At 46.5% G+C, this 121,896-nt stretch overlaps 3 protein-coding genes and 2 long non-coding RNA genes across 6 annotated transcripts; 2 read left to right on the forward strand and 3 right to left on the reverse strand.

Annotated features, from left to right (window-relative positions):
- Positions 1–7,144: 7,144 nt before the first annotated feature.
- Positions 7,145–19,100, reverse strand: MINAR1 (membrane integral NOTCH2 associated receptor 1). The gene is made up of 3 exons (XM_006208793.4): positions 16,800–19,100; positions 12,271–12,525; positions 7,145–7,524 (listed from the first exon to the last, which is right to left on the reverse strand). Exons 1-3 carry the CDS (start codon positions 19,098–19,100, stop codon positions 7,327–7,329), a joined length of 2,754 nt encoding a protein of 917 aa, XP_006208855.1. The 3' UTR covers positions 7,145–7,326.
- Positions 19,101–58,219: 39,119 nt separating this feature from the next.
- Positions 58,220–79,256, forward strand: LOC140689742 (uncharacterized). Of its 2 annotated transcripts, XR_012064821.1 has the most exons (5): positions 58,220–58,582; positions 64,094–64,213; positions 70,810–71,067; positions 78,165–78,443; positions 78,902–79,256. It is a non-coding gene; the product is annotated as an uncharacterized lncRNA (long non-coding RNA). The 2 variants fall into 2 exon arrangements; XR_012064822.1 differs by lacking the exon at positions 64,094–64,213.
- Positions 79,257–85,503: 6,247 nt separating this feature from the next.
- Positions 85,504–95,327, reverse strand: TMED3 (transmembrane p24 trafficking protein 3). The gene is made up of 3 exons (XM_006208841.4): positions 94,946–95,327; positions 92,978–93,226; positions 85,504–86,368 (listed from the first exon to the last, which is right to left on the reverse strand). Exons 1-3 carry the CDS (start codon positions 95,114–95,116, stop codon positions 86,132–86,134), a joined length of 657 nt encoding a protein of 218 aa, XP_006208903.3. The 5' UTR covers positions 95,117–95,327; the 3' UTR covers positions 85,504–86,131.
- Positions 88,086–92,377, forward strand: LOC140689743 (uncharacterized). Its single transcript, XR_012064823.1, has 2 exons — positions 88,086–92,059; positions 92,267–92,377. It is a non-coding gene; the product is annotated as an uncharacterized lncRNA (long non-coding RNA).
- Positions 95,328–97,068: 1,741 nt separating the features above from the next.
- On the reverse strand, positions 97,069–117,876 carry ANKRD34C (ankyrin repeat domain 34C). Its single transcript, XM_072951189.1, has 3 exons — positions 117,809–117,876; positions 100,268–102,200; positions 97,069–97,211 (listed from the first exon to the last, which is right to left on the reverse strand). The coding sequence occupies exon 2, from the start codon at positions 102,154–102,156 to the stop codon at positions 100,546–100,548; it is 1,611 nt and encodes a 536-aa protein (XP_072807290.1). The 5' UTR covers positions 102,157–102,200; positions 117,809–117,876; the 3' UTR covers positions 97,069–97,211; positions 100,268–100,545.
- Positions 117,877–121,896: the final 4,020 nt, after the last annotated feature.

Consider the following 121,896-nt stretch of genomic DNA (forward strand, 5'->3'; position numbering starts at 1 on the left):
GGAGTCACCCTGATCAACTCGTGTCTTTCTCTCACTGCCTGCATCTGTAAGTCCAGTTGGCTGCCCCTGCAAATACAAGTTCAGTCCTTCCCACCTCCACTGCCTCACCTGGCCCAGCTGCCCGCCCTCGCCCCCCCAGAATCACTGCATCTACCTCCTGACCAGTCTCCCTGTTCCCAGCCTTCCTTCCCTTTAGTCCACTCTCCACATTGCAGCCAGAGCGAGCTCTTAAAAATATCAGTCAGATTATGGATTACATCATCTCCCTGCTTGCAACCTTCCTAATAAACCTAACCTCCTTACTGTGGCCAGTAAGGCCCTTCATAATCTAGCCGCTGCCTACTTCACTGATTTCCTCTTGTATCGGGTTCCCTAGTCTAGTTCACTAAGTTCAAGGTATCCTGGCCTTCCTAGTTTTCATTCCCAGCCCAGGACCTTTGCACTGCAAATTCCCTCTGCCAGAAATGCTCATCCTCAGTTATCCACACACCACATCCTCCAGGAAGTCTTCCCTGACTACCCTAACTCAAGCAGTGTTTCTGCTCCTCTCCAAGTTGAAAATCTTTCTTCATTACGCCTATTGCTGTTGGAAATTATTTTCTTTATCTGCTTACTTGATTGCTATCTGCACGCTCATTAGAATCCAAGTTCCAAGATGTCAGATCTAAGACTTTTGTGCATTCATTTGTTCATTTGTTCACTCAGCAAACATTTATTAAGCATGTCGTACATACAAGACATTGTTGCTTCTGGGGACAATATTTCAGTCGCAAGCCGTTACCTTGCGCATTCAAGTCGCTGAATAAATACCAGTTGGCTGAATAAATAGATGAATAAACCAAAGGGCAGAAAAAAGACTGGCTCGGAAAGCAGTATATAGGTCACATATACATTGCTAATGAGAAAAATGAACCTTAATAATAAAGCAACAAAATGTTAATTTAGACTGGCTGAGCCATCCAGATCAAACAGCATAGGTCCCAGAGAAAATGAACGAGGAAAGGCCCCTTCATTGGGACTTCTGAAATTATACAAGAACCATTAAAATGTAGAACATGACTGTGAGTAACCAGCATGAAAACACTCAGTGACTTATTAGGAAGAATTTTAAGTGCTTTCCTTGACAAATGAAAGGTAACTGTATTTGTAATTAACCACACTCACACTGATGATTTATAACAATAATTTTATGTCCAGGATTTAATGAATCTTTCAGGAATTTCAAAACCTGCTACAAGTTGAAGTCAATATTGAAACAGCAAAGAGTGTTTGCATGGGTTGAAATGCAGTACCTGTTTCCAGCCAGAAACTCCAGTGTTTTCCCGTCTTCAGATACTGGTATATTTTTCACGTGACATAGTAGCACTTCTGTATAGAGTCATGTGTACCTTCACCCCCTTCTTTCCATCACCAGGACTAGTCAAGATATAAACCAAATGCAGGTAGGGCAGTGTCTCAATAATTCAGGCTCACCGTGGAGGAAGCCAGTGGGAGCTACTGCAAAGCCTGAATTCTAGAGCACTGGGAAGTGGCGTATGCTTTCTAAAAAGGCACAGTCAATAATGTAAAGCAAGTTAACCAAATACTGACTTTCGCAAGTACTTGGGGGAGCAATCTAAATTAATGATGGATTTAAATGCCTACAATAGCATATTGCAATTGATTTCTCCTCTTAGGGAGGCTAAACATTTTTCCCTTAAAGATTACTTATATTATTTTCTTAATTCACTTTTTCAGAGCACTTAGAGCTTTGAAATCAGGGTCCAGTCCATCTATATGCAAACTTTAGATTTGTGGGTTTGAATTAATATTTTATTGTAAAACTAAAAAAACATTCTTATACCCAGCATTGTAATAGTTACCCCTAACATTCTCCAAGATCTCATCAGAGACTTCCTTCTGTGTTTCAGTGTCAAGATATTAATTGCTTTTTCCAATGTGCTGTGACTCATGTTTAATCACTTTTTTTTAATGACTCAGGCGGGGAGCTCAGTGACATTTGTGAATGGCAGAATGAGATAAAAGAAGCTGGATGAATATCTCTCTTCAGTATCCTCCATGATATGATTTCACAAGTGAGAAATGTGCTGAGGCTTCTGCCCAAGTCAGCTACTATTCATTTACTGCATAGGGAGCAATGCCTAATGTCTCTGGGATTTTGTGCTTATGTGAGAACAGATGAATAGACAATTGGAGCAGAATAAAAGTCCAGAAAACCATATATACTTTCAATGGACTTAGGTCAGAGAGAGAAAGATAGTCTTTCTAATAAATGGTGTTGATCAATGGACATACAAAAAAGCACTTATCTTAACCCCCTACCTCATACCAGGTTTACATAACAATTCTAAAAGGAGTACAGATCTAACCATGAAAAGTAAACAATAAAGCTTCTTAAAGAAAACATACAGCATCGTCATGATTTTTGAGTCTGTAGAGATTTCTCAAACAGGACTCAAATTGCCAATCATAATGGAGGGAAATGATACATTTCTATATTAAAATAAAGAAATGCCATTGATCAAAAAGGCACCATTAAGAGAGTAGGAAATGCAGCTCATAGGATGGAAAATCACATTTGTAAAGTATGTCTGACAAATGACTCATTTCCAGAATTTGTCCTCAAATCAATAAGAAAAGGACAGAAACCTAGTAGAAACTGGCAAAAATGTGGACAGGCACTCCTGGAAATAGTATATCCAATGACCAATAAACCTACAAAAAAGCAGCAAGTCTTAGTCACCAGAAAAATGCCAATTAAATACACAATGAGACACCACCATGATACATGGAGCAGAATGGCTCAAATGAAAGACAGGCGATACCAGTTGTTGAGCAGGATGTAGAGCAACTGGAACTCCCATAAATACTGCTGATGGGAGCGTAAGTTGGTCGAATCATGTTAGAAGACTTTGGTAAGATCTCCCAAAGCAGAGCATAAGCACACCACATGACTCAGCAGTTTTACTCCCAGGCACACTCATTCCAGAACACACACGTGTATTCACCAAAGACACATACGCGCATATTCACAGCCCCAAACTGGAAGCTACCCAAATGTGCATCATTGGCTGAATGAGTAAATAAGGTGTGCTATAATCACAACCAGTTAGTGCAATGAGAGTGAGAAAACTATAACCACGCACAACAGCATGGATGTTTTTCACATCATGTCGAGTGATACACAAGAGTACGCACCGCATGGACGTATTTACCTAAAGCTTAAAAACGAGCAAAGCTAACACGTGCCCTTAAAAGTCAGGATAGCCATTTTTCTTGGCAAGGTTTTAACTGGAAGCAGGCATGAGGGAGCTCGAATGTTCTGCATTTCGATCTGGGTGCTGATTACATGGATGTGTTCAACTTGTGAAAAAGCCTCAAGCTGGACACGTAGGATTTGTGTGTGAAACTGACCACTTGTAATCTATGCATAGAATACAGTCTCACTGTATGATTCTTTATAATTTTTCAGTTTATTTTTGATTATATTTGGAGAGGCAGATTTCATATGAGAGCTTCAAACCAACCATTATACATTAACCAAATTTTACACAAGCCATTTGAAAAAAGGTCTAAAAATGTGCTTAGTTACCGGTATTATATAACATTGATCAAGCACCAGGAGTGTGCTGAGAGCTTTACGGAACGAACATAGAAAAGACAAGTCCCTGCCTTCAAGGATACCCCTTCCTTCAGAGTCTCACGCGTAAAACTTCACCTTATATTTCACACCCTTTTATTCATAAGGCATAAATAAGGAAACTTGTTGCATTTCTCATTGCTACTTAATAAATATCTAATACCCTCTTCCCCCATTATACCAACGATTACTAGTACATTTGCCTTTAAATACAAATTTCCGTAGCACGCTATACAGTGTATACTGATTTGGTATTCACACAATTGACCACAATATTCTTGCAGGTTAGTTATAATATGAAGCATGTTGAATTTCAACATTCACAAACTTTTATACCACTTGGCAGAATCACATACTATTGGCAGAGCTTTTTCTGTTAAGGAACATGAGGTGCCGTTGCTCTTATATTGATACGTTGTGAACAAAAACAGCACTGCCTTGATTCCAATAAGGGTATCAGAACTTACGGCACATTCAGAACTGTGGATTTCAGCACATCTATTAAGCTAGCCTTGCAGATGTCAATCACATAGCAGCATGCCCTAAAATACTAACAATTTATGATCAACTAGTGATGGGTGATGCAAGCGTGATTTGCTTTACGGTATTTGCAGTTTAAGGAAGAGGGCACTGGTGTAAAATACCTGGAAACCGTGAGCTGGGAAATTTTTTTGCTTTTCTGCAGGGCTGTGTTCAAAGCAAATTCAGACTCAAAAAAGAGGATGAAATGATTCCCACTTTGATTCTTGGCTAAAAAGTCCTAATTTCGAAATAATCCCTTAATTACATCTGATTGTTCATTTTTTTAATGCAAGAGAGATGATGTGAATTTTGATAGTGTAGTACTTTTAGGCTTAGGCACAAGAAATTATACTTCATGTGAAAATGCCAGAGAGGGTGGTAGCAATGGCCCCCAGCATGGAAGCTAAGCCAGTCCCTGTGTCACCTGCAGGGAGCTCACAGCAGCAGGAGATGAGAGGCAAATTTTGGAGGGATGGGTGGATGCTTCCTTCCAAGCCAGACTCTGGTCTTGCCCCATTCTGAAAACAGGGATGGAGGAGCTAGCGTGAGTCTGGGGTCCGGGGAAAGAAGGTGTAACAAGCTTGGGATCAATGGAGAAAAAGGATCCATCTGTGAACTTCACCTTATCTAGATCCCAAGACCCCAGCATCCATCAGCTTCAAGCCATAACAAAGGTCTATGACTTGACACCAGACACAGCTCCCGGGCAAAGGATAACTTACCCTTTTCAGAGGAAACCACCTTGCCTTTGGGCCATCACTGTGTGGTCTCCGAGGGGAATTACTGGGTCTGGATGTTTCCATTATGTGGCAATGATGCTGAGTTGAATTTTAAAGCTACACTGGACTTAGAGCAAGACTAAATTTCTTTGACTACTTCCCCGGATATGAAAAGGGTAGAAGAAACTTCTACGGTCTCCTCACTTCTCTGCAGGGGGTGGGACTTATAGTCCTACCCTCCCTAGGTGGCGAGGCACAGCCCAGACAGGGCCCATCAGGGATAGATTCACCCAAGGGCAGTGGCAATAGTAGTTTGGTCCATCCACCATGATCCTTCCTGGCCAATGAAGGAGTCCGATTGGGATTTGACGAATTTTTCTTATCCTGGGTAACTGTATCGCTACTTCTCTGCAAATCTTAGAGCAAGAGGTTGGAAACTACCCATCTCTGCTGCTCTCCTGGCTTAATCTGAGACAAAGGAGAGACTAGTGGGACCAGGATGTGTTATAGGGCCACATTGGTTGGGAGGAGAGCTGGGACGGCCACTCCCAAATCCCGTGGGTATTAATTGAGAACCCACTTTGGGGTGAGATAAACAACCTTATTTAATGTGCCCAACCCAAAACAGAGCACCAAAAGACTAAAATGCTAACAATAGACAGTAATATATATATATATTTTTTTCATTTTCAATTATAAATCCTCAGTTTTCCATACTAAGGCTTAAGTTTCAGTCACCTCGTTGAAAATCCGTACCTAAACAGAAGAATAGAAATAGATAACAGGAAGACGTCTAAAAAATGCAGGTTCACCACAGATGAAAACCTCCATCCCTTACTTGTTAACACCATGAAATGTTCTGACTACCCTTCGTGGTGAACAACAGAATTAGACACAGCAAGCGAAGCATTATTTGGAAGTTTTTAGAATGAACTAAATAGGATGAACTCCTATTGCTTTAAAATCTGAGATGCCTCCCAAACCTCTCTCTCGGGAATGTATTACGTCATCCAGAGTGATTATTCCTACTACCAACATTTATTTATATCCCACCTTGTTCTCAGAAGAATTAAGGTAGCTAGATTCTGGCAATCATTTTACTTTAACCTGTAACAAGACATCTGAATCAATGCTGAAAAGGATTCTTTCTGTCCAGTGACATCAAAGCACCATTCAACAGGCAGAAACTGAGATCAAATTCAAATGAAATTACAATGGCTGCCTTACACTGGAGAAATCTTGCTCTCGAGTTATTTAACAGAGAAGACAATAGACCAAAATTAGGCATTTAGATCAACATGTACATAGATAGATAAACGGTTAAATAGATAATATTTTTTGCACTGCTGACAAGTATTCAAAACTCTGGAGTAGGTGTCGGAGTAGCTGAGAACACCTCAGTGCCTTTCTCATATTATGGGCAAGCTTTCAAAACCTTTTTTAAAGCCATTGGAAAGGGCTGATCATAGTGGTGCGCGGAAACCATGGTTTAGAGTTAGAATGCCAAAGTTTAGCCATCGTCTCTACTGTTCAAGGCACAAGGACAAGTTCCGAATTCTCCAGCTCCTGTGCGAGAAGCAGGGCACCTGGTAGCGCCGGGAGCTCGAAGCTTAAGGAGCGGAGCCACACACCAGAGCAAGACGGGAGACCCTTTGGGACGCCACGATCTTCTCATGTGATCGTACATCGTTAGCAAGCAGCTCTCCCACACGTCGGGTGGGCAGGGGAAGGTCTCCGGACCTGAATCCCTTGGCCTGTGAAGCAGAGAGAGCACTCTTTGTGCCAGGCCTGATTTGGCCGTTCAGGCCTTCCTACCCTGGGCACAAGGGAAAAGGTGCAGAATGTTCCCATGACGATCCATCCGCTGTGAAGAGCGTAATGATGACAGAAGGGCACGAATGACAAGTCGGTAGCCCTTGAGAAAAGTCAGCAGAGAAGTAACACCCTTTCTGAATACATACCCTGTTACCTCGCCTGCAGCGGTCTAAGAACGTGAAGGAAAATAAAACCTGTCCTTTTTTCTTCTCATCTTGCTGTCTCCCTTAGCTCCCTGACACGAGGCATGGATTAAATATCTCCTCTATAACACATTCCCTGCCATGAAATTTCATCCAAATGGAAAGAATCCAAACCAATTAATCTTCCTTTTTTTTTTTTTTTTGCTTGGAATTCAATTGGTACCTACTGGTAGTCCATTACATTCTTTTGGTAGCAAAAGATATTGCACTTCTTCAAAGTCATCCGTGTGTCATTAAGTCAAAGCTAATAGGTAGGTAGCTCTCTATCTAGAATGCATGCTTTCTGAAGACCGTCAGCAGCATCTGCAGGAAAGCCTCCATGATTGCATCTCCGTTTCAACAAACTGTGGCCACACCGCCGCGTGATTTTCAACTATAGAGGGAGACGTCGGTAGTCAGAAGCCATATGCAACAGCGCGTCGGGAGCTCATGATTTCATGGTGCAGATGGGGACGACAATGACGAGGATGACCGTGCACGCGGCCGCGGCGATCAGAGCAGCGATCTTGCAGACCTTGGCGCGTCTGAACTCGGCTTCTTTACGTTTCAGTAATGAGTCGTAGCCTGGAGTATAAATGTCTTCCATCCAATATTCTAAGTTGTTTGGGTTTAAAGATTCTTGTGTCTAAAAGTGAAGAGACGTTAGAAATACGGTGAATACTTGCAACAGGTTAAAGACGTTCTGATAATCATCACTCCTGAAGCATCTAAGAGTTGTCTGCAGCTGGAGGTGACCGAGGCTCCCCACACGGCCCACCAGCCCCTCCTGCCACGGACCACCAAGGACTCGGGCTCCCACACACCACAGATCGCACCTGCCCCTCCCTGACTACAAAGGTCACAATGGTTTTGACACAGGAAAACCCACAGGTCTTCTAGGAGCAAGAAAAACAGAGCCAAGACAAACGAGATTCTAAACTTCAAGGGCATACAACCAAGAATAGGCTGGCCCCACTATAGGGGAAGCAGGGCAAGTCATTGAAAAATACTCTCCACTAACAGTCCCTAAGAGCAGAGCTGTTTGCAGCAAGGCTATCACATCACTCTGATTCAGTTCCCAGTTCCTTGGAAAAGCCTCTACTGAAAAGTCAAAGGCACCTCCCAGATAAGCCGTTCAAAAAAAAAAAAAAACCAGAAAATATTTCCATTTCAAACATTTCTGGGCAGGTCAGGTCACTGCTCAAAGGCAGGGACCACAGACCCGTAGCCGACTATTCCCGTGCCAGGTGCCACATCCCCATGGGAGAGCCCTCACTGGTATTTGTCTCCTGGTCTCCGTGAGATTAATGAACTATCTGCAGAAGAAATATCCCATTTAACCTGTACTGCCCATGAATCCCATTCCCCGTGGATGGTTATAATCTGTTTCCATAAAGAAAGGCCTTGTTCTCATTTTATGGCAAACATTTAATAATGTGTCACATGAAAGCAACAACACATTGCAACTCCAAATGGGGTCACCTAAATCTCTGAAACACAAGCAAAACAGCTCTTCTGAAGATTTTCTTACATTGTTTAATGCACATAAAGGTGGACATGTTCCAAATGACTCACACACACACACACACACACACAGGATTACAAAACAAATGCTTCCAAAACTAAAAAAAAAAAAAAAAAACCTCATTTGTACCACGTTATTAGAGTGTCAATGATTCTAACCCACAGTCCTCATTCTCCACCTGTTCTTCTAGTCCCATCCTCTGTTCTTTCCCACCTTGCTCTGCGCCCCCAGGAGACTGGCCCATGCGGATGCTTCCCAGGGGGGCTCAGCCTGTGGGGTATCAGTCCCCCGGCACCCTCCCTGCTGGGCCACAGTTCCCTCAGGCACCTGTTCTCAGAGCTGGGGGTCTCGGTGGGTTTCAGAAACAGCTCCCTCCCCTTGGCCTTCAGATCCAAGCAAGGGCAGCAACAGCCTCTCACTAGTGCTGGTCCCGGGGTGCTTCCCGGGCGCTAACCGCTGCCAACACCACCACTGCAAGCAGTCCCCTCCTCCCCGCTCTCCCAGCTCCCCGTGAGTACGCCATCTGCTTCCTGCTGGGACGCTGAGCCCCATGTGCTGTGGCCTCTTCTGGGGGCTTCACTGCTCTCCTGCTGCTAAAGGCCTCCTAGCACGGGGGTCGCTGGACTCCAGCCCGTGCGCCCAGTCCAGCCCAGTGCCTGTCTTTGTGCAGCCTGCAAGTTAGAAACGGTCCTTACATTTTTTTAAAGGTTGAAAAAATAAAAGGAAAATAGTAGTCAATGATATGTGAAAATTACATGAAATTGAAATCTCAGCATCCAAAAATAACGTTTCATCGAAGAGCCACAGCCCATCACTTACAAATTGCCCATGGCTGCTTGAGACAACTATCGGTCGAGCTGAGCAGTTGTGATGGAGACTGCAAAAGGCTCGCAAGGCCTAAAGTAGTTACTGTCTGGTCCTTTAGAGGAGAGTTTGCGAACCCCTGTTCTAGCATATTCTGTGCAACACTGGGATTATACAGAATAGGACGTAGAGGTCGCTGCAACTCTCCCAGGTCTCCTTCCTTACTGAGGTGTAATGTTGAAAGACTGTTGGTCAAATTTTTCGTGTTATCTGGAGGGGTGGAAGAGGGCGCTGGCCACCTAAGGACTCTCATCGTGAGAAACAGGACACGCTCCACAATGGAAGCATCCTTGAAGCGCAGGATGCTCTGACCAGCCTTTGCAAGAAAGCACCTCTGCCGAGTCCCAGGAGCCACGGTCTTCCTGAGCCTCCCAGAGCAGTTCTGCTGCCGCCCGGCTCTGGCTGTTAGGATGAGCTTGGGCCACAGCTTCCTCCCCACCAGAGCTCTGCTCTCCACGGGCACCTGGGATCAGTCTGCCCTCCTGGACAGCTGGACAGGACAGCTCTTCAGCAACTTAGTGGGCACTCTAGAAGGGAGAGGGGGAGACGGATGGGCCTATTTGGCTGGGATACAGGTCCAGAGGGGTGGGCTGGTCCGAGTGGAAGTCTGAAAGAGCAGCCCTCCCTGCTCTGGCACCTTGGGGACAGGCTCTGACCAGCGTGAAGCAGCCACCTCCTCTCCCCAGTCTCCCCAGGCCGGCTGAGGAGGTAAACAGTGTGTAAACAGCACATGAGATTCTGCCTCCTTCCCTCCAGCTCAGATGCAAGGAAACTGGCTTCCTTTATAGGTATATACACTTCATGGGCTGGGATTCAGCCAGTGACATCAACTATTTTTAATTAGTTTTTTCAATAACGGCAAGCTCTAGTGACACCAAGGAGCAGAGAGGTGACCCGAGATTTCAAGGGACACAGGGAGCATCCTCAGTTGTTAATGACGCCTACTGAACATTGGAAGTGAAAACAGGGCTCGCACTTTTGCTGCAGCCTCACGTGGCCATCGATGGCGAATTTACATCTTGACGCCAAGGGACCCCAAGCAGACGGTCCAGATGCGGAAGCTGCCCTAAGGCAGTAGCTGGGGCGCTGCAAAGCGATGCAAACAAGGAGGGTGGTGCCCCTCTGTCTTCACCGAGCCCCCGATGCCTGCTCCGCTTCGCTGCAGATGCCCTCGCCAGGCTATCGAACTCTGCTCCCTCCTATCTTTGTGCAGCTGGATACACTATCCTTTGCATTTTTAAGTGATGTTGCCTAAAGCTCTCTAATCCAAAGATCTGCTTTTTTTTTTAATAATTTAGTCTTTATACTTAAAAACATTGGCACTTTAAAGTCTGTATCTCTATCAGACTCCTCCTCCCAAAGTCTAAAAAGATGTTTCTCAGTTTACCACTCATTCAGTTACTCTGACCTGGTCAAGGTCATCCCATGATGCCAGTGAAATACCGATTATTCCACTCATTGAGCCTTTCACACCTCTGGGCCCTCCCTAGCATGCCTGCAACATGGATTGCAGTGTGATGCCCACGGCCAAGACCCTGGGATCCACCTGCAGAAGCATCACAGCAGGATGATGGCCAGCAGGATGATGACAGGAGAGGAGGTGGCCTGGAGGAACAAGTGGCACACAGTGTGCACAGGGACGTACATGCAGGAGGGGACGAGGAGTGGGGTCCTGCCAGGGCAGTGCTGATACCAACCCCAACCTGACTCTCAGGACCTGGCCAGAGCCCCCCTTCCCATCACTGCTGTCACTGAGGGCCCAACATACACAAACGTCATTGCAGTCATTTTTGTGGCATGAAGCTCCACCATCCTCTCATCAACAGGAAAATGGCACGGTGAAGAGGCAACAGAGGAGGAAGAACACGAGACTTATTGCCGGATAGTCCGATACAAATTGAGACTTGTTATTGAGCTTCTGGGGGCCTCGATATCCTCATTTGTAAACTTGAGATGCACATTGTAACTCCTGCCTGCAGGCCACTGTGCCCTGCACGAGTCACCGCTGCAAAAATCAACGTGCAGAGTTGATTGACTTAAGCATCCTTTCTTCAGCCCCTAAATGCCCTTTCAATGCTTACTTGGTGCCAGGAACTCTAAATACATTATTTTCATTTCTCACAATGACTCTCCAAGTTAGATACGATTACGGCCATTAACAGGTGAGGTAATCAAAGCTCAAACAAGTGAGTGTGCCAAGCCACGCAGCAGAGGAACCCGGATTAGAACCCCGCACCTTGCAAAGACACACTTCTTCTCACCACTGCACTGGCCCTTGGACAGCCCTCCCTGCTTTACAGCAAGGCCATTTCAGGGGATGCCAGCCCCCGCCGGCATCTCTCCAACTGCCCTTTGAGTGGCGTGGACAGTCCGGGACCTGTACGAGACTGGCAGCGTCGGGACGATGGCCTTGCTGCCCACAAAGCTAACCGGCTGGTGGAGACAGACTGCTTCCTGTGCTCCTGAGGTGATGCGGACACACATGAGATGCAGTGTGAACAGAACCGGTTTAACAGAAAACACGCCCTCCAGCCGCAAGCGATTCACAGGGCTTCCGAGGATGGCGCTTACCTGGGACTGCTCCGTATGGAACCTTAATCCATAGCTTGGCTCCCACAAATATGCTTATCCCACGTGCTACATGTGGAAGGAGAAATCAGCTTGTACTTCATTAAACAGTTGGGCTCAGGTCTTGTGAGCATATATGAGAATCTGCACTTGTTAAGGAGTCTTTAACGCATCGTTAGCAAATCAGACGGCCAACGTACATCAATCAGTCAAGCAGCCCCACTGCGAAAGGTTTACAGACCAGTAAGGAAAACAGCAATCCCCTTGTTTTAAAAAGATCTCTGTTCTGCAATGTATTCAAGTTCAGAATTCCACGGTGGGAACCCGGGGAGCTGAAGGGTGAGGGAGCAGGCATCTGCCATGGACTCCTGCATCTGCCAGGGCGTGGCTGGACTCCCCACCTTCCCCCACCGCCCGGGGCAGTGAGAGGCTCACCTGCAGGTCCAGAGCTGTCAGCTTGCCCTTGTCGCCTGCGTTGCGGGCATACTCCTCGATGGTCCAGGAAGGCTGGCCCCGCTTCACCTCGGCCAGCTCCGTCAGCCGCATGTCTGTGTACAGAGGGTTGTTCTTCATGTGGGCCTTGAGGGAGGTGGGGTAGGGGTGAGGGCTGAACACCTGCTCGACCAGGAAGCCGTCTTTGGGCTGCTTGGGCAGTCGATGCTGCGGGGGGATGTCGTACTGCCTGTCAGCCTGCAGAGGGGCACAGAGAAGTCCAGGAAAGAGGCACAGGTGCCATCGGAGGTCACAGTGCAACTGCGCGGACGCCAGCTTTTTATCACTAGGCTCTGGAGAGTCCAGGCAGCCAAAGGCAGCTCTTCACAAGTACACAGAAGGTATCTCCATGCTGGGGGACATCCTCTAGGAAAAGCTCGTGATGTTACAGGTACTAGTGTGACCCAACGTTTCTGCGCCAGGGAGAGATTATTTTATCAAATTCTCGCCCCCATGACTGCTAGTACTACCGCTCACCATTCAGGCAAGGAAATGGAGCCCAGACAGACTCAGCGATTTGCCCCAGGGTGCACAGCCACTAGTGAGTAGGCCTGGAATGGAAGCCTGATCACCTGGCTCCAGAGACTTCCTTAACCACTGCAGATCACCGCCCACTCTCTTCTTGACCAGTTTGTGGCTGGTACTGAGGAGAGTGAGATAAAGAGCTGGCTGAAACCACTGACACCATGTTACTGCTCGGGCTGGAAGAAGCCGAGACGCACAGTGCACGCTGGGGGCCTCTAGTGATTTTCAGAGACACCTGCGTGGCCTTCAAGATGGGGGAACAGCCTGGACTACAGCGTGGAGGTAGGCAGTTGCCCAGCATAGCTGACCTTCACTCATGTCCTCAGTCCTTGAGTTTCAAACCAGGGGCTCTGTTCTCCGTGACCCGTTATAACTGGGATCTTCTATTTCAGGCCCTCGGAGCTCCACACAGATGTCACTTTTTCCAGGAAGCACTCCCTGACCCGCCAAGGCTGGGCCAGCACCTATCTGTGGGGCCCCTCAGGACTGTGTACAGAGCCTGCAGCCAGCACTGTCCCTCCGAACTGTAACTGCCTGTTTGTCTCCTCCACTGGACTGTGAGTTCCTCGAAGGCAGGGGACTGTCCTGACCACCTCTGAATCCCCCACACCAGTGATGTCATACCACCAAACAGAAGACATTCCAGTATTTGTTAAAGGGATGGATACCAATGCCATGATGTCGTGCATATGAAATAGAAAGCAAAAAGTTGTGGATGTGGGCAACAGAAAGAGAAAAAGGACAGCGGAAAAAAAAATGTGACAATGAATATATGTATGTTCATGTATAACTGGAAAATTGTGCTCTGCACTGGAGTTTGACACAACATTGTAAAATGACTGTAACTCAATAAAAAAAATGTTTAAAAAAAAAAAGAAAGAGAAAAAGGAAAAATTAGAACGTGAGCGGGGCTGAGTGTTGATAAGCAAGAGGAGAGTGAGTGGGGTGTCAGGAGAGGCGGGAGTCCCCCTGATGAGCTATGTACACGAGTGTGTGTGTGTGTCCCCGACCCGTGGACTGGGACCCGGCACGCACGCCCACCCACCAGCAACCCAGACCCGTACCTGTCGGCTCTTGCCCAAACACAGTGTCACGTTTAGTGCTTCCAGACCACCAAGACTGCCGGCACTGATTCAGAGGAAGCAGTGTAAACTTGGCCAAACCCAAACAGGAAACTGAGACTGCCTCTTACTTTCTGGCTCACCAAGCTCAAGTGTCTTCTAAGGGGATGCGCTGATTTTGTTTACTCTGCTCATCACCCCCGCCCACCCCTCAGGGTGCCCTCGCTGCACACACGCAGGGCCTGCACTGAGCTGGGGGCGCGGGAGGGGGGCAGGTGCCGATAATAACAACTCAACAGCATAGCTACAGTGACTCAAGGGCTGACTGTGTGTCCACCGCTGGCTCGGCGCTGACATGCGGTACCTCATTTCAGCTTCTCAAGACTGCGAGGGTGTAACATCGTCATCCCCACTGCAGATGCGGAAACTCGGGTCAGAGAGGTTAAGAGACTGGCCCAACGTGGCACAGCTGGGAAGTGGCGGAGCCAGGGCTGGAACGTGTTCTCGCTTCTGAGATGGAAAGTCGCCTGCTGCCCACGCCTGCCTCCCCGCTCCCACCCTCGAGGTGTCCGCGTCCTGACACAGCGGTCGCTCTGTGTGCCTGAGATATTTTTAAATGAAAAGCTTGTATCTGCTCTGAACAAAGAGAACTAAAGGCTGGAGATCAGAGGCCAGCGATAGTCCCTTGGGAAGCTTCAAAGGCTTATGAATTAAGAGGCCTTGAGGGACGCAGGGCCGAGACCGGCACAGAGGAGGTGGACCAGACATCCCTGACGGAGGAGTTGCGTGGAGAAGGCCTGACGGTGGGATGGGGCCTGGCCATTCTTGACAATCTGTCCGTATTTGCTGCCTGAGTGAATGAGGGTGGCATTCTGGAGGGGAAACAGGAAGACTCGTCAAGGTGGCGCAGGGCCCAGTCTGGGTGAATGAGAGCCCTGCCCTTGGGGAGAAGTGTGTGAAATTCACCGGGCTCTAGCGGCCTGGCCGAGGAGTTGGGAACTTTTTGTTGAGCACTGGGGAGCCAAGGAAGAGATGGAGCTCTCGGAAGGTGAACATGGTGGCAGTGATGACATGAGAGGAGATGGAAGTGGGGGCAGGTAAGTGAGAGAGGCCAGTTACGAAGCTGCCCCCAGCGCCCAGGTGGGAGATGGTAAGCGCTTGGACTGGGGGAAGGGAGGGTGGATCTACAGGGAAGGAAACATCACAAAAGATAAACCCACAGGGTTGATTGGCCAAACTGGAGGTGAGAGAGCCCACGAGGAAAGTCAAGGATGAGCGGGGCCTCTTCAGTTTGGGGAGTTGCTAGAATGGTGACCCCAAAATGGGGGTAGGGAGAGGGGAGACCGGCTCTGAAGGAACAGAAAGTCTGGATGGGGCACCCGGCCCGTGGCAGCCATCTGGGGGAACTGGCCTTGAGCAGTGTGAGATTTGGGAGGCAAGCTGGTCACCACCATGGGAAGCATCGGCCCAGAGGTGGTGAGAGCCACACACCGGGGGGGAGAAATAGGGTCCCAGAAGGAGACAAAATGAAGACAGCTAACCTCAGACGCGAGCAACTTGGTGCCGCGCATTTCAAGTGGATCCTTCTCGAGTTTTTGGCTGTTTCTGTTGGTTTCTGGAGGTGCTGACCTGCTCTAGATTGGACGTGTGGCTGGTTCCGTTTAACCTGATATTTCTATAGAAATGCCCAACCTTTCAAATGCCATAAATGGCCGTTTTCAGGGCTACCTAACACCCAGGGCTCCAGCACCCCGGCCAGACCCTGGCAGCGAAGAGACACGATGGCTGGGCATCTTCTCTGAGCATATCACACCCTGGTTTCTCTCCAACACCACGTGTCATGAGAGGCTACAGAAGAGAGCAGCGGCCGCCCCAGATCCCAGAGGTTCCTTTGGGATCAGGAGAAAAATCACTTATTTACTCTTTTCCTCTGCTTCGGACCCTGAAGACTTCCTTAGGGCCTAGTTTTCCAAGCTTTTCCTCCTTGGCACCATTCAAGAGACTCAGCCTCCCACTCTGGCCTTGGGCATCTGCAGCCACATCGTCTTCACTGCCACTGATGACTGGTCCCCCGTGACCTCAGGAGGCCCTGTGGTCTGTCCACTGACTTTTAGAAGGGAATTGAGATGAGCAACAAATTGCAATGGCATCACTTTGGCCAGAAAGGGTTCCCTGTAAGCCATGCAGAATTAAGAAGAGAAGCCATGAGTCCCACTGAAACAAACCACCCGAACTGCAGGGGACCAGAAAAAGAAAGCATCAGAGTGTGTGTGTCTGCACTCACTCGAGCACTGACAGAAAAGACGTTGGCTGTAAAGATGCAAAAACTCTCCAGCTTCCCTGTAACAGTGCAGGGAAAAAAACCTCAAAAGCAAAGGAAGATATCATATTAAGAGCTGCTGTCCTTGGGTGGTGGAACTGTGAATAATTTCCTTACTTATCTTTTTTTCTTACTAATCATCTATTGATCTTAAAATGAAGAAAACTCAAGGGTTTAAAAAGGAACACCATGCATGCAACGAAGCGCATGAAAGCGGTGTAGAAGCTGGAGGGCTTTTAAGTCATTCCCCTCATTTTCTTTGCCTGTATCTTGCTGGTTCAGAAAGGACAGGAAAAAATCCTCAGTGATGCGTGTCTGCTCTGCCACCCTCTCCATTCTAAGACCATCAGGTCTCTCACCACCTGTCCAATATCTGAAGCCCCCTGGTGGAACCAACGACAGCCTGCGCTGTCCTCTCTGCTCTAATGTGGAAAGCCTGCTGAATCTGGAAGGGCAACGAGCACACGGAGGCAAAGGCCTCTTTCTTGTATAACGTAACTTTCTAGGCTTGGAAACAGACCACCCTAGGATGAAGCTTGTGCCCCGTTCCAGGAGCTTAAATTTACCTCTTTTGACTTGCGATGCCAGTCCTTAGTCTCTCCGGGGCCTCTGTCTTTGATCTCCTCCTCACTGACGGCCACGCGGCTGGTGTAAGTGATGGTGCGCCAGTCCCTGGGCGAGTTGGAGATGCTGGCGATTTTGGATTCTGTGGCACTGTTCTCCTCCGTCAGGGACCTGGAGGATGGCCTGGTGAAGAGGCTTTTTTTTAAGGCCTTGACGCGAAGGCTTTCGCTGTTGCTTCCACTGGCGTCCGAGCAGCACCAGTCGGCGGTGTTCTCCAGTTTGGGCCCGTGGGGGCCATTGTGTGCCCGGAACATCTGGGGAGAGGTGCTCTCATCGGACAGAGCCTCACTGGTCAAGGAATTCAGGTCTATCTGCACACTCACCTTCTCGGGTTGCTGCATTTTCTGATCCAATTTGTTGAGTTTGCCCAGGACCTGGGAGATTTCCTCCCGGACGCCTGACAGCGATTCAAGCTTCCGTTCAATTTCACCGATCCTAAGCACCAGTTTGCACACGCTGGTCTTCAGTTCCTCTTCCGAGTGGTGGCTGTTTTCAGGCCGGCTGCCCTTTTCTCCTTTGCTGCTGGGGAGCCCATTGGCCATCTTGGTTAGGTTGTGCTCCGGCGAACTGTCACAGTCCGACTTGTGAAGCTGAGACAAGGACCCTGTGCTGTTGTAGCAGGAGGACTGTATCACTCCCGTAGAGCCGCTGATGCTCATGTCATCGAGAAAGCGGAAAATGTCGCTGATGTCATCGCTGACGATTTCCGAGTCGTCATCTGACTGCTTCATGGCGTGCCTGTCGCTGTACTTGCCCTGTCCCGAGGCACACAGGTCTTTGCATTTCTTCGGCTCCAGCACGTGCTGCTCGGTCTGGGTGCCCACACTGCTGGTGTCTGAGCTGGGCTGCCCACCGCTGCAGCTGATGCTCTTGTCTTTAAACTTCTTGATCGGTTCATGCTTCTCCATGTCAACAGGGGACGAGATCTCCTTAGATTTGAGCCCGTTTGGTTTGGCCGCATAGCCGACGGGGAGAATCGGCTGTGGCTCCTTTGGCGTGAGGTAAGCTGGGCGCCTGTCTGGGGTTGGGAAATTGGGGGTCTGGCTGCTGGCATTCGGATAGCAGAGCTTCTCCTCGGAGGGATTTCTATTGAAAAACGACCGTTCAAAGTCAGGGACTTCTTCGGTGTTTAGGCTCCAGCTTTTGGCTGGCCATGGGGTCTGCTTGCCGGGCCGCCCCGGACAGCGCCTGGCCTCCTGGGTCCCCATCACTGGAGTGGGTCCAAAATACGTGGAAGCTTGAAGGTCGTCTAAGCTTTCATGCTTTGCCCGCCTTTTGTCAGGAACAGGGGAGTACATGGGGTTCAGGTACTGGCTGTTGTAGGGTATCTCAAAGCTGTGATTACAGAAAGGCGTCTTGTGGGGCTCTTTTCGGCTCTGGGGCTCCCCGTGCTCACCCTCAGCCTTGTTAGAGGGGCCAGCCAACCCGGGAGACACAGTCATCAGGTTGTGAAAATCCTCTTTGAAGATGTTCCTTTTCTGGACGCAGGACTGGACCACAAAGGGCTCCTCATTCGAAATGAAAGTCTCCTTGATGCCCTGGGTGAGGGGCAGGGAGTCCTGATCGGAAATGGACTCGTTCTCGATGTTCATGGGGAAGTAAGTTCTCTGCATCTCACAGGGCTGGGGGCTGGCCACCGAGTACGGGGCCAGAGCCTGCAGCCTGTCCAGGGAGGCCGCCCGGGTTTTTACCTCTTTGCTGACCCCCAGCAAGAAGTTGGGCTCAGAGGCGGGGACGAACTGCGAGCAGTCCTTGCAGTCCATCTTCCGGCACTTGGACAACTGCCTGGCGGGGTAGCCCCGGCTGAAAGGCCTCTCGCTCAGCTCACAGTTCAGGGGCTCACACTCGGCCGCGCCGCAGAGCTCCGTGTCCGAGCGGCACGAGTCAAAGGACGCCTCCTTCTTGCGCCCCTTCTGCCGGCCGGTGGGCAGCTTCTCCTTGGCGGCGCCCCCGTTCATTTGGATCAGGTTGAATATCGTCACGATGTCTGCAGCCACCATGATTTTCTTTGATTGCTGGTTATTCACGGTGCATTTCATCTTGTCTTTGAATAACGTGGCTGGAAAATTGGGATCGAGACAAGCCGTGTAGAAGAGCACGCTTCTCAGTTTGGCGAGCTGGGACAGATCGAAGCGGGCGCACAGAGATTTGCACAGGTCCTGGTAGGACACTGTGTTTTGCTTGCTGTCCAGTTCCTCCAAGATCTTCACCAAGAAGAGGGACGTTTCCTGATTGGTCTCCATGATTTAGAATTTCAAAGGCTCACTGACAACACTGAAACTTCGAGTCAGCTTCTACGGGGTGACAATATCGAAAAAGAGAAGAGAGAAAAAAGAAGATTATAAACACCAGTGGAGTTTGCAGTTGAGCTGGTTATGAACCACATAAAGAAATGCAAGGAAAGACTTTTTAGTGCTTAAAAATGTAGTAAGTGCTTTAAAAATATTTATAACATACCATTTGTAATTCCCTTCCCAGGAATCTTACCTTAAAGAAATTATTAATGACAATGATTTTGCATAAAGATGTTCATTACAATGGTATTTATAATAGTGAAAAAATAAAATATCCAAATAGCAGAGGAATGCATACATACAACAGGTTATGATATACAATGACTTCCTACAAACATTAAAATTATAATAGTGTACATCCTTACAGTGGAATACTACTCATGAATAAAAAAGGAAAACTACTAGTACATGCAATAACATGGATAAATCTCAAATGTATTGTACTTGAGTGAAAGAAGCCAAACTCAAAAGGCTACCTAATCTATGACTCCATTTTAATGATATTCTGGAAAACAGATCTGTGGTTGCCAGGGGCTGCTTGTTGACAAAAGGACACAGAGAAATTTCCCTGGATGTTGGACCTGTTCCACATGTTGATTGGAGTGGTGGTTACATGCCTGTATGCGCTTGTCAAAACTCACAGAAGGGCACACTAAAATGTGCGAATTTTACTATATGTAAATTGGACCTTAATTTTAAAATTACACACTGAAGACTTTTTCTGACAAAAGAAAACTGTGGTACAATACTGTGTGAAAAAATATGAAAATAGATCTGTATATGTAGTAAGATCTTAATTATATAAAATTGTATCTTCTTGGAAATGAAACGGAAAGACAATAATGTACAGGAAAATGTTAATGGTGGTGACCTTTGGATTGCAAATATGAATTTTCTTTCTCAATTAGTACTCTTTTGTTTCTCACTATTTTATTATGTAAATTTTAAAACATACAGCAAAGTTGAAAGAATTTTATAGTGAACGCTCATATAGCCACCATCTGGATTCCACCATTAACATTTTACTATGTTTGCTTTATCACGTATCTATCCATCTATCCTTCATCAAGCCATCTTATTTTCTAATGCACTTCAAAGTAAATTGCAGACATCTGTACACTCTCCCCTAAAGATTTCGTCGTGCACATAATTAACACAAGTCCAATAACTGTGTATAGTTTCCCTTTTAATGTAAGATTTATATACAAGGAAGTGCACAAAACTTAAGTGTGCATCTGCTGAAGTTTTGACAAATGTGTATGCCTGTGTTATAACCAAAACTCCTACGAAGTTCTGGAATGTTCCCCATTGCCCCAGGAAGTTCTCTCATGCTCCTTGCCATTCAACCACAGTTCTTTTTCTTTGATGGGTAACTTTAATATTTTCTTTATAATTTCCCTTCTTTTCCAAAATTCCTACCATGAGCACTTGTTATTTTGTAATTACCAAACAATAATTAACTTTATTTTGAAATGGAAAGAAAAATCGACATTAACAAATCTTGGATGGAAAAATTTTAAATACCAAACCAAAAGCTTAACAAAATTCCATAACAGGAAGTAAAGCTCCTTGTGGATAAAAACGGACCCAGGTTCTGAGATTTACAAGGAAACGTCCAGTTGCACACGTTACCCTCCCAGTCACTCCCTGCTTAGAAAAGGCATTTTGATGATTGCCTGACTTTTTGATTTTAAAGACGACTCAGCCCACACATGGCCAGCCCACTTTCTAGGGAAACAGTGTCTTTTCTTTGGGCTAAATTTCAGCTGCTCTGGACCATGTGTTGCTTCTCCATCCTGAGGGCAGTGCTTCTAATGGGCATCTACACACATTAGCGAGCTCTCTCCGTGAATGTCGGCAGAGACATGCAGGCACCAGTGGTTTGGATGAAGCCTTAAGAGACTCTGTTCCTGCCCAGAACAAGTCACTGGGACGCCCACATCTCCCCACACAACTCTTTCTGCTGCACCCCAGCCACCGAATCCCTCTGATGGAAGCGTTGCATGTCAGGATGTATGGGTTCGTTACAGGTGGGGACAACCTGCCACACTTGATCTTCAAGGAAATTAAACAGGCACAGAAACCAGAGTGGAGGGCAAACAAAGGTAACTGAGGGAAGACTAACCGGAACTCACACACATCATATTTACAGCTCCAAAGCCCTTTCCAAGGCACCCTTTTCTTGAATTCTTGTAACAGTCTCATGAGGCTTCTCTCGCTGTACTGTGGCTCTCCAACAGAGGCGGAAACAGGCTTGGGGGACTCCAGGCAGCTACTGGAAGCAACGAGGATCAGAGCCGGGACTTGCAGCCCAACCCAGTGCTAGCCCCTCGCCACTCACAAACCCCAGACCCCGCTTTCCCACACGGCTGTCTCAACTTTCTATTCTGCTTTGCATGGCTAAAATTTTATTCATTCCAGGTCAAAAAAAGAACTTGGAAAGCCAAGGTCCAGTATCTCCTGAAGTGAATAAAGTAATATGCTAAACCTGAATCATTTTTTATCAAGACTGAAATGTAGGGGATTATGAGCGGCCAGGGAAGGGGCGGGTAGGTGCACGCCCCCCGTACAAGTGCAGACTTGTGCTTGGCTTGTGTGCATGTGACGATTAATCACCATGGAGAAACTCCATACAGATTTTCAACAATATGCCAGTGAAAGCCCCAGGGGGATAAGGAGCAAAGCGGGGACCACTGGAAAAGCAGATTTTGAAGCTCTGTAACAGCATCATAGGACCCAGCTTGCAGCACGCAGCCCCTGGCAGGCTACCTCATTTGGCCACATAGGCAATTTGGTGGTGTGGGAAGAGCATTCTTGATTCACAGATGGGGAAGCCGAAGAACAGGGAGGGGACATAACTGTATCATCTGGAGAGGTGACATGAGTTGTCTGAGGTCCAACGTTGAGTTCGGGGCCCCAGTAAACTACTCCCGGGCTGGGGTTGCTGGGGACGGAGCACCAGGCTCAGTCTCGTGCCAGAAGGAGGAAAAGCATCGCCGCCTTGTGACGGAAGGGAACCGGTGGGGGCAAGCCGAGTGGGACACGCGCTGCAGCCTGACCACCTGCTATGCACTGGGCTTCATATGAAATGTCCACAACAGCCTGGAGGGGGAGGCACCACCTCTCTTCCACTGAAGCAGGGGACGAGAGGACAGTAAGGCCAGAGGAATGACACTGAGAGCAAGAAGCCAAATCCGGCTACAGACAAAGCCCAGGCTCTCTTCTCAGGGAGCACAGAGCAAGGAAGACATATCCGCCCCAAATCTCTAGGGGCTGAGTGACCCTGCATGGAACGCGTCTGTGTGTGTTCACACGGGCACATAGACACACTCGTATACTCACACACAGTCACACACAGGGGCGCACATTCACACAAAGGTACCTTCATACACAGATACAGACTCACACAGACACACAGAAACACACTTACACATAGATTCACACACACAACTCACAGCAGACCCACAATCACACACACAACTCTTCAGCCTCACATCCGCGCTCCCACAATTCACCCAGGTACACACGCTCCCACCCCCACACTCAAGTACACACACTCACGTGGGTGTGCACACATTGTCTCTCTCAGGTCTCTCTTAGCCGCGCCCTCAGGGTTGGAACATTCTTAAGCTCCCAGCACAATCTGATGCCTATTTCAGGAAAGGCCAAGGCGCCAACATAGCCACCCACCAGCATTCAGGAAGCCAGCCCCGAGCGCATCGCCTGCAGCGACCAGTTTCTCAGGAATCTCGAGCGGGACCTGGAGAGGGTGGGTACCCTCCGCAGGGACACTTCCCGGGCAGGAGACCCTCCACCAGGGCACCGGGAGCTGCGTGGCTTGGCCACTACCCCTACCCCTCGGGAGCTACTTGGTGAGTATTGGCCATGCCCCCCAGGGGCAGGGAGACCGGCCTGGGCCCCCATGAGCAGCTGGGCACCTGGAATTCAGACCCATCAGGACCTCATCGGGACCCCAGTGGCCCCCAGGCATCCCCTACCTACATCCCCTCTGGCTCGCTCTGCTCTGCCCACAGGGACACCCCATGCCCTCTCACCGCCCACACCCTGGGAATCCTGCTCCCCTTGCAGGGCTCTCCCCAGACAGCCCTCCTCCCCTCAAGCCTCTCGCTGCTCCGCAGAGTCTGCATTAGTTGTTCCCTTGCTGCGCTCAGCAGCGTCTGCCTGCGCCGCGGTTACAGCGTGTCTCACACGAGAGCGACTTGCCTGGGATGGTTTCAGTTGAGCTGAGCTCTAGCCCTCCCACCCCGGCCAATTAAATCAGCATTCCTGGGAGGGGTCCGGAGCCTCGGGGGCTTCTAAAGCCACCCAGGTCTTTCTGAAGCATGGGTCCTCAGCCTGAGGGGCTGAGAAGCATCATTTAGAAAGTCAAGGGGCTGGCTTTGGTGGGAGACACTGAGACCTAACAGCTGAGAAGAGCACACAGATGGCAGCCGTGCCCATCACGAGCTACGCCACCTCCAGTCCCCAGCCTCCGTTTCTGCATCTGTAGCAATGGGTTTAATTAGCAAGCTCATGTGAAGCATTTAAAGTGTCTCCCGAATGACAACCATTCAACAAATGGCAGCTGTCGCTCACAGAACAGCAGTGGCAGTGGGGAGTCTGAGGGTGGCAGTCAGTTTATGCCTCGCAGCACCTCCTGCAGGTGGTAAAGGAGGACTACGAGAGCATTTTTTGAAAAATGGTTCCATTCTGCAGAGAGAGCCAAGACCCGCCTGTGCCTATCTGGCCTCTTTTTCACATTTACAGTGTCTTTCAAGACTTTTCATTTCCTGCTGTAGAAAACTCTGTCCTCAGTCGCATGCTTTCAGAGACTCTCATTAAATCCATGAGTTATGGTCTCTGTCTGGGTTACACATTTCCTCAGAAGGGAAATAAGGTTTTTGCAGAGTTCAATGTTCAGCCCATTTTTAAACAAGAAGAAGGTCCCTAAACTGATTCCATGAGGATGCTGGAAAGCCAGAGGTTGGAATGACCTACTCAGAATAACAGGGATGTCCTCTCAGCTCCCTTATCACACATTACCCCAAGCCGAGACTGGCCCCCCACAATCTACCTGACGCCCACCCTGTGTGTCTGCCTTCTCCAAGATTCTGCAGGCATTCGGCCAATCACAAGCCTTCTGAGCACTACTATGTACATAATGCTCTGCAAGGTATGGCTGCAAAGGATGAGGGTGCCGCCCTCACAGAGCCCACCATCTCGTCTCGCAGAAGAAAATAATCATCAGGGTCAGGGCTGGGTGGGACCACAGTGAACGCCCAGGCTAAGCCCTGCACTTTTACAAGCTGGACAACTGTTCAAAGCCTCATGGAGAGTTCATGGCAGAATCAGCCCCAGGATCCAGGCTCCTGACACTTCGCCTGGTTTCCCACGTGTCTGCAAAAATGCCATTCCTGGCTGTCAGGTGCTGAGAGGCAGAAACAAGGGGCTGGGAACACAGGGAGAGTGAGGTGAACCCCAGCCAGCTTCACAGAGGTGGCGCCAACGACAGCAGTGCCTGGAAGACTGAAGAGGAGGAGGATCTGGAGGAAGGGGACAGAGGGCAGGAGGCAGGAAGGTGCAGAGGGGCGGGGTCTGCCTGTGGGGTCGGGATGGAGAGAGGGAGGTGGGTCCAGGCAAGCAGGGGGATTTAGAGAAGGCAGGGTGCTGGACCTGGGCCGGGCGCCTGGACTTGAGTCTGCAGATGGTGGGGGCTGGGATCCACATTCCCTTCCCTCTGCAACACCTCCTGCATGTACACAGCCAGCAGGAGAACCCCAGGCTCTTCAAACTCCGGATCCGAGGCTGTTTCCAGCACACAGCAATCTGTAGCTTTGAGGAGGGCAGGAACCAGATGCCTGATTTTTTCCTCCTAATACCTCTTGACACTGCGTTCATTTCTCATGTCATGTTCCAACCATGACAAAGGTTGCTGTCCGGTCTACGAGGCTAAAACGAATGTTCACCTTTTCGTAACTTGGTGCATTTTTAACTACTTGAAGTGTTGACATCTGATGTTGATCAAAACAGAGCAGAACGAGACAGGATTTAGGGACATAACTTGCAGGATGGCTGCATGAATCTCTGGCCAGAAGACAAGCTCCCTGAATTTCATTTCCACCAACTCCCTGAAAGGTTTCATCTTCCCTTCTGCCAACAACTCCAAAATCTGATGAGAACAAATGATACAAACCTTGAACCGGATTAGCGAAACTCGGTTATAAAGTGTTCTTATTAAAACTTTCCCGGATGCCATAATATATCGATCTTTTCAATGCTGAAATAATGTGCCAAGATGGAATGTGGGCACTGTGTCCTCACTTCACTCCTGAAAAGCACACTGAAGAGAATGTCTCTGCAGCACTTGGGTCATTCCAGCCTGGGTACTGGCCCAGCTTCTTGTTTGGGATTTGGGTTTTTTCCCTCAGGATGGTACATGCTACTCTGATTCGATGAAGCTATGGATTCAATGAAACTGTAAAAGGAAGGTATTCATCTAGAAATCTAAAATTCACGGCTGGGAATTCTATATCCCCTGTGTCACGGATAATAAATTTCCAACTGAAAGGAGACCCCTTTCTCTCCTCACAGCAGTTTTCCTCCACAAAACCGCTAAAGAGGGCGGCACAGAGTTGGGAAGGGGGCTAAGCTTCTGTTCGCCAAGACGCATCCCCACAGAGCTCAACCATAGTGCAAAGCCCCTGAATAAGAAGACAAGACATGAAGCATTTCCAGATCTGGCAAGAAGGCCAGCTTAGAAAATGGGACAGGCCTCCCATTCTGAACACCTAAAAATGCTGGGTGAAATGTGATTTCTTTTTCTTAATGAGTATGGCTGAGCTTGCAAGAGAGCGAGGTAAATGTCCAGATGCCAAGAGCAGAGATAGGACTGAAGAGCACGGAGGCAAGCAGAGGAGCTGATGATGGAGCTGCTGGGGGAGCTGGGGCAGGGGGCATCCCCCAAGTTAGAACAGGAGAGGCCCTCCGGGATGGTGATGGGAAACGTGTCTGCGCAAAGGTGGGAGCCTCAAAAGACTGTTCTCTACCTTTAAGTGAAAGCATGACATAGACAAAAAAATCTGCTCACAGCACAGGAAACAAGGAAACTTGGCAGCCTCTCCCTGGAGTCGAGGTAAAGGAAGTAAAAAGTCACCCTTTAGAATGTAAAACAGGGCCCATACCTTAAATACTTCAGGGCCCAAATGCATATTGCCAGATGGTTCAAGAACTCTTGAGCTAAGAAATTACTGTGCAAGTAGGGTCCAGGTTGACGATATCCCTGGATACAAGCAAAACAAGTGCAAAACTGTTCTGGACAATGAAGGGTGCCCCACAGAGAAAAGAAGGCACACTAATGTTGACTACTATTTTTAAAAATTACAACACACAAGAAGAAATACTCAATGGTGAGCAAAAGTCAGACACAAAATAATCAGGGGGATTAAAACTTCAAGAGCACCACAGAACGGGACAGCAATCTTAAAAAAGCTGTAAGTATATTTTAAATAAGTAAAGGTATTTAGAAATGTTGGAAATCCAAATTAAAGAAAATATTAAAAAAAAACAAATACACACATCTGATAAAGCACTAAACAGTACTTCTAGAAATTAAAAATAGTCATTGAAACAAGAATCGTAATGGACAGGTCAAGTAACATATTAGACATAAATGAAGAGGAAATTAGTGAACTGGAAGATAGAGCTCTCCAGCTTTTTAAATTTTTAAAAGTATTGCAGCCAAATGCTCCCTGTAACAGATATACCTAAGTAAGGTTGAAAGTATGAGGCTAGAATATGATACACCATCAGTCAAAATCAAATCAGAACATAGTTTGTATTTGTTACAGACAGAATGGCATGATAGTTAAAGATCACAAACTCTGGAGCTAAACTGCCCAAGTTAAATCCAGGCTCTTCCACTTGACAGCTGCACTGGTGTTGGTTAAGGAGGAGGCTCATGACACTGCTGGGGAGAATGTGGGAAAGCAGGCTCTCCCAGGCACCGCTGGAGAGGGAGAAACCTGTGTGACTGTCACAGGAAGTCATCTGCATAAAATGCGAAAATATGCATGTCCTTTAAATAAAACAAATCCACACTTCTAAGTATTTATCTAAAGGAAAGAATCAGATCTATGTAAAAAAAAAAAGTGCTCAAATACATTCTCTTTAATGTTGCTTATAATAAGAAAAAAAAATCAGCAATATCTTTTGTGTCTAATAATCAGTTATATAAAATTATAGTACATCGATATGATGAAATACCATGCAGCCATTAATAAGCCATGTTGCAGAAATATACTTATTGACATGTTTAACTTTTAATGACGTATTTTTAAGTGAAAACACGTGCTTCTAAATGGCTTGTTGCAATATGATGTAAAGTTGTCTATATGCATGCACATCCTATACACCACAAGGTTAATAAAAATTATCCTTCAGTGCTTTTCCCTTTCCTTTGTTTCTGTATTACTTAAATGTTCAGAATATGTGATTTTCTAATAAAAAATAAAGAAGAAAGGATTTGCAGGCAAATCTGAGCAACGGAAACTTGGGGAAGGAAGTTATTATTTCTGATCTTCGGTTTTCTCATCTGGAAAAGAAGGTATAAATTCCTCCTCCTGAGATTACTAACAGGGTCAAATGAGACACTCGCATTTGCATTACAATATATTTATTTTGTAACTGGTTTGTGTTGGGCACGTTTTAGCTACTGGAAATACAGAAGGATGTTAAAGCAGACCAAAAAAACTACCCTCATGTGCTTATGTTTTAGGTGAGGAGACGGATACTAAGCAAAATAGACAAGTAAAATGTACTACGGATCAGACAGTGGAAAGTGCTGTGGAGAAAAATAGAGGAGGGGTTAGAAAGTACGGGGCCAGAGGTGGGGGTTGCAATTTTAAATAAGATGTTCAGAGAAGTCCTCAGGGGAAAGATTATATTTGAATGAAGTCCTCACACAGGTAACTGAGCAAACCATGTGCCTACCTACCTTTCATAAGGAGGAAGGCAAGCATCCCAGGCAGAAGGGACAGCAAGTGCAAAGGCCCTGAGGTTGAAGCATGACTGGCATGTTTGGCTGGCCATGAAGGCACTTGGTACAATATGATGTGCAAATAAACACTATTTATTAGTGTATTGTCTCTGATACAATATTTAGTTACAACATGACTCTATTCTTTATCAAAGTATCTCCAAAAATAGCTTCCCAATGCTCAGGTATTGCTCATGTTCCATTTTAGAGTGAAATAATAATGAGCGCTAGGAGCTCCCTCTACTTCCGCTCTTTCCACCTAAGCTCATCCCTGTGTCAGTCTCCCTCCTGACCTTTGACCTCTCAGCAAAAGGTGAAGCCCTGGACCAGATGATGACCTTTGGGATGGAGAGGTACAGTCAGATACCATTTTTTGAAAGTCAAAATACTTCCTCACAGTATAAGAACCTCTGGTTCATTTCTCATTTAGAAAAGTTTTCCCAACCCTGCTTGTATATATTTTCCTTTACATGCCACTTGGAAAAAATGGTATGCCATTTTTCCGTGTTTTGTTTTCGTTTAACTGTTTGTTTTCATTTCAGTAATAAATGTAAATGTATATTCTAGATCCCGAGTGTGGGCCACCTTATAACTGGGCACGGCTATGTAGTCTCAGTGACTGTTCACGCTTTGGGGACAGTGTTGAATTTTTATTATTGTGTTTCCAAAACTGAGGTCCATGGAACCTCTGGGATCCGTGGGTTCATTTTTAGAGAGGGTAGAGTTTCAGGACTCAAGAGACACTGACCAAGGTGAAGGTCTGATCAGAGCCCCAGAATGTCACTGCCATCAGAAGAAGTCAGAGTCCTGCCTCTGGTTCTGCAAAGCCCCACACTTAGGTGGCAAATACTGACCATCTCAGAGCTTGTGCTGTATTCGTTTCCTATGGCCACTGTAACAAGTTATCATAAACACAGCGGCTTAAAGCCACACAGATTTATCACCTTAGAGTTCTAGAGGTCAGAAGTCCAAATGAGTTTTTTAAATCAAGGTATTGGCAGGGCTGCATTCCTTCCAGAGGCTCCAGGGGAGAACCTGTTTCCTCGCATTCTCCAGCTCCAGGAGGCTGCCCGCCTTCCCTGACTCACGGCCCCTTCCTCCATCCTCAAAGCCAGAAATTACCTCATTCTGAGCTCTGCTCCAGTGGTCACGTCTCCTCTGCTGACTCTTCTGCCTCCTGTTTCCCTTTATAGAATCTTGTGATTACTTTGGGCCCCCAGATAGTGCAGCATAATCCCTCCATCTCAAGATCATAATCACATCTGCAAAGTCTCTTTTGCCATGGAAGGTAACGTACTCACAAGTTCTGGGGATGAGGACGCAGGCATCTTTGGGGGTGTTATTCTGCCTGCCACAGCGCGCTTTACCGGAGGGCCTGAATCCCTGACCACCAGGGCACACGGGGAGGGGAGGAAGGCTGGTCCTCTCCACTTGCGCATGTTTCAGGTAGACAGAGCTGGAGGGTCTGCGCTCCTTCTCAAAAGGCAAATGCTTTGCTCTAGTCGATAAAATAAGATCTGCTTTGCCCAGCCGATCAGTTAGAACCCTCTGCCAACTGGAAGCTAAGGGTAGTGATAACTGATGATGTTAAGAAGGACTTTCCTGTACTGTACTCCTGAAATACATCTTAAAATCGAGGAAATATGGAAGGCCGCACTATCATGTCCCTCTCCCCATTCTCAGAGCTCAGGATAACCCTGACTCATGCCCATGGGCATGATCGTGACATGGGAACAGTCACAATCCCCATGGCAGCCTCTTCCACTTTCCCACTGGGCCTACCCTGTCCCTGGGGACTGGTCCATCCCAGGTCCTCCAACCGTTCACCCCAGGACCTGGCCGAAACTCCTCGAATCCTTCCTTTTGATGGGGACATGGTCTCTGACTCGGACCTTCCCTTCCTCAGGCAATTCCAAACAGCACTTGGAGACGTGGGGAAAAAACCAGGGCTCAGGCCTCGTGCCCAACGATTCCGACTCAGCAGATCTGAGGTGAGGCCTGGAAGTCTGCATTTATAAAGATCCCCAAGAGGCTTTGGTACGGTCAGTGCCCTGACCGCTGCTTGGGAGTTCTAGACAAGATATGTCTTGGTGTTGATGATCCGTGGTGCTTTAAATAATTTCCAAGTGGCTCATGAGTTAAGCCTCCTTATACTGAAGTACAGGCAATAACAGACGTCTCCTCCCTCGTTCTGGACACCATCTTTCAGCTAAGGATCTTTCTGGTGGCCACACCGTAGTGTTGACTCAGACGGAGGTTATGGGGGACTGAATCATTAAATCTTTTTCCTCCTGCAGCAGCTACAGAGCCAGGCCGCCCCCGTCCCCGCAGAGGGCCCTCTGAATCATCCAGTGCAGGGCACACTCCCCACTGCACACCACGGCGTGTCGCACTGCCCCACTTGTGCCAGCTCTGTGCCAGTCACCGGGGCGAGATGGGGACCCAGACACTGGCCCACTCCTCCAGGGGCTCACGGTTCAGTGGGAGAGGTCTGCTGGGACACAGCGCAGGGAGTGCGCCATGGCAGTGCGACAGCTGGGAGGACCCACAGCCAGTTACCCACCAGACTCACCGCCCACCACCCACCACCACCCTCATCCACCCCACCCGCTGCCACCCCATCCCCACCCCCTCACTACCTGCTCCCCGTCCTGTACCCACAAGGCCAAATGACTTTCCTTTTTCTTCACCGTCAACTCCGGACACAGGCCCCCACTCCTCGTCTCTCTGGGTTGGCCTTCCCACAACTGTGGTCAGTCCTCCCGGCTGCCATGATGTTCTAAAGCCCTTTGTACCCACGGGACTGCTATCAATCCCTTCTGGCCTGTTGATTTTGGGGGGTTGTTATCTCAGCCATTTACTTGAAGTCTCCTAAAGCAACTATAAAATTTGCATGTTCAGCATGCTGCATAAAGGTTTTCTTTCTCCAAAACCCACTGTTACCACAGAGCCTGCAATGTGGTTATCACAGCACATCAGCCACGGGAAGTGAAAACTGCTCAGCGGGACACGAAGGGAAAGGCAGGGAGAAGGCGCACAGCGGATGGAAGGCTCGCTGAGGAAGACACTCGAGGCGGAGGGGCCGGTGGGGGGCTCACTGGCCGGAGCTTCCGCAGCCTGCGCCTCTCGCGGGCCAGGCCGGTAGGAGAGGCCGCCACAGAAGCTCGCATGCGATCACCGAGCACCAGGAAGTCAGACCGTAATCGTGTAAAGTCATGCACTTAAGATGGTATTCACTGATGTGTGCAGGTGAGTACAGAGTGCACTCGGCAGGTGGTTCTCGACCTTGGAGAAAGAAGGGAGCTCGGCGTGTCACGGCCAGCTCACTCCACTGACTCCCCTACATTGAATTCCAAGCTCACGAAGCAGCGTCTTTCTATTACCTGGCTTCTAATGGGCGTTTGTCCCTGCTCAGTGAACACATTTATCAGGCTCCTTTTCTTCCCACTGAACTACTAACCCAGCATTTTATGTCTTATACGCATCAGGGCTTTGGTTATCACGAGTCTGTCTCTGAGAGCCTGGCCTGGGCATGTTACAAACGAACTGTCCATGTGGGGCTCACACCCAGGGCCTAATCCCCACAAAGCACTGTCTTGGCAACCTCTGGCCTTCCTGGAGAACTCTGCCCTCCTGAGCTGTTCTGATCCCAAGTCAGCATCATCGGAAGCTCTTTACACGTGGCATCCATCAGGATAGGCTAGGTTATGCTGCAGCGAGCAGCCCCCAGACTGCAACGGCTTAAAGTACCCACAGTTTCTTATCCATGGGCGTGACCGATGTGAGTCCGCAAGGGGCTGTGCTCCACACCACTGTAGGTCCAGGACCCAGGCTGAGAGAGCAGCCACCTTCTGACACTTTGACTATCTTGGAGCAGAGGAAAGGGGAGAACGAAAAAGTGAGGCACCTGCTAACTCTGAAAGCTCCCAGCCGAGCAAGGCACAAGGCCACATCTCACTCCGAGTGACCACGGAAATGCCTCCATGTTCCCAGGAGAGAGAGTCAGCACCTTCATGCACAGTACGAATAGCCACCACACACGTGTTGCTGATTACCTTTTGGAGCCGTCAGTTTCCCGGCAACAACTTTAACTAGTTTAAAGGTTTTTCTTGCCATGAGCCCAAATCTGCCTGTGCCAGACAGTGTTCTAGGCACTGGAGATACAGCAACAAACAAAAGTGCACCTCCTAGAATGCACACTGTGGTGCTTCTAGCCCTCAGCCCCTGTTTAGTGAAAATCACTTGACTCCCTCCAGTCCTCACCCACTCGGCCAGCATTTACCAAGTACCTACTGACCTGCCAGGTACGGTGCTAGATCCAGGTGATTTAGGGCTCTTCAAGAGGTCATGGTCTTCCTGGAGCCCACACTGTATGGGGCTAGCTTGCCCTCAAGGAGGACTGGGTGCCAGTGAAAGGTGGCCAGTGTGTGACACCTTTATAACACAGAACTAGGCCACCACAGTGTTCCATTTCAAACTCTCAAAGGGGGAACATGCCACATTCTGGAGAGAAGCCTTCCAGGGATTCTCAAACTGTGTCCTGGGAGCCCTAAGGGGTTCCAAACCAGTGCTTCAGAAATTACCTTGGGAGTGAACAGGCTGCCATGTCCCTCCCTCACCTCTAATCTGTTTCATGTATTTAAAACTTTTCTCTAAGATTAAACTTAAAGTGTTCTACTCTTAGAGACGGTTGGGGTGGGGTGAGGGAATGAATGACCTAGTCTGATGTGCTCTCATTTTATACAAACACGCAGGAAAGTTAGGTAACTTACTAAAGTCGTGTTATGAGTTAGAAGCCACCAACTGCTTCTACCTGTCTCTAAATTCCATACCCCTCTTTTTCTTCCTTCCTTCCTTCCTTCCTTCCTTCCTTCCTTCCTTCCTTCCTTTCTTTCTTTCTTTCTTTCTTTCTTTCTTTCTTTCTTTCTTTCTTTCTTTCTTCTTCCAATTTACACCAAATCCACAGGTAAGCTCCAAATGTCAGTGGGAAAAGCCAATCAGTGGGCTTTAGCAACACAGCCACAGAGGAGTCTGGAATCTTTCCCAGCCAGTTTGAGAACACACATCATCACTTGGCAGGAGTAGAGAGCAGGGCCTTCCTCCTCCTTCTCCTGGTCCTCAATCCCTGCCCAGTGGGCACAAAGCCACAGCTGCAACACGGGTTTCTGCTTCACATTTGTCAAGATTTGAGAAAGGGCTTGTTTTGGGAAGTCCTGAGTAAGAAGGGCCCCAGACCACTGCTGTGTGCCATAGACAGACATCTCAACCCCACCGGAGCAACTCCATGTTTCGGAGGGAATATCAGAGAGTAACAGATACGAAGGCTTTCAGGAGCTGGAAAGTCACATCAGTTTTGCCTCTAGCCTTGGCCAGAGGGGAAAAGAAAAAGGACATTACATATGTAAAATTCAAAAAGAACACATCCAAACAAAAAGCCCTTTGTCTGCCTTCCAAGTATTAAGTGCTATACAGCACTTTGTCACCAAACTCATCGGAAATGCAAACAAATCGTTGATATCACTTCCCTGGCAATTGACATGTATTTGCACACAGTCTCAGATTTATACAAATCTCTCAGACATGCACAGTAAAAACCAGACTTTATTTACCAGCCATTTGAGGTTTTCCTCCCAGGCTCCTGTAACCTAAGAAAATCTCTAAATGCGTTCTCTCTGCAGACTGCCCCTCCCGCTGCCCGCCCTACCTCCCTCTGACACACAGGAAGAGAGCCCGGAAAGGGGCACCCTCCCTGCACATCAGGAGCCCTAGCCCTTTAACCTCCTTCTCTTCTTTCAGCTGTCCTCAAAATAGTGCCACGAGGCTCTCATCCCATCCTGTGGCCACAGCAGTCTGCTGGCTTCTACCTGCAGAGAAGACTCCAGAGATGCTCTGGCCACAGAAATGGGAAGGAAGGGTCATTTACCCATGGGCTCCCACTAGGACAGGTAGCAACCTTAGCTCGTTTGCTGGAGAAGGGGGTGCGTGGCTGGCCCTACAAGCTGCTGCCAAAGTCCTCCTGGCAACTCTTCACACCGTGCATAAAACCACAGCCAGCCCGGCCATGAGGACAGCAGCACGGGCTCTGCCATCTCCCAGTTAAGCTGCCCCATCCACAAGAGAAACGGGTTTGAAGCCTCTCGGATAGACCGCTATTGTTTATCGCAGAGTCAGCATCCCCCACCTTAGGTCTTCGCCAAGCGATACCTAATTCCCACTGAAAAGAGTGCCTGAAACCAACCACCTTCCACTGTGTTCACCACAGTTTCACGCGGCTACAACCTTCCAGCAAAACAATGCTGGACTGAGCGCCGTTACAGTTACGGTGCTCAGACGCCGCGGGAAGCTCCTGGCGCCCCCGGGAGCAGACAAACGATCACTTTGGCTGGATGTGGTAGCCCCGAGGAATACTCGCCTCTCGAGGGTGGAACAGGCAGGGAACGCTGCGTATGCACGAGCTAGGCAGTGTGTGAGTGCCCGCTCCCAGCCCTCCAGGCCTGGCTTCTGCGTTCTCTGGCAGGTGAAGTTGAACATCCTTCTCTCCTCGTTAGAACAACGGTCCCATTCCACGTCAACGTGACTGGAAACCTCAATTTAAGAACTGGATGCCCTAGTCGGCCCAGCTGGGGTTTGTCCAGCTTTCTGTCTTACTTTGCGTCTCCGGTGTGCCAGGCTCTTTGCACACATAGCTCGCATATTTAACTCTCAAAATACCGTCTTCTACAAGGGAATTTTCAGCCGTGAAAACTTGCCCCAAACTGCACGGTCCTTTCCCGTTGATTTACTTCCCGAATCCCTGATCTCTCCACCAGGTTTGGTCAAGCACACACACCTTTTCCATCACAGCCCAGAGCGCGGCGGCCCGGCCCCCCGCACCCCGGCGGCCCGCAGTGTTCCGGGGCCGAGGGGCGGCAGGGAGGGGCGCCCGCAGCCCCGGACTTCACACCCCGCGCGCGCGTGCGGCGAGCCGCGGGCACGCGGCGAACCGACCCCGAACCCCCCACACACGCACACGTGCGCTCCCGCCCCTCTCGCGTCCCGGGCTCTCCGAAGTTACCTCCGAGGCTCCCCCGGCGCCGGGCCCACGCCGCCCCGCCGGTCTCCCGCTTCTTTCCGGCCGCGGTCCGCACGGCCTCCAACGCCGCGCCTCGGGAGGGCTCCGGAGCCCGCCGGTCTCCGCCTCCCGGGCAGCCCGGCGTCCGCGCCCGCGGCCGCACCCCGGGGGCTGGGGCGGCTGTGGCCTCCGCCGCCCGGGGTCGGGCTCTGCCCTCACCTGCGCGGTGCCCACCGGGCTGCAGCCAGGGCTGAGGCCGGCGCACAGCGGCGGAGGCGGGCGCCCGGGCTCCTCCCGGGCAGCGGGCAGCGGGCACAGGCTCGCATGGCGCTCGGGCTCGCAGCGGCCCCGGGACGCGGCCTCAGTCCCCGGGCGGCCCCAGCCGCGGTCTTTGTGTCTCGGCCGGCGCCGCCGCGTCACAGGCTTGCGAGCGGTGAGCAGCGCGGGCCGAGAAGTCGGCGGCAGACAGCTGGGCTCAGCTTCCCCATCGTCGCCCGCCCGGGGCGCGCAGGCCGGCAGGCAGGGCGCACGGGCAGTGACGGCGCGCACCCGGGGGACGGAGGGGGCGGGCCCGGGAGGGGCGCGGCGGACGCGCCGAGGGGGTGCCGGGCTGGAGGCTGCAGCCGCGGAGAGCGGGATGCGGGCGCCGCCAGAGCTCGGGAGAAGCGACGTCCTCTCGGTCCCGGCTCGCGGCTGCAGCGCTGGGGGGAGAGCCAGCAGAGGCTGCGCGCTGGAGGGAGCCCGGCGGCCAGAGCCGCCGGCCGGGTTCGCGTCTCCCGGCGCCCCTAGCTGAAGGTGACTGCGGCCCCCAGTGGCCGTGCAGGGGCGAACGGTGTCCTCGCCTCTCCCTGGGTACACTCGGCTCGCCCTCCCCTGGCCTACGACTCCGCAGTCCTTCGCAAAGCCAGGGCAGAATGGTCACTTCGCTCATTGATTTTCCCTCTTGGCTGGTCTGGGTTTAGTCCGTACCCAGATTGGAGCGACTGGCAATCACGTGACCACCGCCCCGCAAACATGCACAAGTACACACAAATACACACACACACACACACACACACACACACCCCAAGCCCAGTGAAACTGAAGTAGGTTCCCAAAAGTCAAATTGGATACATCCATCAGAGCTGGAGGCCTTCCCGAAGTCACCCAGGGCGCTGCAGTGGGGCTGAAACGCAGCGGCAGCCTCTGGTGCCACCAGCTATACAGATCCTGTCCCTGCGGCTGGGGAGGCTCCCATTAACAGCACTTTGGGGCCCCTTGTCAAAAAGAGCGCAAAAAGAAAAAAAAAATGTAGTTCCAGACCCAAGGGATCCCATTGCAGAAGGAAAGCAAAGCTCCCAGCGAGTTGCAGGACAGAATTGCGGAGGGGCGTACCTAGGCGGGGACAGAACACTCTCCCAGGGCTGTGGTCGGTGGCTTTTCCCGGAGCGCAGGCAGGATGCCAGCTCCGGCGTTTGCTACCTGTGGTCTGAGCACCAGCCCCGGGGTGGGGGCGGGGGAGGGGAGCAGGTCCGTCTCAGCCCCCCTCCACCCGCTGCCTGGATGTGGCTGGCGGCAGCGCTCTAAAAGTGAACCTGCTAATAAATGGATATTTTAAATAATGCCTGATCAGGGTGACAAGTGTTTACTTGATTTTCTCAGAGCTCCTCTGTGCCAGAGTTTTAAAATCCATTTCCCTACTAGTACCTTATTGTGAGGCGAGTTCAAACGCCTTCCATGGAGAGGACAAAAGGATTTGAAAGGATCAGATGGGAGGGGAGCAAAGTTGGTTTGGTTCATTCTGCCTCGTGCCAGGGATTTAAAATTCATAAATGGTACTGTCCCTGTCTTTTGTCCCAAAATTGTTTTTGGCAAATAGAAGCATAAGCCCAAGAAATAACGGGTGTCAGATGTCAGGGTAAGGAGTCTAGTGACAGCTAGAGTGGTGCCGAGCCTCTCAGGGGCCTCACTGCCCTCTGAGGTCAAAGGGCAATTATTTGAAACCTAAGCAAATACCTTTCATCTTGTTCTAAGGTCTACTTTTTCTTGTTCTTTCTCCCATTTCTCTACAAAATACCAGCACAGACGTTAAGTACTAGAAAGAAAACCCAAAACTTCCTAAAGCTCAGAATGGGCACAGATTTGCTTTTCTCCTTTAGTTCAGCTGAGGCAGGCTAGAGATTTAATTTTTTTCTGAAAAACCATTTGGAAACCAATGTCTTTTAAAAATTTTTAAAACAGCATAAAATGAACATGCAGAGTACACATCTCAGACCCTAACATCGCTGGATTCTAGCCAGAAGTTGGCTAGCAGTGTTCACAGTTACAAAGCACTCACCTGGTTGCTATTTCCCCTCCTGTCCCCAAAGTCCCCGCATTCAAGTCTTGGGAGGTCTTCCTCTCACTTTCTGTTTGGCTACCTGCTTTGGCAAGCCTCTCCAGGAAGAGGCTGGAGTTCCACAACTCCCTTTACTTTCCTGCACATGCAGCGGACATCCATGGACCTGCTCCATCTTGCTCTCCTGAGGAAGAATGAAAGTCATTTCTCTACATCACCCACTCTGCCAGAATGATACCAAATCATAGTTACCATTTATCTGTGTACCCAGAGCAGAAAGTTGGGGGAAATGATACAAATTTATGACATTCTACTCCCAAGATAACTTTATTTTTTAAATTTTTTGGTCTGGAGAGTAGAAGAACACAGAGGATGAACTGGGGGCCTGGGCACCAGGCCACAAAAACAGAAGTGGAATCAGCACCCAGAAACCATCCAGCCTCTCCTTTTCCCCGTTTCTTATGGGGTCTCTCCCAGAGCCCCACGGCCCACTTCATAATATCATTGGTAAAGATGTGAAAGTCCAACCCGGTGTAAGAGAAACAGCATTGAATTCGGAATCTGAAGATCTGAGTGTAGACACCTGTTAAGTGATGTAAAGTGCTTTGTGAAGACGCCATGTTCCTTAGCTTATTTTTAGTCCTTTAACACTTGACATGTTGGATTTTACTTAAATTTAATATTTGAGCTAATAAACATGTTTTCATCATGCAGAATCTGAGCTTGATTATGAAACTCTAGTAATTCTATGGGGATCCAGATGATCAAGTCTCATTAAAGTGTCCTATTTAGTGAAATATAGTCCAGCAGCCAAAAGAAATTTATCGTTAATCAAATCCTTTAGTTGACCTTCTCAGGGACTAACATCTTCGGCTCCCTGGCTTCTGTAATTCCTTCCCACCTCAGCTGTTCCAGAGTGTTTTCTCGCCAATACACAGCACACACGTCTTTCTGTCCCCCACCCTGCCCTCCCCTACTCTACTTCATTATGCAGATCTACAGTTTCCCTCTCCTCCCCCTGGAAGGGGGAAGGGAAAAGCCAGGGTCAAAATCAGAATTCTCTTTAGTGATACAGGTAGGGGGAGGCTGTGAGCACTCACACATTAATACTTTTTGGTCCTTCATAATTAGATCTCCTCTGGGTACACTGTAGATATACTGAAGCATTAAGAAAGGGCCCTGGATGTGGTATCATTAGACAAAGATTTCGGTCTCCAGATCACCTGCTGGCTTGACACACTTTCTTAACCTTTTCTGAGCTTCTGTTTCATCATCTCCAGAAGGAAAATAGGAGCCTTCATAGGGTCGTTGGGAAGATTGAATAAGTGCAAAGTCTGAGCCTCATCATAGGCACTCAGCAGAGGTCTGTGGCTTTTAAGATGGCAGGTAAAAGGAAAAGATGAGAGATAGGAAGAGAGAGAGAGAGACAGACAGAAAGGGGGAGGGGAGGAAGGAGGGAGAAGTGGGGAGGGATGAGAGAGGAAGACCTGCATCTTGGGCATCCAGGCAAAAGCTTGATTGCACCAGTGAACAAGGGACTGATGCACAGGGAGATTGTCCCCTCCTCTGGGCTGAAAGGCTGAGCTGTCACCTGCATGAGACCCAGAAGGAGCTGTGAACTTCAAAGATATGCTGTGAATTAGGATGGATTTGACACTGTTACTGAGGTCTTGTGAGTCTTAGCCTGATGCTCACAGTGCTTCATTTCAAAGTTCCCAAAATGCTGCGGGGGGCGGAGGGGCTCAGAGCACCCCCGTGCTGCCCAGCAGCTTCCCTGACTCCGACCGGAGACCACAGGCCCCCGCACACCCAGGTGGGTCCATCGGTGCCAGGCTGGACCTGCCCCATTTGAACATGAAGCCTTGCGTTCTACTCTTCTGCTTTGCACGTGGCCTTTGCCAAGCAGAGCCTATTGCGGTGGTACGTTTGGCAGGTGCAAAGGGCATTTGTTCATTTTTTTGGCTGCCCAGATTCTGAATTCTCTTCTTACTTTGGAGGACGTCGACATCGTGAAACTTCCTCCCATGAATCTGCCTCCCGAACCCTGGAAGATAGGGCATGTGGCCAAAGCTTGGCCAACCCAATGCTCTTGCCGGATGCTGTGAATCTGAAGCCAGTGATGGTGCAAAAGAATCAGGTGACAGTCTGGAAATGGTGCCACTCCTAGTGGCAGTGGCATCTTGGGTGTAATGGCCTGGGTCCAGCCGTGGGAAACACAGAGCCTTAAACAGGCCCTTGACTGTGATTCCAGCTTCATCCCACCCGCATTTCCCTCCGTGCATTTTCCAAGCTTGATTCTCTGGCCTTCCCACTGATTCAGTCAACTCCTAGGATCCTTCCAATAAATTCATTTCTTTCTCATGCAGACCGGAATCAGGGTCTGACGTCGGCAAACCAGAGTCCCACTGGCAATGAGAGGTTGGCTTTCCACTCTGGGAAATTCTCACACCCCAGGCAGGAGAGCAGGGTGAAATCCAGCTCAGAGTTTCCAACCACAACAGGGCTGAACTCCCCGCAAGGAGCACTTCCCGCAGCTCCCTCTCCTCCACGGGATTCAGGGCCGTGCTGGACAACACAGGGGCTGCTGGGTGGTGCGCTGATCAAGGAGGCAGGCAGCTGGCTCCACCTCTCTGCTCTCTGGCTGGGCCCCCCACCCCCCTGGGCGAGGCACTGTACTCTCTGGGCCTTTGTTTCCTCACCTGGTACATGGAGAGCTTGAAAGGATCCCAGGATGTGTGGAGGAGAGTCCCCGGTCACCATCCCAGGCACCAGCTTTTACCTCCCAGCGCGTGAGGCTTCTAGGAGAAGCTGCTGCACAGGAGAGATGAGGGAGGAAGGTGGTGGGAAGGGAGAAGGAGTTTGGCCCCAGGTTTGAGTTCTTTCATTTCATTGTGTGAGGCAGGAGAGGCGGGAGATGTGCTGCCCTGGAACAAAGGGGAGCAGGGAATCAATAACTTTGGGGGATTGCGGTCTGGGGGACACAGTGCCTCCTAACTGCCTATTGATTGTCCAGATGAGACAATAATCAGACACATTGTTACAGAAAAACTATGGTTGCTTCTATTTTAGACCATAATTACACAGTGATGTTTATCCAATCCGTAGATGTTATCGCTTACGGTAGAGGATGGAATTTGAAACATGAGTCCCCGAGAGAAATAACTAGAGCTTTCTTCCATTTCTTTTCAACAACACTCAAGTATCTGGCAGCATCCAAGTTACTTGGAAAGCAAAAGGATGAATTTTTGTGGATTCTGATCACTGATCACTAAAACAGTGCCGGAAACAGTTTAGGGAGCAGTAAACATTTGTCAAACTACTTAGGTGTTCAGGAAAAGATTATTTAATACGAATCTCCTTCATTTTAAGGTCTGGCATGTCACAGGTGCTCTGCGTGTTGATCAGCTCTCTACTTCCATGGTGTTTTACCTGTGCAGTTCCCAGCCCACGCCTGACTTCAACCTCACGGTACCCTCCTGGTATCAGGGAGGAGGGGTTTGGGTCCTCTGCTGTCTGATGATGACTTAACAGACAGGAGAACAAAACCACAGCATTATGAATGAAATGACATCACCAAGGTCGTCCAGAGAGTAGGAGTTCTCAAATGCTGATCTCACATTTTCTCCTCGAGACCAAACCTCAGAGAGAAATTGGATTTCCGCTCAGTGTACCTAAATAATATCCCCTGACAAAGAGGCGTTCAATGAAGGGAAACTCACTGGAGAAGAGTACTTAAGAAAAATCCATTTATGCTGGGCTTGGATCGCTGGCATTTCAGGTGCTATTTTGTGATCAGATAAAGGCTGGCCTCTCTCTCTGAACGTCTGGTAACTCAGCCTCATTCTGAGATCCCGTTGTTTCCCTGGGGTTATCTGGATCCCCGAGATAAACAAAAATATTTTTAGAGCTGGCACAAATGGGCGTGCATCCAGGTTTCTGCTGAAATAACCATCTCCTTTATCATGTCAGGGATGTCGGGTTATTGGACAACTTGAATCATCCAGAATTACCTACCAGCTAAGCAAAAAGAAAGACCGCTTTGTTAGCACTGGATCACAGGGAGGTACGCATCTGTTTACTCCTTGAAAAGGCTGAGTGCCGCGATGTGCCAGGCCCTCTGTAGCTGCACCTGAATGCGGAGATGTCAGTAGCAGCTGGCAATCAGTTAGAGCTTATCCCATGCCAGGTGTCAGTTCTGAGACTTACCTTGTACTTAATCCTTACAAGACTCCTGTAAGGCAGGTAATGCTATTATTCCCATTATACAGATGGGAAATTGCAGCGCAGAGAGATTTAGTTACTTCCCTGAGGCTCACAGAGCTGGAGCAGGCATTTGACACCGGGCAGTCTGGCTCTAGGAACTATGTTCTGGATCTTTACACTATACCGAGATGAGTGACACATGGTCCTCAAAGTCTCACTGTCCACTGGGAAAGACAGATGCCAAGAAAGTCCTTATAACTCAGGGCAATCGATGAGTGCAGAATGGCATGGGGACACTGAGGAGGCAAGGCCATGGAGGGGTCATGGGAGTGGCACTTTGTTTATTGTCAAATAAATTGCTTAATTCATTGTTTTAAATAAGTGATACATTACAACAGTACGGACTTTTGTAACATTCAAAAGGTACCAACCAGTTCCCCTGTCTGGAGATGACTGCCTCACCAGTTTCTTACTTGCTCCTCCCGAGACAAACTACGAAAATAAAGTACATCAGTGCAGTCTTTTATTTTTTCACACAATGGCAACATTCTATACAAACGATCTTACACATTAATTTTTTTTCACCATCAACCACCATCAACATCACCAGATATTTTGGGGGTCACTTCACATCAGTATCTCTTTGGCTGCCTTCTTTTTTTTAATTAAACTTTTTATTTTGAGATACAGGTAGATTTGCCTGTGGTTGTCTCATTCTATTTTATGGCCGCATATTATTCCATTGCACAGATCACCAGAATTTATTTAAGGAGTCTTTGTGAATGGATATGTAGGTAATTTATAAATTTCTGCTACTAAAACATTGATGTAATTAACAATCTTGGACACATTATTTCACACATCTGAGAATAAACATCTTGCAGCGTAAGTCCTTAAAAGTAGAGCTGATGAGTCCAAGAGTATATGTAATATAATTTACCAACACTAAAAATTACCCTCCATTGAGGTTATATCAATGCACACTCCCAACAGGACAGAAGAAGTTACCTGCAGGACTTGGATTCTGGGGGCAATTGGACATTTTCTTCATAGTCCGACTGATGGTCAGATTTTCTTAACTTCTGTTTGCTGAACACAGACTTCAACGTTTATCAATTTATATCTTTTTTTAATGTGTTATTTAGATCTTCTGCACTGCCCACTTTTGCTCCCTTGTTCTGTCAGTGACGAAAGTAAGATTTTCTAGTAATAGCATGTTTTTATTTATTTCCCCTTTCAGTTCCCCTAAGTTTGGCTTTATGAATGTCAGTTGTGCGTTGCTTGGTGCAGAGAGATTCAAACTTTACATCCGCACTGCGGATTGAACGGTTTGGCACTAGTGCGCCTCGTTTGCAGCGAAGATGGCACTCATCATTTTCTTTTTGCTTCTTTTTTCTCAGTGTGCCTTTCTCCAGTCTTTCATTTTCAGCTTCGGAAGCCACCTTGTTTCAGGAGAGTTTCCAAGAGTCTCCTCGGAGAGCCTACGGCTGAATTTTGCCTGGTAATCCAACCTACAGTAAGTGGATTTAAGATACAGGGATTGCGATGGCATACATTTTAGTTTGGATTCAGTGGTCATAGTTTATGTCAAACTGCCTATTATTACAGTTTCTTTCACTATATGCTGTATTTCCTTATTTGGGGGAAAGTGATTTAGGTAGCTTTAAAAGATTGTGTTTTTTACTGACTACCTTTATAAATATAGCTCTTTGTAAGGTGTTTAATCATCTGTTTCTTTGGACATTAACTCCATCACCATATTACTGTGATTACACTTTCTTACAATCCTCCTGCTCCCTCTCTTCCTCCTTCTTTTTCCTTCCAAAAAGTGTTTTAGTTTTTTTAATTGTTTTGTTTGATTTGTGTTTTGTTTCATTGGGGTTTTTGCTTCAGGACGTGCTGCTTTCCTTGGAGAGATGCTGCCTTGCCAGCTTTGTCTGGGATGTATAAGCCGGGTGTCCCCTCTCGCGGTCTTCCTTTACCTACCCACTCACATGCCTTCCACCACATTTAGAAGCCTTCTCCCGTTCATTTTTCTCCTAGTTTCATCCGAGATGGAGTCTGTATTACTCTTGTGAGAGTGATTGCCCCTGCACGCAGTCTCGAGTGTCCTCAGAAGAGGGGGCCAGAGGAAGATACTACAGGGAGAGAAGGAGGAGATGTGACCAGGGAAGCAGAAATTGAGTGATGTGGCCACAAGCCAAGGACAGCCACCAGGAGCCAGAAGAGGTGAGGGATGAGTTGAAGCCTCTGGAGGGGGCTCAGCACTGCGCATACCTTGATTGCAGCCTAAAATATAACTGCTTTTGGACTTCTGGTCTACAGAAAGAAGAGCTAATAAACTTCAGTTGTTTTAAGCCATCAAGTGGTAATTTGTTACAGCAGCCCTCATGAAACAGATAGGCATGGTGTCATGTCATCTACCATTACAGTATCACGGAGAAAAGTCCTCCATGCTTCAACCATTTGCCCCTCCTCCCAAATCCCTGGCACCCATATCTATACCCATATGTACACCTGTATACACACACATATGTATACATACACACACATTATTATTATTAATATTTATACACATATACACATACATGTGTACATATATATGTGTATGTATGTATATACATGTACATATATTAGTAACAAAATTATTATTTTCAATTAAAGTGCTTGCATGATTAATAATACTTAAATTTACATAATATATTACATTTTACAAAATGCTTTAAGAGTTCCTGGTTAGCTTGTATAATATTTAAAATATCTGACTTCCAGTCACCTCTCCTAGTGTTTACTCTGCACGATGAAATATCTTCTATAACATCTGACCTTCTTTGGGAGTTCCTTTTGGCTTACTTGCTACGATACCAGGTTTGTAAAGGTCTGTCATGAAAAATGAATAAAAGACATTTAGTTGGGCTATAGACTATTTCTTTGTTGAAACTGCTGAGCAAAAAATTTAACTGAATCTCTTTACCAAGACTCCCTTCTGGTAACACAACTGCCTTACGCCAGGGAAATGGCTTCACCCCGCCCAGCACTTTCTGTTTCCAAAGCGCTTTTCTGTCTGCTCCCTGCTTTGATCCACATATCAAACCCATGGGGTAGAGCAGGTTGTTGTGAGACCCTCCTGACTTGAATTTTCTCTCTTGTCTGTCTTGTCAGTTACTACAGGTGCTAATAAGTAATTACAGGATAGCTGGGCGGGGTAAGGACGTAGGTAACCCATCGAAGAGCACCTAGAACATTCTGTTTAGTTCCATTTCTTGCTTACGTGTGGTCATCTGGGTGTGCGTGTTCCTGATTGTCCCAGAGGCTGCCAGCCTCCCCAGGGCTCTGCCTGTTCTTCCCAATCCGAGTGTCTACAATCATTCTTTCCACTGGAGGAAAACATATTTCCTGTTGCTTGGGGAAAAGAGAGAAGGCTTGCATGGGGTCAATCTGTCTGACCACTCTTCCTGAATCAACCCAGCCCATCAGGCTGTCATTCCCTCCCTCCCCCACCCCCAGCTTCTCCCGCCTCCAGAGGAAAAGCAACCTCTGTGCTGTTCCCACCGTTCTGTGCTGGCGTCATCTCTTCTGCAATCATGGACTTCTCTTGCTGGCTGGCTTCCTGACTGCATTGATCTTTGGGGGCCCCTTTGCAGATTTAAGACTGAGAATATCCAGTGTTGTTCACAAGGGTGATGATTTTATCATTTCTACGGAATTTGTGGATGAGCACGGTGAGGGCAGGGGCCGGGGCAGAGGAACTGCCACCGTCATGTGGAAGCCACAAAAACCAATGTTTACAGAGGTATTTTTAAAAGCCAGTTTAAACCTAAATATAAACCTAAATATCTTATTTAAATAACATCTATTTAAGGCTTTTGATAGCTTTTCTGTGTGACTTGGGATAAAAGATTTCACCTCCCCAATTCCATTTTCCATCTGCAGAATGAAGGATGTGGGCAAGATGATCTTTAAGCCACTTTCTATCTGAAATCCTAGATGCATATTTTAAATGCAGCCGTGTGTGACCACTGCAACAAGGCTTCCTACCCCCGCATCCCCATAAACAATTCATAGATTTCCCATCCTTTATCTCCAAGGAGAATCACATGATTAATTCTACCCTTCCCAGTCCCTGCTTTTGCACTTAGCATTACAGTAAAACTCATTAACTTGGATGACACTAATTTAGAATATATGATAATTCTGTGAGTGGACCAAAGTTTATCTTTGTTTAGTAAAACGTGACTGTGCGGCAAGTGCAGATAAACAGTGTCAATACTACCACCAAACCTGTGTTCAAAATCCTTAAGAAGCAGCTATTTTTCAAGTCCCTGCAAGCATTTTTGACACATGCATTTATATCTACTCAGAACCAGCTTCTAACCCAGAGCATCAAAGCAAATCGCCCAATGGTCAGGACTCCTGTTTGCTCCGAGCCTGGCTTCTTTCCCGTTGGCCCTGTTATGTGCTGGCTCCATCCTTTTGAAAATGGGAAAAAATTCCGTGCCATGTAAAAGAGTGAGTAATCCATGTTGCAGTGGAAGTGAGACAGCCAAACAGAGAAACTCTGGTCCTGCAGCAGCAAGCAAAGACTTTCTAACCGTGGCTGCTGCAGCCTGATGGAACGGGCACAGCAGACTGGCGAGGGGAGCTCTAGCTGACGAAGGGGAAGCTCTTCCAGGCGGCATTTACCATCGCCCTCTGCCCCAAGTCAGACACTAGCCGGTGTTCCAGCTGGGAGCCTTGCAACTCTGGAGGAGATTTCTGTCTTCAGGATCCGTATGTTCACAAGCGCCATAGGTGATGTCTAAGCCCACCTCCAGTTGAGAACTGTTACCTGATAAGAAGGTATTACAAACTGGTAGTTATTAAGACTCACCCTGCAGTGATGCCTGGAACTTACCTGGAATTTAATAGACAGATGCTTAAGTTACTAGTTTCTTAAACTGTGTAATTTACATTCTTGTTACTGCTAAGGACACATAGCTGAGCTGTGTGGACTCAGTATTTGCAACCCAAATCTCCAAGTCTGGAACGGGCAGAAAAGGTCAAAGCAGCCCCCTGCCAGGATTGAACTTGGACAGGGTATCTGTCCCTTTTGGAGCTTGTCAGCCCTCTCTGCCAGAGGACAAGGCCAGGTGAGCGGATTCAAGTTTACCTGTGCTGTAAATGTGCTGCCTGGCACCTGTTCGCCTAAACGGTAACTTTACAGTTTCCTAGGAAGATGGAGTTTTCCAGATCCCCTAGGGAAAGAACTCACTGTCAGCCAGTGTCACAAGCCACCCAGTATCCAGATGGGGTAGTGGGGGTGAGGATGCTGGCGGGGAGGGTCACGTCGGACATTAATGGCTTCTCTTGCTGTATGAATTTGGGGTGGGGGGAACATCCTTAGAGACTGGGCAAACTTGCAAACCCGCAACGTTCCTATTAGCCAGCCGCTGTGCCCCCCGTCTGCCCCACCGTTAGGAGTCTGCAGCAGTCACGAGAATATCGTACTTATTTTCGCTTTTTCCATTTCCAATTCTAAATTTTTCCAATGTCTCAAATTATTTCCATAATGGGTACCCCCACACACACACACACTTCGTATTTGCCTTGAAGATCAAACTTCACAAGATGCTTGGAGATCTCTTTACTGTTCCATGAAACTGAAGTAAACAGCCTTATCAGGGAACATTGCTATCATCACTGAAGTGCTTCTCTCCCAGTGAGATGAGACTTATGGCCCCTGGAAAGAGATCATAGAGCTGGTACCCTGGGGATTTCTGATCATGGGCAGCTGATCCTGGTGGGCCAGGATTTTTTGGCCAAAAAGTCTGTTCTATCACGAATCAGTCCCTCCTTCCCAGATGTGTCAGGCAAGAAACCTGCCAGATGCTTGAAATTTCAATACCGGCTGCCCGATTCTGGGCCGAACTGAGAATTTTAAGTCTGATTTCTAAAAAGGCAAAGGAGGAAGCAAGAGTGACATTTCCCTAAAGCTGTCCACCATGATGTCTGCGGCAGCTTTATCTACAATAGAAAAGAGTTTCCAGTGTTAAGAGCAGGGCTCTGAAAAGCATAGTATGCTCACTTAGATGGCACGTTCTTCAGTCACTAAAATCAAATGAATATGCTATCTGAAAGAGAAACAAACTTATGAGATGCTATGTTTAAAAATCGTATGCATTACCATTGCCACAAAGAAAACACCTCTGCATGAGGACAAAGATTGGAAGGTATGGAGTAGGAAGGAAAATAAGGGTTGCTAGTTTTTTCTATAAAATTTTCATTTAAAGTGTTACCTTACTCCGAACACACACACACACTCAAAGAAGTTTTCTGTAATTAAAATTTGCTTCGTGTTTCTTGTCCTTGCCGGGAGCACTGTTTTTGTGTGGCTTTACATACTCAGACATTGGACCCTGGGACAACGCAGAGGGAAAAAATCCAGCCGCCCCGAGGGACCTGGGTGGCCGAGCCTGCACTGAGTTGCCTGTCTGCAGTGCAATCCAGAACAGCCCTGCACCAAATGCACCGCACCATTGCCTAAAACCAAGCCCACCGGGCAAAGGCATTTCCCCAACTGCTGCTGATTTTTGTGACTTTGAAAGAATTCAACAGAAGGTGGCATGGGTGCTGGACTGCCGTTAGCAATTCACGTCCGTATCAGTGAAATGCTCTGAAAATTTAATAACGTGAAGTTAAAACAGTTCTGTCATTTGGTCCATCCTGCCACTCATGGCAGTCATGCCAAGGCTAGTGTAAGGCATCCTCACCCCCGGATGGCGCTGGGATGCGCACTGCCCAAGACCTGCATCTCTCTATCCCAACTAGACAGTCCAGTTCCTGCAGGAGAAGGAACTGCACAAGGTCTATTCACACGTCTTCCCAGCGTCCAGAGTGTCATCTGTGCTCAATTAACACGCCTTCAGCACCACTGATCTGGGACAGGGCAAGGGTTCCCTACCTGGATGGCAGTTTCCTGTCTTCATACCTCATCCTCTATTTTGAGAAGATGACTACTCCAATCAGGAAGTTCATTGAAAGAATCAGTCAAAACTTCTTGCTCGTTTCCGTGGAAGAGCAGGTCCTCAGCTTGGTTCCGCAGAGCATCTGGCATGCGTCATACTCCTTGACGGGTCAATAACAGGATGAATCACAGAACTCTAAATGCAGCTGCCAATGTTGCAAAGTGACCCAGTTGCCAGTGCATTTGAGGGAGCCGGGTCTACAACTACAGCCCTTCTCTGAATCTGACAATTGTTTAAAAGGATGAAAGGATGCAAATGACCAAATTCAGAACCATGAATGGCCCAGGATAAAGCCCTCCACTTGCATGCTGTATTTCTACTGGCTACCCAGACTGTTTGGGGAATAATTTACTTTTAATGGTGGCCCAAATTATCTTCCCTGATTCAGGAAGTCTCCACCTTCACCAGTCAGAAGCTGGCAGCTCTTGGGAACCATAAAGTGTATTGAACAGTTTCTAGTTCTTACTTTGTTCCTGTTGGCTGTGTGACCCTAGGTGAGTTCCCAACCTCTCTGAAACTGTTTCTTCCTGCATACGTTAAGTGATTAAACAAAATTATTAAGCCTGGAGTCCTGTAAATCTCTTTGCTATTGCCAAGTGTGATCAACCAGCGTGTTTCCAGCACTCAGGTTTCAAATCTGAAAGTCTGACACACAGAAGATACTTTGAGATCAGAGGTCAATAAGACTGACTTCAAACACCCTGTGGTAAAGATGTGATCTTCCTGTCAACGCATTCTGCATTCAAAAGGCAGGGTGTGTTTCTGGAAATTTATTGTGATAGACTTGGGAAATTATAATTTAGATTGAATCTCTTGCAAATCATTGCTTCTGAGACGTTGTTGCCAACTTTCATAATTTTATTTCTCTTATATCCCAGGTACACTCATTCATACTACACATCTGTGAGAATATATATGACACACTTCTCTTATATTTTCCCCACAACCTGAAGCTTAAACGCCTATGGGAAATCAGCAGGCATCATTTTCATAGGTCCCAAACAGCGAGCATTTCCTGTTAAATAAAGTTGGTGATCGGATTTATTCTATTAACTAAACCAATTCCTTTTCAGTTGCAGAGAAAATTCTGTCTGGTGTCCCAGCTGTCTTTGTGGCACTGGTGGCCCTTTTCTGACCACATCACAGTGGCCCCTGCCAGCGTCCTTGCCAATTAAGAAGATGCAATTTGATGACAGTGTCACCCTCTTCCGTGCTGTCAGCTGAAAGGGATGGAGGCTTCAGTCTGACAGACAGAACTAGGCCTTCTCACACTTACTAATGACTTGAGTTAGAAGGGCATGCATTCTTTGTCATTTTACTTGGTTTGCTATAGAGCTATAATATTTAAAATCTTGTTTATAAAATCATGCAGTGATAAATGAAGGGGACATTACAAACCACTCTCAGCAGACAGAATCGTGGACAAGAGGTACAGGTGTGTGTTCTGTTTTGGGAAGGAAATTATTAACTCCCTAGGTCTATGGACTTGCTCCATTTTAAACATGTATTTGTTTAATGAATAGGTGGTGTAAGTGTGTGTATAAAACTCATAGGGTCCAAAGGGTACCTAGGGTACAGCAAAAAGTACCAGTCCAGCTGAGCACAGCTCTTACCCAGATGCAGCACGCAATTTCCTAAAACTGGTCCCCAGCCAATTAGATGACCTCTCTAATTACCAATTTCTGGTGTATCCTATGGCTTATTTTATAGTTAAGGAAAATGGGACTCAGAATAGCAAAATGATTAATCCAAAGTCACTCGGTGACTGTAGCCGGACTGGGACCCGCGCCTCCCCTCCTCCTCTGGAACACATCGGCACCCACAACACGCAGCTGTCCGCAAGCCCCGGGGCAAACTAAAGACCTTCTTTTCTTAAAAGGCAAACCAGAAGTTTCTAGTAAAACAGAAGGCTAAGGGGAACATTCAAAGTGCTTTTATTTGGCTGAATGTTCAATAAAAGGCACAAGATGTCAATTCTGAAGAAGAAGTGTAGGAAATTTGTTCTAATGGCCTCAGTTGACAGATGAGGAAATGGAGGCTCTAACAGGGAAATAGTTGTCCATCAAGTTCACGTTGAGCGGGACGCTTTTCACGAATTCTGAGCAGTGCTCTTGACTTTGCAAATGCAGTCCCTGTTCCCTGCACCCCAGCCCAGTCGTGGGTTCTTGGTTCCCCTGGCTTGGTTCCTCTGGGGCATTCTGGCTAAGTTATATTGGAAAACATAGGAGCGCATTGATTTCCTATAATGGTTTTATCCATAGTAACTTGTGAAGACATCTTTTGGCTAGAGGATTTGGCATCGAATACCTGTAAGCCTTGAACTGAGAAGGGCTGTTCCAAAGCGCTGCCTCCCAGTCGTGAACAAACACACCTTTGCGCCTCCAGAAATGCCTTTTTCTGCACCTGCAGATTGTAACTCCTTGACCCCTTTCTCATGAACAGAAGCATCATGTAGTTGGAAACGGGTTGCTAGGCATTAGGAATATCTTGTTGTAATGCAAGTTATAGGCTTCAGGAAAAAAAAGCAATCACAGAATCAACCTTCGGAGAGAAATTATGTACTAACATGGGAATCTATGTGAAGTCAAGCTTTCTCCTATCTTTCTAATTTAGGTTATATTAGAACAATGTAATTACAGAGACCCAAAGGGAGACCGAGGGCAAGATGAAACTATAAATACAGTGAAGCCGTGGACCCTCGTTCCCTGCCCTAGGGAAGATGCTAAGCTTTAAAAAAAAAATGCCCCTACATGTAGTACTTCTACTGTCCTTTCTCTTCTGCATCTCACAACAAATCGAGGAGGCAGGAATTCTCACCACTTCCATATTAAAGCTGAGAAAAATCAAAGCCCAGAGAGGTCAAGTGACTTATCCAAAGTCACACAGCAAAGAAATGACAACCCCAGAATTAAATGCAGAGTGTTTGGCTTCAGGTCCCATTCTTTCTGAGTGCCACCCCCACCCCTAATTTGTCTTTTCACTCCTTCTCCAGCTCCTTGGTTGAGTGTTTTCCTCCTCACACTCACTGAAAATTAGGCATCTTTGAAGTTTCTCACCTAGCCTCACTTCTCTTTTCTCTTTTCAAATGATTTTGTTTACAATCTTTCTTATAGTTTCAAACAGCACCTCTTGGCAGATGCCCTGTCACTCCCACCACCCTAAATCAGTGTCTTAAACTCAAAGCCCTCCTCTGCACCCATCTGGTAGATTCTGTGCGTCTCTGAAAAGATTCGGGGGGGGGGGGTCACACTTCGGGTGGGAGCCTTCAGAAGCAGAAGGTGAGACCAGCCTGGCAGAGGACCTGAGGCTCCAGTCCTGCGATTAGGGTCGTGGACCAGACCTGCACACAGGAGGCTCCACGGGATGACGTGTCCAGAGACGGATGCCACACACAGGCCGTCCTGCAGGAAAGGGGACAATGGGGAACCCTTTCCCCTGTTGCAGCTTTGAAGGTCATGACATTGAGGAGCAAATAATGACAACTCCCAATTTTACAGTCCTTTGCCGTTTTACAGGTGATTTTTATAACCGTGATCTTATTTGGTCTTTATTTGTAAAGTAAAAAGGGTAGAACCTAGTACTTTCAGGCCTAAACTGAGAAACTGAGGCTTCAAGGTACTGAATGCCTTGCCCCACGTCTCCCGGTTAGTACAGGGCATTCCGGAGGGCTGAGCAAACCCAGTCTGGTTCCCCACCCATGACGGCCAGCTTCCTCGCCCCTGTAATTCCTCTATTCTTCGTGTGGTTCCATTAGGCAGATACTGTAAATCCTTAATGGACTGCCTGTCGGCTACAGGAAAAAGCAGGGGTCAGCAACCTTTTTCCGTAAAGGACCAGATAGTAAATATTTAAGGCTTTGCAGACCACAGAGTCTGTGACACTATTCAGCTCTGTTGTTTCAGCCTGGGAGCAACTATCAACAATACGCAAACGAGCAAGGAGGCTCCAATAAAACTTTATTTACAAAAAAGAGGCGACAAGCCATATTTGGCGTGCAGACGGTAGCTCGCCAAACTCTGGCCTAAAATCCTGCAAGACAATATTTGCATCATCAAGATCTGCCTCAGGGTCAGCCCCATCTTCCCTTGTTGCCTCCAGACCAATAACCAAGGCTAGAACAGGAAAACAGGGCTCTTCCTTCGGGAAGAAACAGTGTGCAAACTCAAGACATTTCAAGACCTGGCTTATATGTGCTGGTAGGAACTGCGGGGGGCACATGGCCTGGGACCTTGGGCAGGGAGACGGGGTGAGGAAAACATAAGGCTGCAGTGGAGTGAATTTGTCGGCGTAGAGGCACCATCCGTGATGCAGGGCTGACTGCGCTGCTGAGACCTCGTGGGACCCGTTGAACTTGCGGCTGAGATGTCTCCTCGGAGCTTTGACCCAACAATAGCCTTCAGTAAATGAAGCACAGATTCTCGGTCTGCCTGGGAAGGACACAGGGGAAAGGTCAGAGGAGTCCGGGAGTTGGGAGTAAGGACCAGCTGTGGAAGACCAGAGAATCTATCCCCTGATGACTTCCCTGGAAAGGTGCAGAAGGCGATAAAAATCCACTGATGGCAGAGACCTCTGCATCTTTGAGAAGATGCTCAGTGGCCACTGTGTTCTGGCGGCCTCGACTGGCAGTATAAAATTCTACAGTAGAACTAGGCAGTGGAGGTGACCGTCATAGTAAATAGTAAATGGAGGTGACAGAATTGCCACACAGTAAGGATTGTGTGGTCAGGGGTGAGATAAGGGCTTCCCCCAGTCCTTCTCCAAAGGGACTGGTGCCTATTTACCGGAGTAATCCTGCGTGTGGACTCTCTATACGGTGTCTGGGCTAACACGGATGCCAAGGGACCCAACATGCCATGAAGAGTCCCCACCCTCCCAGCTGGACTGAGTTGGAGCCCGGCCCCAGGTTCTCTCCCAGTGGATGCGTTGTCCCCACAGAGCCACCCTGCAGTTATTTTCCTGCTTGCAAGTACATAATTCTGCTTCATAGCTGGCAGAGCCTCTCATTCATTCCCTGACCCGGGGAGGAGAAGATAAAGTAAGAAGGGCAAGCAGGAGCCCCCGAAACGGCCCCTCCCTCACCCCACCCTAGACAGTGAATTAGAAGCCACATCACCTCCTGGGTGGAATGGCAAACAATGGGGCCACCGTCAAAGGTTTCATGGACGCAAAGGTGGTGGTCTGCATCATGGCTCTGTTATTCGGTTCATCCAAGTGTCTTCCACAAAGTCTAGAAGGATGTGGTAGGTGCTGGCGGACTCCTGTGAACCAAGAAAATGATAACCCCGAGTGCAGCCGCTGCGCTGGATGTGATATCTTTACCGTAAGAGATAAACACAGCCGCAGGCCTTGGCGATGCGGCTACTGATCTGGAAAATATGTTCTTTTCCAACCCCATCAGGAAAGAGAATAAAAGGCAGCTCACCTTTACGTGGGAAGGATGAGAGGGCACATTCACCGCCTTGCTCGGGGCTGGGACAACGCTCCTGCGCTCTGTCATGGGGCAGCCCACGGAGATCCTGGCTGTTCTGACATTCACGAAACATCATGATGGCCCGCCGCACGGCAGACATCGCACTCACTGGGCCTGATGAGCAGCAAGTGGTACCTATTCTAGATGCTCTATTAAAACAAGCACTGCCAGATACGGGAGATAAAATTTGTGGAAATTCAGAGGCTGGTCACACAGGTGAACTTCCCAGGCATTTAGTGGTCTGAGCCTTGCAAGGATATACCATTTAAGGTAGGTGGCTGCCCCTCACACCCCCTGCCACTAAGAATGATGTTTAGTAGGCTTTTGGGGACTTTGAAAGCAGCATATACAGCCCTTGGGAGAATTACTCCAACCATTTATCAGGCACACTGGAAGGCTTCCAGTTTTGAGCAGGACAGGAGTGAGAGAAGGTGCTCCAGCAAGCCCAAGTCTGCACTGACACCACCTTGGACTGAACCCCCCATCGCTCAGGCCATAAGCCTGGGAGATCCAGCTAAGCTAGGAGAGTCTGTGGTGAGTAAGGACGCTCTGTGGATTCTCTGGCAGGCCTGACAGGAGGGTTGTGGCTCAGACCCCTCGAGTTCTAGACCAAGGCCACCCTATCTGCAGCAGGAAGCCACTTGCCACTGGAAAAGCATTGCTGTCATGCGGCTGGACGTGCCGGCATTTCTGACCATGGGATTCCAAGTGACTGTGGGATTAGAGCTGAGTGACCGTGAGCTGGTATTTGTGGCTGCACTGAGTCATAATGGAAGTCATATATTCAGAATCGAGTCCAAACAGGTTCAGAGGTGGCCTCAAAGGGAGGCCCAAGTCCCCAGTCCCCCTGCTTTGGTGCACCAGCGCCCCCTCCTCAACTTAAACCCACGGCCCATGGCAGGGAGCCGCGGAGGTTACCTGATTAACTAAGAGAGGAAGATAAACTTGGGCCTAGTTTGTTAGTGGACTGGCTCACTGATCTCGGCGCTAACCAAACACAGGAATGCTGTCACCCACACCCCCGCTCAGGGGCGGTGCTGACGGGCATCTGTGAAGGCACTTCCTCCCCAGGGAGCAGAGCTGAGCACGCTGCTCTTGGCCAACAACTTTGCATAGAGAAGAGTGGGCTGAAGTAAGAATACACATAAATTCCGGTTGGTGGCAAATGGCTTGGCTGATTGGTCAGGAGTCAGGGAGGAGCAAGCTTGGGATGTCAGAGGTCAGAAGGACTGAGGGAGAGACCTGAGGACAGACCTATCAGAAGAGCACAGAACGTACAGGATTTCTGTCACACGAATGGCCGCGTCACAGGTCACACGGATGCCCGCAATGCGGAGGAGGCATTCAACTACCTGCCGTGGGGACGAGACACTTTATTCTGTGCATGGAAGCTAGGTTCTCTCTTCAGCCAGCCCAGGGCTAAGTCTAATCGCACTTTTGTCACCTTCGCGCTGTTTGGACCTAGGAAGTCACTCAGCTTTCCTACACCTTGGTTTAGCTTTTTGGGAAAACGGAGTGTGATAATGCTTACCTTAGCAGGCTTAGTGGGCTGGCTTAAGGAGTAGAAGCAGTGTTCAGTATCTTGGAATTGATATAATGGAAGAGAACCTGAAAAAGCATATGTGTGTGTGTGTGTGTGTGTGTGTGTATACACACATATATAACTAAATCACTATGCTGTATATCTGAAACTAACACAACGTTGTAAATCAACTACACTTTAATAACAATAAATTAATTAATTAAAAAATTTTTTTGGAAAAGAGTAGAAACAATGAGTGTATGACACGGGCTTGTACACATCTGCTTGCCACAGGCCAAATGTTATTAATAACGAAAGTTTGTTACACTGTGACAGAAGATCAGAAATAGAAGGGTCTTTTGACATCAAATCATCCAACTCCCTTATTTTACAGAAGAAACGGTGACAACACTGGGATGAGAACATGGGTCTCCAGATGTCCTATTCATTGCTCATTAAATGAGATAATATAAGCAAAATGATATTGAAATGACAACACTGTGAAGTATTGTCATTGTCACTCCCTCTCCCATTTGCCTGTCTCTCGAGCATGCCTCGTAGTAGACATTCTAGTGGTAATGATAATTAGGTAGTTCTCATCAGTTCTGGACCCTGGACATTATTTTTGCATTGTTCATTGAACCAGTAAATATTTATCAAATGCCCTTATGTGTCAAGAAATGTTGTAAGTCTTGGAAACTTGAAGATGAACAAGATAGTCTGTAACCTTGCCTTCATGTCCCTTCAATTTCGTAGGGGAGGTGGACAAGAAATAACTAAATATGGTAATGGGTGAAATGATTACAGACGGTCAGAGAGGCTGGGAAGAAAATAAACAGATGTTTCAATAAAGAACAACAGAGTGACTTACTTGGGTGAGGTGGTAAAGGAGGGCCTCTTCATGGAAGTGACATCGAAGCTCAGACCTAAAGAATTAGAAGGAACCAGTGCTGGGAGAAGTGGAAACAGAATGTGCTAGCAAAGGGAACAGCAGGTGCAAAGGCCCTGAGGCTGGAGTCTGGTATGTTTCACAGAGTGAAAGGAGGCTCATGCTAGGGCACAGTGAGACAGGCTGGAGAGAAAGGCACAAGCCATGCTGGGCTTTGAGGTGGGGTAAAGTATCTGGATTTTATCACTAGTGCAATGGGAAGCCGCTGGTGTCAGGAGTGGGGGAGGGGGAAGCACTTTCCTGAGCTGGTATACTTCGTAAATCACCCGAGTTGCTAGGTAGACAAGGGTCATTGGCTGTAACAGGAGCTCAAGGAGTCGGGGAAAGCCTGCCTCCACGGGCACGGAATCCGGTACCAGCCCAGCTGGCTTGGATCCACACTCCCCGATTTCAGCTGTCACTGCAGATAAGAGCAGGATTACATTTGACAATTCTCACAGATGCAATTTTTATTTAGCCTTTCCAGAGCCCATGTAGGTTGGCATTTGAGTAATGAATACCAGGAGTGTTCTGCCCAATATAGGGAGGCAGGTCAGAGACCCTTCTAAAATGCAAATCAGATTGTGTCTCTCCCTGGCTTAAAACCCTTCATTACATCCTGGATAAAGGAAACGTTGGCTGGCATGAAATTCAAAGTCTTTCAAGACATAGCCCTGGATACCATTTCTGCTCTTACCTGCCTGAACTCCCCGCCCCACTCCCCCAAATTCCAAACTCCTAAGGCTTCTGAACACATTATGTGGGTTCCATGCCTCAACTTTTCCCTCTTTCCTCCTCTTCCTTGCCTTTTTGGACTCATGCAACATAAGGTGAGCAACTTACACCAAGACTTTTCCAGTTGTAACCCTGGAGTCCCAGTGTGGGAAAACTTTCAATCCTGGGCACATCAGGACAGTGGGTATAATGATGAATTTTGTTTCAGCTCGACCAGGCCACAGAGCCCCCAGTTACCTGGTCAGACATTCTTTTGGGCATGTCTGTGAGAATGTTTTTGAACGAGAGTAACATTTATATCAGTAGACTGAATAAAGCAGGTTGCCCTCCCTAGTGTGGGTGGGCCTTGTCCAACTAATTGAAGGCCTGGCTAGAACAAAAAATCTGACTCTCCCCCAAGAAAGAGAGAATTCCTCCTGCCTGACTGCCTTCAAACTGAGGCATTGGCTTTTTCCTGCCCTTGGACCCAGACTGAAACACTGGGTCTTCCTGGGTCTCAAGCCCACCAGCCCTCCGACTAGAACTACACTGTCAGCTCTCCTGGGTCTCTGGCCTGATGGCTCATCGTCCAGATCCTGAGACTTGCCCACCTTCATAATCACATGCATCAATTTCTTATAATAAATCTCTTTATAAGTCGGCATCCTATTGGTCTGTGTCTCTGGGAAACCCTGACTAGTTGTCACCCCTGTATAAACATTTCCTGCTCCGGGAAGCCCTCTGTGACCTCACCAGCCTGAGTCAGAGGCTTCTGCTCTGTGTTCTCAATGCTCCTCCTTCTCCCTTTACCTCCAGTGTAGCATCCTCTACGGTGCATTGTTACCGTGGTCCACTCCCCTGTGTCAGTTGAATTCATGAGAACGTACCCAAGGCAAGGCTCTATGAATCCCTGGTGACTCGTTGGCCTCCTGCCGCTGAGGGACCAATGCAGCAGACACGATCCAGGGGTTCCAACTAGTCATGCCGCTTTTCCTAAACTGCTCCCCGTCCCCAGGACCCCTTTCCTCTGAAGAGCTACGCAGGGATTGACAAATAGACCAACGAATGAAAAGAAAGAGCCAAGAAACAGATCCGCACACAGGTAGATGTTTGATTGACAACAAAGATGATAGTGCAGAGCAGAGAGGAATGTGTGGTCTCTTTAATAAACAGACCTGGGACAAGAGGGTAAGTGTATGGAGAAATCAAATAAAATTGGACCTCCATCTTACCAAATATGCAAAAAGCAGCAAAAGTAGATTATTGCCTTAAATATAAAAGCAAGGTTACAATGATTTTAGTGGAAATACAGGAGAATCTCTTCCTAACTTTGTGGTAGAGAATGTTTGGCTTTTTAAAAAAATAAGCCATAAAAAGCATCGGTCATCAAGGAAATGACTGATCGTTTAGATGACATTAAAATTAAGAGCTGCTGTTCATCAGATGGTCCCTCTGAGAGAGCGGAAAGGCAGACTCCCGGTGTGGGAGGACACATCTCAGCAGGGATGGATACGCCCAGATTACAGAAAGACCTCCTACAGACTAACAGGCACACTCACACCCTGAGTGTATAGATTGGCGTGGCCACGCTGGAGAAGAGCCCCCCACTGTCTGGCAGTGATGGAGGTACCCACTCCCTGGGTCATGCAGGCACACGTGCTGCTGCGTATATGCCAGTGTTCCGTGCAGCATTTTTCATAATAGCCTCAAACTGGAAATAACCCAAATATCCATCAAACTGTAAAGTGGATGAATAAAGTATTTTCACAACGGAATACTATGTAGTGGTTACACTGATCAACCTCTAAAACATAACATTGAGCAAGAGAAGGTAGAAAGTTTACTAGTCTACTTCTAAAAAGGTTGAAAATGGGCTCTCCTTGAACGATCTGCACAAGGATGCATATTTAGGTGGTAAAAACAAATTAGAGCAAGCAGTGACTACCGTAAGTTAGGACGAGGGAGAAGGGTTTTAAGGTGAGAAATGATATACAAAGAGCTTCTAGGGTGCTGGCAGTGTTCTATTTCTTAAGTTGTGTGCTGATAAAGTGGATTTTTACTTAGTAATGTTGAACTGTACACTGGCTTTTGTTGGGGAGGTAGCGGGCAGGAAAGGCTGGTGTGCTGGGAGAGTTCATTCCAGGAAGCCTGGAATGATCCTGAGCTGTTTGGCTGAAGCACTTACACAACACTGACCTCTGATCAGGGCACAGAACATTCTGATTAACAGTGTTGCGTTGTGACCACGGGTCCAGGGCCTTTTCGGGAGGTTTGTGCCAGCTTGTCAGCATTGTTTACTGATAACAGTGAGATGTGCACCTTGTCCCTGTCAGTGCACTGGCGGGCTCTGTCTTTGGAGCTGGTGGCGTAGCAGCCCAGGAGACCAGCAGAGTGTGAGAGACCGTAGCCAAGACTCAATTTGGGTTCCCTACTTCCAATGTGTTCCGCATACCAGCCAGTGTTTACCGATCTGAGAAAGTGTGTTGGGTATGGCCCTCCAGTTGTGTCCTGGAGCTCACACTTCATTTCCCCAGCTCCCTGCTGTGAGGCAGCCTCTGGCTGTGATGATGTCCTTCCTTTAATGCTGTTGCTTTGTAACAGATATCAGCAACTTTTCCTGTAAAATACAGATAGCAAATAGGATTTGCAAAAGGTGATGCCCTCAACCTTCGAGCAACTGTTCCTGCTGAAAGGCTAATAGCCTTTTTTGCATTTTACATTTAAAAATGTAAAAGCTGTCTTAGCTCTTGGGGTCTCTCAAAACAGGCAATTTGACCCAACCCCTGCTAGAGCGTATCCTTTTCCTGAAACTAAATTTGTAAGAATTGTCATTGTGTTGGTTCATTTTATGCGTCAACTTGGAGAGTATATTTGGGTGAGATGAACATGTAAATCAGTGAACTTAAAGTAAAGCAGATTGTCCTTCACAATGTGGGTGGGCCACGCCCAATCAGTGGAAGGCCCCAATAGAACAGAAAGACAAGCCTCCCTGAGGAGCAGGGAATAAAGAACATACTCTTGGTAGGAACAAGTGTATGAGGCACTCATGAACTACAACCTAAAGGATTCTATTTGCCTGCCTCTGTCTAAACAAATGGATGATCTGACCAAAATTCTGGGAATTGGAGGTCAGAGAGGATAGATGGCTGGCAAAGGCAATAGCACTGCACCTTCGCTTCTGTCTGTTGTGACTTTTTCTCCTTTTGCTTCATGGGGTTTGTGTGCACTTTGCCTTGGCTCAGGCCATTCGTTCCAGGCTGTTAAGGTTACAGACCTACCTCAGTTTCTTCCCCTCCCTCAAGCTCACCAGCAACTGGGGGATGCTGTCACCTGGTGGTGGGAACTGCCTCATGGGGGGGGGGGGGTCTAAGCCAGTGAGCATCAAACCATGATAAAAGAAGACTTTGCAAAAACTGAAAATATCAAATATCAAACTTTCAGAGCAAGAGTGAACAAAAAGTGAGTCTTCCAAGTTAAGCAGATATGGTCAAAAGCATATTCATTTGATGTTCTAACGAAGGTGAAAGCTTCATATATGTTACAGGCTTTGCCTTCCTTCTTCCTTTTGTCAAACTGTTGGCTGGCTATCATGATTAAAAAGGAAATTATAAGAACACACTCCTCTTTAAGATCTGAAAATGCAGGTATCCTCGATTGGACGAAATATATACTTTTTTAATTAATACATTTGTCTGTGTGATACTGGAATTTAGAGGTTGTATTTCATTGGAAATTGTTTTTGATACTTTTAATTGTGTGTTAAGCTGGGACAGCTTAGTGAGTTCAAATTTATATGTAAGAAAACCATGTTCAAAGCCCTCAGAATTGATTTCTAAGACAAGCCTTCTTAAGGATGCCTCATTCACCTTTGGCCTATATAACTGACCTATACATTATAAAATGAGATTTTTCTCTTGTCTTGGAAGAAGGTGGGGAGGAGGAAGATTCTGGAAGAGGAGGAAGCGGGGAGGTGCGTGGGGGAGAGGATACTTGGCAAGGTCCCCCCCTGCATAGAGAGTTTAAAAGGAATCCATTTCTAGATACCTCCCCTGCCAGTCCTCAAATCTGCCTGAGAACAGGTCAGAATGACCTTGTGGGTTGTCCTTTCCCACTTTCCCTTTCACAGTGGCCTTGTTGACAGAAAAGAGAGGAATGCCCTCGCTCATCAGTAGTCCTGCTATGGTACACAGCGCTGAGCTGCAAAAGTCTGCAATGGCAAAGAGACAATTTAAAACACTGCCCGGGGGACAACTCCTTTAATTGAAGCCCCTGGGCTTATCTAAGGCCTCAGGCTGTCCCTGTCTGCGGGCCTTTTTTTCCTTTCTTTTCTTTTTTAATTTTATTGTAGTATAGTCAGTTTACAATGTGTCGATTTCTGGTGTGCAGCATAATGTCTCAGTCATACGTATACATACATGTATTCCTTTTCATAGTCTTTCTTGTTACAGGTCACTACAAGGTATTTCATATAGTTCCCTCTGCTACACAGAAGAAACTTGTTGATTATCTATTTTGTATATGGTAGTTAGTATCTGCAAATCTCGAACTCCCAATTTAGCCCTTCCCACCCCCTTCCCCCGGCAACCATAAGTTTGTTTTCTATCTGTGAGTCTGTTTCTGTTTTGTAGATAAGTTCATTTGTGTCCTTTTTTTGTCTGCAGGTCTTGGATGTGATTTTGAGAGTGAAGTGAGGCATTAGAACCCCGGTATGGGGTGGGGGAGTGTATAGCTCAGCGGTAGAGTGCGTGCTTAGCATGCACTAGGTCCTGGGTTCAATCCTCAGTACCTCCATTAAAAGTAATAATAGTGGATAAATAAATAAACCTAAATACCTCCCCTGACCCCAGAATAAGTTGAAGATAATTTTTAAAAAAGAACCCAGGGATGTTGGTCTGTGTTAGGAAGTTCTGAAGCTGGATATATTGTAGAGTAAGGCAGTGAGCGGGTTTCATCTCTTCCATCCCCCAAATGTTGTCACATAAAGCATCTTCCTGAGGGAGAATCCTCTGAGAACAGAACAAAGAGCCCCAGGAAACATGTCTCTTCCCAGTATTTAAGGGTAAATGATTATTTTCAGATATGTTTACATTTGAAGGACCGATACAGCTTTGTGCTGCTCTAACATGGCTAGAATGCTTTCTGAGCTACCAGAATTTTTCGATACACACTGACTCAATCCTGCAGACAAAAACCATTTACAATCTTTCATCTTTGGTGTGCTTCATTCAGTAAGGTAGCGAAAGCCTGTATTCAGACACCATATGACACAATATTTATTCCAATTAGAGTCCAACATTATCTTACTTCATTTCATAAAATGTTCAATATTTTTCTATCTCCTTTTAACGAAAAACAAAATTACATGCCAGTTGCCAGTCCAATTCATGGTTACACTTTCATTAAGTATGCAGGGAAAGGCTGACAGTGATACCTAATGTAATTAATCATTCCTGATTTCTATATATGATTCTTATTTAATCTTTCAAAAACCTCAATGCCAGTGTTGAATGTACAAGCTCAGACACACTTTCCAAATATGCCTTCATATGCCTTGCTTCAAAAATAACAATATTTTAACTATTACTTTACATTGCATATTACTAAACAAAGACTAATAATTATGTTTTTATATATATACACACACATATCACTTTGTTATTGATTGCTTTTAGTAATCTAGCCTATAAGATCTGCTGTTTAAGTTATTTCTTAATGGTTCTTTTTAAAATAATATTCTTCAAAACACTTTGGAAAATAAATTTAGTGCTTTCCAATTTTATTAAATAAAGAAATAAGCTTGATTTGACTAACTGGCTTGCCAACAGGGACTGATTTTGCTGTTAGATTATATGGCAGACATTTTCCATCAACTTAATACCTTAAATCTGCAGTTCCAAGGTGTTCGCCAAAACAAAAATATTAATAAAGTGAATAAAATGATAAAGGCATTTTATAAACTTTATACATTTATAAATTATATAAATACTGTGTTGACAAATTTACATTGAAATTAAAACTTCAATTTTCCCAACCCTCTCTGATTAAATAAGGTGCCTAGAAGTGAAGGAGTGACAGGTATAATTAATCATCACTTAATGCAAACTGAGAAAGTTTTCTGGTTATTCTTCTCAGAAATTTAAGTAAGGAATTATTTTAATGAATGGGCTGGTCTGATCCCCGTCCACTTGTAAATCAGCCTGAATAAGACCTTCAAAAGTAGCCGTGCTTCATCCAGGAATATCCCTAACCCCCCCGCCCCTCAAAGCCTGTTCATCAGGCAGGCATTTGGGCAGGCAGACAGAAGAGAGAGGTTGACGATAAGAGAGAATATATTTGCATTTCATCAGTTTCCATCATGGTTTTACTTAGTTTTCCATGTGGGGATTTTTAAACTGAATCAACCTAAACTTCAAGCAATTTCCAGTTGCCCAACAGATCGTAAAAGGTCATCTTACTTCAAGAAAGAAAGCCCTCAGACCAAGTCCCCCCATGAACCCCCATAAGCCCCAGAGGCAGAGCCACCCCGAGAGGCTGCCTAACCTTGCTCTGCACGCTGAGTCTGCCCTCACACCAGTACTTAATCTTCGGTTTCATTTGCGGCAGTGAAAGGAGCAGATGATTAAGTACTGCTGGGAGGCGTGGGAAATTCATTGGAAGATGGGCTTGCTTGCATTAAACAGTATTTATAACCTTTTGCAGTTGAAGACAATTGAACAGCCAAAGAAAATGGCCCAAGAGGGAAACCAGAGAGATTTAAGACGCCTTGACGGAAGGCTCTTGACGGAGCTCCCGGATCCGCTACAACATGGTATAATCGCGGTGAAAATGCCGCCCTTTCTATCCTTTCCTGGAAGGTTCTATGAATAGAAGAGAAAACAGCCCAGGACTGGTCTTATCTGCATGATTAGTGGTGTTTACACAACACCGATTCATTGTGCAGCAGGAGAATGACTAGTACAAGCTTGTTGGCAGGTATAAATGTAAAGGAGGACTTGCAAACAGCAGAAACACGCGGGCTGCATTCACTTCTGCCATTCTCTTCTGCTCATTTGATCGGCAAGCCCTGAGCTGGGTCTGAAGAATTCCGTGTGAGTAAATCAAGAAACAGTGGATATGTCCTTCAAAGCTGATCAGACAAGCAAGGGGAAAGCTCAGAGATGACCTTAACTTTAATTGGAAAGGCTTGAACACATTATGAGCACAGTAGAAGCACCATAAGGAAGGGGGATTCTAAAGGATGCCGTTCAACTCTGATCAACAAGCTCAGAATCACAGAACAGAGGCGGGGTGGGGAGGGAAGGCACCAAAGGTGGGGAGGGTTACAGACAGCTCTGCTCAGAAGGCCAGAGACTCTAGAACAAAAAGAGTCTTTCATTCAATTCAACATACCTGTCCTTCAGCCTCTCTCAATGACTCCCTCCCACATCCCAGATCCTCCACCCTCACAGAGACCCCCACCGGCCTCCACGCCTTCCTCCACACTAATATGCCTTCTATTCACCTCAGAACTTCCCTACCCACCTGCGGGCCAGGAGGCTGCATTTTTATCACTCCCATCACCCAAAGCCTCCAGCCCCTGACTGACATCAGCAGAACGCACTTAATATGGATTTCCTTAACACAGCATGTCTCTAAAGATTTGGACAAAAAAGGCATTCGTATACATCATATCACCTGTTGATGAAAAATTAATCAGTTGACCTAAGAAAGAGATGGGAAATTCTATTCGAGCCAAATTTGAGGATTCTAACCCAGGAAAAGCATCTCAGAAAGCTCTGAGAGCTGTTCAGCCCGTTGGAGGCAAGACACAGTTATCTTAAGTTTTTTGAGACGAGGACTGTACATCAAATGACGTATTTTCAACAGTTCACATAATCCAGCTCTAAGCATCACCGTTGTAGTTCGTGTGACTCCTTACAAGATCAAGAGGGAAGTTGATCTTTTAAGGAGCTGCCTTGTGGATGCTAGGTTGCTCTTTCCGGTTGAGAAGGCTTTCCTGCTGATCGGGGCCGTTTGCCCGATGCAGGTACGCAGTGCACAGTGTGGGCAGAGAGGGGGCCAAGGGGCAGGCAAGAATTTCTATGTTTAAATTTTTCTTGTCTTGCCCTAAAATATGAATCTTATTTCACATTCTAAATCTACTTAGCTCACTTTTAAAATATGTAGCCCAATTAATCCTTTTAAAAATACACTTCTTGTGTGCGTGTATTTGATTTTCTTGAAGAGGGACCTATCCGGCAAATTAAAAGATACAGTCCCCAGTGTTTCAGAGTTCAAAACATAAGGCAGTTTCAAGAGAGCCCGATGAACATTGCTCTGGCTTGATCACCACCAGGCTATTAATAGCTCGTCTGCCTGCCTGGAGAAATTGGCTGGAGAAACTGCAAACCGATGCCCTTCGCACCTGCCGTGAATGAGCTCTGATCAGTGTAGGGGCTGCTTGTACATTCAGGTGATGGACGACACCCCAAAGGAAGAATGCCAGACGTGTGTCCACACCACGCACGCCACAGAAGCAGGAGACGTCCGTAAGGCTGTGTTATTCACAGAGACACCTCAAGCCGAAGGGCTGCACCAGCATTCCTCCCATTTAAGAACTCACAGACTCAAGAGGATGTCTGTGGAGGCCTCAGGATCCATGGCCTCAGTTTGAACAATATTTCATTAACCATTAAATTCTGTCACTTTGGAGGTCAGAAAAGCAGGGTTAGACATTTGACATTAGATAGCAGACCTGCTTAAAGAAGGAAATTACCCAGCCATGCCCAGTGAGGAAAACAGAAAACACTCCAGCAGTTTCAGGGTTTTAGAAGGGATGGAGGAGCGCAGAGAGAAAGCTGCGGTTAAATTCTTCTGACCGGGGAAGCAAACACAGAGATGCTCCAACCCCAGCGCCCGTCACGGAGGCCGATGGAGCCCCTGCTCCAATCTGCTCCAATTCGCAGAGTCCACGGGTCCGCTCGCCCGTGAGAGCTCCAGGAAGCAGGAGCCTCCAGCCACAAGATGCCACTCACCCTGGAGCAGAGCCCAGGCTCTGTGCTGCCGCTGCCGTTGCTTGAGCAGAGCCCAGGGGCCGGCGCTGGCCTGGAACTGTCATTGCCACTTGCGGGGCGGGGTGGGGGGGTGACCTCAGATGCAAGAGAAAAAAAAAAAAGGTATTTCCCTTCTTTCTGAGACAGAGACAAGCAGCCCCTGGCTGTAGAGCGGGCCTGGAGGTTGCCTGTGAACGTGGACCACTTCGCAGAACACCCACATCGGATGAGGCCACTCGCTTTGGCCAAGCCAGGCCAAGACAAAAACAAGACCGCTCCCCGGTCACGTGGGAACACCGCCAGCGCTCCTGGGAACACCGCCAGCGCAGGAGCGCCGTCCGCACCGCACAGTGACCAAGCATCCCCCATCCCGGCTCATAGGCGCGTCTGCTGCTGCTTTGCCAGTTACAGTGTAGGGCTCACGCTGCTCTTCCTCCTTCTGGATCAGATTTGTTGACACCCAGTCACAGAATTATCCCCACTTCCTGGCAGCATCTAACCCAGAAAAACTCCCTCTCCCTAAACTCTCCACCATCACCTGCCACCAGCCCAAACCCTGTAGTCAGTTCTTTCTTACACTTTCTTCCTGAGACGCCCCCTAGTTCCCGTAGTGTGCAGTCCCCTCCCTGCAACAGGTGCTAACCCCAACCTTACAGCGCCAGGTGTGGTCCTGGCGTCACTGGCTGGAGGGAACGTCCAAGCTCCAATCCGAGGCCAAGGGAGGATGTTCAACTCTGACCATCACCTCTGGGAAAGGTGACAAAGCAACATGCCCAAAAAGTCCAGTGGTCACCACGTACCTGATGTGATCTCGGCCGTCAAACAAGCACTGACTAAGAACCAAGGCTAATAGCTTATTGACGTGTCCCCACCACACTGCAGAAGAGCGGCAGTGCAGGGATGAACGACACAACGCTTAGATCACCCGGTCTGTCCTCTTGTCTCTCCTCTTATTTCTCAATAGTTTTTCTTGTTTTCATCTCCTTATCCATTCCACCTGAGTGCTGAAATAACGTCCACTTCACAAATTCAATTTTCTGTCGTATATGCTGACCAGCTCTCTTGTAGGTCCGTGCTTGCGTAATTGTTGGAAATTGTCAGTTACTCGATGAGGTGCATTCAGTTAGAGATGCTTCTAGGTCTCCACCCAAATCCTTGACCCAGAAAGAAGACTGGAAGACTCTACATTGTGATTTTGCCTGACTTAATCAAGGACCCAGAGGCCTGGGTCAGGTGAAAATGGGAGTTTGGGCTGCAGTCAGCTCTTCTTGAATTGCGTGGACTGAGAGAGGGAAAGGGTGGTTCCCAAGAAAATCTGGAGAAGCTGTGATCAGAATGAGGGGAAATGCATCTGAGCAGGGAAAATCCGTGGGTGTCCACTACAGCATCCTTAACTGCTCTTCCTGTTCACCTGCCTATTTTGGGTGCAAACCTGTGTATTTCTTGGCTTCTTTCCTAATGCCATTTACTCATGCCAGAGAAAAGCCTTCCTATGCCACTTTTTTCCCCCTGTCATTGTCACCAACATCAGCACTGACCCAGATCTGTCACTGTCATGTCATGGTTTTTGGAACTGACAAGTTCCCAAAACTGCTCTTGCAACCCTTGTCCCTCTGATGTAAAGTGGGGTCTTGGGGAAGGGTATAGCTCAGTGGTAGAGTGTGTGCCTAGCATGCACAAGGTCCTGGGTTCAATTCCTAGTACCTCTGTTAAAGAAAGAATGAAAAAAACCTAATTATCTTTCCCCATTGAAAAAAAAAACCATAAAAAAGCATAAAGTGGGGTCTGGTTCTATACATGTATTTATCTTATTTTTGAATGTTTAGCATTTGAGCTTATAATTCAGAATCAGGTAAAGAAATCCAGCACTCCAGGATCACCTGGGGGAAACTGAGAACCCGTGAGAGATTTTTTTTTCCTAGACATATTGCTGTATTAAAATTCCCTCTCAGTTCTCCAGACGAGGCAATTAAAGCCAGGAAACTACCAAATGATTTAGGAACTTGACAACTTGGAAGGTTTTATTTTTTGTCCGCTTACCCAACAACACAGGAATGAAAGCAATAATAAGTCATTTGATCTTTATCGAAAATCATTAATGTTTATGAAGACACTCCCTAATTCTTTCCCTAGGACCAAGGGTTACTGGTGGCTTTTAACGACCATGATTCCTGTGAACTAAAAGATGCAAATCACTCAAGCATTAAGTCCATTCTGAATGTCCAGGGTGCCTGGGCCTCCTTTGAAATGAATTAAACTGACTTGAAGAAGGTCCATTCAACTGGAGAGAGGTGAGGCCCAACACCACCTTGTCACTCAGAATGGATGTTAGAAATGGGTTTTATTGGGGAAACATTCAAGCTAGTATGATGGGGCCTGTGGTCCCCTGCTCCATCCTCATCCATGGAGAAATACAAAGGGGCAGAGCACATCGGGCAGACCACTGTGTGTTCAGGGGAAGGCCCTTCCTTTGCTGCCTCGTCTCCACCGTGCCAGCATGAGAACAGCCTGGCGTGCAGAGAGAAAACCTCCAGTGCTCGGGCACCACGCTGTCCGAGTTTGGACACCAGACACCAGGACTCGGTGCCTTTATGAGAAGTGGAGTTCTAGCTTTGGGGGCACAGGAACCTCCAGCTCCTTGGGAAACTAAGTGTGTGCCAACCTCCCCCACCTGGGGGCAGGTGACACTCGGTCCCAGGTAGCCCCTTTCCAGACAGCCTGGCGAGGGCTCCGCAGGTCATCAGCGAACAATTCTAGCTGTCTCTCTGCAACTTACAGGGTAGAGTCCTCTCCACCCTTCCCTTAGTGGAAATGGTGAACAAGCAGTTTCTCTGGAGGGAGCATGTAAATATGGATCGAGACTGTTCTGTGCTTTTTGAAAACAATGATTTAGCCATCAGTGTTCTCTGCAATCAACGTGGACGTTAGCATCCTATGAGTTCAAACCCAGTCACGTGGCCAACAATGAAAGAAAATAAGTGTCTTAAAGTACAGCCCGTTAAATTCACAAAGGGGCGCTGGCTTGCTAAGTGCCACGGGTCCTGTGACTCTTTCCTTCAGGTCACACGGCCAACGCGCCAGTAACCATCACCTTGGAGAATCCGATTTGCGAAGCCAGCCCCAGGCTGTGTCTAAGCTTTGGGATCTAAATGACCAGGCTTCCCAAAGACGTGGATAATGGAAAGGAGCTCAGAGGACAAAAGAAGTCAAAAACGCTTTCACTTCACACTAAAACTGAAGAAAATTGCTTTTTAAATTACTGTTTTTGCTGCCCAGCTGTAAACTATCTTACTCTTTTACTACCAATAGTATGTATTATTAGAGAGGATAAAGTCATTTTTCAGTATATTTATTGACCATTTGCATTTTGTGAATGATTTTTTTCCTGCCCCTTTCTGTCATTTTTCACTTGGAGTTTTAAAAAAAGAAATTGTAAGCATTCCTTACCTAGTGAAGGTCTTGGCCATTCCTTCGTGGTAGAGTTTGCAAGCAGTTTCCCTGGTTTGCTGTTTGTCATTTTTGTTATTTGACACCAAAGGCTGTAAGAGTTATTAACTGGATTTGTTGATCCTTTCTTTCATAATTCCTACCTTTGTTTTATGACTATAAAGTCCTTTCAAAAACAAAGTTATGTAAGTAATGATATTTCCTTCTAGTGATTTTAAGAGTTTGTTTGGGTTTTCTTTTTACATTTAAATCCACCTGAAGTTTATGTTAATGCACGGCAGAGTTCCACAAAATCTACTTTTTCAAATAGTTATCTGACAATTCCTAATCTGTTTATCAACTAGTTTGTGATTTCCAACATAAAATGCTACTTTCCTCGTCTAATGATTTATTACATGTACCTGATCTGAGTCTGGACTGTTCTGTTTTGCTGCTTAATCTGCACCTGATCACATAGCATACACTGTAACTTGGAACTATATTGTCTTTGATACAGATTATCCTCCCTTTTTAATGTTTACAATCCTTTATATGCATAAATACATCTTCTATATTAACTTCAAATAGTTTTATAAAGTTCCCCCGAAAAATTCCTCTTGGGAATTTAACTAGAATTATATTAAATGTATTAACTAATTCTGATGAATTGACTGGTTTGCAGTATCAAGGGTGCAATCCATGAACTAAAAACAATGCCTTTCTTTCTGCTCAGAGCCCATGACCGTCAGGAAAGTTTGGTCTTCCTGCCCATAGACCCTAATCAGTTTTGCTAATTCTTACAGTACCTTATTTTTCAATAATGAATGTGATCCTTTGTTCATTATATTATCCAAATTATTAATGCTCTTATCAAGGAAAATATATTTATTTTATAACAGGTCACATTCTGAAATCTCACATTAGTCCTAAGTTTTTCACTTGATTCTCTTACCTTAGGGTATGATGGCTTCCAGGCACCTCAGCGATGCTACATCTATTTCCCAGATGGGGAAACTGAGACTCAGAAGGGATGTGGCTTTTGCAATGCTTTGCAATCATTATGAAGAAGTAGAGCCCAGGATTCCTGACTTCCAGGCCAGTGACCTTCCGACTGCCTTGGATACCACCCAAAATCAGAGGGGACTCTGACTGCCCCAGCTCTACAGTCCCCCCAGAGCGGGTCAAGGTTCGTTCACAGACAGCAGGATCCTGGAGGTACAGCATTACTTCCAGAAGACTGTGTTTTGTCACTTGCTTAAAAAAATTTTTAAATACTTAAACTAATGTATATTTATTTATTTTTTTTAAGTATAAGAGAGTGTAACATGGAAAACAGATCTCCCTTCCCCAGAGGACTTGCTATCAAGCTGATGTAGCCTTTAAAACATTTTTATGCATATGTAAACATACACATATTTGTGTATGTCTGTGTGTTTTTTATAAATGTGCATATATATACTTACATTTTTCATAAAAGAGAGCTCATACTATACATTCCATTCTGAGATTTGCTTTTCCGTTTTCCTTAATGTATTCAGTCCATTTTGTCTGTGTCAACACAAATCAGTGCCTCTCGTTTTTAACGTCTGCCGAGTAATCCATAGTGTTGCTGTATCATAACTTATTTAACTTATTGATGGATATTTGCATTGTTCCTTGTTTTAGGAAGTTATAAATAACGCTGCCATGAAAATCTCCACGCAGGTCTCTGTGCACTGCCGAGATTCTACAGGATAAATTCCTAACAGGAGAAATGCAGAGGGGAAGGGGTGGGCACCTTAAACTCCATTTTTCAGAGTGTTTTAGCCTTTCCTGACCTCCCTTTTCTCCCCCGCACCATCCGCTGACCCTCTCCACCCCTTTACCCTGCTTTTTAAGTCTCCACACTTCCTTTCACCATCTGAGACGGTATGTACTTAACTTTGTTGTTTATCATTCATCTTCCCTTCTGCAAACTCGTGACCGGAGGGGCTTTGGCCATCAGCTCAGTGCTGCAGCGCTCCCTGGTGCGATCCAAGTCCTAGGCAGCGTCTGGCACGTCACAGGAGTTAAATAAACATTCTTTCATTCACCTAAATGTATACTGACCACCTAGCATGTGCCAACACTGCTCTCAGAGCCGGGAACACATCACGAATGACAGTGGGCAAAAATCCCGCCCTGTGGTCAAATGAACGAAGGGCCTGTCCTAGTGGGGGACACTGGGGGCCAGAGAACACGTGGAACTCTTGAAAGCAGACTGTTTTTTCTCGCCAATCAAACAAGATCCTGCCGCATCGCTTCATCCCTGTGGGAAAGCATCACACAGACCCACGTGGACGCTCAGTCGAGTGGTGGTCTCTTCATATGTACCCACCACACCGGGCGTGAGCCGGGGAAGGGCAAGCAGATCGCCAGCATGCTGCATCCAGGCCCGGTCTCCCAATCACCCGGAAGAGCTGGATGAGAAGACCGTCATTTTGCTGACTTCACTGACACTTAATTTATAACAGCGACGTTCACTTGGACCAAAACGTCTAAAATTCAACGTTTCATTTCAAAATTTAAAAGGAGATTGCATTTCCTCGAACATTCCATCAGTTAATCCACTAAAAACTAGCTGTAATGTGGGACCATACTATGGATAATGTTTTATAACTCAAGGAAGTTATTTTCTTCTAAAGTTCCTGCACATTTTTTAAAAAGTTCTTTCCTCTAGTGCTACAATATATATGATTTTGTTGTTATAGTAAAAGAGATCTCTTTTCCATTAAATTTTCTAACCAGCTCTTGTTTGTTTACAAGAAAATATTGATTTTTGTATATATTTCAAATCAGCTGCCTTATTGTACTCTTGTTAGTTCTAATAGATTTTTAGTTCATTACTTTGGGGTTTCCACATTGAGAATCATCCTGGCTACAAAGAAAGATTATTTTTAAATTATGACCTTTATTTTAGTTTATTTTGAAGGCTTAGGTGCATAAAGAAAAATCAGTTTTAAAAGGAACATGGTACATAAGTAAACATCTTAAGCATTCCCCTGCTTTGCTGTATCTGAAATCATATCAACAGCCCTGCTGGGGGTTGACCACAGGACACCCTACACTGTGGGGCTGAGCAGAGTCTGTCTCCTAAAAACTGACCACAGGTGCATGCAGAGGCTTGAATGTCCACCAGGGACCAGAGCTAGTTTGAATGTGCCTTCCGGAGACCAGGAGCAACGGGGATGAAGCCAGGTCAAAGGAATGTCTATTGATTGTCCAAAAGTGGAACCAATGGTCTGTGCCACATAAATTTATATCAAAGAGGGTTTTTTAAAGCCTAATTTCCCCATTTAATCTTACGAACTATTTTATTGGGAAAGCGAGGGGAAGGAATTGATTTTGAAGCACTAGTAATTAAAAAACCTTTTTCTGGGTCCTTGCCCCATTTCTTCCAATGAGTTGGTATTCTTTTTCTTCTTGACTTGTAGGTCTCTCTATTTGTATGTCTTTAATTCCACCCCCCCTTTTCTCTCTCTACTTGAGCATTTCCGTGAGACTCCCACGTGTCACACTCCCTACCCTCTTTAAAAACAGCCTATCCCCTGTCTCCCTCTGGCTACAGCTCAAACACAGCAAAGCGTTAAAGCAAAGACGCCTGTGAAACATTATCCTCCCGCCTCCTCATTGGATGGGTCCCCTAAGTTTGCAGTAAAGGTGTTGGCTGGGGCTGAGGAGGCTGGACAACTGGTGCTCAGCAACTCTTTCATTTGCATTCTTTTTTATTGAAGCCTAGTCAGCTTACAATGATGTATCAATTTCAGGTGTACAGCATAATGTTTCAGTCATACATATATATATACATATGTTTATTTTCATATTCTTTTTCATCACAGGTTACTGCAAGATATTGAATATAGTTCCCTGTGCTGTACACTATGAACTTGTTTATTTATTTTGCATATTGTAGTTGGTATTTACAAATCTCGAACTCCCAGTTAATCCCTTCCCACCCCCTTTACCCTCTGGTAACCATACGTTTGTTCTCTATGTCCAACATTACTCTTAACTTTCATGATATTCTGTGATATGGTGAATAGCCCTGAATAATTCCCACCAACTGAGTTTCTCTGCAGAGACGTTTCTCTCTGCTCAGGGCTGAGGCAGCCCAAACCTCAAGCAAAAGTGAGCTTTATTGATGTTTCTCTACTGCCCTCTTGTGGTCATTCTTCATATTGCTGCAGTTCTAAGTGAAAAATGGAATTCATTTTGTATTGACAGAAAAAAAAAGTAATTACAGTGCTAAATACAGTACTTTAAGCAGCGTTTGCTAGGAGTAGTGGAAGATACACATTTGTGTAACTTGCCTCTGTAGAGTTTAGTCTTTCTGTAGAAGAAAGGCACTCAGCCCAGAAGTGTATTCTATTACGTGGCAGTGGGTGGTGAAGCACAGAGCTGGAGCACACGTACCACCCTCACCACCACCACCACCACCACGACCAGCCATCACCTCCATCACTGCTACCCACAGCACCACCACCATCACTGTCACTCCCACCACGACCACTACCATAATCACTGCCGACACCACCCAAAGGTTGAAGCTGTCAGATCATGTGCACTTTTGAAATGGACGTTAACCGAATCAACAGCAATGGGACAGATTAGCTAGAAAGCCTAATATTTGTACAGAGCTTTTCATTTTGCAAAGAGCTTTCACAAATACTCTTATTGAAACCCTACAACAGCCTCAAGAGATGAAGTCCCGCTGCCATCCTTTTATTTACTTTGCTTTTGAAATGTTTAATACAGAAAAGTGCAAAAGGTGATACAACAAACACCCACATATGTGTCACCCAGAATTCTCAAATGCTAATATTTTGTCACATATACTTCAGATTTTTTACTTTCAAAAAGGAAAAAGCAATAGCCCAAGATAAAATGGAAGCCCCCTCTCGGCCCCTCCCCAACGCCATTTCCCACCCTCCATTTCCAGGGGTAACCATTTTTAACACCTTCGGGTGTATCCAATGGGTGTTTTTATAATTTTAGTATATACATTTATAGTATATTTAACACACACACAAATACGTGTGTTTCCTTAAACTATACAGAATATTATTTTCTGTGTGTTTTAGTGATATGTAAGTGGCATCACGTTTTCCAACTTTTTTTTTCACTCAACAGTATGTTTTCAATACCATTTCCTGTGGCTGCATGGGGAGTGATTCCATTTATTTCTAACCGTCGTAAAGTATTCCCACATATAAATGCACTGCATTTTGTTGATCTGTTTTCCCGCTGACGGACATTTGGTTTCCAGCCAATGTTTTATCACCACACACAATGCTGCAATGAACATCATTATACATGTCCCTTAATATCACGTTTTGTCACAAAGGAGGACGCTGAGGCTCCGAGGGGAGAGACCGTGTGATTTGCTCACCCTCCCACAGCTCCGAGGTGGCAGAGTCAGGACTTGACTGCCACCAAACCCTTCTGCACTCCAGGCACCTTCTGTGCATGTTCCAGAGGAGGCTAGAGTATGATCAATAGCTGGGGTGGGGGGTCCCTAATTCAAGCTATAAAATATATCTAATCTTCACAAAACAGTGGTCTGGAAAAAATAAATTTATTTTTTTAAAAACAGCATAGATTAAAAGAATTGGGCCAATATCAACTGTTATGGGCCAAATTACATATCCCTAAAATTCCTATTTACATCTTAACCTCTAATACCTCAGCATGCAGCTCTATTTGCAGATAAGGCCTTTAAAGATGTAATTAAGTTGAGGTTATTGACGTGGATCCAATATGACCAGTGTCCCTATAAGAAGAGGATATTTGGACACATGCACAGAGGAAGGACCACGTGAAGACAAATCTAAAGATGCAGAGAGAGAGAGAGAGGCCTCAGAAGGAGCCAATCCTGCTAACACTTTGATCTCTGACTTCCAGCCTCCAAAACTATGGGAAAATAAACCTGTTGTTTGCACCTCCCAGTCTGTGGTATTTGTCACAGCAGCGCTAGCAAACTAATACACCTTGCAGGAGAGAGCAGCTAAAGCAGGTAGATACTTTGGATTCCAGCCAGTCAAGCTTGGTAACAGTCAGGCGTGGTCCTCCAGGGTCTACCACAGCCCGGATGGGATACCTAACAGAGCTCGCCGGCCCCCTGCTTTGATGCAGGCTCCCAGGGCAGCTTCCGATGATCACTATTCATACCCGGATACACAGAAATTTAGAGCATGGTAAGAGGGCTAAGTATTTCAGGTACTGGCAATATCTGTGTCCCTTGATTTTGTAAGCCAATCAAGTCACTCCAGTAGGTAGAGTCTTTATGTGATCCACCCAGAGTAATCACGCATTTGCCGCCGGCTCTGTCAAGGTGCAAGAAGCCCCTAAGGTCCAGCTGCTAAGCCAGCCTGTGGGGCTCCATCTTTCTTTTTAACGTTTTCACATCCGCCTGCTAGAGCCACAGCAATTCAGGGAAGGGGAAATATCCAACCCAGGTGTGACGGTTAATTTCATGTGTCAGCTTGCCTGGACCGACCCCTGGATAGCTGGTAAGACATTGTTTCTGGGTGTGTCTGTGAGGGTGTCTCTGGAAGAGACTAGCAATTGAATATGGAGATGGAATAAAGAAGATTGTCTACCAGGAAGTGGGCACCATCCAGTCCACAGAGCGCCTAAACAGAACAAGGTAGAGGAACTTGCTTTCCCCGACTGAGCTGGGACGTCCAGCTTCTCCTGACCTAGGACATCAGCACAGCTCGCTCTTCCTAAAATCAAATTCTTTGGTCTTAGTGGTTCTTTCTCTCTGGAAAATTGTGACTAATACACCAGTCTAGAAGAAATGTCCCCCCTCACTGGCAGCAGAATCAGAAAGGCCAGAATCAGCTCCAGCCCACAGCCCCACGCCAGCTGCCGCCCCTCCTTATCCCTCACCGATTATTCCTGATCAAAAGTGTTCTCCATCCATCTTACTGATGTGCACTGAGGATGCTTCCATACCTTGGCGATTATAAATAATGTTGCTGTTAATAGCAGGGTGTGTGTCTTTCTGAATTAATTCTTGTTTTGTGGTTGGCTTTATTCCTTTGATAACTATGTAAGCTTAAAAAGCTAAAGCTCTAAAGATTCTTAGAAACAATGAATAGTACATATCTGTAAATTTAAAAATATGTGCAGTATATCATGTATATGTATTTACATGCAGTGTATTGTATATTATATATATTATATATTGTGCAGTCAAATTGTAACAATGCTACCTAATAAAACTGAAAAATGAAAAAAAAAGGTTTTCATCAGGAACAAATTTTATTAACTTATTTTTCAAGGCCTCTTGAGATGATCAAATAGCTTTTCTCACTTTATACTTCCTAGCTCTATGGCCTTGGGACAAGTTGAATAAATTCTCTGTGCCTCAGTTTTCCTCATCTATAAAATGGGGATATTAGTAATTCCTGTGTCATAGAGCTGCTCTGAGAGTTGACTGAAATGATCACCCAGTGCTTTTGTTCTTGAATGACAAGTTAGTTTAAAACCGTCTTTGGTCTGCACTCTCTTTACCTGAGTTCTTTGTAGACACTACTTGCTGTCTAATTGCAGTAAATGTTACCAAAAGTTGAAGATCACATGATTTCTTCCTTTTGTAGGTCACTTGCTTTTTTGTCTCTGTCTTTTTCATGTCACATAGGTGTTGATAGTTTCTTTACCTTTTTTCAAAGCTCAGTAACTTCACCAGGATGTGTCTGTGTTAATCATTCCACTTTAATTTTTCCTGAAATGCAAGGTACCCTTTTAAACTGAGGATTTAGCTCTTCCTTTACTTTTATTAAAAGCTTTCTTTTTCATGTCATTAGATTTGTGGCTGTGGGCCTGTTTGCTTCAGGGACACCAATTATGTGCATGAGGGATACCCTTTGCTGTACAGATCTCTCAGCTTCTCCCTAATAACTCCTAGCTCTTTGTTCTTTTTCGTTTTATTTTGGACACTTGTCTCAAGCCTTCTTTTGTGTCCCTACTCGTGATTTCAGCACGTCCTGTTCTCTTTTTGGCATCCTCCAATTGACTGTCTCTTTTGTCATGTGGTTTTTTGTTTTTTTTTTTAACCTCTTCCACATATTCCCTGAGATTTGGCAGCTCTTTTTTCATATCTTTTGTTGTGTTATAACCTCTTTTATGATTCCTTGTCACCCTCTTCTGAAGTCTTAGTGCCTTTTTTTAAAGACTATGAGGGGGAACATATTTGTTTGCATCACACTGAAATTTATTCTTTGCATGTCTTCTATTTGTTACTTTGTTCTCATTTCTGGTCCTGTTTTGTCACTCCTCTTGTCATGCAGGTCACGAATTTGCTGAAGAATTATCCTGGAGAAGTCGGGGCAGTGGGGAGCTTAGAGCTGGGCACCTCCAGGTGCTTTTTTCATCAGCTCTCCTGAGAACAGGCTTCTGCTCAGCCATCTTCAAGGTGATCAAGAAGACGGCAGTTTTCAGTGCTGCCCCGCCAGCCACAGGCCTTTTGGGGGGAAGATTTGGTGTCACCAAAGCCTCAGAGCTGATTGCCCCCGACACACACACCCTTCCTCCACCTGTCACATCTCCTGCCCACCTGCCACTCTGAGGTGAGGAATAGAGTAGGAGTCGCCCCGCCACTCACACTTGGCTCTGAGATGCTAACATTCCGAGCGCTGCTGCTCAGCTCTTCAGGGTAATACCTCCTTCTTTTAGAAAAGTCTTAACCCTCTGGAACTGCTCTAGGCGTCTCCCTCCTTTTGGTTCAAGTATCACCGTATTTGACAGCTGCTCCTCGTGGTTAACGATCTGGGATTGTGTCTTTTCTTTGGTTTCAGTGATTTAAATTCTATTTACTCTTATTTGCTTGGGTTAATCTTGGGGAGCCAGGGCTCGGGTGGGGAGGGGAGATCTTTTTTATATCAGAAGTCCAAGATAATTATTTTAAAAGAGTTACTATTAAGCTATTATTTCTATTAAGAATTTACTACGAGGATGTTCCTGATTTATGGTAATCACATCAAACCACAAATGCTTAGAGCGGTGTATTTTCTCTGATTTCTCATAGGTTATGAGTGCATACGAATTACCCAGTTTGGTTTCAACTCCAGTCGTGTTTGAAGGAAAAGCTGCCTGAGAACCACGCTGTTTTACCTCATTTGAAAATGTTCTGTTGTTGTTCAAGGGCCCTTTCGCGCTAATTCTCATGCTCATGACGGTTTTCAACACAGGGCTGTGTGGGCCTCAGGAACCAGGAGTCCATACTGAGCAAAGTCAGCTGAGATGAAACTTGTCTCCTATGGTCAAACACTGAACTGAAAAACACAAACTGGAAGAAAGGAAACAGCATAAAACTGTGTCGGAATCCAGGATTATAATGGGCCGGTTGTTGGGAGGGTATAAAAAGCTTATGTCTAGAGTCACCATAAGCTAAAGATGGTTGATTTCCACATAACCCAAAAGTTCCAACTCGTACCACCCACAAGTTTCCCAGAGAGCTGGGAGGGACTCACCGCCGCCCGTCATTGCCGCCAGAGCTAGAAAAACAGGTTCTCCCCAGATCTGCTCATTCCCCTGTGTTAGATTGCGCTTGCTTGTGAGTTTGGCCAAGAATGTCCTACCTGCGTTCTTACAACAATACTGATTCTTGTAATCATTTGCCTTGAATTCTATTTTGTCAGATGCTGTAATATTACCTCAATTTACATTTTTATTTTCTGCTTTTGCGTGTCTTTTAGGTATGCGTCTTTTTTTAATTTTCTTTTTTCCTTTGTTTTTCTTTTTTTCTTTTTTCTTTTTGCTAGGTATGCCTCTTAAAGAAAATACATTATTGGATCTTTTATTTCTATCTAATCTGAGAGCCATTCCCATCTAATTGATTACATTTATTGGAATCATTCTTTTATTAGAAATATACATGGGTTTTTCTATCTCTCCCCCCCTATTTTCATTTACTGGGCCGTCTTTTTTTTGCTTCCTTTCAGTTCTTCCTTGGATGGGTCAAGTTTTCCTCTACCAATTTCAAAATTATGTTTTCTAGCTTTGTTTTTATGGTGGGTGCTTTTAACTTAAGGCCCAGACTCATAACTACTCACCTCTGTGGATTTCTCAAACTCATCAGTATCTTGTCCCAAACGAGATGAGAACTTTCAGTGCACCCTCCGGCCCTGTGGCCTCTCTGCTTGCATCTGTAAACTCTGCAGACCTTGTTCAGGACGGTAATTCTTGGTTGGCATGTGTGTATTTCCTTCCCTCCTTTTCTCTGACCCTAGATTTTTCAGACAACAATAAACACCAGTTCTCGCCCATCTGACGGCTGCCCCCTCCTCTCCCCTGCCTCCCTGTGCTCCCGTGAGCCTGAGATGTTCAGTGGGCTTTCGTGTTTACGATTCGGCTACAAGTGTCTACATCCAGGGGTGATTTTACTCTTGCCTTTTCTGATTTAAAAACTTACCTCACTTTCTTCCCACACGCAGTGTTGCTGTTGAGAAATCTAATTTCAGTCTGATTGGCAGGGGATTCGCCCTTCCTCTCCCGAGGCGTTCGAGGCATTCGGAATCTTCCCTTTGCCTCTGGTTTTCTCACCCGTCATTGTCATTATGCGTCCGTGCGGGGGTTTACCTGTCAATCCCCAAACCTGCTTGTCCCTCTGGGAGTCCTTTTGCTCTGAGATCTTCCATCTTTCTTTAGTTCTGAGAGGTTCATTTTTATCATTTCTCCAAGTACATTTTCTCCACCTGTTATTCATCTCTTACCACCTCTGCTTTCACCATTTCCATGTCTCTCAGCTTTTAAAAAATATGTTCTCCTTTCTCTCCTGCTGCTTCCCAGGAGGGCCTTTCATACAGATCAGCTCTGTTTCATGCGTCTGTCTGCTCTGGGGTCGTCATTTTTTTATATTTCTCATACATAATGTTTCCATTTTTTTTATTACAGCTTCTTGTTACAGCAAAATATAATTCAAATGTCCTCTTTTAGAGTATGTTTGTCATGTTACTTAAAAATTGGGGTCCACATGTTCCAACAGTTTTGCTTCAAATGATATGTGCTGGCCAGGGTGTTGTATCTCTTTCCTGGTATCCTCAGGGGTCTGGTTATTTCGACCCTGGGGTCTGAGGATGTGTATTGACAAGGGCTAAAGGCCAGGCCCTAGTTGGTATCTCTCCAGAGAACCTAAGGAGAGGGGAGGGAGGGAGCCCCAGGGTGAAGAATCACAATGGAGAAGCTCATTTGCTAATGCTTCGCAGCTTTGTTCAAAGTTCACTTTAAACTCTCAAGACTGAACAGCATTGGAATGAGAGAGTAGCCTTGGTTTTTAATCCGCCTCCCATGGGTCTCAGAGAGGGGAGGACAGGGGAGAGGAGAGGCCCTGGGCAGGTGGCCATCAGCTGCTCACCACTCTGCCGCAGGGCCTGCCCTGCACAGCCGCCTGCAGCCTGGGCTGCTGCCACTGGAACCGTGGCAGAGGGGGTGGCCGTGGTAGCCTCAAGGCCAATACACAGGAGAAGCCCGCACAGAACGTAAAAGTTTTTCCTCTAACTTCACTTCTGGGTGCTGGCTGGGCGCCACCGCCCCCTCCCACCCCTCTCCATGCACGCTGTGCCAGTGGTGTGCGTGTGTGAGGTCCTCAGATGCAGGCGTCCCCCTTGCTTCTGGAGCTTCTTTAGGTTGGATTTGTTGGGTGGCCACCTTGCCAGGCCACCTCCCTGAAGGTGACATGGGATATTTGTATACTTACCCTTTCCTCCCAGCAGACACACACACACACACACACACACACACACTCCACTGTTGTGCAGCCTCTAGCTGCTTGTCTGTCCACCAAGTGCAGTACAAACCCGACACATTCTTGAGATCGTTGGCTCAAAAGAGCAGATAAACCAAAGGCCATGTCCCAGGAGCTACCCCAGGCTTCGGACCTGCCTGAGGACCAGTCTTATTAAGATGAGTTGCCTTGCATGAGGAACGGGGACTAGATAAATTCTAGGTGATATTTTAATTGCCTGTATATATGACACCATAAATGAAAATGAGACTGTGGCTTTTAATAGTTTCACAATTTAAAAGCTCAGCACAAATATATTGTCTTCTTGAAAGCAAAGTGTGTAAGAAGCCAGCCAGCTCACAGTCAGAAGGCTGCCTGGTGATCCGAGAGGCGAAACCACGGCTCTTTCTTCGTGTATCACACAAGCCACCCGGCCCACGTGCGCCTTTCTTTTTGCCGTGGACTCTGTCGGCAGGAAGGGTGACTTGTTACCACCGCTGCTGAGTCCCATTCAGGGAAGTAACACATTTTGACTGGCGTTCACGGGAGAGCTGGAGCCACGTCGGCGTCACCTGCTGTGAACAGGACAGTCTCCGACACTTTGTGTTATCGCCTGGGATTCACGCCTATTTGTTCCTACAGCTGAGGTTTCTTACAGAACCCCACTGCCCCCCAACACATAGAATCTTCTTGGAAAAAGATGCGCATGCTGGCTGGGTACTGCCATCCTAACTAACCCCAAGGAAGCAACCGTCCTCTATTTTGAAAGGCTTATTTAGGATAAGCGAAACGGGCCATCCCTCCCATGAGCACAAACTCCACGAGAAGCAAATAAAAGCCGTCAAACTGTCAGTCCCAACAGGGAACAGCAGGAAGGCCTGACCGTAAGTTCTCAAGGTGTGAGTGTTCAGACCCCTCAGGTGCCACTGCATCTGGTCTATTCACTAGCGTCTGGTTGGTGCGTGTGAGTACAAAGAGCAGGAAATTGGCATGTTTTAGACCAGTGTTGCGCTGGGGACCTTCATGTATATGATCAAACAGCAGGGCTCGAAGAAATACCCTGAGTGCACACATCTCCAGCCTCAAGGACCCACCTTTAAACTGGGAGAACGCCCAGCCTTCTCCCAGAGCCACCTCCCCAGGGGTGGTCACACGTATTCACAGCTTTGTTCTAATCCTCCTCGCTTTCTAGAATCTGCAACAACTGACTTCTTTCCCTCCTTCTTTTCTACTTCAAGTTGAGGAGAGTGTAATGGAGGGGCTGTTGGCAAAGGCTGGGCAGGGTTAAGGGCAAGTGAAGGCTCAAGGTGATGCCCCAAGACCAGCAAGACAGAGGCTGAGGGAAGAGCCTTTATGGCGTCAGGAGATGGCGCAGCTGGTCTTGTTAATTAAACTGGAAGTCACTGCCACACCCCAGGCGGTGTGACCCTTCAGCAGCCCCTTTTGAAGCTGCAGAAAAACAGTTCTGCATCTCTGGACAGCCCTCCAGGTCTCTAGGCTTCCATTCTCCTTGAGCTACATTGCAACCCTGCATAAACATGTCCGTTCAGTAGCATCAAGACCTCAAATTCGAATCAAGTCTTCTGGGGATGGGGTGAATCCCAGTGCTGCTCACCAATGACACACAAGCCCCACAGCCTTGCCCAGGCAAAATACCCCTTATGTCCATTTTACGGATGAGGAAACTAAGGCTCAGGGAACTTCAGTGCTTTGCCCAGGAGGACATAACTAGTACGTGGTAGACTCGGATTCAAATCCAGAAGAATCAGTCCCAGCCCAGTTCTCTTTCTCAAGTGCCAAGCCACGGTGCGAAGGACAAAGTCTCCCTAGGGAATCTGCATGCAAAGTGAAGCAGTGCCTCCCATCTCTCTTTCTTGAACACCCTTTAAGAGGACTTAAGAAGCTATGAGAGCCTCGTCAAGCCTTTTCAGCTGAGAGCTAGAATTTTTCATTATAAAATTAAAATAGTTACAACAGACATTTTCTGGCATATCACCCCTAAATACACGACCTGAAATTTTCCATCCTTCCCTCTCCTTCAGACTTCCGTTTCCCCTCCCGAATGGAATTATATCCTTTTATGCTTGAAATTCTTACACTGAGTATTCTATTGTATTTCTTTATAAAAAAAAAGTGATTATACATCAGAATTTTAAAACTTGTTTCATGTCCTGTAAGTGTAAAAGCTCTAAGTGTTAAGAAGCGTTTCTCCTGGACTGGGGAGTTATTACAATTGTTATTAGCATATAACTGATCATAAATATAAACATTTGATAAATAGTAAACATGAAAAATAAACTTCACTGTGAACATTATCTCCTAATTCAATGAATGAGGCAGGGCTTTACCTCCTCCCCAATCAGATCACACATTTATGGATGAATGATTACAGGAGTCACCAGCAATTCTTTTATTGTTGTTTTTTCAAGGCTGTAAGCCCAGAACATCATTCCCGTAAGAAAGCAGATGACGGGAGGAGCTTCAGCAGAGCAACATCCCTCAGTTCTCTGAACAACTTCTCAGCACTTGCTAAACTCTCAGTCCAGGTTGGTGGTTCTCTCGGGGGGGAGGGGGGTCAGGGGAGGAGAAGATGTTTGTGAAGAGCAGACAGGGGGCTTCAACGAGGCAACAGTCACGCTCTGTTGCTTAACCCAGAGAGCGGTACCTAAGGATGTGCTGTGTTGTTTTTAACCATCCTCCACACATATTTCCTAAATCATCTTTTGTAGACACTTGGTACTTAATTTTCAGAGAGAAAAAATACCATATGAACAGGTAAGCAGGGTTTATCTTTCAAACAAGCGAAGTAAGGCTTATGGAGTTCCTTTCTAGTCGGATTATTTTGTGTCCTACAATGCTTTATTAACACTTGCCAGATAGCTCAGGATTTCAGATTTCTTGATAGATTTTTTCAGGGTAGGCATCATATCTTCCCTCAACACCTACTATACAGACACGAGATCCAAAGGCATTAATTTCTTACTGATGGGCAAGGCTGTTCGCCTAGTAACTAATATATATTTAGACCTTAGTATGTATCAGGCATTATTCTCTACATTAAGGATACAGCAGTAAACAAAGTCCTTGCCTTCCTGGAGTTTACACCTGAATGAGATGAGCAAGACAATAAACAGACAAGCAACACAATCTGTCAATGATGATAAATGACACAGAAGTAAAGCTGAGACAGAGACATGGAGGGCCAGGGCAGATGAGAATAGTGGTTATCTCACTGATAATGTGACACTGGTCAAGAGGAAATGATGGAGCAGGTCACGCAGGTCTCAGGGCGAGAGTGTTCTAACAGAGGGAACAACCTGTGCAAAGGCCCTGAGGCATAAGCATGGCCTGGTGTGATTAGGAACAGCAAGACCAGGAGGGCATGGGTGGAGTGAGTCAAGGGAGAAGGCGGGGGGTGGTAGGACTCACAGGGCCAGAGACTGGGGCACCAGATGGTGCAGGACTTTGTGGTCCATGGTGAGAACTTCATCCTGAACCGTGAACGCTGTGCGGAGCCTCGGGAAGGTTTTGACCAGGAGTGACAGGGTCTCACTTAAGTTTCAAAGAGACTACTGTGGCTGCTGTGGAAATGGCACTTGGGGCAGCCACTCATCATTGCTCAGTCTTTTCTTTTTCTGGTCTTAGTGACTATGTTTGGATTAAATGACTCAGTTGTTGACAGTAATCTCTGGAGCCTGAGACCACAAAATAACCAACTCCCTTTTTCACTGTTTTCATTCAACTGAGAGGACAGTAATTTACTCCCCCTTCCGCAAATGTCTCCACGTACACATCTCTGGGATATCACTTGCTCTACTGCACTGTAATTTTTTATATGCGTACCAACACCCCCCATTAAGCTGCGAGCTCCTTTAGGGCAAAGAAAAGAAAGGCGCGAGTCTCCGTGGTGCTCACACGTGGTTTTTATTAGCCAGAGTCCTGCCTCCCAGGAGATACGCAGCCAACCAAGGCACCCAGCCACCATGTTGTTCCTGCCTGCAGGGCTGATGCCATGGCCCGCCTGGGGTGGGGACCCCTGCAAAGCCGCTTCAGGGCCTCGTTTCCACAGGTACAGAGCTCCGCGGGAGAACAGGCCAGACAGAGGGCCCCGTCTTCCCTGCCCGGGTTAGGACACACACAAGCCAAGCGGGCCGTGTGTCACGGAGCAGAGACAAAGCCCTGAGCTGCCGCCTGGAGGCCTGGGCACGTGGGGCTCCTCCTACCAGCCAGGCCACTGGATGGCCGCCTGCCTGCCTCCCACGGTGGCCAGTCCCCAGCCTGGGGGTCCCTTCTTTGCCCAGCGTCACACACATAAGGCAGCCAGATGCCCTCCAAGTACGGGGTTCTAGGAGCTGAGGCTGCCGGACGAGGACCAGGCATCTGAATAGAGAGCAGGTGAGGGCACATCACCCTGCGCTCCTCCAGGCAGCTCTGCCCCCACACCCTGGGCTGTGCCCACCAGCCCCCAGGAGCCTGTGACCTCGAGGAGCTGCTCCATCCTGGGGAGCGCGGGGCCGGGAGCAGAGCGCCCCACTAGGAGTGGACCGCCCTGCTGACGGGCCGTTTCTCTGTGAAGAAGCTTTTCAGCAGCAGCACCTGGCTGACGCTGACCACGAACAGGGCGATCGTCTCACCGACAGACCAGTAAGAGACTCGGCTATTCAGGTCTTCGGCCCGGGCCCGGTCCTGGGCCTCCCGGAGCCGGTAATGCGTCTGGGAGTCAATCACCGTCTTCAGAGCCTCATGGATGGTCACACAGGCAGATTCCATCTGCACAGGGAGAGAAAAGCAGTCACCGCGAACCCCCAGAAAAGAAGAACGGAGCCCGGCACACCGCACGCGTTGTCGTCAACATCCTCGGTAGTTCTACTGAATGCTGGCCGTGTCTGCACTAAGGGTTTGACGTGGTTTTACTGAACCTTCCGAACAAGCCTAATTGAGGCTCAGAGAGGTTAAGTAACTTGCTCAGAGCCACACAGGAGACAGCAGAGTCAGGATTTAAACTCAACTATCTAAGTCCCGAGCCTATGCTTCCCACCACTGCCCTGTGTTCTCTTACTTAATACCACATCTCTGAGAGGCCGGGATCATGACCCCCAGATTCCCTGCCCTAATCCCAGGAACCTGCAAATATGATGAGCTGTCACTTCCGGGACTGTTCTATGGCACAGTCGACCTTAAGACAGGGAGACTGTCCGGTGGGCCTGACCAAATCACAGGAGCCCTTCAGAGCAGAGAGCTTTCCCCAGCTGGTCAGCTGAAGGAAAGGTCAGAGAGGCGGGATGCCCGAGAAGAATTCGGTGCACCACTGCTGGCTCTGAAGATACAGAAGGGCACGTGCAAGGACCACAGAAAGGCCTCCAGGACCTGAGAGCTCAACAGCCAACGAGGAAATAGGGAACTCAGTCCTACAGCCACAAGGAACTAAATTCCACCAACCACCTGAATGAGCGTCAAAGCACTCATGTTCCTCCCTGGAGCCTCCAGATGAGAAGCCCGCCCACCGGCACCTTGATTTCAGCCTTGAGACCCTGAGCAGGGGACCCAGCTGAGCCTGCCCAGGCTCAGAGCCCACAGGACTGGGAGATGATAGGTGGGTGTCGTTTGCAGCCATCAGGTTCATAGTCATTGCTGACTCAGCAACAGAAAACAGATACATCATGTCTGTGAAGGAACATGAGCTCTTACTCACAGGCCATCTCTAAAACATCATTTTATCCAAAACCTAGAAAATTCTAACCCAACAGTGAGTTCTCGGGCTAGAGAAGTTCATACAGCATCCAGCAGACATCTGCTTCAGCCCCCGAACTCCAAAGGTGGGCCGTCGACAAAGCGCGGCGCAAGTCGCCAGAAAGGACTGAACCAGTGTAACCGCCATGACTGCCCCCGACACCCCTCAGTTCTCTCACAGACTGAAGGCAAATGGGGGACTCTGACCGAGAAAGTGTGTTGTCCTTACCTGTCCCATTAGATAGTCTTTATTCCAGGCTATTCTAGGCACTAAGCTAGACTACAGGAGGACAGACAAGCTGCCCTTCAGCATTTCTGTTGACAAGGCAGCGTCTTCTGTCTGACCACTGGTCTACCTCCAGGGGCGTGGGCTTCCTCTGCACATACTGGCTGACTCCTCATTCTGATCTGCGGGTAAGAGGTGGCGAAATGTCACATGGAGGGAAAACTGACACGGTTACTGTGTATCAGGTGGAGTTAGTGGAGCTCGACTGGGCACCAGTTCAAGGGGCAGAATCCACAGTAAGGAACAAGCCTGTCTGTGTTTCAGTTACCCCCCAAGGGGAACTTTGAACCTGCTTCCTCAGTGGCGCCCTGCACACCCACTGTTTGGGCCATTAGATTGCAGTCTCCTCTTGCAAGTGGGGTTAGCCAGCCCGGGGTCTTCACGCTCCCCACGTTTGGTGGGTAGGTTGCACAGGCATACCTCGGAGATACTGCCAATGCTGTTCCACACCACCGCAGTAAAACAGATACAACAATGAAGCGAGTCACACGAATTTTCTGGTTTCCCAGTGCGTATCAAAGTTACGTTTACACGATTCTGTAGCGTGTTAAGTGTGCAACAGCATTGTGTCTAAAAAAAAATGTACATATCTTAATTAAAAAACACTTTATTGCTAAAAAATGCTAACCATCATCACAGCCACAAACCTTCCATTTGTTAAAAAAAAAAAGGCAGCACCTGTGAAGCACAGGAAAACAAGGAATGCCTGTACCTATAAACGTCTGCTGTTGAGAAAAGGACAAATGATCCTGAGAAGGGCTCCTGACATCAAGAAGTTGATTCCAAAGGGACTTTTAAGTGCCAACTTGTACCGAAGTTGAATCAAGGTATGACATTTCTAGAAGCTTCCCTAGAGCCCCCTTCCAGTCACTACCTATGACCACGACACAGGAGGACTTGGTAAGTCAAACTAGTTCTCTAGATCACCCTGGTGGTTCCTGCAAGACCACAGTTACTGAAGGTAGGGCTGGGGAACTCAAAAGAGATACCCGTGAAAATGAGAATACAGGGATTCCAAATCATGCAGGGCTCTCTTCTATAGCCCAAACTCCCACTGATTCATTCTTTCAAATGTCTATTTATTAAATGCCTATTTATCTTCCAGACATGATGCTGGGCCCAGGAAACTGAGAGATCAATCAGAGTTAGGCACAGTCCTGGGTCTCAAAAAGGTCACAATTTATAGAAAGGGATCCATGTGATGAGATTGTGACAAGAGCCAGCAAGAGAGGGGAGAGCAGAGTTATGGGGAAGCTGGGAGGAGAAAGCTGCTAATCCTGTCAGGGGAGGTAGAGGGCTACCTGACACAGGAAGTGGAAAACTGAACCCTGACAGATGGACAGCACGTCACCTGGCAGAGGATGAGGGGCAGGCAGGTAAGAAAAGCCCGGTAAGGAGCACCTGCAGGGCCCTGCCCAGGGCAGGGGCTGTGTGGGGAGGAAGTCGTGGGTAGGTGGAGGCTCACAGCAAAGGCCTTGAGAGTCAAGACTTTAACAATCAGCTCTGTGAGCAAAAGAATGGCAAGACCAGGATCCCACTTGAAGAGAAGCCACGATGCAGGGGGAGATGGGAGGCAGGGAAACCACTTCGGCTGCTGCAATCTGCGGGCAAGGAAAAGACGAGGGCCTCAACTGAGGAGGTCGCCAAGTAGGGGGAGAAGGGTTGAGCCGTGAGACACCTAGAGGACTTGGTAACACGCATATTGTTCCTGAAATTAATGGGATGAACGGAGATGCACATATGTATGTGTAGACACACACACGCATGCCTGTGTGTACGCACACATACGCACATGTGCACATATGCATGTATACACACGGTTAGTATGTATAATACACAGAGGCTTTGTTTTTAAACACTAGGGAAGGGCTCACTGGTTTTCCAGGCTAGAATTCCATTTTCCGTGTTTATTTCCATCACAAGAGCATTCAGAAACTTAATTATATTCACTTGAATTGGAAGCTCCTTGGACCCCTGGGCCCGAGACTGGGCATTCAGCAGTATAGGCTGATACCTCCAGCCTTCTCCCAGGGTCCAGAATCACTAGAGGAGGAGGAGGGGAGAGGAAGAGAAACGAAGGAGGGCACAGATATCACACGTGCAGGTGCCCCAGGCAGAGAATAGATCAGATAGGCTACGTAAGGCATCACTTTAAAGGCTTAGATCCGATGTCACCGGCCAGAGACCAGCACTGTGATTCTATGAAGAGGGCCTGAGGCCTTTAAAGGAACAGCTTCGGATCAGATCAGCGGCAGGGAAGGAGGCCGGTTCCCAGAGGGTAACAGAGCAACAGCTGGGACTCTGCAGCTTTCCTAGCATCTAAAGCCAGCAGACACCTTTAGAGCCTGGCATAGACCCCACCGGAGACGCCAGCACAACACATCCCCAGATCCACAGACACCTGGAAGCATCCCCTAGCACAAAAACATGCTAATTCCCCAGCCACTGGGATCTGCCATTGGCATCAGGCTAAGGCACCTCTTCAGCTTGTTATCACAAAATGTCAGGTAACCCGGCCAGCCTGCTTCCTGCCTTGAGGGAAGCCAGCAGAATCCCTGCTGCTCCTAAAAGCCCTGTTTGCCCAGGTCCCCACCTCCCCAGAGTGCAACCTTCAGCCTTGCCAAAACCTCCAGCCCTGGCTGGCTTCTGGCGTCCTGGAACCTCACAGGGATTCTGGGCACTGCTCCATCATGACAGTTGGTCTCTGGAGACACCCTGACCAGTCCGCCTCCCAGGACCATCCCTTTCCTCTATCCCACACCAACATCCCATCCTGCCTCTACACCTGCTGATGCCCAGGTCTTCATTGTGTGACCACCAGCAAACTCCTTTAGCCTCACGTCATCAGGGCCTTCACTGATAGGAGTTCTTGGTTGTTTACATTCTTCAGGAACTCAAAGGCAGGGATGCATGAGATGACCCTTAATCTTCCCTCAACCACTACCGAGGCAGCCCCGGGCCTTTGACCTCTGTCAGGAACCTTCAGCCTAGGCTGTGACCTGCCTAGATTCTCAGGAAGCCCTCAGTCTGGGCTCCCTGAGTAGCAGGCTCAGCCCACATCCTCTGGTAGGAGCCTGGTCACGCTGGAACTCAGGCCAAAGACAAGTCCCTCTGGCCTGAAGCCCTGGCCTGGGCCTTGGCCACTCTGTCCTGTTCCTTCAACCCTAGTACTGATACTGGTACCAGAAAACACGGTCTCTGGCCCAGCACGGGGCTGGACCAAGTCTCAGGGGAAGAGAGATGACAGCTGAGGCAGCAAGGATCGAGCTGAGGGAAACAAGACAAGGGCCGGCGAGGAAAGTGGAAGCTATACCATGAACACCTGCACCTGCTGTTCTCCGCCTGGGCGGCCCTCCCTCCTCAGCGCCGGACACACTCCTGGGTGACCGCCCACACTGTCGCTTTTCAGCTAGAACTCTCCCTGTGAAGACTTCCCTGAGCCTCCTGGAAGAGTCAGCGGGTCCCTCCCTGGAGAGCCCTCGCCCTTAAATCACTGCCCTGATCACACGTCCCGTGGCTACGTGGGTTACAGGGCCACCCTCCACGCAGGGCTCCTGGCGGCTGGGACGGCGCCGTCCAACTTCCCTGAAGCCGCACCACCCCGGCACGGCGCGCAGACTGAGCGCCCCCTACAGGCGAGCCAGCGCTCCCGGAGGCAGACGCAGACACAACCCGGCCCGTTCGGGCAGAGGGGCCAGAGGGACAGCGGTTGAAGGGAAGAGCTCTGCTGAGGCTGGGCGGAAGGACGAGGCTCCCAGACAAAGAAGAGGGAGGCGCAACCCCTCTTCCTGCAACAAAACCAAACTCTAATTCTAAGGCTCCAGGAAAGAACGTCTCTCTTGCATGAGTCCATTAAGCCTCTTCTCTACCAACTCCTTTTCCACTGGCAAGAGACGGAAGTCCTTCAGCTCAGCTTCTGGAGACTTACACAATCTTCAAGGCGGAAGCTGTTTCATCAATGACCAACAGAGCTCTCGAGAGGATAGGTTGTGAAAGATCTTACACACAGTACACACCCTGGGCTGGACCTTCTGTCGGCAGTCACGTTGCCAAGTTCAAACCCAGTGCTGTCCCAAGGAACTCTCCACGCATGGCCACTAGCCACTTTTGTGACTACTGAGCACTAGAAATGTTGCCATAGAGCAAATGAGCAAGTGAATTTTTAACTTAATTTTAAGTAATTTAAATTTAAATAGCCATGTGCGGAGAGTGATACACTGGGCAGTGAGCCACTAACCCCAACTGCCCAGGGAACAAACCCATGGTCAAAGCCATAGGGGAACGGGGTATTTGGTCACCTCGGAGGGCAGCCTGGAAGGTACTCTGGCCTCTCTGGAGATTCAGATGCTCTGGCTTTGGTCCTGGAACAGGTGCAACCATACACGGTCATCCCTGTGTTGCGGGTGTCCCTGGGCCCTGCCGCTCAGTCATCTGACAAATATTTGGTGAGCTGCTATTCTGTGCCACACCCCATGCACTGGGGCGCTGGGGACACGGGGGTAAGGAATACAAAGTCCCTAGCCTCAGAGCCTGCATGTGGGAGGGAGGGAAGACTGATGGAGGAGGCTAGGACTGGATTATAGTTAAGCATGAGAGCCATGGGTGACAGAGGTGACTATCTGTCCCCCAAAATATCACCGTTTCTCTTCCAGAGTGTGGAGTTGTTGCAAAGAGTCGACTGCCCAACAGGACCGTATCTGCTAGCCGTCCTTTCATCCAGACTGTCCACATGGGTCTTTCTCAACAATAAGATATGAGTGGGAGTGATGGTGTTAATTCTGGCTTTTAAGACGCAGGTGGGGCTTTTTCATTTCCTCCTTGTTTTAGTGGCTAGAGGCAGAGGACTCTGAAGCCCTAAGGGACAGCAGAAAGATGACAAGAAAGGAGCCTGGCTTCCCGAGTAACTCCATTGAGGAAAGCCTTCCACCCCTACCCTGACTCACTACATTATTAGTTGAATAAGAAAAAAAAAAAAAAACTTCCACTGTGTTAAACCATTGGTATTTGGGGCTTGTTATAGCAGCTTGTGTTCCCTTAACTAATACATACAAAGTAGGACTTTGGTCTTTCTGATGTAGATACGTCATATGAGCAGAGAGAGGCACATGCTATGTGTACTTTGAAAGCAGTGCTGTCAAAGACTGAATGGCAACACAGGAATACCAGAGGAGAGTACTGCAGGGATCCAGTTCAAGAACAGACAGGAAGGGGGGAAGGGGAACATGCTGTCCTTAGGACTGGATGTGAAGCGAGGGGCAGAGCCAACACTGAGACTTCAGACTGGGAGCTGATCAGCCAAGAGGGGGACAGAAGAGGAGGAGCAGGTTGCGGGGCTCAGTCTATGGCTGTAAATGTCCACTCACCTGGGTGAGAGCTGTGACCCTATTCCCCATGTCTGGGAGAATGGGGGGCTCGTCGCCCACTTGAAAGTCAAAGTAGACGGTCTTGTGAGAGAAGGTGGAAAACTCATTACTGAAGCAAAACTGATAAACGCCCTTGACCTCAGCCCGGTGCGTGAAGCTGTCATACTGCTTCTTGGTTTCCCTGTAGATGGTGTTCCCCAGGGGGTCCTCCACATAGCAGTCAACATCGTAGTGGCCTCCAGTGATGACCTGACAACCACAAAAGACACCCACAGTCCAATGTTAATAGAGGAGCAATCACCACTTACCAAACACCAACCAGACACTGATTAGACATCACAAACATTTTTTTCATTTAATCTTCACAACCTTTTAAAGCAAGTACTATGACATGCCCCATTTTACAGAGGATGAAACTGAGGCTGAGAGAGGTAAAGTGGCCATGATCACACAGCTTGAAAATGACAGACCTGAATTCATGCCTGTCTGATTCCAAAGGTTTTGCTTTGAAAGAGTACAAAGAGCCTAATCCTCCCCATTTCACAGAAGAGGAAACTGAGGGTCCGAGGTTAAGCAAATTGTTGAACGCGTCTGTTAAATATTCGTATTATTGCTGATGGAATGCAAGGGGAAGGCAAATACAGACTGAAGCATTCACAGAATCAGTGACTATCAGAGGTGGGAGAGCTCCCAGGAATCACTAGCTCAAACTTTCTCTGTAAACATAGGAAGGGGAAAAACCTCCAAAGGGCAAAATCACACAGGCAGTCAATCGCTTCTAACCAACAACCATCAGAGAACACAGTCAACAGCCTCCATTTGCTTCCAAACTTTAAAATTTCCTTTTGTCCAGATGGAAAAAGTTGCTTTGTGATTAGTGAGCTTCCTAATGTTGGAGGTGTTTAACTCAGGCTGAATACTCCTTAACAGGGATTCCTGACCCAGCAGTGACCAGATGACCTCTCAGGCCCCCTCCAGCCTCATAATGATCAATTTTTGGTGACCATACCTAGGTTACCCCTGTTAACCCAGCCGCAATTTGCACACTGTCCACAGAGATCTGAAAGTGGCTAGACGAACGACTCAGAGGCCATCATACATGATGCTGTCCCCAAGCACAAGCCTCTTTTAGGCGCTTTGGTCAGAAAGGGCCCATCAAATGGCCTGCCAGCCTTTACTCCTGCCGTCTGTCCTTCCTCATCTCTGTAAATGCTTGACAGTATGTGTCCACCAGCAGAGCCTGTCTGGGTATAATCCCCACTCAGCCCCCCAAACCTAGATCTGCTCACTAAACCTGAAGGGCAGATTCCTTACTCAAGACCTGCTCCCCTGAAATGTGAGCCATGAGATCTCTCACAGGAGCCAGGAGTGCTGGAGCTGGGAGCTGTTCTGAGCCATATGGCAGCAGCCAAGTCTTGCAGCCACATCACTCCTTGTAAACACTGCCAGAGCTCTAAGGCTGTGCTGAGACCTCCTTTCCAAAGCACCCATTTTCATCACTTCCGCGCTCACCCCAGCTATGACTTCAAACGCTGGAGGGAAAAATAAAACCACAAACCCTTTTCCTCTTGCCACCATTTTTTCAGTACAGGAGGGGACAAAGCACTCCAAGAAACTTGGGACAGAGAGCCTGGGTCCAGCTAATCATAGATCTCATTCCTTAAAGTCAAGGGGCCTGCAGGAAGTTACTCTGGCCAACTCCAGAGGATGCAGGACCCGCCCCCGGGGCATCCCCATCCTGGGCACGCACCTGCGGCGCTACTCCCCTGCTTAGTCGGGGCTGTCTTGAGTGGGTTCTGAGTGATCAAAACGTTCCTCCTCACGGGGAAGTCAACTGGTCCCCAGTCATTCCCGGCCCCTGCAGCCTCTGTGGCTAACTCCAGCCACTCCAACCTGGGGCGCGTCAGTGCCCAGGCGAGACCTGGAGGGGGGAGAGAGAGGAGGCGCCACCGGGAGCCAAGGCCTTACTTGGTAATCCAGGGAAAACTTCACGCCCTGCTCCACGTCCTCGTGGAAGCACTGCTTGGCGTTGTCAGGCAGCTCGAAGGTGAGCTCGGCGCCCCCCGACCGTTCAGCCCGGAGAAGGAGAAGCAGCAGCAGGAGCAGCGCGGAGGCGGAGCGCGGGGTCGCGCTGTCCATGATGCTCCCGATCCAGCCCCGCGGGCGGAGGCCCGGGCGTGCGCCCCTCGCGGGTGGCGCAGTGGCAGCGAGACCTGGGAGAACTTGCAGAGGCAGACGTGGCGCGAGCGCGGCGCTTCCGGGACAGCCGACCGCTCAGTGCGCAGCCGTGCGCTCCCGGGTGGGCCGGGGCGCGAGGCCCGGGAGCGCCGCGGCCTCCCCACGCCCCTTCCGCCGCTGCGCCTGCGCGCTGGCTGGGCTGGCCTGGGGAAGGGGACCGCCCCTTCGCCCGCCCCTCCCCGTTCTGCAGGGGTGTCTCCGCGGAGGGGAAGCGGAGCCCCGCCCTCGCCCCGCCAACCCCCCTCCCCCCCGGCCCGGCGCGCGCCCCCTGAGAGGCGCGCCCTGCGGACATCCCCTGCTGACGCTCTTCTGCTCCCTCCGGGAACCGCAGGGCTGACCTAGGTCCACCCAGCCCACCCTCCCTGGCTGCAGCAACACGGAGCCCGTGGGGTTCTACGAGGCACAGGCTCCGCTTCTGACTGGCTCTGTAATTGTCTCAGTTCTCCGGGGAATCGTCTCCTTGCCTGGAAATGAGTGTGCCCGCGCCTACCGTGCACCGTAGTTAGGCGGGCCACGTGAAGAAAGATGTGCAAACCCTGGGGACGCAGTAAACACCCCTTTCTTCATTCCCATCCCCTTCCCAAGGTGAAAAAGTGTGCGGGGGGCGGGGGGGGGGGGAGAATGAGAGTAAGTAAAACCCCGTAATTACATCCCCTCTGGGGAAAAGAGTGTGCTCACACAAGGCTTCGGGAAGAGGTGAATCCAGGTCTCTCACTCAGCAATTTCAGGTATGTTTTGGTCGTCAGGATTAGTTGAAGACTATTCTGGGACAAAACAATCATTTTTTTCCCCGTGACTTCTCAAAAGCATTGAAAGCAGGTAAATTAATTTACTGTCTTAATCTGTTACCATTGACCTAAGAAGATACTTTGTACAATCATTACTATAGGATTTTATATTCACTATGATCAGGCAAGACAAAGGAAAAATCACTGATTGTGGTCTTGCTGCTCAGTAAAGAATTTTTTCAAAACATCATTAAATGAGATGTATCTTGATTTCAGCAAAGAATTTTACTGCCCGTCTAGTTCTCCACGTGGATGAGACTGACGTGTTCTGTCACTGGGCTATTTGACCATGAATTAAGGTGCTAATGTATGTGAAAGCAGTCTGTTGGCTGTGAAATACCGTGCACGCATAATGTACCAGACATGGCAAGGTATGTAGTGTGCCTTGAAGCTCTTTTCATGGCTCTGCCCTGGTGAACATTATTTTTAGTGACTGGTAGGAAACATGTAACTAATAATCATCCAATCTAGGTGCACCAAGTGGAGAAACAAATGACAAATGTAAGACCAAGATTCTCTTGATCACCGGGAGTACTAAACTAAGACTAACAGAGATTTCACCAGGTTAAATGTTAAACCCTGCATTTAGTTCCAAGAAGACACCTGCATGCACTCAGGGCAGTAGCTCAAGCCAGAGCATGTGGAGACTGATAATCAACAGTTAGCTGAACATGAGACAATGGAAATGGATGAACTAAAAAAGAAGCCCTGGCTTGGGCTGGGTTAATAAAAGAACAGCATCGTTTTAGCACCTATTGTGTGGAAGATGGCAGAGCAGATGGCAGGTGCAGCCCTGGGGGGACCTGAGCAGCAGGAACAGAGGAAAGGAACTTACCCCAGCCCCCATTCGGCAATGCACCTTCTCATTCTTAGCCTTTTTCTTTTTTTAACCAGGAGAGAAAATATAATACCTGTGTAATTAAAAATTAATTTTTTAAATCACATGTACATAAAATACTGGGTATTTGCTCAGGTCGATGTTACCAGTCATGTCAACCTCATCTTAAGGAAAAGTAATATTTATCATTGAGATTACACTAAGAAAAATGGGAAATACTACTGAAGGATTGCAATATATCTTTTATTGACATATTAGAAATATCTAAGTAGTTCCAGTACATGGATTTTGATACATCCTTGAGCACGTCGTCAGCTTGAGACTAGGATATAACACTGTGGAGAACCAGTTCAAGCAACACACTATACATCTGAAGTACCAACACACACAAAGGAGAGAAGTCAGACAAAACCTGCATTTACTGGATGAAACTCTAAGAGAATCAACAATGGACTTAAGCAAACAAACAAAGGCTTTGGAATGTCTAGAAATTAAACCAAAATTCCAGACTTTAAAGTTTAGACTCACATTCTATATTTTGATAAACATTCAGGGAGTCTTAAGTAGATGGGTTATTTAAACTACAGTTTGCAGCTAACTTCTGTAGTGACTCTAGGCTCCCCAAAATCTCTGATCTAGAAAGCATGTTTGAATCTAAATATGCTCTTTTAAAAGCATACCTGTGCAGTTGGTTAACACGAAGAAAATTGCCCATGTATGCATTAACCATAATGAAGTTTTGCCGTGGTTATACTAGTTTGCAACAGTTTAATTCAACTAATGCAGCATCAAATAGTGATGAAACAAGGTGTTATCTGATAACTGTCTACAGAAAGGCCAATGGAAAGGTCAAGACTGATGGATGCAGGCAGTGAGTTGCATCAGTGTGCCTGCTGTTACACGTTTGTGCGACGGACAGGCTGTTCCGATGGGCATAGTGTTTTACCTAAGCTAATTGCTATAAATGGACCACATTCACTACTTAGGATAAATTAGACTTTCAAATCTTAGCTAAAGGTTTAGAAGAATTCTCTTATGCAGTGCCTTGCTATCCCCACAGTTGGATACTACTAGCAGAAGTTAGTTTTAACTGGCACTAATGACAGTTGGAAAAGTACTTAAAAGGTGTAGTGTGTGTGTGTTTAATGAGCTGCCGAAAGCAATGGTTGTCTATCTGGTTCTCTCTTTAATGAATGCATCAGAGAGTTGTTGCCTTGCCGGTAATCATGTCCACTCGGTAAGAACTATTACTGTCTAAATGGTCCTGAAGAGAGTGTAGGTTGTCCACACTAAACCAAGTTCATGAGCCCTAGGTTTTCACTCGCTTATGTGCTATTCTTCTTACCTGCTTCCCTTTCTATAAAGTCCAAGAGGCCATTAGCACTCGTGTCTAAAATCCCAAAGGCCGACGTTATGTGTCAGTCATCTTACCAAATCACGGTTTGAATTGCCTTTAAGTTAGTGGGACAGCCTAGCTAGCCAGCCAGAGCACACCTCCATGCAGCTTGGTTGCTCTGGACGTATTTCCACCATGTACACGATCATTCTCCCAGAACAAGGGTGATCAGCCAAGGTGATGTTGCCTTCAGGAGACATCCAGCCATGTCTGGGGACACTTTTGGTTGTCACTATGTGCGGGGAAGATGCTACTGGCATCTGATAGGTGGAGGCTGGGGATGTTGCTAAACATTCTGTAGTGCACAGGGCAGCTCCCCACGACAGAAAGTTATCCAGCCCCAAATGTCAATAGTGTCAATGCTGAGTATGTACCTGTCCTAAAGGAATTACTGAAAAACAAGCACTTGGTGTATTTATAACCATCTTTAGCACTTTTGATTGGGATATTCAGATAAATTTCTGGCAAATGTTATTAGAGAAATGGTCTGATGTGGAGAGCTTCTGTGGCTGAATTTATTTTACTTTACAAATGAGTTTAGGGCTCAGTATTCATAGAACCTTTAAGGATCTCAAGGGGATACTTGAATTTTTCAGCTAGACTTCACTTCGTGTAGAGTATTATGTATTATTTGAGATTTGGGGGCTTCAGAGGTCTGAAGAAGTATTAAAATTAGCTTCCTCTTATTTAGTTACTTCTAGGCACAGTTACAGATACTTCCACATATGAGCTCCTTTAATTCTCACCACAACCTTGCATGGTGAAGCACTACTCACCCCATTTTACAGATGAAGGCTTGGGGAAGTTAAGCTAATTCCTTAGGGTTCTGCAGCTGGTAAATGATGAAACAGAGCTGCAAACCCAAATCTCAAGGCCTTTTCTCTTTCCTCTATGTGGTGCTATCCCCAAGGATTACCGATTTTTTTTTAACCATGGAGCAAACATATCTAAACAGCATGAAAGGAAAAATAAATGGGAAAATAACCAGAAATATCTTCGTCTAAAGTGTGGCTGCATTATACCAAAGGTGCTAGGTGTCTGCTTCCCTTCTTGGGTTCCTGCAAAGTGGCTTAAAAAGGTTGTATAGGTTGTTTCTACGAATCTCCAATCACATAGATTCTGGCCAAGAAGAAACCAGCTGTTCTTGGATTACGCAGACGAGTGAAGGATAAATGACAGTTTGCATCCCTTAAAATTTTCAGGCTGCAGGTGGTCCCCACTGCTTCTGGTCTAAAAATCCTCTGCTCTACTTTTTAATCTTTGCAAATCTCATCAAAATGTATCATTTTAGCTTGGGGAGATCTCACCAAGTTTTTTTTTTTTTTAAAGAATAATCAGGAAATGCTTCTTACAGATCTATTCTATGAGTTGCGTTATATTCAACTCCAAATTAGCTAATAGCCCCTGACTGTTCACAAGATTTCAGCATAGAGCCTGTGTCAGGGCAGGAGGCCAAGGAAGTTTCATTTCTGGGCAGGATTCACCGCTGAGGCACCAGCTACTGTGACAAAACAGAATTGGGGGAACATGTAGATGTAGTAGTTGGGGACTCAGAGCACACCCAGTTTAGCATGTGAGTAAAGTCTGTAACTGGAGTTTTGAAAGATCTCAACCATGCTATACTAGACGGTGCCCCTGGACACAATAAGAGCCAGCACCCGTGTGCCAGAACCTCTCTGTTGGGGGAATTCTGGTTCGATTCCTCTAGATATAACACAGACACCCAGACCTAATACCTAGAGATTGGTTTTGAGCTTTTGCACATTCTAGCAAATGTTGAAGCCTCATTTTCTTTGTAGGCACTTTGTAGATTTATTACACATGACACACTCCAGATACCATCTTGCGATTTAAATTCTTGTTTGTCCAATGGGAAATAACCGGTGTCACTGGAATTTGACACAACATTGTAAAATGACTATAACTCAACAAAAAAAGTAAGCGAGTAAGTAAATAAATAAATAAATAAATAAATAAAGTTAGCAGAAAGAAAAGAAAAGAACCTGTGTCAGTAGCTTAGATCATTGTACCTGCTATGTGACTTTCAAACTCCAAAGGTTTTCTTCCTTGGGAGAATTTTTTGGGTAATTTCCTCTCCAAAACCCCTTTTGCACTTTTCAAGCAGGCGGATAAGAACCCAGGTGTGATTTCAGGAGGGGAGCAGCACCCTGTCTCCATGTCTTCTGAAGCAGCCACACACCAACATTGAGGGATGATGAGGATACGGAGAACTGTGCGGCTGTGTGGGTCTACATTATGGTTCTTTTCATAAGCTACATAGATTAAAAGAAACCGTCTCCAAAAGCATCTAGGTCATGATTTCTTCAAAGTCAGACAGCTGCTTCATCTGCTCAACTTGCATAGAATGCCTTCTGAGGAGTTTCTTTTTACTTCTCAAGTCAACTCTCTTTGGTGAGCTTGGAGCCACAGGAACCATGGATTTTAAGCCACTAGCAAGCGGAGAGGAGGGTTTGCTGCTCGATCTAATATCTGGGATCGGTGGGTTCAGATTTACATTTAAAGGTGGAAGGAAGCCAGGCCTGGTCTGAGAAATTCGGTTTAGTAGCAGAGTTCCAGAACCTCGTCTTTCTAGAAGGTGGGGTGGCCTGCGGCGCGCGGAGCTGGGGGATGTGCTGGGCACAGCATCCGGGGACTCCCTGGAGCCCTGAAAGAGAGACAAGTGGGAGCTGTTGAGCTTCTTTCGATCTAAGGGTCCTTTGCCGGATTCAAGGGAGATAGAGTTGGGTGGGTCGGCCCCTGGCTGTGAATCTAAATCGTAGAAGTCATTTTCCAGCCGTCTGAGGGACACTGCATCTTTGAGAGCAGATGGGCCGGACGGGCAGATACCACTCTTCTCTTGGTCAAAAGGGAGAGTCCCTCTCCTGGCCAGACGGGGGTGGGAGGCCTGGTTTTTCTCATAGGCTGCCTTCCAGGAGGCCGGTGCCGAAGAGGCTGGAATCTTCAGGACCTGCTCTGTGACTGTGTGGAAGAGGGTGGGGTCTTTGCTGTCAATACTGTTGGTTCTGGAGAGGGGTCCCCGTTTAGGGAAGGACACGTCACTAATGCTCTTGAGGGCCTCGTTGTCTGTGCCGGCACCGTGGGTCTTGTCCTGGCGCGTGGAGGCCGCCAACACAGAGGGTGCAATCAGGCCCCAGGGTTCAGACTGGAGCCTCTTCAGTTGGGGTAAACGGGCCCTTTTGAGGTTCCCGACTTTCCTAGTGGGTGACCCGGGTTCATTAAGAGCCTTAGAGGTGTTGCAACCACCCTGGATTGGATGCCCTGATTGGAGGCTGAAGAAGTCGTCCTTCTCACTGGGCGGAGTGCCCAGGCCTGGGGCTTTCAGTTCAACATCGGAGGGGGATGCACACAGTAGAGGCGACTGCCTGTCTTCCTCTTTGGGTGAAGGAGGGACATTAAGATACTGTTTGGTGGTTTTGGTGCCTGAAGATGATTTATCTGTTGTGATAATAATCACCTCCTTGCCTTTGGCTTTGCAAGCATCAAGGAGATGTTTCAGTGCATCCTTGTCATCTGCATTTATTGCATAAACCAGAGCTGAAGCCCCCGTGCGATCCTCGAGGCTGGGATCTGCTCCATTCTCCAGTAATAAGGAGACCACTTCTCCCCCAGCTCTTCTGATGCAGGCGTGGATGAGGGCAGTCTTGCCAGACTTATCCTGAATATTGGGGTCTGCCCTGTTGTCCAGCAGGTACTTCACCATCTTGGACTTGCTGATGCTTTGCTGGTCCACATGTTTGGTGATGCATGCCACCATGAGAGCCGTTTCGCCTTTGTCATTGCTTTCATTGATATAAGCGCCCCCTTCCAAGAGGAGCCTGGTCAGCCTGAGCCTCCCCAGCCACACAGCCTTCAAAAGTGAGTTTCCATCAGTCCTTAATTCGGTGTCATCATCCATCATGCTGGCTACACCTTAGAGTCTTTGAGCCACAGTGGTGATCAGACCTAGCAAGAGAAGAAAAGAGAAAAGTGTATTCTGTAGCTGATCTGAGCAGCATGGCTGTTACAGAGCCCAATTCAGTCATGTCCCAGCCTGATCCCTAGTTCTGCCACCTTGGTCAAGTTACTTCACCATTTCTTCATCTGTAACGTGGTAGGGGACAGGGGTGCGGGTGGTAATAGGAGCAAGCTACTATTAGTAGTCATTGTGAAGATTAAATGAGATTGTGTCTATAAAACACTTAACCACACGGAAAGCAGTTGACATAATGCCTAGCATATAGTCAGCAATAAAAATGCAAACTGTTGCTGCATGGCTTGCACAATACTTATCACAAATGCAGTGTAAGAAACTTTGCTGTCTGTCTGCCGGCACCACTGAAGTCTGAGTCCCAGTGAGGAAAGGTCTGTGTCTATCTTGTTCCCTGCTGTATCTTCATCGTTTGGCAATGAGTCACACTTGCTTGGTTGCCTCCTAAAAAGTGGTTTAATGCGTTGTTGTTCTAGGTATGTATCAAAAAACCCATGGGAAATACACCAGAAGTTTGGTAGGATTATGGCTAGTTTTCATTTTCTTCTTTTTGCTTTATTTCCTAAAATAAACATGTATAATGATTGTAATGGGGAGAAATACTGTACGACAAAGTCAACCCAGGTTGTAGTCTCCGTGCTTCCAGCAGAGGTCAGAGTTCTCATCCTCCTCATTCAGACTTGCAGAATAGCTCAGATAATGCAGTGCTACATCCTCCCCTCTGGTTGAACAGATCTGAGGCAGAGGATGGACAGGGGATGGCTTTTTTTTTTCTTTTTTGCTTCCAAATATTAGGAAATAAAACTCACACCAGACCTTTCCCTGCTGAGGTTTGTCAAACCTGGGTTTTCTGGTTTGGTTCTTCCCATGTCAGTTACCTAATTCCTGGACTCAGAGCCTCCAAACTGGCTGTTGGTCAAGAGGTCTTCAATGAATAAGGACAGATGGTTCTTCTAGAATGGATGCCCCGCCAGCCCCAGGTCCCTCTCTGGCCTAGGTCTATGCCAGCATGGCTCCTCCACATGGATTTTTTTGTCCCTCGGGCTCCCACTGAGCAGATGCCACCACACCTGAGTTTTCCTTCTCCTCTGATGCACCTCATCCTTCCTCCAACCCCCACTACCATGAGCAGTTACTGATCAATTTACATTCCTCTAGTAAATAAGAACTCAAAAGTTTGTCTTGGCTGAAGTTGAGAGATGGAGATATATGTATGTATATATATATATATATATATATATATATATATATATATATATATATATATATATATATATATATATCCTTTTGAAACATTTAGTACATGAATAGATACTTGCTATTTTTTTTTTAAAAAAAAAAGCCCAAATCCCACTTAAGAATATAAAAAAAAGGGATTTCCTTTACAAACCCCCAGCCCTTCTTGAAGCCACTCTTCAGAAGTAACTGTGGTTAACAGACTAGAGTGTGTCTTTCTGCTTCAGGTCATTTTTCCGCTTCTTCCAAATGCATTGGTCAGTAAGTCCATCTCAGTCTGATCTTTGCTGCCGTTGTGTTTACCTGTTCCTATGAGATTTTCTGTTAAATCACTGCCATCCAAGGGCACATTATGTGATTAGATACATTCACAAAAAGTTTGTTTCTGTCTCTTCAACTCTACACTTCTTTCTGCAGTCTCCTGATTTTCTCTCTCCCTCTCTCTCTGTGATATGGCCTTTCTCTCTGTTCGCTTCCTGTCATTGTAACCCTACTGTGGTCCTTCATATGATCATCTTATTAAAGTTCTATGTGTTGATAAGCTTGTTAGTCCCCAAGCTCTGGACCTTTAAGGCAGAATTTTCAAGGACTAAATGAAGAAAAGGGAACAGGCAATGAAAACAGTCTGTTGCCCGTGCCATCCAAGGGGCCCTCTGTCTCCTGGCCATATCTCTTCAGCATCCTGCCCTCCTATTCCTGTTCTCTTCACAGAACCACCTATCTGGAAGTCTGGTTGTTTCTCAAATGCCCCACATTTTATTTTTCTTCCTTGTAGCATTATTCATGTTTCTAACTCTAAGACCTCCCTGCTCTTCTTTAATTATTCATCATCCCTCAAGTCTCAGCTCCAGTGTGACTTCCTTTCTAATCAAGAGAAAAAAAATCACTCAAGATCCAAGGGGGAGCGTTGAATAAGATGACAACTGACTCATACCCAGACTATATAAAGAACTCCTACAAATCACTTCCTCTAAAAGAGGATACACACATGGCCAGCAAGCACAGAAAAAGGTGCTCAGCCTCATTAGTAATCAAGGAAAATCAAATTAAAGCACGACGTGATACCATCATACCCTCCCGCATGGCTAAAATTAGACCGACAGCACCAAGGGTGGATGAAGCAGGGAGCGTCGGGAACATGCTGGTGGAGGCATAAGCTGGTTCCCCTAAACTGATGCCCGCACACTGACCCAGGAGTTCCATGCCTGAGTTTAGACGTGTGGTAGATTGAACAGCATGGCCACAAAGTCCTCCCATCCCAGCATGCACACACCGCCTGCAATACAATATTGCCTCTCCTCCCATCAGGAGGAGGAGTCAGCATATGATTTGCTTTGACCGATAAAGTGTGGCAGAACTCACTTTGTGTGACATTCAAAGCAAGGCCAGGCCTCAGTGACCCCTGCAGCTTTAAGATTTGCTCTCTTGGAACCCAGGTGCTGTGTAAAGAAGTCTGGGGTGTCCTATTAGGAAGGACACGTAACACTACGGCCAACAACCCCAGCGAACATCAGAGCGTGCATGAAGCCATCTCGGACCAGCCAAGCCCCAGATGAATGCAGCTGCATGAGGGAACCCAGACAAGGCCAGTAGAAGTTCCCAGAGGCTGGTCCAAGTTGCAGAAATAGGAGCAAATAAGTGATTATTGTTTCAAGCCACTATTTTGGGATGATTTGTTCACAGCAATAGATAACTGTTAAATATGTGTAGGAAAACATATACAAAAATGGTCCCAGCAGCACAATTCATAAAAAGTAAAAACTAGAAACAACCCATTAATAAGAAAATAGATAAACTATAGTATATTTTGTATTCATACACTAAAATACTACATCATCTTTGCATTTCTCTCTCTCTTTCTCTGTCTCTTTCTCTCTTTCACATATGCACACACACACACCCATACTAAAAGAGAAAAATGGATACTGCCTCCCCTTGGTTCAACTTTCTCAATTGGAGCATTGATCTCATTAATCACCTGGGTCAGCCTCCTCCCCAGAACTCCGAGCCCCTTGAGGCAGGAAATCTGTCTTTTTTCTCCCTCATCCGCTGTGTGATTATTCGAAAGTAAGATAAAGGAAAATATGGAGGAAGGCAGGAAGAGAAAAAGGAAGAGAAGATGGGGAGGAGATGTGGATGGATAATTGGGTTTTCTTCCTATGTTGTATGTGGTGCGAATCCCATAGCTCTGGACTCCCTCAAAGTCAAGGCAGTGAGGGATGGAGGCAGGTAGGGAGGGAAAGAAGAAAGGAAAGGTGGGAAGAGGATGGTGTATCAAGGAGACGCTTCTGTCCCTTCACTTGGAATCAGTGGCCACCTCCTCCCCTGAGCTCAAGCTTGTCCCCAGTCAACTCTGCCCCAGCTCCCTCAGAGAGAGCAGATGGAGGCGCAGCGTCCGAGTTGTTCTCTGAGGTCTGTCTGGAATGTCTAGCCCAACTATAGGTATAACATTCTCTGTCCACAGTGAGCTATTTTTCAGGTTGTCTATAACCTTTTTTCTGTTTTTCACTGCGGGCCTCCCAACTGAAATTCCTTGAACGATGAAAATACAAGAGCTATATGCGAAGACAGAACCAGATCCTTGCCTCATTCTTGCAGCCCAGATAAAACGTGCTGCCTTAACATTGACTGTTGGTGCACTGCGTTTGTCTTACACTTTTCATGTCAAGAATATTAGGTTTAAAAGATTGCAGTTCACGTGGCTGGTTGACAAAAGCCTTGCAGATTACACCAGGCTCACTTTATGCATCATCCCAGATTTATGTAGCCCTGTCTACTTCCCCCTCTCAGGGGGTCGGCCACTCACCTTACTCCCTTGCCTGAGTGGCCTTAGCAAGGTGTATAGAGTTGGTCTAAGCCTATAGCAAGTGCCTCAGGTCACTGCCACAGCTGTCACTGCTGCAAATGGCCAAGCCCCACACCTGGTTTCAGCTGACCAGGAGAAACTGACTATTGGAGAGACAAGATCGCTCAGCTCAGAAGTGCGGGGGAATTAACCCTTTGTAGAGCAAATATTGACCAGTGGGAAGTGGGAGATAGATGTCAGGTAAAGTCTTTTCCCTTCCTTTTGCTAATAGTCTGTTTTCGGTAGGTTTAAACCATTTTGGTGGGATGCAATGGATCGTACAACTTCCACAAGACTGAGCAATCAGTGCACTTGTCACCAAGCCGTGAATAGCTCGGTCATGTAGCCCCTGTATTTGCTCTTCCCCTCTCCTTGCCTCATGTTTTGTTTCCCCTTATTCCTACTTCCCAGGGTTTTGTAATCCAATACAGTGTTAATATATATGTTTTTGCCCCAGGCTGATATCAGCTGCCTTCCCTGAAGCAGCAAATACCCCTTCAAGAAGACCTCTCTCCCACTTAACAGATTAAGAAGCTGAAGCCAAGAGTGAAGAATTGGCTTGCCCACGGTCATTCAGAGATGAGTGGGTGACTCTTCTGAGATTGTCATAGCTCACAGTGACCCCTTCTCTCTGACATCTATCCCCCCACACAATGTTCAGCTTTGATAGGTGAGTCTGTACTGTTTGACCTGCCCCGCGTGCACAGCTGATTCGACCCTGGGTGGAATTTGAAATTGAGACTGAGAAATAGCAGTTATCTTGGGCTGTTTGTAGGGACTGGAATGTTAGGAACTCTGGAGATAAAGCTGCGTCTGGTGGGTGGCCGTGTGCAGAGGAAGCAGAAAAGCTGATGTGCACAGGGAGGGGAGTGAAGAAAACACACGGAGAAGCTGAGATGAGAGGTGGAAAGAGTCCCCTCCTTCTGCAGAGCTTCAGCTCCCTCTGCGGTCTGTGAACACTCTAGAAGCCATGCTTCTGTTTATGATAGCTTGAATTAAGTTTTATTACTTGTAATAGGGCAAACCGTCAGTGAAACACTGGCATTACTTGCTGACTCATTCACTCACATATTCACCATCAAACACTCCATGTATCTACTCCATGCTAGGCGTTGAGGACAAAGAAACCTAGGGAGTTCAGGATTGGAAGGATGACATTGGAGGCTGGAGGTCACTGAGGAGCCTCTGAGAGATGAAAAGGATCGGGACCGCCAACATGAGGAGGTTATGGAAGAATCAAGCTGGAGAGTTGTTTGAAAGGTGGAAGTGGAAGTCTTAGACATTTGAAGCTGAGAGGAGTCATCTTGTTCAATCTTTCTCAGTTTAGAAGTAGGAAATCTAAAGAGAGAGACTGAGTCTTTAATGTCACTGAATCCAGGCCCTTTCACTCCCAAGCCTTCCCAGACCTGTAGTCTGATTCGTGTAGAACAAGACTGCATAGTAATGCGCTGAGGGCTAAGTGTGGTTCACAGTTATGTATTGCTTGACTAAATAGTGCTTTAACTTTTTAAAAAAATTTGAATGTTTTAAGATGGGTTATTCATTGTCCAGTTTGACAAATGCCCTACCATTCTCTGTAGTCTGACAACTGGGCCAGTTCACACATTCAGGTTACTTCCCTGGCCTGTGTAGTTATGTGGGTTTATGACACTATAACAGTAAAAATACAAGGATACAAGTCACGATGCTGCTCTGTTCTTTCCATCACTTCCTAGTTTCTTACCTCTGTAGGTTTGTTAGGAGGCTCAAATGAACTAATGGATGTAGAAGCCCTTTTTATAAACTTTAAAGTATCATGTGCTTGTGTGAACCATTATAAAAAACTGACAGTAATTCCAGTGCAGATAAAATACCTTTTGTTTTATCTCCACTTTCTTGAGTTACATTGGCATTGGATTTCTAGTTAAACTTCCCTTGTTTGGCACAATGGTAAATCATTCATAGGGCGGAGGCATTGCATTTGGTTTCAAAACTTCTCATATTAGACCTAGGGAAAATTATGCAAAAGGGGAGGCGCAACAGATTCCTGCAAACGTCTACAAAGTTTCTCATATCCCTATGTAAGGGACCGGATATATATTTTGTTGTACTTTGTAACCCAGAACAAGTTTCTCAGGCTTACTAATATGCATATTTTATGTTCATCTTGTTTCTGGCTATGCCTTAATCTTGTTTCTTCTCTATTTTCTCGACTACTTCTAATATATATATACAAATCTGGCATCTTGTGGATCTTTATAAATTGCTTTAAATTCTTTGTGGAGCAAAATAGAATATAATCAATGAATATTTATTAGGTTGACTCATATGAAGTTACTGTTTTCATAGATAAAAATGGTCAAAAAACATCAGTTTCACATGGTCCAAGCTGATATTTACAGTGCTTATCTAAATATATTTTAGTGCTGTAATTGCTCCATATTCCAATCTCCTGAGGATGCACCAGTCATGGTGGAAGGATTATAGGATAAGACCTGGATTTTTTTTTCTATTTTATTGTTTAGGTAGGGGTGGGTAACTAGGTTTATTTATTTTAATGGAGGTACTGGGGGTTGAACCCAGTGCTAAGCATGCACTCTACCACTGAGTTATACCCTCCCCCCAAGACCTGGATTCTAATCTCAGCTCTGCTACTAGGTAGCTGAGTAATGGGGCAAGCATCGTTTTGCCAAATGAATAGAACTCCAGTTCTGCCTTACAAGATTGTTAAAAGGATCAAATGACAGGCAATATGTGAACACTCTCTACAAAGTCCTATAAAAGTCCTAGGAGTTATTATGTTGAATTAAACTTACCTAGAATCCTACCTCTGAGCCTTGCTCCCCGTCATGCCCAGTGCCACGAGTGTTCATTACCAATCCTTTTTCTCTTCTTCCTGCTCCCTCCTTTCTCACCTCTGCCACCCAACTACAATTCAAAGTTTGCTGAGTCGATCTCTTTGACCACCCTCCCCTCACACTTCTGCAGGGAAGAAGGGTGAAGCATTAAAGGGAAGCATTATTACCCTAATTTTACAGATATGGAGCCTGAAGTTCAGACACCTTAAGTAATTTTGCCCAAGAGCACACTTTGTAAGTGGTACAGCTTTGCTTCAAATTCTGTTCCTCTGATCCCAAGTTCAGAGCACTTTCACAGTGAGAATTCTGCTCAGGCTTATCTCCCAACGACTGCAGCCTGGAGTGTAGTTTAAGAACACAGCTATACCATTTGATGGTTGTATAAACTGGAACAAGTTACTCCGCCTCTGACTTCAGTTTTCTCATCTGTAAAATGGGGATAATAGCAGAAAAGTTTGTGGTGTACTGTAACAATAACTTATGTACAGCGCTTAGCACAGGGCCTTGGCACTTGGAAAACGCTCAGTAAATGTTAAATTCTGAAGGACTTGGGTACATCTTTCAAAATCCAGAAGGCCACACTATTCAGCTGTAGTATTTGCGGAAGCTTGGGGGATATCTTTATACTCCGCCTCTTCCTCCTGCAGTCACGGGAAGCAGTTAGAAGCAGATCAGAAACCGAGGTCCACGTTTGCCTCTGCGATTCGAGAATCCTTTCTCTGTCTCTGGGGGCGGCACTAGGCAGTCGCCCTCAGCACAGAGCCGCGGTGGCCTGGGGCGAAGGAGCCAGGGTCCCTTGCGCTCACCCGGGCGCCGCGCGCGGCTTTGGTGGGCTCTGTCCGAGGTGCTGAACGCTGCGGGCTCGGGGAGCGCCGGCAGCGTGTGCGAGCGTCCATTGTTGCCAGTGTCTGGGCATCTTCGTGGAGAAGGCCGAGGATAGGGGTTAGGTGAAACCAGGGCGGTAAGTGCTTCCCCCATCATTTCTCTAAAATGCTTAGATTTATACGCTTTACGATTTCTTGCACATTTTCAGAATCCTAACCTCTCACCTCCCTTTCCTGATATGCAAAAATGTGGACTTTTGCTCCCCCTTCAGTCCCCGCAGAAATTCAGACGCCGATCACCTAGCCCCGCTCTGTAACCATTTCCTACAAAAATTCAGCCCCCTACGCATCTCATCCCCACGCGTCAATGCAAAAATAAAAAATCTTAAATTCATCTTCCACTCCCGTCTCCCACAATTTCCTGTGATAAAAGCAGACTCTCTCCTACCAGCCTCCCACTCATGCCTGTGGCTAAACTGCGTGGACTTACTTCTTGGGAGCTGGAGGTCCCACCCAGGTGATCAGTGGAGACCCCTGGGGTGCGCTTACCTGATGGGGACGCTCACCAAGGGAGGCCACCTGGGTCCAGGACTGGGTCATTACTCCAAAAGCAAAGTCAGGGGGTGCCTGACATCCCTGCCTGAGGCTGAGTTGGCTTTCCAGGCTGAACCAGCGCCGGGAGCTGGGGTTACCCGAGGCCTCGCGGGTCCTGTTGAGTGACTTGCCCAGAACTTCTTTAAGATTTATAAATGAAGCGTCTGCGTCAGTTCCTTCGAATCACTCCTTGCTCCGTCAAGTTTCAGTGGGAACAGGGGTTTTTGTTTTGTTTTGTTTTGTTTTGTTTTTTTAAAGAGAAAGAAAGAAGCATGAAAGATAGGAATTGTCCCCAGTCCTGGTTTGCAGATCTCCTGCGCAGCCCCAACCCTCCAGCTCCTTCTTCGGCTCCACCGGCTGACGAGGCACTGCTGCCCGCTGGCGCCTGAGAGCATCCCTCCAGCCCTGGCGCAAGCGGTTGTGTGGGTGTCTGTGCTGGGGAGGAAGGAGAAAGGAGGGGGCAGCGGGGGTGGGGAAGTGCCTACCTGCAGCTGCAGACAGAGGCTCCGGCCACCCAGCCCGCTCATCCCCAGCTTTTAAGGGATTAGACCCACTTAACAACTTTGTTTGAACCTCTTGGAGCCCCAGAGGTGGGTGCAGATGGGGCGCAGCGACCCTTGGGTCAGGAGAAGTGAGAGGACGCTCCCAAAGTCTGACACTGCTCCTAGACCAGGGTAGGGATTTGAACTCCAGTCTCCTTTGCTCTCTCCGCGGCTCTGCCTTCCTCTGGTTTCCGTTATGAAACACCCTCGGATCTCAGAGTGTCTGTCCACAGTATGGGAAGGAGAGGGAGAGAAGAGGGGGCGACTGTGACGGAAAGACTTGAGGGGGATCTGATTATCGCAGACAAACTGTTGGATTCCATTCCAACTCCATCCTTTAGCCCACCTACTACTTGTTCCTAGGACTTCCTGGGGAGCCACTTACCGACAATTTTTGTTTCCTCTATAACAAAAGTAATTCATGGCTTGTATAGGATTCAAAGCACATGGCATTATAAATTAGAAAGCAAATACCCCACCTCTGCCTAGCCTGGCGGAGCTCTTCCACTATTAGTCCGTTCTCCAGAGGTTATCTGCATCTTCAAACCACAAACCCACTGATATATATTATCTAGATATATATACACACATAGTTCTATTTTCCAAAAGAAGTCCTACTTCTTCTTGAGTCAGTTTTAGCCATTTACATTTTCCTAGAAAATTGTCCATCTCATTTACAATTTCACATTCACAGGCACAAAGTTACAACTAGTATTATCTTACAACGTTTGCTCTTCTCTGAAACTATGTCCCTTTTTCATTCTTAATATTGTTTATCTGTATTTTCTCCCTTCCCATGCCCAGTGTTTTTTTTTTTTACTAAATTTGCCAAAGCTTTATCAATTTTATTGATCTTTTAAAAAATACATATCGTTCTGTAATCTGGCTTTATCACTTAGTGTTTCCATAGTATTACCTATGGAAATGTTTTCACATAGCGCTCATTATTTGTGAGCACTGAATAATATTTGAGGGGGGGTCTTTCTCTCTAAACAGTTTCACAGTTTGTGTGCACAAATCTGTTAGTCTTATCTTTCCTGGCTTCTAGATTTCCTGTCTTGCTTGGGGAGATGGCAGAATCACAAGAATAGTTGCTTAAATATTCTAGTTAGAACTTTGTAATAGTTGTTGTTAATGGTGCTGTTGTTTAGATCATCAATTCATCTGAAAATTTGTACATAGGATAAGGTAAGGATTTGATAAAGGTGAGAAGCCTTTATCTCAACACCAAATCTGAATAGTCCATCCTCCTCTTACTGATTCAAAGTGCACCCTTAATTATACCACATATATATCCCCCCAACAGACTCTATTTGGTCAATATGTGTTCTTTTATAAAAATTCACTCCCGGATTGGAATTATTTATTTTAGGGCTTTTGGGGGACATCTATATTAAGAAAATTATTTCCTTTTTCCTTTTTAGGGGATGGTGGAGTTCTCGTTCAGAATTGATACCAGGTTATGCTAACTTTCTAGGATGATTTTGAGAACATCCTGGTCTTTCCTACACATTGGTATTTTTAAATTATCAAGGTATCTATCTGCTCACTGATGACATAATAGAATGCATCTGTAAAACAATGTGGGCTTGATGGATTTTAGAAGGCTAGATCTTTCATTATCTTTTGAAAGTTATTGGTAAGTAATGGAGTATTCATTTTCTGATTCTTCTTTTGTCAGTTTATACTGGGTGATTTATATTTGCTTAGAAAGGAAGTGCATCTCATTTACATTTTTAAATTTATCAGCATGAAGTTACAAATAGTACTGCCTTATAATTTTTCATCTCCTATGAATTGTCCTTATATCTCTTGTTTATTCCCAATCTTATTGTGCTTTCCCTCTGTTATTTTTGGTGTTTATATCTAATGTTATTTAGCTGTGGTTAAATTATACGATCTACATGGTTTCCATTTTGTGGCCTATTAAATGACCAACTCAAACAGTGTTTTTCCTCATACTCAATGAAGAGGAAAAAAATGTGCCTTATTTGTTTTTGGATACAAACAACACACATCCACCTGTAGAGTTAATTACCCATTACTACCCTGTATATCTTTATTTTATACTCCAAGGCAGTAAAGCATATTGGTTAAGAGCACAGACTCTGAAGTCAGATTACCTGGATTTAAATCCTAACTCAGCCCACCTACCAGCCATGGGATCTCTAGTGAGCCACTAAACCACTCTGTGCCTCAATTTCCACCTCCATAAAATTGAGTTCATTATAGTATCTACTTCATAGGACTGGGATGGGAGACAGCTGAGTTAACACATGTAAAATGTTAAGTGCAGTGCCTGGTAGGGAGTAAGCACTATGTATGTCTTAACTGTGTTTGTCCACCTGATCTATTAATGTTTAAATTAAATTGCTTAGTCTCCAGGATGCTTGAATTCATTTATTCAGGAAAAATTTATTGAGTCAAGGCTCAGTGATGTGATCTGCATGCCTTTGCATGCTGGAGATTCCACTGTGAACAAGAAAGACTAGCTTTCTCCCTTCATGGAGGAAACTTCTAAAGATCAATATTTGTCAGCTTCTCTTCGTGTGTGTGTGTGTGTGTGTCGTGTGTGTGTGTGTGTGTTGTGTGTGTGTGTGTGTGAATCAGTGCTCTGCTGTTCCATGCCACTCATTTCATACAAGAGAATATGAGGCAAAGGTCTTTTGCAACCTACTCCAAGTCTGCCTTCTGGTGATTTTGCAGCCACTTCCCCAGAGATGCACCTTATATGCTAGACAAATTTGATTAGTAACAACAATAATTATTTTTTAAATAATAATTGCTAATAGTAACAATAAAGATTTTTTAATGCTTACTATTATCCATGCCTTTAGCCAATAGTTGAGCAAGTTGGATTTATTACTTGTTGCAGCAAGGGAGAACACACACCATGGGGAAGCATGGAGCATCTCAGTAAGAAGGTCTTAGAAAGAATGTGTTGTAGGATTTGGGCTTGGTTTGGGAGATTTGGGGAGAATTCGCTACACTCTTAACAGAAGAGAATCATATCCAATGGTGTTCTGACACCACAAAGATCCTTGGTGCTGTGGTTCCCTATGCACTCTGGATTTTTGTTGTTGGTATTTTTTTATTGAGATACAATTGACATATAGCATTATATTCATTTCAGTGTATAACATAATGATTTGACATTTGTATATATTGTGATATAATCACCACAATAAGTCTGGTTAACGTCATCCCACCATACATCATTAAAATTTTCTGTGTATGTGATGAAAAGTTTTAAGATTTACTCTCTTAGCAACTTTCAAATATACAACACAGTATTATTAACTATCGTCCCCATGCTGTACATGACATCTCCTTGACTTTTGTTTTATAGCTGGGAGTTTGTACTTTTTAACCCCCTTCTCCCATTTCACCTACCCCCAAAGCCCTCCCCACCTCTGGTAACCACCAGTCTGTACTCTTTTTTAAGCCAAGGAAATACAGTGTTTATTTCCCATTCTTGAGCAATTTCCCTGCACAGAATATATTTTTTCAATATATTGTCCATAAGGGAGAGAATGACAGCCTCAGAGGTGAGCACTGAGCTCTTTAGTTAGAGCTGTTAGTGAGGAGCCTTAAGAATTCTTTGATTCATTGTCTCCACACAGATTGGGATGCTCAGTTCTAGACTGGTGAGGTAGTTTCCCAAAATCACATAGCAAATTAGTACCAGGGCTGCCCCAGCTCTCGGGGGACCAACATTGTGGGACTGGATGTGATCCAGACTATTATAAATTTTTAAATAACTTTTACTGGGTTGTTATTACAGTGTGTTACAGGTATAGTCTAGAAAATACAGATTAGATACAGATTCATTCTTCCAGTCCTTTTAGTCCACCTTTTAATTAAAAAAAGGAATTCCTTTCAAGTCTTTTCACTGCACGTTTAAATCAGTTAGAGATGCCTTTTGCTGCAAGTAACAGAAAAGTGCATCTAAACAAAGGGATTTGCTTTCTTCCATAACAAAATGTCTGAAGGTAGGTGGTGGCTAATGATGGTTCGGAAGCTCAAAACTTTCAGAACCAGTGGTGATACTGGTGGCCTTTCCCTTGAGTGTACTGGAAGGCTGCTGACGGCTCCAGCCATAACATCCACTTTCCAGACAGGAAGACTGTGAAGATGTGGAGCCAGTCCCATCTGTCCCTTGTATCAGAAGAGCACACCTTCCCCAGCAGTACAGCTCACGGCCGATTCGCCTTGACTGTTTTTTTTTCTTTTTTTCTTTTTTTAACATTTTTTATTGTTTTACAATGTTGTATCAAATTCCAGTGTAGAGCACAATTTTTCAGTTATGCATGAACATATATATATTCATTGTCACATTTCTTTCTCCGTGGGCTACCGTAAAATCTTGTATATATTTCCCTGTGCTATACAGTATAATCTTGTTTATCTGTTCGCCTTGACTCTTTCTATTAGAAATCAGTCATTTGCAAGAGATGTTGGGGAAACAGAAAGCAAGATTGCTATGGCTGGCTTAGACCAAGAAACGACTCCTTTCCTTGCTCTGGTCTGATGCCACCCCAAAGAAAATAGAATTTTGTTAGCCAGAAAGTAAATAAAAAATGCATAATGTGACCATTACACTGCTTGTTAAAAACTTGGAAAATGCAGATGAGCAAGAAAAGGAGTCTATATATATTATAATATATAATATAAACACAATTTTACAAAACTGGAATTAAACTATAGAGTATATTGTATGTACCCTGCATCCTTTCTTTTATTCCTTAAGAATAATCTGCTGTAAAGCTATCAATTTAGATGGTATTTTTTCACTCTGATAACTTATTTCCACAGCACTGAATGCTATTCTTCTACTTAATTGCTAATGGCAACATGATATTTTAGTGCCTGCATGAACCATAATTTCTTTACCCAATTCTATTAAATATGTGAAGTTTTCATGTAATTTCTCTCTACTGTAAATAACACTGCAATGAAGTCCTTTAGTTAATCTTTTTCAAATTTCAGAATTATTTTTTAGAGCAAAATGTTAGACAAAAAGTATACAAAATTTTATTATTTTTGATACAGATTGCAAATATGTCCTCCAGAAAGACTGTACCAATTTTCATGACCTGTTACTCATTTTTAAGTGCATCCTCAACCACACTGGATCTCATTATTAAAGCAATGTTTCAATATGATCATTTTTAAGTGTATCAGGTCATTTTTTTTGTAGTTTTTTGGGAGGTGAGGGGTAGATAATTAGGTTTATTTATTTATTTTAACGGAGGTACTGGGGATTGAACCCAGGACCTTGTGCATGCTAAGCATGCACCCTACCACTGAGCTATACCCTCCCATCATTCTATTCTGTCGATCTATCTTTCCTTCTACTTATGTCACCTCATTCTGATTATTTTAAGTTTATATTACATTTTCAAATGTAATGAAACAGACTTCTCCTTAAACTTCCTTTCGTAAACTTCCTGAATTTTACCAGAAATTTATTCTTTCATTAAGTTAGTTTAAAAATCATCTTAGATGCTTAAGATTACATCTTTGATCAAATAATGTTTTTTTCCTAATCATTATAACACTACTGAACAGTCTTCTTATTGCTGAATATAAATTTGAATTCCATATTTCCAGTAAAGAAAATCTCATGTTGATTATAAGAATCATTGCTACAGTCTAGTGTAGGACCTCAGTCTTTTTTAAGGTGGTTGGTGACTGCTTCACTGCAGACCTCCATGAGAAGCCTGTTTCTTTGATCATAGCTTTCAGGGCTCAATCTATGCTATGGACTGAGTTGTGTCCCCTACAAATACACATGTTGATGTCATAACCTCCAATGTAATGGTATTGGAGGTGGGGCCTCTGGGAGGTACTCAGGGTCAGATGAGGTCATGAGGGTGGAGCCTCATGATGGCATTAGTGCCTTTATAGGAAGTGACAAGAGAGTGCTTGTTTCTTCTCTCTACCGTGTGAGGACAGAGCAAGAAGATGGCCATCTGTAAGCCAGGAAGAGAGCTCTCAGCAGGAACTGAGTCATTCAGCACTTTGATCTTGGACTTCCTAGACTCCATTACTGGAAGAAATTAATTTTTGTTATTTAAGCCACCCAGTCTGATATTTTGTTATGGCAGCCCAAGCAGAGTAAGATAATCTATAAACACCTGACCATTAGCTTTCTCAGTTCAACCATCTGAATCAGTTCATTGATGACCCTCTCCCCATGATGCTTGCAGCTAATTTATTTGGATGAGATTTCCAGGATACAAGAAGTATTTTCTGCAAATAACTCCTAGTTTCCTTTTATCTCTTTAAATCTATACTATAAGCATGGAAACACTTAGCAAGACTGGTTGGGTTACCCGTTCTGGTTCATTTAGTCAGTAAAGGGAATAAGTCACCCAAGGGATACTATACTTCAAGGCAACTGTCGTGGGCTACCACGATGGTCCATGGCTTCCTAAGCAGTGAGACCTTCCTGACTCCCCACCAAACTCTGGGCACCAGCCTGTGAAGCAGTAATATTGATGTAAGCTGGTATACCCAGTGAGGACCCCCCCACACCCACACACACACGTGTGTGTGTATGTATGTATACACACACATATATACTTGAATACATATACACCTGTGTATGTATATATAAATGCATCATCACAAAGGCTCTAGCATCAGAGCCATGGAGATTTAGGACCAGAATCCCAGGGACTTTTGCCTCTTAAAACTTACCTCTAATTGTGCTGGGGAGCAACTTGGGAAGATATTTTGGAAAACTGGTATCTTCACATCTAGTGGTGTGCTGGTAAACACAACTGAGTTTCTGATGGGGAAAACAGACATTTATACACATATACATGTATATATATAGAGATACAGATGCACAATTTTTTATTTTTTATTGAAGTATAGTTGATTTACAATGTTGTGTTAGTTTCTTCAGGTGATTCATATGCACATTAAAGTTTGAACAGCATTGAATTTCAGCAGAGGCTCTAATGCAGGTTGTCCTGCATTAGAATTACTTGGGTTATTAAAAAAAAAGTACCCATACCAGGACCCCACCCTCAGAAATTATTTACTTGAATGGAAGAGAACCCAAACGTGGATGGTTTTAAAAGATCTCCAGATGACTTTTTTTTTTATTTTTTTTTCAGTTAAAGTACATTTATTTAGAGAGATACTGCACAGAGTGTAAGGCAAGAGAAAGGCAAGGAAAGAAGTGAGGGAATTGAGTGCTCAGGTTAAAGTAAAAGTAGGTACACACTCCACAGACAGAGCGTGGGCCATCTCCAAAGAGGAGGGAGTGAAAAAGGCCTCCAGATGATTTTAATGTGGAACCAGGGATAAGGCTCTCAGATGCACCATATCTCCTCCAAGACTCCCTAACCGGGATGGCCCTGTAGACGCCTGAAGCTGCTGAGACCAGCTCCTTCTAAGAAGCAGGGGTGAAGGTGACCGCACCTGGAAGGGGCACAGCGACAGTGGTCTGGGTGGCTGGAACCCGTCCCTGGCAAGCTGCCTAAAAATTGAATCCCAGGACCTGAATACATTCACAGTTCCCAAACGCCTATGCTGTCGTCGTCTGTGCTCTGGTTCTTCACGGCTTCACTGTAAAGGGTTGGTCTGGGAAGTATCAGTATCGTCACAATGCAAACGTACCATGTTATGACCACCGTCTTCTTTCCGACCCTCTTCTAAAGGCTCCTACGGAAATTGTTTTTATCTTTTCAGATTTGAAATACTTTATAAAAATACTCAGCAAATATTTCGGCAAAAATAAACGTCTCTAAATAGCCACTCTATCCAGTATAAGTCATGATCACCAGTGTTCCTCTGAAATGCCTAAAATAGAGTCCCTGCCAGCAGTTTCCTCCGAGGAGTGTCCTTGTTTAGCTAACCTAGTTAGAAGCTGTGAGCTTGTGCTTTTGGGTCCTGTGAGAGCCTTGTGTTTTTAAAATAATTTTGTCTATTCTCATCTCAAAGGAGATTCATGATATGCAAATTTCCAGGGACTGGGTGCCTTGAGCTGACCTGTTTGTAGAGATACAGCTCTTATTTGCAGACCCCAGGGGAGTCCTGTGTGGCTTGTACCAGGAACGGCATCTGAGCAGAAGACCCTTCAGAGCCCCTCTGCCACATTTTCTTTGGCTGTGTTTCTCTGCTGGTGGCGTGGGCAGGCATGGAGCCCCTTGTCCTGCTCTGACACTTTTGTCACTCTCTTTAGATCAGCAAATGTGTAGGAGAGTTCCTGCATTTTAATCTGACTCCTGCCATAAGTGAGGAGAGAAATGGGCATCTTGTTCATCTGTTGTAACAAGAGCATACTTGTACCAGCGGGAAGAGGGTCCTTCTCACGGCTAAACTCAGAAGTTGACTAAGACAGCGGTGATCAAGGCTGACGGCGCCTGTGATGACAGCAGTGACCAACTCATCCTGATTTGCCAGGGACTTTCACAGTTTTAGCACTGAAGAGGCTGATGTCCCAAGAACACTCAGTCCTCGGCAAACTAGAACAACTGGTGACTCGAGGTGGCAGCCCAAAGCCCCCTCTCCTATGATCTAGAAGAGTAGCCCCCACTGAGCATCATGATGGAGTTTTATAAAACAAAAAAAAAATTTTTAAGAGATTTCATGTACCTGAGTCAGACGGGTACAGCTATTAACTAAACCCCCATTTTAAGGAGAGATGAAGGTAGATCAGCTATAGTTTCTGGTCCAAAGGGCTAGCGCTAAGACAAGGGGCCCCATGCAAAGCAGCCAATAGCTGAGGGTCCTGGGAAGCTAAGGCAAGCCCAGAACAGAGCCAGCCAGAGAGAGAGTCGTGTGAGAGTCAGAGCCAAGAGGGTCCGAGCAATGGTCAGGGGAAGACCTTGGCTGCTGCAAGGCAGGGTCCCTTTCCTGGCCCTGGAGGCTGCCTAAAATAGGCAGGCCAAGGACAGGTGCCTCCGGCAAGCTACTGACTGCTACACTGAGACTCTTTAAGGGATGGAGGGTAAAGAAAAATGTTAAAGCATGTTCTTTATTACAAAAGCAATCTATTTATAATGGAAAAATATGAAAAGAACAGACAAATATAAAGAAAAAATTAAAATAACACAAAGCCACCACCCTAAACAAACCATTTGTAATATTGCCACCTATTTCTCACCCACTAAAAAGGGCAGGAATCCATGTGGTCCAGTCCCGGCAAGTAATCAAACACAATTGAGATCTTCACTGCAGATTCTTAAAGAAAATCAAAGGGAATCTATTTATATTCTATAGAAACAATTCTTAGAATTTTCTGGCCCAATTCCATCCTCTTGTCACTCCCACCCCCTGCGATGTCCCCAAAGTTCCTTAGCCCTTCACTTGCCTTTTTCAAGTTTCTCTTCTTCCTCTGGGGGACTCTGCTTCCATTCCCAATATTAAGTTAATCAAACTTATTTCACTTCTTGCAGTTCATCTTTTCTTTCTACCCATTTCCCCAGTTCTCCCTGGAAGAATCTGAGCTAGCACATACATTCCTTCCCCCAGAAGATGGGGGAGGAGAAGAAGCCAAACCATCAATGACAGAATATTCTTCCATGGGCAACAGGAAGAAAAAATATTGCAAGATATCCAAATGCCCATAATGTAACATCTTTTAAAAAAAAACTTTAAACATTTTAAATACATTTTTATAAAAACTCTAGTTACAAGTGAACTTTTATATTGTGCTCTGTAAACTTTTTATTATAGTAATTCATTCAGCAAACAGTTTTTGTGGGCTTATATTGTCACTAGAGAAACATCAATGAACAACACAGACAAAAATTAATGCCCCCATGAAGCTTAGTCAAGTGATAAAAGACAATAAATATAAAAGTAAATAAATTCTATATTGTGATAAAAGGTCATGGAAACCCTGTAATTTTTTCTAAGCAAAGCAGAAGTGGGTCAGGAGTGCTGGTTGGAGGGCTGCTTTCTTCTCAGTGAGGTGATTTATGGACAGAGACCTGGGTAAGAAGAGGGGTGAAGCATATGCTGGTTGTGGGAGGAGCCCCCCAGGAGGGACCACACAGCCAGTACAATGGCGCAGGGACTGGATGTAGCTTGGGATTTTCCAGGAAGAGCGAGGACGCAAGTGTGGCCAGAGTTGGGTGTAGGATGTGAGACAGAGAAGCCAGTGATAACTCCACAGTTTTCAACATGAACAACTACAGGAATAGAGTCACCATTAAGTGATGTGAGGCAAGTGGCAGATGGAGCGGATTCTGGGCAGAGTCTAGAGTGCAGATTTGGACACATTAAATTTTAGATTGTTCTTATCCATTCAAGTGGAAAAATGGGAGATGCTGCTGAGAAAAATCTTTCCCCAGATCATTAAATATTATTAGAAAATCTAAATTTTAAATAGGTAGTGTGGGGTGGTGGGGAGAGGAGGGTATAGCTCAGTGGTAGAGCATGTGCTTAGCATTCATGAGGTCCTGGTACCTCAATCCCCAGTACCTCCATTAAAATAAATAAATAAATAAAAACCTAATTATCCTCCCAAAAATTTTTTAAAAATAAATAACAAAATTTTTAATTAAGTAAGTGTTGCTTTATTTTAAATTCAAAGAAATTATAGAAGGGTATAGAATGAAAATTAAATTTATTTCCCTTTCCTCCACCTAGCCACATGTCTCTCCTCTCCAGATATGTCCTCTTTTACAGGTTTTTCATATATCCTTCCAGAAACCACCCACACATTTATATGTACACATTTTTTTCTCCCTCATAACATTTTAGCATGGTACGGACACCATTTTCCACTGTGCCTTTTTCACTTAACAAATATATTGCAATATTTCCAT

The sequence above is a fragment of the Vicugna pacos genome, chromosome 27 (assembly GCF_048564905.1).
Source record: "Vicugna pacos chromosome 27, VicPac4, whole genome shotgun sequence".
NCBI lineage: Eukaryota > Metazoa > Chordata > Mammalia > Artiodactyla > Camelidae > Vicugna > Vicugna pacos.

Bases quoted from the DNA above. Each gene is read 5' to 3' on its own strand.
- MINAR1 (XM_006208793.4), bottom strand. From the start codon at position 19,100: ATGGAGACCAATCAGGAAACGTCCCTCTTCTTGGTGAAGATCTTGGAG. The intron at 12,526-16,799 runs GTAAATTTAAGC...GCCCCTCTGCAG, and splicing joins GGCATCGCAAGTCAAAAGAG to GCTGACAGGCAGTACGACAT. The intron at 7,525-12,270 runs GTGAGCCTCTCA...CTTCACTTTTAG, and splicing joins TGACAGCTCTGGACCTGCAG to ACACAAGAATCTTTAAACCC.
- TMED3 (XM_006208841.4), bottom strand. From the start codon at position 95,116: ATGGACAGCGCGACCCCGCGCTCCGCCTCCGCGCTGCTCCTGCTGCTG. The intron at 93,227-94,945 runs GTAAGGCCTTGG...TGTGGTTGTCAG, and splicing joins AGTTTTCCCTGGATTACCAA to GTCATCACTGGAGGCCACTA. The intron at 86,369-92,977 runs GTGAGTGGACAT...CTCCCTGTGCAG, and splicing joins GGGTCACAGCTCTCACCCAG to ATGGAATCTGCCTGTGTGAC.
- ANKRD34C (XM_072951189.1), bottom strand. From the start codon at position 102,156: ATGATGGATGATGACACCGAATTAAGGACTGATGGAAACTCACTTTTG.